Source organism: Lissotriton helveticus, chromosome 2_1 (genome assembly GCF_964261635.1).
Source record: "Lissotriton helveticus chromosome 2_1, aLisHel1.1, whole genome shotgun sequence".
Lineage (NCBI taxonomy): Eukaryota > Metazoa > Chordata > Amphibia > Caudata > Salamandridae > Lissotriton > Lissotriton helveticus.
Genome location: NC_136059.1, coordinates 289,100,679 through 289,244,857, shown reverse-complemented (window position 1 = coordinate 289,244,857; position 144,179 = coordinate 289,100,679).

Here is a 144,179-nt window from a genome sequence, read left to right as displayed (position 1 = left end):
AGGGAGATGCTTATCCAAATAAGAAGACCCCCTGAGGGACGCCCCTTTCCGTGCGTTGCTTTCTCTGCAGGTACAAAATGGGTTACAAATCCAACCCGATGGAGCGGTTCTATGCTCCAGGTCTCCTTGGAAAGGCAGATTTTGTGTGCCTCGACCAAGTCGTTCCATTCAGGCAGGCCCAACTTCCTATGGATACCTGCAAGGTTCCAACTAAGGATTTTTATTGGTTCCTTGTCATGTTTACTTTTATGGTTGTTAGTTTCACTAAGGATTTGGGCTTCCAGGCAATCACTTGCCGATATAGAGGGTGTTTGGTGGATTAAACTAGTGGCTAACGTGGTAGGGGGATTAGAGCATATAGGTTGTAATGCAATCGACGCTTGCTCCTCCTCGCACCAGTTCAAATCTAAGTTTTGGGTGGTAGTTTCATCAAATATGAGTCAATGTACCTCGTCAAGGGCACAGAATCTATTCCAATGTGCAAACTGAGATAGGAAAGGGTTGAATTCAGGGGGGCCTTGCCAGGGTGGCTGTCGATGTTGGATAGTATGATGGGGAGCATGTGTATGGGCCCTATTGATAGGAAAGCCAAATCTCGGAAATAGCTGTCTTGGTGCCACAGGGTAGAAATAAGAAAGCGGGAATGGAGGGACTTGGGTATTGGGTCCACTACAAGGTGCATTACATATGTAGTTTACTACATCCGTGTCCCTGAAATTAACAGTTATAACGTCCCCTGCTATAGTCTTAGTATTTCTTCCAACCCACTCTCCTCTTCTGACTGTGAGTATTTGGCCATACATGCTTTGGGGTAAAGGTCTATGTAACTTGAGCCACTGTGCACATTTATTTCTCAGCTCAACAGAGGATTCCCTTCTTCCCTCCTTGAGGGGTGGAACACCCGTTAACACAACCACGTATGGCGAAGCCTCCGGTGGCAAATTAATTGTCTTAAAGCGAGCTGGCCTTTTTGGAGGCTCTTGTTTTGTGGTTGTAGACAAGGCTGTTGAGACACTTTTGCCAGTACTTTGCGCACCCTTCGCTAGTTGGTTGGGCGATTTTCGAGTGCCCAGATCCTGTTGCGTCTCCGAAATAGGGCCACTGGTGTTACAATTTGAGGGAGTGGCAGCAGATTTATCCCCAGATTGAATCGAGCGTTGAGTATTTACTCCTATGGTTGCTGGAGGCAAATTAGGTTGAATGGGGGTGTCCTTTGATGACTTGCTTATCGAGTCTCCCAATGACACCCCTTTCAAGTTCTCTTTGATAACTATTGCCATATTTCCACTTGATTTGTTAGAGCCACACCCTTTGGTATTAATTAGTGATGTCAGTCTATCAATTTTAGACATTAGGGGCTTTATGTGGGCAATAATCGTGGCTTCAAGATCTGATTTTAGATCAGCTACCATATTTACTATCCAACACGGTATGCCGGGTGCGGAGTTGGGAGTGGGAGACACCAGGTTATGGTTCTGTATAACATTTTTGGACTTTTCCTTTGACATTGGTTTGTTGTTTATAGGACCCATGCTGGCTTTTTCTGCCAGTAAATTCTTTCTTGTTCCATGCTCCCTTGTAGGGCTTATGTTGGGTAGGGTGTCTTGTGAGCTCCCTGGTTGTTCAATGGGAGGTTGACCACACGGAAATTCGGCAAACGATGCACTGACTCCAGGGCTTAAATCCAGCTCATCGTTAGCATCATGAGATAGAGCCAGAGAATCAGCTGCTTCCTCCCGAGAGTCAGGCAAAAATAGGGTTGGTGGCAGAGATAACCTCCTTTCAGTATTAGCAATGGCAGAAGATATGGTCCCTATAGTCTGTTGTAACATAATGCCAATAGCAGTGAGGGTAGGAACAGGTTGCGCTGTGGGTTCTTTTAGTTTGGTTTTAGATCTTAAGACAGGCATTCTGCCAGGTTTCAAACCTTTCCTCATACTGAAAATAAACGAGGAAAATGAGTTGAAGTGCGCATGAAGTATAGAATATAGTGATGGTACAAAATCCTGACCTTTAATGCTTGGTGGTCAAAATGAAAGAGAGGGGGCCTGACCTGACCTCCTCTGACCGATGAGGGCCGTAGAGGGCCCGCCCTTTGCCCGGGCTTAGCCCCGGGCGTCCCGCTCGCGTCCCGCGACGCTGACGGCTCGCTGATTTTGTAGCCCCTCCTGGCGCGTCTGGCGCGTCAGGGAACGCGCCGCCGCAAGGGCTGCCAGGATGTGAAGTCCCGGAGCGGCAGCGGCGTGCCTGGTGGCGGCGGTCGCTGTTGGTGAAGTCGGATGGCGTGGCGTGGCTCTGCAAGGCTCCTCTTGTGCCTCGATTCTAGCGTGTGCTTGCCAGGTAAGAAATTGAGTCCCCCCGCTCCACCGAGGGCTCGCTGATTTTGTAGCCCCTCCTGGCGCGTCTGGCGCATCAGGGAACGCGCTGCCGCAAGGGCTGCCGGGATGTGAAGTCTCGGAGCGGCGGCGGCGTGCCTGGTGGCGGCGGTCCCTGTTGGTGAAGTCGGATGGCGTGGCGTGGCTCTGCAAGGCTCCTCTTGTGCCTCGATTCTAGCGTGTGCTTGCCAGGTAAGAAATTGAGTCCCCCCGCTCCACCGAGGGCTCGCTGATTTTGTAGCCCCTCCTGGCGCGTCTGGCGCGTCAGGGAACGCGCCGCCGCAAGGGCTGCCGGGATGTGAAGTCCCGGAGCGGCGGCGGCATGCCTGGTGGCGGCGGTCGCTGTTGGTGAAGTCGGATGGCATGGCGTGGCTCTGCAAGGCTCCTCTTGTGCCTCGATTCTAGCGTGTGCTTGCCAGGTAAGAAATTGAGTCCCCCCGCTCCACCGAGGGCTCGCTGATTTTGTAGCACCTCCTGGCGCGTCTGGCGCGTCAGGGAACGCGCCGCCGCAAGGGCTGCCGGGATGTGAAGTTCCGGAGCGGCGGCGTGCCTGGTGGCGGCGGTCGCTGTTGGTGAAGTCGGATGGCGTGGCGTGGCTCTGCAAGGCTCCTCTTGTGCCTCGATTCTAGCGTGTGCTTGCCAGGTAAGAAATTGAGTCCCCCCGCTCCACCGAGGGCTCGCTGATTTTCTAGCCCCTCCTGGCACGTCTGGCGCGTCAGGGAACGCGCCGCCGCAAGGGCTGCCGGGATGTGAAGTCCCGGAGCGGCGGCGGCGTGCCTGGTGGCGGCGGTCGCTGTTGGTGAAGTCGGATGGCGTGGCGTGGCTCTGCAAGGCTCCTCTTGTGCCTCGATTCTAGCGTGTGCTTGCCAGGTAAGAAATTGAGTCCCCCCGCTCCACCGAGGGCTCGCTGATTTTGTAGCCCCTCCTGGCGCGTCTGGCGCGTCAGGGAACCCGCCGCCGCAAGGGCTGCCGGGATGTGAAGTCCCGGAGCGGCGGCGGCGTGCCTGGTGGCGGCGGTCACTGTTGGTGAAGTCGGATGGCGTGGCGTGGCTCTGCAAGGCTCCTCTTGTGCCTCGATTCTAGCGTGTGCTTGCCAGGTAAGAAATTGAGTCCGCCCGCTCCACCGAGGGCTCGCTGATTTTGTAGCCCCTCCTGGCACGTCTGGCGCGTCAGGGAACGTGCCGCCGCAAGGGCTGCCGGGATGTGAAGTCCCGGAGCGGCGGCGGCATGCCTGGTGGCGGCGGTCGCTGTTGGTGAAGTCGGATGGCGTGGCTCTGCAAGGCTCCTCTTGTGCCTCGATTCTAGCGTGTGCTTGCCAGGTAAGCAATTGAGTCCCCCCGCTCCACCGAGGGCTCGCTGATTTTGTAGCCCCTCCTGGCGCGTCTGGCGCGTCAGGGAACGCGCCGCCGCAAGGGCTGCCGGGATGTGAAGTCCCGGAGCGGCGGCGGCGTGCCTGGTGGCGGCGGTCGCTGTTGGTGAAGTCGGATGGCGTGGCGTGGCTCTGCAAGGCTCCTCTTGTGCCTCGATTCTAGCGTGTGATTGCCAGGTAAGAAATTGAGTCCCCCCGCTCCACCGAGGGCTCGCTGATTTTGTAGCCCCTCCTGGCGCGTCTGGCGCGCCAGGGAACGCGCCGCTGCAAGGGCTGCTGGGATGTGAAGTCCCGGAGCGGCGGCGGCGTGCCTGGTGGCGGCGGTCGCTGTTGGTGAAGTCGGATGGCGTGGCTCTGCAAGGCTCCTTTTGTGCCTCGATTCTAGCGTGTGCTTGCCAGGTAAGAAATTGAGTTCCCCCGCTCCACCGAGGGCTCGCTGATTTTGTAGCACCTCCTGGCGCGTCTGGCGCGTCAGGGAACGCGCCGCCGCAAGGGCTGCCGGGATGTGAAGTCCCGGAGCGGCGGCGGCGTGCCTGGTGGCGGCGGTCGCTGTTGGTGAAGTCGGATGGCGTGGCGTGGCTCTGCAAGGCTCCTCTTGTGCCTCGATTCTAGCGTGTGCTTGCCAGGTAAGAAATTGAGTCCCCCTGCTCCACCGAGGGCTCCCTGATTTTGTAGCCCCTCCTGGCGCGTCTGGCGCGTCAGGGAACGCGCCGCCGCAAGGGCTGCCGGGATGTGAAGTCCCGGAGCGGCGGCGGCGTGCCTGGTGGCGGCGGTCGCTGTTGGTGAAGTCGGATGGCGTGGCGTGGCTCTGCAAGGCTCCTCTTGTGCCTCGATTCTAGCGTGTGCTTGCCAGGTAAGAAATTGAGTCCCCCCGCTCCACCGAGGGCTCGCTGATTTTGTAGCCCCTCCTGGCACATCTGGCGCGTCAGGGAACGCGCCGCCGCAAGGGCTGCCGGGATGTGAAGTCCCGGAGCGGCGGCGGCGTGCCTGGTGGCGGCGGTCGCTGTTGGTGAAGTCGGATGGCGTGGCGTGGCTCTGCAAGGCTCCTCTCGTGCCTCGATTCTAGCGTGTGCTTGCCAGGTAAGAAATTGAGTCCCCCATCCTTCCCAGAAGACTTCATCTCCCTCAACTCTACCTTGTTGAACACGCAAAACTTGCTCACTGATAACCATCTTGAACTCAACACTGCCAAAACGGAATTCCTCCTCATAGCCCCCCAAACACAGTCCTAAGATCGACTTCTGGATGAAGCATCTAACAGCCTTCAACTGTACACCTCACATTATTGAGTCCACTAAATCCCTTGGAGTCACTCTAGACAAACGCCTAAATATGCAGAATCATATCAGCAATGCAACCAAGGGTGCTAATCACCAAATGTATATTTTAAGGAAACTCAAACCCTTTCTACCACACAATGGCTTTAGACTGGTAGTCCAAGCCCTTATGTTGCCTGGACTTGACTACGGAAGCTCCACCCTTTGCAGTCTTCCTAAACACAACACGGCCTCCCCTAAGTGCCTTCCATAATGCAGCGGCTAGACTGATAACCGGTACTAAAAGAAAGGATCACATATCTCCAGCACTTAAATCTCTAAAATGGCTCCCGTCGAAAGCCAGAATTCATCTAAAGATTGCGTGCATGACTCATAAAGCCCTAAATTTCAAGACCCCCCTATATCTGGCACATAAGCTTGATTTATCAGGGCAATGAAGACATTCATGAAGTGCTAACTCTTTACTACTGGAACCTCAGATCTTCCAAAAAAAGAGAACGGGCTACAGAGCCTTCTCGGGCATTGCCCCGAAGATTTGGAACCCTCTGCCACCCGAAGTCCGTCGAATATCATCAACCTCTTCATTCAAATATGAATTGAAAACTATACTAATGAATATGTTTTTGCCCTAAGACACAGTATGTTTTATTATTTATCTATCTGCCTATTACTCCGATACTCTGACTATCCACTACTCCTATGTGCAACTATGGACTCCAGCCTCAGTATGTTACTATTACACATTGGATGATTGTTTGTTCCTACTATTGTATCCATCATACATTATGATGTGAAGCGTTCTGATACTCTCTTGTGTCTTGTTTGCACTACACAAAACTTTATCAATAAAATAAATAAATTGTGGCATCCTTCTACTACTTTGTTTATTTTGGCTTCCTGTGCGAAGGTGCTATCATAGACTTTCCAACATGGTATATGTAATTTGGGTTGGTGTCTGTGTCCTGAGTGATGCAGTCCGCCACCCCAAAATAGTCCATTAAGGGACTAAGGGGCCCATTATGATCGCGGACGGAATTGAGTCCTTCCGCGCCCATAGAGGAGGAGGGAACCTCCACATGGCCTGTGGAGTTCCCTCCTGTCCAATTAGGATGTGACCGCCACCCTGGCCAGTAAAGTTCCACATGCTTTTCCACGGCAGAAAACCTGCCGCGGAAAAGCATTTTTTGAAGCCCATCCTAATATGTCTGGCGGTGTCTGAGAGACACCGCCACCATATTAGAGCTTTTCCGCCATGGCGGAAAAGCTGCGGACGGAAACCAGGACCCACCAGCCATCCTAATGGGGCGGTGGGTCTTTGGTGGGTCCGCTGCGGTTTTTCCGCATCCTCCGGGCCGGCGGTGGCTTTCCGTCAGCCGGAGGATGCGGAAAAAATGCAATCGTAATAGGCCCCTAAGTTTGTATTCGTTTTGTTGGTAGAAAGAGTTTTCTATTAGTAAATGATAGTGACTGGCTACCTCTGTAACAGGGACATAGGCTAGTGCTATATTTTGCTTAATTTCAGAGGTGAATTGGCTGTTTGTAGAATATTCTACACTTAATGCAGATTTTTGGAGGTGTCTTCATATACTTTGATTAAAATGATAGTAACAGCCTCCAATAGAACACCTCTAAAATGCCAACCGAAGAGCCCCAGTTGAGAAACTCAGCCGCCACAAAGGTCAGGTCAATAAGCTGAAAATCACCTTGGCCGCGAAAGCAAGTCTCAATCTGTGGGGCGCTCCTTCAGTGTTTATGTCCTGTTGAAACAAACTCCTTCTAGCCCGGTCGTGTCCCCCAAAGGGGACCAACATTGGGCGCCAACTGTAGAAATTAGATTCTTATCAATCTCACCGGTGCAGGGACACCTTTCTTTTCTGCGGGTTCAATAAATAAGGATCGACACTGGAGTGGAAATAAACACAAATTTATTATATCTCATGAGATGGCTCTGTCATACAGACACTACAAGTGTCTGAGAGGGAACAAACTAGAACAGCTTGTGGTCTGCCTTTTATACAATCTAGACACCATAGGAGTTCATCAGAAAACCCCGTAGTCATGGTTACATCACACTTTAAATTTTTTTTAATAAACATTTTTATTTGGATTTTACATTTCATGCATTTCATACAAGTAGTGGATGCAGGGGTGTTACAGTACTATCGATGGAGTCCATATTTCTGCCTGTCGGGGGATATCGTCTGACAGGTGACTCAGTTAACAGGTGGGGGGGCTCCCCCTCACCACTTTCACCGTAAATGTCCCGCGGAGACACCTAGACTTTGCAGAGTTATGTGCACCGAAGTTCTCTGAGGTGTATGACTGTCTCTAGTCCAAAGTCCCTCGTATTGGGCATCTGGAAATGGCCATCCAAATTCTAACTTTAACTCGGGGACTTACAAACGGGTGGGGGTGGGAGCCGGGGAGGGAGGGAGGGGCGGGCATCGGGGTCCTAGAGAAGTGGAGCTAGTGTGACCATGATCCACGTCTATCCACAGACTTCTGACTCCTTGCTTCATGTCAGATGATATCGTGGAACCAAGAGGGCCATTTAGGAGGGAGTTGGCGGGACGGGTAGGGAGTGCCCATGGACCGGGGAGGGGGCGCACACGCCTGGTGTCACTCGTGGGTTCTGCGCTGGGTCAATACCTGCGGGCTGTGCTTGTTGAAAGCTATGCAGAAGTGTTGCCCAATCTAGGGATATGGGGCGTCGGCGTATGCCGCGGGCTTCTTCCTGGCAGATAAGGTCTTCCTCGGCTGCAGCCCATTTCTTTACTACTCACACCAGGCCGCAATTGGGGGCCCTCAGTAGCTTGCCAATGCATGGCTATGCTACCGCAGCGGACCCACCAAAGACCCACCGCCACATTAGGATGGCTGGTGGGTCCTGGTTTTCGCTAACAGTTTTTTTATTGTATCTAAATATACTGAGGGTGCAGGCTTCCCACGTGTGGAGCATTGTGAGGCCGGTGACTGTTTGCACTGTAGTGTGTACTGTCGTCCACAGGGTTTGCAGGCCAGGGCAGGACCAAAACATGTGCATGAGTGGGGCGTTCGGGGTTTTACATCCGGGGCATTCAAAATGGGATGTCGGGTAGAAGCGCTTAAGCCTTGCTGGTGTGAGGTAGGCACGGTGTAATACGTTGAACTGGACATTCTTGACTCGCTGGTTGCGGGACACTTTTTTATGATGCTCTAGGGCCGTCCCCCACTCCCTGTCATGGAGAATACGTCCGAAATCCTCCTCCCATCGGAGACGCAATCTCGATAATGATACTTGTGTAAGTTCGATGATGGATTTATATATCCACGTGATATGGTGTCTACCCGCTACCATACGAAGCAGCGCATGTACCACCGGATGAGTGGCCGGTTCCCCGTCCCTGAGGTCCCAGGTCCACCCACAATCCGCTACTAGTTGTCGATGTAGCTGAAATTGACCGGGCGGGAGCCCTCTCTCCTCGGTCAGGGCCGTAAACGAGGCTAGCTGACCGTCGGTAAACAGGGCCTCCGTTTCTGTAAGTTGGTGCTCGGTCCAGACCCAAGGTCCCTCGTAGTGTAAAACTCCGAACCCCTCAGGAGCCCTGCTAGAGGTAACAAAGGAGAATACACCGGCGACCCCCTGGACATGCGATGGATCCGCATCGCTCAGGTCCTAGACACTTTCACCAACAGTGGATGCGCTGGGTCGGGCTTAGTGCCCGGGAGTAGCATTCTGGTTAGTTCTGGGACTGCCAGTTGCCCGCCTTGGGACATCGTTTCTCCCAGGTTACGTTGTGCGGTCCAACGCGACAGCCACTGTACCTGTGCCACCAAAAAGTAGGCTTCAAATGAGGGGGCGCCCATACCTCCCCCGTCGCGAGGTAGCTGCAGAGTCGAGAGGGCCACGCAACAGCGGCTCCGCCCCCAGATCAGGGACTACATCACACTTTACATAACCCTCTTATGTCATTTTTGCATAACACTTACACAAACCCCTTACACAAAGCCTACATGCTGCACTGTACAATCCTGATGAACCCCTACCCACATCACTTTCATAGATAAGCAAGGGAGGTTACAGGCATTGGTGGGCTAACAGTTTATACATCTGTGCTCGTACACCCTTTGGCAGGGCAGGGCAGCTTGCTCTGACACGCAAACGTTATCAGTGTGACCAGCTTTCACTGAACACGCAATTTCTAACTTAGAAAGTCCCCGTAGAAACGCAAAATGGGGCTGGTACCAGAGGCTAAGTTAACAATACAATCTTTAACTCATCCTTAACAAAAAAAGAACTTGTCACCGAGCTTTCTCCGGTGCTGCCCCAAAGATATTGAACTCTTTTCCACCGGAAGTACGCAGAATCTCTTCAACAAAGGCTTTCAAATTGGAAGCTAAACAATTACTAACGAACAAATTCTTACCCTAAGAGGGGTAGGCTCACTTGCTCGTTGTCATTGTTCCCACTATCATGGTACCTCTATTTGTAATGGCTCTTCTTTAATGCACACTGTGACCCCCTCGTTGCCTGTGTACACCTGCTTATTGTATTACCCTCCTGGGCACAATTGCCCTGCATTCTGCAACCATTCCAGTCTTTTTTTTCTTTCTATTTCTACTGGATGTTGATATTGCATTTATGTTCTTCCTTCCATCATATTGTAAAGCGCTCTGATATCCTTCGGGATCTTGTTCGCGCTATATAAAACTTTATAAAGAAATAAAATATAACTGTATGGGGAGTAAAGTTTTAGAATGGTTTGAATCATGGCTTGCTCAAAGTCCATCATTAGTTTTGGGGGGTAATAGTTATTTATTTTATGTTATTTACTGTATGGTTTCAGAGTATGTAGTAAGTGCTGATTTGTTTATTTGGAAGTAGGGCATATATAAAAGGGATATTTGTGTTTTGATATTCACCATGTATTGGGTATATCTGAGTGAATGGTTTTGTACACTTTTGAAGGTCTAATCCATCATCACGTTTGACATTGGCAAAGTTATACTAAGTTATCTGCTGTAGAGAATAATAGGATTAGTTTCTCAGTATTTAGGTTGTCATGTAAGCATAGGTTCCTTACTATGGGCTTGATTACTATATCATTTGAAGTTGCCTCCGGCCGACATCGCCACGGATGCGGAACTGACCAATCATAGACCTGCGGTCCTGAGTCCACAATTTCGATGCGACTGCACCATGTGCGGTCACAAGCTCCCATTTCTCTATTGAACATGTGCTGCAATTGGAAACTGGCTGCAGTACAAGCACCCATAGAGAAATAAGAGTTTTTGTTTATCCCTGCACCACCTGGCAGGCACCTCAAGGTGAGGCAAGGAGGCCCCTCTATGGGCCCATAAGTTACTTTCCGACAGGCTTTTCATGTTGGAAAGCCCAACATGAAAAGACTATTGGAAACCAACATTGCACTCCCGACGGCGGAAACACAGTTTTTAAGGGATTACATGGCTGTTCCAACTGGCTGTAGGAATAAAGCCGGAATGACATATCAGATTTGACTTCTGACCACCTACATTGTAATTAGACGGTCGGAATTCAAACCAAGGATGTCGGTCGGTAAGCCTCCGAAGAGCGGTCAGAGGTTTACTGACCGACATTCTTATCGGCCCTTTGTGTAATTGTTAAATGTTCAGATATGTGTATAGTTTGGCAGGTGGGGTATCACTGGTGATTTTTTTAGTTCATGCAATTAAATGTTTTAAAGTCGGGACAGGTGGCAGTTACCCTGTTATGTGTTCAGGTACTCTAGGTAGTATATCTTTAAGGACTTTAAGAATAGTGATTGCAATTTCTTGGCTGTAGGTGTATCCCATGTGATTTGGTAACTGCTTTCCTTTCTGCGAAGTGATATATCTTGCAGCTTCCCTCATTGTATCTGAAACTCGTGTAATAGTATAAACATATATATAATTTAAAGTTTATACTTTTGTTATTTACATGTGAAAATATGCAGCTGCTTCTATTTTGTATACTTACATATATGTTCTGTTAAGAGGTTTCACAAAGTTTTGCAGATTTTTTGTTGGGAGTATTCTAATGTGGAGCAGGTGCTTTCTTTTATGTTTGTACAAAAAATGTAAGTTTCATTTTAAATGTTATTACGCTGCTAGAGTTTAAAGTCTTTAGGTATATTTTTGCTGCTATTTGGGTGAGTTTGCAGTTTTTTATAAATTTTTGTATACTTACTTTCTGATATCATTTTGCTGGTTTGTGATTGTTGTTATTTTCTGGCATTTCATTGGGTTTTTCACATTGTACGTTTTTCTTTCAGGAAGTCTATGTAAAGAGATAGAAGTTTATTTGCTGTTTTACATTTTTAAGATTAATAACAGTAACATTTTCATTTAAATACAAGTTTCACTTACTTGGTTAGGTAGGTATTTAGATGTATATATGTCTTCTTTAATGGTCTAGTGAGAGAATCCAGCAGAGTTTCCTCATCTTGCAGCAGTTGCGGTTTTTGAACTATTTATGTCCCCATTACAATGCAGCACTCCAGCCCGCATTGTAATTGGCCGGATGGATTCCAACCCGACCGACCTATTTCGAAGTGGTTGGTTGGAAGGGAATCTGAATCGGCTCTTTCCGGCCGAGGGATTACGATGGCAGATTCTCATAGCCTTTCTGTGCCAGCCTTGCCGACACAGAAAGGCATTGGGAAGTTATCTTTGAGGGCCCCCAGCAGAGCTCCGATGGGTGCCAGGCTGTCAAATGTTGGCCTAGGGGGCACCTATGGTTCCCCCTGTTGATCCATGCGCCCGGTGTCACGCGGAGCTGGGATGAACTGCACCTGTGCTCTTTGCAATGAGAGCATGCATTCTGTTCTGAATGCATGCTCCCATTGTAAAGTATAGGATTCTATTCCTGGGATCGAACCGACGACAGCAGGTCGTTCGGTTCCCAACCGATGTCGGACGGACTCCGGTCCATCCAACATCAGAATCGGGCCCTTAGTTGTTTAAAGTAGTGTGCCTTTTATTTTGTTCATTTGCTTGTTTAATTTTATTAGTTTAAGTTGTTTATAGCTTTATTTTATTGGCTGGTTCAGTTTCAGTTAGATTTATTTTATCAGATGAGTCCTTCTATGATAGATGCTAATTAAGATGTTATTTTTGTTGTATGATATATGTAGGGCCTGATTTAGATGTGGGCAGTCTTCCTGCCATCCTGACGTGGTGGCGTTCCCAAGTATTCCTCCAAGTCGACGGTGTTTCACCCACTGTATTTAGCTGCATGCAAGCTGATTCCTGCCATGGTGCAGCACACTGCTACTGACAAGGCGAAATCCAATGTTGGCGAATAGTACTTCGTCCCCATCAGGGCGGTGAGTTCCCACCAAGCCTATTTAGATTTTACAGTTGTACTGGAGGTCTTCTAGCGGTGGTTCCCTGATGGAGGTAGTCATTGGATGGATGCTATTAGAACACACTTGATGTCCATTTGCCAAATGGAACCACATTATAAAACACACTTCATTTTGTAGCAGGATCATTTGCCATGCTACTGCGCCACAACAATTTCTACCAGAGATTTTGAGAGTTAAATGAGGTTATTTTGATTCTGTTCCCTGTTTATTGTCCCTTAATCTTCTTCCATTTATTAACTTGTAGGTATTATTATTTAATCAATTTTATTTAAATAATGCCAGGCCCCAAAAACCCATGCTTTACTGAGGGATTAACCCAAACACTTCAACCTATCAGTATCAGATGATTAGGATTGTTTGTGTGAATGTATTGCATTGCATCTAACAACACAGGTGTCAGATTCCAATACATGCCACCTGATGGTATGGTGTCTGTAAGTTTTTAGAACACCAAATAACCCATTTCCCGAGTGTGTGTCATATTATAAGTGTCTGGTCCATTTCAACTGCATATTTTCCACAGGTGACTACAACTATCATGATGCCCTGTTTTGTCAAAACAATGGTGCTATGTAATATTGCTCATTCTCTCTTGTGTAACATATTTCAACATAACTGTCATGTATTGGTCAACCCTTATTCAATGCTTTCTTCTGAAAATGATTTGTGTTGTTTTCTGAATAGTACCCTGTTCTTCTAAACCAATTGAATTGATGTCATGACTTTCACAAATCAAACTGTGTTGACACAAAAAATGTAAGATGTGAAAATCACTATGCTGAATATAAGAGGTACTTGCAAAACTTGACCCTGCGCTGTTCACATGATGAGTGATGCCAAATAGCGATCCAAGTTGTGTAAATGTCTGTTTTGAAGTCAGTTAGGCCTTGGAACTGTCAATTTCATCTCTCCACCTACTTGGGTTGAATGATTGGGAGATGTGAGCTATACTTCCTAATCACTTCATAAACATTTCAGGACATCTTATTACCCGCTTATTTGAAGTTGTACTGTTTGAAATTGGAAAATGTTAGAGTAATATGTTCAATACCACTAAAACCTATGATCATTATAATCTCTAACTTTTCTTCTTTCTTCTAGGTATCTACATTGTTTGTCTCAATAGAGTTGGATGTAAAATACAGACTTTTACTGATAAAAAGGTTCTCAATTTCTCAATAGCTCCAACTGCCAGAGCATGTGGCCAGGAATCAGCCACTGAAGATACCTCCACTCCAGCTCAGGATCAAGCTGAGTGAGTACAACACTACTGGTAATCTGGATGATGATGAGGCACTGGGCCCATCTAGTTAGCCTGGGCAGATGGCTCCAGTGAGTCTCACTGAGCCCACACTGACCCCTCCCACCTCAGCTGTAACACCTCCACTAATCAAAGCCTACACTTCCTGTAACATCAATTGTGTGCCCCCCCCCCCCAGTCCTGGGTAATGTTGAGATCACGTCCCACCAGCTCCAGTTCACCCATGACCCAGTCAGATGGGGCAAACTGGGCCAAGGGCACGGGGTAGGGGTTGTGGGAGGGATTCTGTAGGCCAGCGTAGTGAGGCCACTGGTTTCACTCTCACCCAGGCAACCATTGACCAAGTCTTGGGAGCGTAAGACATGATAGGCCAAGTACTCACCGAGTTCCAGAGATAAAGTAGTTACAGAGGGAGCTCAATTATTAGATGGCTCTCAACTCCAAAATAGGCTCCCTGACTGGGGTGCTGCAGGAAATTTACACCCATATGTGCAGGACTTTACCAGCAACATCTACCTCTTCTTGTGGCCCTATAATACCTGGCCCATTTATAACTGCCACACCCAAAGGAAGGGAGGCCCCTGCTACAGGAAAAAAAAAACCTGCAGCCACCCCAGGCCCTGCCACTGTAGATTCTCCCTTCACTGCAGGATGGAACGTCCACGCAGATTACCAGGAGTAGAGGATGGCAAGACCTTTGCCACCGTCAGCAAGAAATACCAGCCCTAATTTCCTCCAGTGTATGCCTACCATTCACTCTGTGGACTATTTCTGGACACTTTTGCCGTTTTCAAAAAAAAAAGAAATCTTTCTATAGTATTAACAATAGCATTAGCACTTTGACGGTTCTGAATATATTGACATTAAACATGCTTCCCTAGTTATTTGATTTTTCTGTTATAAGTATATCATCATCACATTCTGTAGTACAATAATTGGATTAAAACAGTTCCATACTTTTAATATTCAACTTGGGGTGGATCACAGATGTTACCCCGTAAGTGTTCCACTTACTCCATATTCTTTCCCATATTTTTGGGCATCCCCAGTGTATATATGCCACCCTCTCACCCACCATTACTCCATCCATGTCCCGACGCCTTTCTCGATATGTCGGTGCGTTTTGATCTCCCCAATGTTTGGCTATGTTTCGTTTTGCCAACATCATACCTAATGTTACCTAATCTTGACCCGCATGATTGAGACATAACATTATAGACAGATTACATAGTCAACTGTTGGAGGACACAGTTTCACATAACAACCAAAGATAAACAATGTAACTGAAAACAGTTGTCAACGTATCAAAACTTAATTAACAAACACATTTGGTCTGAATTTGCCCTTCCTAACAAATTACCACCACATACTTCTCTCATCAGGACATCAATAATTGGTGTAACGGTGAATGTGATAGGCTGTAAAGATATACTTACACTCAGTAGAAGAAGTTGTCAATGACATCTTGTTGTAAGTCAACCTCTTCCTCTTCACCACTATAATCTTAATTTGGCCTTCCAGGATCCCCACCCAGTGGTTCTTTATGGTCTCCATCCTCTGCGATGTAAGGGATGTTTCATCACTGGCAGATGTTGTGGAGAATGGAGCATGCCATGGTATCTTTGCACACCTTATCGGGTGAGTAGAGGAGGGCTCACCCGTTTTCCTCAGCGGTGTCAGCAACCATGGTCAGTTGGAATAAGCTGAGTCTCCTAGATGGAAGGCAAATAAATGGTCTAAAAATATTACACAATTACAGATTATTCAAATAGACATTTCCTAACAATAATATGAAAGATTGTACTGACCAACAAGCCAGGTCCTCTCAGGTCTAGGTTATGACATTTTCAGGGGTATGGAGCTGTTCCGTAGTACAAAGGAATCATGGGCATACACAGATGCTTGTGATGTACAAATCCCATAAGCAGACAACTTGCACATTGATTGAATGGAGGTGTTTTCAATTCCAGAAGACCTGTTCTCTGGCATGTGGTGGCACTAAGGTAATATATGTGCCATAAATTGCTCCAATGACATGTGGTAGGTGGCCAAATTGTAAATGTCCCCCTTCACATTGGCTAAATCCTGCTGCAGTGGAAACTGGATGAAGCTGTTGATGTGTGTCATCATTGAAGATATAACTTCTTGTAGCACACCATTGAAAGTTGGTTGTGCCATTCCACCGGATAGTGCCACAGTGTATCGGAAGGATCCTATGCCACAAAATAAAGTCCTGCCGTGTCATGTCATGTAGTTCTACAAAATATATATGGTTAACTACATATTTTAATCCAAGTTTTGCTTTTTGTCCTTTATTCTTCACAAATTACATTTATAGCCTAATATAAAACTAAAATGTATTTTTTTGGGTATTATTTACACATTATCTTTTGTTTTTTACATCCTCCAAAAATAACATCAACGGAGAAGTAAACAACATTGCGCTAATATCGCTTTCCAGCACAGTAACGCACTACATATAAATGTTTATATTTAAAAGAATGAGTGTCCATTCAAGTTTAAATATGTAACAAACTAGCCCCCATTTGGAGTGGTAGGAACGCACTTAACAGTCACAAATGCACAATTTTTAACATCTAAAATGGTGGGTGCCTGACCTTGTCAATATTTCATGGCGTAGTGAGGAGTTCACTCCTCGACAGACACAGCCATAGGCTAACGTTGATGAAGGTAACATACAAAGGCCAATGGCTGCGTAAAAATAACCCAACAGCCCCTGTGGTGCAAGGGAGCCTGAGCTCCAGGGGGGCCCTTCCTGTGCACCAGCAGTAGGACCCTCACCAGAGAGCTCCTGACTGTCTCCAGAGCATGGGGGGCCCTCCATTTACTTTGCAGGGGGTCCCCTCATGTTTTGTTACACCACTGTTAGCTACATTTCAGAATAAAAACATATCCAAATTGTGTTTAGCATCAGAAATACTATTTCATACATGTTAAAAGTGACAGGATTGTATGATGTCTTACTCCTTCACAAATATGTGTGTGTAGGCCAGTTTGTTTTTGACAAATCATAGTGATAGGCATACAATTGTTGCTGAATCACAGACAGAAATGTGAACACATTGGTGACATAAAACAAGACCGAACCCTCACACAGCATCCTTCAAAAAAGAAGTGAAATCTATTCTCCTAGCCAAATTTACTTGAACTATTAGATGCAGTCTTGTAGATATTTGTTATGCTGTAATAGTTACCACAGTTGGACTAATATAACTAATAGTAGCTTGTATATATATGTCTATTTCCAATATTTGTTGTAAAGCGCTCTGATACCCGCAAGGGTCTTGTTCCCGCTATATAAAACCTTCAAAATAAATAAATAAATAAAGTGACATATACCCTAAAACATTTCTCAATGTTCATGTCATGTTCAGATGATAAAGCTATGATGGAGATAAGTGGCAAACTTAAAGGGATTTTGCAAGATGGAATGTCCTATCACAAAGATAGTAATATTGCATCAGGAAAGCTCAAAGTCTTGACTCATTAGGCAACTTTTGACATGCATCAAGGTTTCATATGTTGCATATTGTGATTTATATGTGAATCTTTGAAGAAAGTATCATGTATGAATTAGTTTATGTATTAATGTATGTGTATGTATTAATTATTGTGGTGTTCTACACATTTTTGACTACAGTGAAAGCCAGTATATTTAGTGAAACAATTTCACTAAGATACAACAAACTTCAAACATTTAGGAGTGAAATGTGAAAATGTGTTTTGTTCTGTGCTGAAGTGTTTTAGAAATGTTTCACAGGCTATGTATTTACTTATGCTGTGGAAGCCATTTGTCAATCTATTCAAATATTTGTTTCCGACCGTCTTCAACAGCATATACATAGTATGGGTTACATTGCTAAGCTACTTCGGTGCAGAATTCATTTTTAATATTTGACAAGAGACATATACTTTAGTGACTTGAAATCAGTGTTGTTGTGGTGAAATACCCAAACAAAGGTAATCTGCTTTCAGTTTATGCTAATATTGGTATAACATTGCAGTATTTGTTGACATGTATTCAAATTTTACTTATTGAGAATGGAAAGCATGCAGATTTTAGAGCCTAGTGAACACACTGTACAAGGATATTGTTGTTTGATATCCTTTTTGGTGACATCAGTTCACTATTCTAAACAACAAAGGCCAACCATTCAGAGGTGTGAAATAGTTCCCGGAGAGACATAATAATGGATAAGAGACAAGACCACACATGATTTAGGAGCGATCATTGGAAATGACATAACTGTGAGCAAATGGTTTCTGAAATGTTGCCTACATGCATGAGCTTATGCTAATGTAGAACCAAAGTTTGAGAACTGTTAGATGATCAAAGTTTATGATCAGTTCTGTTCACACAGATTCAATGACACTATTGTATATGTCATTTCAGCATCATCAGGAGAAGCGGAGGAGACATTGTCCATGGTGATGGGGAAGCAGCTATGCCCTGTGGTTTTGGTGCTAAGGCCACCGACACCGAGGGACCCTGTGGCACGGGTGGTGAGGGGAGTGCAGTGGAGTGCAGTGGAGGCAACCAGTGACTCAACATCTATTTCAGAGGCATCCTCCAGCAAGCACTCCCTAGTGGTGGTGGACCCCACTGCATCGGTTACACCTGTATCCTTGTCTACCACACAGAGTTCCATTTCCACCATCCGTCTTGCTCCCCCCCCAAGTTGGCCAAACCCATCCCCCTAAAAGACAGTGGCGTCTCAATCGTTCCAGCAACCTCACCCTATGCCCCTGTCCCCCTGGCTGCCCTGAGTGATGAGACGATTGACCTCATCAGGAACATTTCTGTAGGCCAGACTGCACTACTGAATGACATCCAGGGGCTTGGATGTCAATAGCAAGAAATGGTAGCCTACCTGGAAGACATTCACAGTGCTATGTCTGGCCTACAGAGGTCTTTTCAAGATCTAGCCTCCTCACTGACCGCAGCCTCCCAATAATTCCAACCTTGTACCCCTCAGCATCTGCCCCACCCCTATCCAAGTTCCCTCTTCCCAGACTTGTCCCAAGCACACTGACACCTATGCATGGACCCACTCACACAGAAACAAGCAGCACACCCACTCTGAAACCCAAACCCCACAGAAAGGACAGGCGCACATCCAAACAGATAGACAACACCCTCACCATAGCACACTCTCTTGTGCAAAGAAAAGATTAGAACCATTCCAAGTGATCTTCCCTTTTTGCTTGGCAGCCTGAAGAACCTTGAGCAGATCTGTATCCAAGATAACACCTCTAGGTTTTGTTGCCGATGAAGAAGAAATAGATGAACGAGAGGGTGGACCCAAATGTGATCGCTGAATGTTCAAAGTTGGAGAGTTTGGAAGACCAAGGAGTGTAGGTAAGAAAGACTGAAAAAAGGATATGGCATTTGATCCTTCAAGACCTTCTGCAAGCCCGGAAATGAGTAGGTTGTTACGCCTGTTTCGATTTTCTAAATTTTCAACTTGTTGTTTGAGATCTTGAATTTCTCTTTGCATACTGGGAACCTGGTTTGTGAAAACCTGAACTGAAGCAATTGTCATTTCAAGATGTTCAACCTTTTGTTCAGTGTGCGACCATTTATCTTCGAGACTTTGAAGGCAAGAATTTGTTTCTGTCATGTAGGGTTTGAGTGAACGAATTTCCTCTAGCAAATGTTCCATAGAAATAGAAGATGCCGTGTTGGTCGGTGATGGTGGATTTGTTTTAACTCTCTTCCCTGATGTAGAAGTAGAAGATTAAGGTAATTTAAAAGAAATGTTGGCATTTGGGCAAGAAGGATGAGGAGAGGAGCACTTTGAGGTGGGGGTCTCATTCATTGTATCCTTCAAATGCTCTTGTAAAAGGGTTAATGTCCTCCAAAGGAATGTTGGCTGCATTACTTTGCTGAGGAGAATTTCGGTTATAACGAGGCATTGCCATTGAGAAATTGAGGATTAGATATGGAAATGAAACAAAAGACAAAAGCTAAAGCTGAAACAATCCTCAAGCGAAGAAGCAGAGTGCAGTAGTAAACAATGCTTGTGAATGGCAGAGTCAAAACAACATCAGCATCAAAAAGAAAGCCTTATTACCACTGGAGGAGAAAAATTAACCAAATGTGATGAACACTGACTAAAGCTGTAGCCAGCAGAGTTATGGTGTTTAAAATAAACAGTGGAATAGAGGAGCAATAATAGGGCAGAGAAGTGTTCACTCTTTAATTGTATAAAGAAATTGTTCCTCAACTTAGTTGCAAAAAGTTACAATCCACAAGTTCATATTTATGAGGAACATAACTTATTTCGCTTGTAGCAACAAAGAAGCATAATATATAAGCCAGTGAGGGAAAATCCACCTCAAAATGGCAGTTAGAATGCAACTGCAGCTTAATACCAGCAAAAGAGTCAGTCAGTGCAGGAAATTATCATTCTCCCATTTATCAAACAATATGGGCATTTGTTCCAAGCGTAAATTGAAGTATTAGTAGCACACGTGCGATGGCTAAAGGTGGCGTGAAGCAAAGATGTCTTCTAATTCTTCTTGACCAATCCTCTGCCTTCAATACTGCTAAACACGACAGCTTAATATCCATGCTAGATTGAAGGATGGGGCTATCAGGACCTGTACTGCAATGGTTTACATCATTTCTACACAATCCAACCCAAAGAGTCAAGGTAAACCAATCACTCTCTCAGCCCGCTGCTGTCAATATGGGGGTACCTCAGGGGTCCGCTCTTTCACCAATTCTCTTCAATTTATCCTTGGAACCACTTGCAAATGCTCTGGACTCTGCGAACATTCTTTAACACATGTATGCAGATGACACTTAACTGTATTTGAAAATATCCTTCCGAGAAGACTTCATCTCCCTCAACTCTACCTTGTTGAACACGCAAAACTTGCTCACTGATAACCATCTTGAACTCAACACTGCCAAAACGGAATTCCTCCTCATAGCCCCCCAAACACAGTCCTAAGATCGACTTCTGGATGAAGCATCTAACAGCCTTCAACTGTACACCTCACATTATTGAGTCCACTACATCCCTTGGAGTCACTCTAGACAAACGCCTAAATATGCAGAATCATATCAGCAATGCAACCAAGGGTGCTAATCACCAAATGTATATTTTAAGGAAACTCAAACCCTTTCTACCACACAATGGCATTAGACTGGTAGTCCAAGCCCTTATGTTGCCTGGACTTGACTACGGAAGCTCCACCCTTTGCAGTCTTCCTAAACACAACACGGCCTCCCCTAAGGGCCTTCCATAATGCAGCGGCTAGACTGATAACCGGTACTAAAAGAAAGGATCACATATCTCCAGCACTTAAATCTCTAAAATGGCTCCCGTCGAAAGCCAGAATTCATCTAAAGATTGCGTGCATGACTCATAAAGCCCTAAATTTCAAGACCCCCATATATCTGGCACATAAGCTTGATTTATCAGGGCAATGAAGACATTCATGAAGTGCTAACTCTTTACTACTGAAACCTCAGATCTTCCAAAAAAAGAGAACGGGCTACAGAGCCTTCTCGGGCATTGCCCCGAAGATTTGGAACCCTCTGCCACCCGAAGTTCGTCAAATATCATCAACCTCTTCATTCAAATATGAATTGAAAACTATACTAATGAATATGTTTTTGCCCTAAGACACAGTATGTTTTATTGTTTATCTATCTGCCGATTACTCCGATACTCTGACTATCCACTACTCCTATGTGCAACTATGGACTCCAGCCTCAGTATGTTACTATTACACATTGGATGATTGTTTGTTCCTACTATTGTATCCATCATACATTATGATGTGAAGCGTTCTGATACTCTCTTGTGTCTTGTTTGCACTACACAAAACTTTATCCATAAAATAAATAAATTGTGGCATCCTTCTACTACTTTGTTTATTTTGGCTTCCTGTGCGAAGGTGCTATCATAGACTTTCCACCATGGTATATGTAGTTTGGGTTGGTGTCTGTGTCCTGAGTGATGCAGTCTGCCACCCCAAAATAGTCCAATAAGGGACTAAGGGGCCCATTATGATCGTGGACGGACTTGAGTCCATCCGCGCCCATAGAGGAGGAGGGAAAGCCCAACATGAAAAGACTATTGGAAACCAACATTGCACTCCCGACGGCGGAAACGCAGTTTTTAAGGGATTACATGGCTGTTCCAACTGGCTGTAGGAATAAAGCCGGAATGACTGGCAGATTTGACTTCTGACCACCTACATTGTAATTAGACGGTCGGAATTCAAGCCAAGGATGTCGGTCGGTAAGCCTCCGAAGAGCGGTCAGACTTTTACTGACCGACATTCTTATCGGCCCTTTGTGTAATTGTTAAATGTTCAGATATGTGTATAGTTTGGCAGGTGGGGTATCACTGGTGATTTTTTTAGTTCATGCAATTAAATGTTTTAAAGTAGGGACAGGTGGCAGTTACCCTGTTACGTGTTCAGGTACTCTAGGTAGTATATCTTTAAGGACTTTAAGAATAGTGATTGCAATTTCTTGGCTGTAGGTGTATCCCATGTGATTTGGTAACTGCTTTCCTTTCTGTGAAGTGATATATCTTGCAGCTTCCCTCATTGTATCTGAAACTAGTGTAATAGTATAAATATATATATAATTTAAAGTTTATACTTTTGTTATTTACATGTACAAATATGCAGCTGCTTCTATTTTGTATTCTTACATTTATGTTCTGTTAAGAGGTTTCACAAAGTTTTGCAGATTTTTTGTTTGGAGTATTCTAATGTGGAGCAGGTGCTTTCTTTTATGTTTGTACAAAAAATGTAAGTTTCATTTTAAATGTTATTACGCTGCTAGAGTTTAAAGTCTTTAGGTATATTTTTGCTGCTATTTGGGTGAGTTTGTAGTTTTTTAATAATTTTTGTATACTTACTTTCTGATATCATTTTGCTGGTTTGTGATTGTTGTTATTTTCTGGCATTTCATTTCACATTGTACGTTTTTCTTTCAGGAAGTCTATGTAAAGAGATAGAAGTTTATTTGCTGTTTTACATTTTTAAGTTTAATAACAGTAACATTTTCATTTAAATACAAGTTTCACTTACTTGGTTAGGTAGGTATTTAGATGTATATATGTCTTCTTTAATGGTCTAGTGAGAGATTCCAGCAGAGTTTCCTCATCTTGCAGCAGTTGCGGTTTTTGAACTATTTATGTCCCGATTACAATGCAGCACTCCAGCCCGCATTGTAATTGGCTGGATGGATTCCAACCCGACCGACCTATATCGATGTGGTTGGTTGGAAGGGAATCCGAATCGGCTCTTTCCGGCCGAGGGATTACGATGGCAGATTCTCATAGCCTTTCTGTGCCAGCCTTTCCGACACAGAAAGGCATTGGGAAGTTATCTTTGAGGGCCCCCAGCAGAGCTTCGATGGGTGCCAGGCTGTCAAATGTTGGCCTAGGGGGCACCTATGGTTCCCCCTGTTGATCCATGCGCCCGGTGTCACACGGAGCTGGGATGAACTGCACCTGTGCTCTTTGCAATGAGAGCATGCATTCTGTTCTGAATGCATGCTCCCATTGTAAAGTATAGGATTCTATTCCTGGGATCGAACCGACGACAGCAGGTTCCCAACCGATGTCGGACGGACTCCGGTCCATCCGACATCAGAATCGGGCCCTTAGTTGTTTAAAGTAGTGTGCCTTTTATTTTGTTCATTTGCTTGTTTAATTTTATTAGTTTAAGTTGTTTATAGCTTTATTTTATTGGCTGGTTCAGTTTTAGTTAGATTTATTTTATCAGATGAGTCCTTCTATGATAGATGCTAATTAAGATGTTATTTTTGTTGTATGATATATGTAGGGCCTGATTTAGATGTGGGCAGTCTTCCTGCCATCCTGACGTGGTGGCGTTCCCAAGTATTCCTCCAAGTCGACGGTGTTTCACCCACTGTATTTAGCTGCATGCAAGCTGATTCCTGCCATGGTTACAGCACACTGCTACTGACAAAGCAAAATCCAATGTTGGCGAATAGTACTTCGTCCCCATCAGGGCGGTGAGTTCCCACCAAGCCTATTTAGATTTTACAGTTGTACTGGAGGTCTTCTAGCAGTGGTTCCCTGATGGAGGGAGTCCAATGCAGTATGTGCTCAACAATGCACCATCACTATGGTTATTGGATGGATGCTACTAGAACACACTTGATGTCCATTTGCCAAATGGAGCCACATTATAAAACACACTTCATTTTGTAGCAGGATCATTTGCCATGCTACTGTGCCACAACAATTTCTACCAGAGATTTTGAGAGTTAAGTGAGGTTATTTTGATTCTGTTCCCTGTTTATTGTCCCTTAATCTTCTTCCATTTATTAACTTGTAGGTATTATTATTTAATCAATTTTATTTAAATAATGCCAGGCCCCAAAAACCCATGCTTTACTGAGGGATTAACCCAAACACTTCAAACTATCAGTATCAGATGATTAGGATTGTTTGTGTGAATGTATTGCATTGCATCTAACAACACAGGTGTCAGATTCCAATACATGCCACCTGATGGTATGGCGTCTTTAAGTTTTTAGAACACCAAATAACCCATTTCCCGAGTGTGTGTCATATTATAAGTGTCTGGTCCATTTCAACTGCATATTTTCCACAGGTGACTACAACTATCATGATGCCCTGTTTTGTCAAAACAATGGTGCTATGTAATATTGCTCATTTTCTCTTGTGTAACATATTTCAACATAACTGTCATGTATTGGTCAACCCTTATTCAATGCTCTCTTCTGAAAATGATTTGTGTTGTTTTCTGAATAGTGCCCTGTTCTTCTAAACCAATTGAATTGATGTCATGACTTTCACAAATCAAACTGTGTTGACACAAAAAATGTAAGATGTGAAAATCACTATGCTGAATATAAGAGGTACTTGCAAAACTTGACCCTGCGCTGTTCACATGATGAGTAATGCCAAATAGCGATCCAAGTTGTGTAAATGTCTGTTTTGAAGTCAATTAGGCTTGGAACTGTCAATTACACATTTCACCTCTCCACCAACTTGGGTTGAATGATTGGGAGATGGGAGCTATACTTCCTAATCACTTCATAAACATTTCAGGACATCTTATTACCTGCTTATTTGAAGTTGTACTGTTTGAAATTGGAAATGTTAGAGTAATATATTCAATACCACTAAAACCTATGATCATTATAATCTCTTACTTTTCTTCTTTCTTCTAGGTATCTACATTGTTTGTCTCAAAAGAGTTGGATGTAAAATACAGACTTTTACTGATAAAAAGGTTCTCAATGTCTCAATAGCTCCAACTGCCAGAGCATGTGGCCAGGAATCAGCCACTGAAGATACCTCCACTCCAGCTCAGGATCAAGCTGAGTGAGTACAACACTACTGGTAATCTGGATGATGATGAGGCACTGGGTCCATCTAGTTAGCCTGGGCAGATGGCTCCAGTGAGTCTCACTGGGCCCACACTGACCCCTCCCACCTCAGCTGTAACACCTCCACTAATCAAAGCCTACACTTCCTGTAACATCAATTGTGTGCCCCCCCCCCAGTCCTGGGTAATGTTGAGATCAAGGCCCACCAGCTCCAGTTCACCCATGACCCAGTCGGATGGGGCAAACTGGGCCAAGGGCACGGGGTAGGGGTTGTGGGAGGGATTCTGTAGGCCAGCGTAGTGAGGCCACTGGTTTCACTCTCACCCAGGCAACCATTGACCAAGTCTTGGGAGCGTATCATCAGTCCTAAGACATGATAGGCCAAGTACTCACCGAGTTCCAGAGATAAAGTAGTTACAGAGGGAGCTCAATTATTAGATGGCTCTCAACTCCAAAATAGGCTCCCTGACTGGGGTGCTGCAGGAAATTTACACCCATATGTGCAGGACTTTACCAGCAACATCTACCCTTTCTTGTGGCCCTATAATACCTGGACCATTTATATCTGCCACAGCCAAAGGAAGGGAGGCCCCTGCTACAGGAAAAAAAACCTGCAGCCACCCCAGGCCCTGCCACTACAGATTCTCCCTTCACTGCAGGATGGAACGTCCACGCATATTACCAGGAGTAGAGGATGGCAAGACCTTTGCCACCGTCAGCAAGAAATACCAGCCCTAATTCCCTCCAGTGTACGCCTACCATTCACTCCCGGGACTATTTCTGGACACTTTTGCCTTTTTAAAAAAAAAGACATCTTTCTATTGTATTAACAATAGCATTAGCACTTTGACGGTTCTGAATATATTGACATTAAACATGCTTCCCTAGTTATTTGATTTTTCTGTTATAAGTATATCATCATCACATTCTGTAGTACAATAATTGGATTAAAACAGTTCCATACTTTTAATATTCAATTTGGGGTGGATCACAGATGTTACCCCGTAAGTGTTCCACTTACTCCATATTCTTTCCCATATTTTTGGGCATCCCCAGTGTGTATATATGCCACCCTCTCACCCACCATTACTCCATCCATGTCCCGACGCCTTTCTCGATATGTCGGTGCGTTTTGATCTCCCCAATGTTTGGCTATGTTTCGTTTTCCCAACATCATACCTAATGTTACCTAATCTTGACCCGCATGATTGAGACATAACATTATAGACAGATTTAATAGTCAACTGTTGGAGGACACAGTTTCACATAACAATCAAAGATAAACAATGTAACTGAAAACAGTTGTCAACGTGTCAAAACTTAATTAACAAACACATTTGGTCTGAACTTGCCCTTCCTAACAAATTACCACCACATACTTCTCTCATCAGGACATCAATAATTGGTGTAACGGTGAATGTGATAGCCTGTAAAGATATACTTACACTCAGTAGAAGAAGTTGTCAATGACATCTTGTTGTAAGTCAACCTCTTCCTCTTCACCACTATAATCTTAATTTGGCCTTCCAGGATTCCCACCCAGGGGTTCTTTATGGTCTCCATCCTCTGCGATGTAAGGGATGTTTCATCACTGGCAGATGTTGTGGAGAATGGAGCATGCCATGGTATTCTTGCACACCTTATCGGGTGAGTAGAGGAGGGCTCACCAGTTTTCCTCAGCTTTGTCAGCAACCATGGTCAGTTGGGATAAGCTGAGTCTCCTAGATGGAAGGCAAATAAATGGTCTAAAAATATTACACAATTACAGATTATTCAAATAGACATTTCCTAACAATATTATGAAAGATTGTACTGACCAACAAGCCAGGTCCTCTCAGGTCTAGGTTATGACATTTTCAGGGGTATGGAGCTGTTCGGTAGTACAAAGGAATCATGGGCATACACAAATGCTTGTGATGTACAAATCCCATAAGCAGACAACTTGCACATTGATTGAACGGAGGTGTTTTCAATTCCGGAAGACCTGTTCTCTGGCATGTGGTGGCACTAAGGTAATATATGTGCCATAAATTGCTCCAATGACATGTGGTAGGTGGCCAAATTGTAAATGTCCCCCTTCACATTGGCTAAATCCTGCTGCAGTGGAAACTGGATGAAGCTGTTGATGTGTGTCATCATTGAAGATATAACTTCTTGTAGCACACCATTGAAAGTTGGTTGTGCCATTCCAACAGATAGTGCCACAGTGTATCGGAAGGATCCTATGCCACAAAATAAAGTCCTGCCATGTCATGTCATGTAGTTCTACAAAATATATATGGTTAACTACATATTTTAATCCAAGTTTTGCTTTTTGTCCTTTATTCTTCACAAATTACATTTATAGCCTAATATAAAACTAAAATGTATTTTTTTTGGTATTATTTACACATTATCTTTTGTTTTTTACATCCTCCAAAAATAACATCAACGGAGATGTAAACAACATTGCGCTAATATCGCTTTCCAGCACAGTAACGCACTACATATAAATGTTTATATTTAAAAGAATGAGTGTCCATCCAAGTTTAAATATGTAACAAACTAGCCCCCATTTGGAGTGGTAGGAACGCACTTAACAGTCACAAATGCACAATTGTTAACATCTAAAATGGTGGGTGCCTGTCCTTGTCAATATTTCATGGCGTAGTGAGGAGTTCACTCCTCGACAGACACAGCCATAGGCTAACGTTGATGAAGGTAACATACAAAGGCCAATGGCTGCGTAAAAATAACCCAACAGCCCCTGTGGTGCAAAGGAGCCTGAGCTCCAGGGGGGGCCTTCCTGTGCACCAGCAGTAGGACCCTCACCAGAGAGCTCCTGACTGTCTCCAGAGCCTGGGGGGGCCCTCCATTTACTTTGCAGGGGGTCCCCTCATGTTTTGTTACACCACTGTTAGCTACATTTCAGAATAAAAACATATCCAAATTGTGTTTAGCATCAGAAATACTATTTCATACATGTTAAAAGTGACAGGATTGTATGATGTCTTACTCCTTCACAAATATGTGTGTGTAGGCCAATTTGTTTTTGACAAATCATAGTGATAGGCATACAATTGTTGCTGAATCACAGACAGAAATGTGAACACATTGGTGACATAAAACAAGACCGAACCCTCACACAGCATCCTTCAAAAAAGAAGTGAAATCTATTCTCCTAGCCAATTTCACTTGAACTATTAGATGCAGTCTTGTAGATATTTGTTATGCTGTAATAGTTACCACAGTTGGACTAATATAACTAATAGTAGCTTGTATATATATGTCTATTTCCAATATTTGTTGTATAGCGCTCTGATACCCGCAAGGGTCTTGTTCCCGCTATATAAAACCTTCAAAATAAATAAATAAATAAAGTGACACATACCCTAAAACATTTCTCAATGTTCATGTCATGTTCAGATGATAAAGCTATGATGGAGATACGTGGCAAACTTAAAGGGATTTTGCAAGATGGAATGTCCCATCACAAAGATAGTAATATTGCATCAGGAAAGCTCAAAGTCATGACTCATTAGGCAACTTTTGACATGCATCAAGGTTTCATATGTTGCATATTGTGATTTATATGTGAATCTTTGAAGAATGTATCATGTATGAATTAGTTGATGTATTAATGTATGTGTATGTATTAATTATTGTGGTGTTCTACACATTTTTGACTACAGTGAAAGCCAGTATATTTAGTGAAACAATTTCACTAAGATACAACAAACTTCAAACATTTAGGAGTGAAATGTGAAAATGTGTTTTGCTCTGTGCTGAAGTGTTTTAGAAATGTTTCACAGGCTATGTATTTACTTATGCTGTGGAAGCCATTTGTCAATCTACTCAAATATTTGTTTCCGACCGTCTTCAACAGCATATACATAGTATGGGCTACATTGCTAAGCTACTTCGGTGCAGAATTCATTTTTAATATTTGACAAGAGACATATACTTTAGTGACTTGAAATCAGTGTTGTTGTGGTGAAATGCCCAAACAAAGGTAATCTGCTTTCAGTTTATGCTAATATTGGTATAACATTGCAGTATTTGTTGACATGTATTCAAATTTTACTTATTGAGAATGGAAAGCATGCAGATTTTAGAGCCTAGTGAACACACTGTACAAGGATATTGTTGTTTGATATCCTTTTTGGTGACATCAGTTCACTATTCTAAACAACAAAGGCCAACCATTCAGAGGTGTGAAATAGTTCCCGGAGAGACATAATAATGGATAAGAGACAAGACCATACATGATTTAGGAGCGATCATGGGAAATGACATAACTGTGAGCAAATGGTTTCTAAAATGTTGCCTACATGCATGAGCTTATGCTAATGTAGAACCAAAGTTTGAGAACTGTTAGATGATCAAAGTTTATGATCAGTTCTGTTCACACAGATTCAATGACACTATTGTATATGTCATTTCAGCATCATCAGGAGAAGCGGAGGAGACATTGTCCATGGTGATGGGGAAGCAGCTATGCCCTGTGGTTATAGTGCTAAGGCCACCGACACCGAGGGACCCTGTGGCACGGGTGGTGAGGGGAGTGCAGTGGAGGCAACCAGTGACTTAACATCTATTTCAGAGGCATCCTCCAGCAAGCACTCCCTAGTGGTGGTGGACCCCACTGCATCTGTTACACCTGTATCTTTGTCTACCACACAGAGTTCCATTTCCACCATCCGTCTTGCTCCCCGCCCAAGTTGGCCAAACCCATCCCCCTAAAAGACGGTGGCGTCTCAATCGCTCCAGCAACCTCACCCTATGCCCCTGTCCCCCTGGCTGCCCTGAGTGATGAGACAATTGACCTCATCAGGAACATTTCTGTAGGCCAGACTGCACTACTGAATGACATCCAGGGGCTTGGATGTCAATAGCAAGAAATGGTAGCCTACCTGGAAGACATTCACAGTGCTATGTCTGGCCTACAGAGGTCTTTTCAAGATCTAGCCTCCTCACTGACCGCAGCCTCCCAATAATTCCAACCTTGTACCCCCCAGCATCTGCCCCACCCCTATCCAAGTTCCCTCTTCCCAGACTTGTCCCAAGCACACTGACACCTATGCATGCACCCACTCACACAGAAACAAGCAGCACACCCACTCTGAAACCCAAACCCCACAGAAAGGACAGGGGCATATCCAAACAGATAGACAACACCCTCACCATAGCACTCTCTCAGACACCACAGCCAGCACTGCATTCAAATGCACTACCAGCACCACAGCACACCTCCAGACACTGTACCCGCCACCACAACCATATCCACCAGCACAAGCACACCCTCAGCTACCACAGTCACTGCCACACTCACATGCACTAACACCACCATCACAACCCAGACACTGCACCCACCACCCCAGCCACATCCACCACCACAAGCACACCCCCAGACAGTGCATCTAACACCACACTCACATGCACTACCTTAAGCATACCCCCAGACACCACACCCACCACCATACTCACATGCACCACCACAAGCAATCTCCCAGACACTATACCCACCACCTCAGACACATGCGCAATGACCACACCCAGCACCTCCACAGCACACCCACCCAGAAAACAGAAACACCTACATTCACCCAAACAACACACACCAACAAAGGAACACACACCCAAATATGCACGGCCTACACTAGTCCCACAGACTCTCGCCCCCTCAGCAGACAAATGCACAGCAGACATTTCCACTTCCACTACCTCCCAACTCCAACTCCCTCCCGAACATCCAATCCATTTTCCCTGTGAGAGTCTTATGTTTGCCCTTGCCCTGACCCCTGCCACACTCAAACCCACCCTTCCCAAGTGCATACCTACCCCTTCCAATCCCCATCCCATCCCTTCCACATCCCAACCCACCCTTCAAAAGACAGGAACCCCCCCTACTACCCTCCAAGGTGCCCCCAAAAAACGCAAAGTTCCCCCTCCCAAACCCAAGAACATCCCACCCAACCTCCCCCTCCCAAGTAACATCTTTAAGAAGCCTGCTCTGCCCACAAGATGCTCCTTCCTAGAGAGGTTCCCTTGGCAGTGCAATTGGATGCAAGCTGAGTGTCATGGCCCACATCTGCACAGGACTTTCTGGTCACCATTTGGACTGGCATTTGCCTTGTTTAAAAAACCTCGAGAAATGTATCTCATTGTGAGTAAATCATAATTTTTCTTTTCACCATCTTGTCCTGGCATTAATTGTCATTTGCAGTTGTTGATTCCTAGCAATGTTTCAGGGTAACATTTGTAGGACACATTTTCTTAAGCATGATAGCAGGAACTTCTACATACGTTTTAAATGTCTACTATATTAAGTGCATACACAGGTTCATGTGGTATGTGCTGGTCATTTGAATTTAGGAGTAGCCATTCAACATAGTAGTGGTTGCTTGCACCAACAAATAGATGTTGGCACGTTATTTAAGGATATTTGACTACAGGTGTATTTGTTTCACCTTGATTGTTGATAGTAGTATATACACATATGCATTGCACCTTATCATATAATATGCACATTGAAATTGCACACACTACAGGACTTGCACTAGACAAGAGTAAATGTTACATGGATGATTATGTAGAGTGCTTAAAATTTAGGACTGCTATTGATTTTCCAGAAAATCTTTGAGGTGAGGGTTACACCTTGTCAATTGCAATTTCAACATGATGTTATAAGTATCCCAATAATGTGTGATGCATATGTGTTTATTGTGACCATTTTTATAATTTACTTAAACACACCTGTCTGTTGAGTTTTTGATTTGATATCCTTTTTTGTGCAAGTCTCCTTTTGTTGGAAGGCAGCTGGCACCAAATTTCTGATACAATGTGGTTATACATGTGTGTCACTTTAAATTTCTTAAATGTCAACATTAGAGGCATGTGCTTTGCACATGATTTAAAAATGTATGAGTCCTGAGCAAATGCGAACAGCCAAGTGAAAAAGTAACAGGTAAGGGGAAGGTTATCTTTGGTTCCGGCAACAACAGTGTTGATTTGCATTGTGATCAGCAAGTAGCAGCAAAGGCAGGACGTGTAGGATTGGGTCCATGGAGGTACAGGCAGTGGGAAGGTGAGTATGGGCGAGTTTGTGTCTTATATGCATTCCATTACACCAACTCAGGTGTGGAGGTTTCTCTGCCACAGTTGCATCAGCGTGATTGGCCCGGCGGACAAAGTGGCTGTACGGCCTCCAACAGCTGCTTTTGCCTATCCTGCCATCAACATGGTTATGATTTACAGGTGGTGATGGCAGAACTGCTACGGTCTTTCGTTTATGCAATCACCAACATCTAAATAGGACGTCTGGACCGGCAAGTCGGTGGGCGGGAAGACTGGTGAAAAAGCCTCTGCGGGACCTGATTCGCCAAAATCTAGATCAGGCCCATAGTTTGATAGCTTTTTAATATAAATGTATTTATATTACTTAATATTCAGGTTAGGGTTTAACTGTTTGTAGTCAATGCTGATTTTTTTGGGGAGGCCGTATTGTTAATATTTTTATTATATAATTTATTGGGGTGTATGGTAAACATTTTGTGGATGTAATATATCTTAATTTATTTTAATATTTGTATGAAATGTTCTGGGCTTATTTGAAGTAATTGTTTTATGTAAAAAGTGTTTTTTTTAAATATTCATTAATAAATATTTATTTATTTATTTATTTTGGTGACAATATTGTAAGCAATAATGTGTGAGTCAATATTTTTTACATATATGTTTATTTAAAGATAGCTCTTTTTTAATTTCTGATATTTTTGTTTTCAAGAGAGGTAAAAATCGATATTTTTATCAATGATATTTGTGTTCTCAATATTCGTGGTTTTACTAGAAAGTATAGGAAGGTCGATATTTTTGTTATCGATAATTCCCGGTATTTTGTGTTTCGATATTGTTTGCATCGATATTATGTCATTGATCCAATGTTGTAAAGGAATCATATGTTCATTTCCTTTCTTTGCCTCCTATTAAGCCTCAGATCCCAGCAAAAGAGTTTTAGATTGTTGCTTCTAGTATTGTTTCTTTGGGTGGCACTGTGGAATTCTGAGCGTGAGTTAGAATTTGGCAGATGAGTAATGTTGGATATGGCCCTCTCTGCAGGGCCACCCCCAAACTATTTGCGTTTACCCCTCCTGTTTTCTGAGCTCGTGTTTGTTGACTTTAGGGCTCTGCACTTTACCAGTGCTAACAGTGCTAAAATGCTTGTACTCTCTCCTTTAACCATGGTTAAATTGGCTTACATCCAATTGGCACATTTAATATATCTTCAAGTCCCTAGTAAAGTTTTACTACAAGTACTCAGGGCCTGTAAATTAAATGCTACTAGTGGACCTGTAGCACTGATTGTGCCACCCACTTAATTTGTTTTTTAAAAACCTATCTCAGGCCTGCAATTGCAGCCTGTGTGTACAGTTTTAAAGTGCCATTTAGACATGACAAAATAAATCTTTTACTAGGCCTAAACCTGCCTTTTTACTATAGATAAGTCACCCATAGGGTAGGCCCTAAACAGCCAATAGAGCAGGGTGCATTATATTTAAAAAGCTGGGCATATAATTGTAAGTTTTATATGAGCTGGTAGTAAAAGCTCCTAGATTTCATTTTCACTACTGGAAGTCCTACCTCTCCCATAGGATAACATTGTTACCTTATCACTTTTAATACGCCATATCTTTTGATTAGGAGCAGGTAGGAGGATCATTTTTGGAGTCTGATAAATTGTGAAGAAAACCCTCTATTGGTAAAATCAGATTTTTAGTCACAATTCGGAAAATGCCACCTTTAGAAAGTTGCCATTTTTTTGTCCTAACTATTTGGTGCCTGCAGCTCGTTCCTGGATCACATGTATAGTTGGGAGTTGGCCTTTGTGTATTCCTCTCAAAGACCATCACAATAGAGGGTCTGGGTGTTTGCAGAGTCAGTCATCCTGGCTTTATGGGAGGGGCAGAGCTGTGCCTAACACACTTGCACTTTAAAGGCACAGGCCCAGCTCATACACAAAGGACTTCACACTACCCTATTGCACCCCCAGACTGAGACCAGGGCAGGGTGGCCGAAAATTCCAGACACATCTGTCGGGGGAAACTCCAGAAGCTTCTCCCACTTCAAAGTGGGCAACAGGTATAAAAAGGGGACCTTCAGAGACACTCTTCAATACACTCCTGAACCTGTGGATACTACAAAAGGAAACCTTGATGCTCTACTGCTTGAGGACTGCCCAGATTCCTGAGAAGGAAGAGTGGGCTTGTACCCTTCATCCCAGGCTGACTGACCTCCTGTTAGAGGTACAGGGACATAATAAGCTCCAGAGGCCTCCTTGCATCTGCCCAGCTGACTTGCTGCCTGGATGTGCACCTGGAACTGGCTGAGCCCTGCTGGCCTCTCCTAAATTGAGTTCCTGATCCCTAAGAAGTGTCCCCCAGGTCTTGGACCCTTGGTGTGGCATCAGTTGAGCTCCTCCATGCGACAGTGAACTGGCCATTCGCGCTAAGATCTACAGGAACTGCCAGCAATTACTGGCAACTCGAGATCTGCACTTCCTGATACAGCTTCTACAGCCCGTGGTGACTGCCAACACAAAGCTTCAGCAACAACCGACCGCAACGCCGGACTGGACCTTCATGCTACAGCGATGACCGTCTGGCCTGCTCTTAGTGCTACAGCAATGACCAAGCGTGATGCTCTCCCGGCCTACTCCACTGCGAAAGGAACTTTTTGTGCCAGGTTTTAGAAGGTAACTTCTACAGTGAGCCTAACCTGGTCACTATATTCAGCCAATGCTTCATCGCGGTCTGTCTGAACAACCAGATAGCCGCAAGTGGCGGGTTTTGCTTTTAGGTGCTATACTTACCTGAAATCTTGAAAAACGGATATCTCCAGTTCTACTGATTGGCTTTTTGTCATTTTGGTGTTCAATAATTTTTTTTAATGTACTATATTTTTCTAAATTGGTATAATGTATTTCTTCCGTTGTGTTTTTACTTTATTACCGTTTAAGGGCTGCATAAATGCTTTACTTATTGCCTCTAAGTAAAGCCTGACTGCTTTTTGTGCCAAGCTATCAGAGTATTAAGCACAGGTTAATGATATAAATAAATCACAGGATACTTCTAGTTAAGTTACAGGATAGGTTTATTAAGACACAGCAGAGCACTACACCTTGCTAGCTGACCAAACCATCAACTGACAAGTGTGGAACATTCAAGTACAAAGTAGAATGAACACATGTATTCTGGGAGGCTTAAGAGGTGAAAACATAAAGGTCTAATGACCAAAGATGGCCATGTTGCAAGGAGTATAAGTTTACTACAGTTAATTTAGTGACTTTAGTGGTTCACCCTGACGGAACTGTTGTTCAAGAAAGGATCATCCCCTCCTCAACCAGCAGTTCAATTTCTCACAAATTATATCTAAAAGAAGTGGCGGATGTCACAGCTACTCTTTTTGAATTGCAAAGGCACTTTAAATACTGAGCTGATGCTTAGCATCTTCAGATTTTCTTTCCACTTCTTCCCACAGAGGAACATGAGAACCCTACTTAACTGCAAGACCCATCATCAGCAGTCAAGGGCTACTTAACTGACATCCCCTTCATCTTATTCATATGCTTCTGTCTAGCTCTTCTTCCAACATCTCAAGACTTCCTTGCCAGGACCTCCAAGGATAAGGGCAAATCCGTAGAAGGGTGTCTCCTATTTAGGCATGTTAGAGCCTTTTAAGGACCCATTGGCAAGGTGGCCTAACACCTCACACAGCACAGAACATCCCAATGCACATATTCACCACCCTACTATACTACAATCCAAACACCAGTGTACTACGGTCCAGTAACCCGAGCAACCTCATCATTCCACTCATCACCACCCAGAGCAAACGCCCTGCACATAACTGTTGGCTCAGGCTTATCCATACTGGCTCAGCAGTCTTACATGCAGACAACATAGTTGACCTTATTACCTTCAGTCATCTGAAAACTATCTTCAGTGCAGAAACCTTGCTCAAACTCACCTCCACCCATATGATCGATGTCCTGATCCTGAAGAACCACCACATCAACAGGCTGAATCAGCATGGAGGAGGATTTACAGTATCTATCAAACATCATGGCCCTGTTCACCCCAACATCAACTGATGCTTAGCATCTTCAAAGTTGTCCACAGATCTGCGGGCAGTAAAATAAAATTACATTTTTACCAACCACCAGGCCCAGGGGGGTGTCGGTATCCCTACCCTGCCCCCAATGTGTTTTATTAACTCTTTTTCCAAAACAGGGACCTGAGTCCTGAAGTCCTAAAATGCCTGATGCCACATCTTTGTTGATGTGGTGGCAGCTAATAAGACCTTATCTTTAGATTTTCTGGCTTCACGAATCCTCTGCAGCATGATATGTACAGAAATGTTTGAACATTCATTTTTCAAAAGCTACTGAACAGATTTACACTAAAGCATGCTTTCTGGACCAAGATCTAGCTTTCTGCCAAATCTTATATAATTCTGTTCAGTCATTTTTACGTAATCGCTGTTCAATTTTCCTATGGAAAATTGCATGGGGAGAATGCATTTTGGAACACCCCTATTTTTCTCCCATGCCCCCTCTCTCACTGCTTGACCGATCACCCCAAAATGTTCCAAGAAGGAACTGAGGTGAATAAGACTTATTTTTGGAAAGTTTTGTTAAGATTTGTCAAGTGGTGCCAAAGTTATTAACTAACTCAAAAATGTATTTTCCCCTGGTAACATGGTTCTAACAATACCTTCCCAGTGGCCACCAGTTTAATCAAGTAAGACCCTAGAAACCTTACTAGAATCAAATATATTAATGATAAATCTCACCAAAATATTTGGATATTTTCAAAGATAGCAGAACTTCCCCAATAGTAATCGGTTCTAGGAATCAGTGGTTTTATACAGAAGGCTCACATAAAGAAACAGTCTGCCTCCCCTTTATCAACAACAAAAGCTTGCTTAACATTCTTGATGGTCTGGAAAAACACAATTCTAACTCTCTAAAATTAATTTACACATGTAAAAATACTCTGGCTCTGATAAGGGCTGGAGTGGGTTTAAGGACCTGATTTGACTTCTCTTAGTTCAGCAAAGGAAAGCTATGGAGAGTCTATCTATCTGGTCGACCAGGAGCTGCAGGTGATGAGTCCCAGTAAAGGCAACGTTTAACTTATTCTCACTCTATGAATACTCTCCAGGGTGCAGTCCTCAGAAAAATGAGAGGTCCAAGAAATAGCATTTTATTGTATTCATTCAGCTGGATTTGTCCTAAATTAAATACAATGTATCTAACCTGGTATCCTCTACCACATTAGTCCAGGCAATGTTTAAAAGACCAAATGCTTTCCTTAAGTTATTAGTCTGTTCATTATGAAAAGGCTGTGCCCAGTGTACTACCTCCCAGCATAGGGGCATGCTGTGGGATCGAGTTATTTGGGAAGGTATCAAGCAATCCTTGAGAAGGTGTGATTTATGCTCAAATAGGGTATTGGTTATATGCAGACGATAGTGTGATTGGGGCAGGTAAATAAACCGCTTTTTGTATGTAATGTACAAGGAGTTCTTTACTTTTTGCATAATTCATGTCAATGACATTTAAAGCGTTTTTTTGTCTTGGACTATTTTAATATATACTTTTGGTATCATGCGGTGATGGAACATGTTGCAAACAAACAATAATGAATTCTATAGTTCACACTTTTCCTGTTTCCCTGTGGTTATCCATCCTGGTAGAAGTGCACACAGCATTGTACTTCCCCCACTCTTGAGAAGAGCTCACAACTCCTCTATTCATGCTAGACATTGTCAACAAGTAACTTCTCGGCTAGCAGATTCAGAAGAAGATCCCCCAAATATTACTTGCCTCTTTCCACATTGTAGGCCAAGCTCTATTCTTTGATGCTAACTCATACACCCCTTTCACCTCTGTCACTTCCTACATCTCACAGTCCTACCTTACTTTCCAGATCAGCTATGTTCCCTGATACCCCCATCTTGCTCTGCTTTCCTACTTTTGCTTACATTGCAGCCTAATAACCCTTCTATGGCATTCCATACCCCTAGGCCTACAATCCCTTTCCCTTCCTACCTGTCCTCATTCATGTCCTTCCACCCCCTCACTTCGCACAACCTCAGCCTACTAATCTCCCCCTCTGCAGCCTGCCTATGGCACGCTCACTATGCTTTTGGGAGCATTGAGTAGTCATCTTTCCTTGCCCTCTCTCTAGCTTTCTTGACTAACTCCATCCGGTCTTTCAGAATCTAACCTCCCTCTTAGTGTCCATTCTTTCTGTGTAAATTTGCTTGCTTTATATGTAGCTAGGTTTGTGGTTTGCAAGTATACATATATATGCACAACAAAGTGTTACAGGAAAGTGATAGTGACAAGTCAGAGAACAGATCAGATAAAATTATTGGTAATACCTTAACCTGGACACTAATCTGGAACATAAAGGACAGACTTAACATGGTTAAAAGGATATAGGGATACACATATCAGTACATACCCGGAGATCAGTTTATATGCCAGTGACCTGTTATTTGACCGATTACCCTGATATTACTTATAGGATTAAGAATCAAGTCAATTTGTAGTGTAGTTGAATACTCTAGGTCCTGAAGAATCACCACGAGATCCAGTTGGACTGACATAGATGAGAAACATGTTGACCATATTCAAGATTACACACTGATTAGTCTTATGAGATTCTTACCCCCCTCCAGGCGGGGTTTAGGGCTAAGGTCTCCACGACGGATCAACTTTCTAGACTCCAGCTAATCCACTGGAAAGTGGTGATCAAGGGGGGGGTAGTCTGTACCTGATTTTCGTAGATCTGCGATCGCCGTTTGATCTGGTGCAAAGAGATAAGCTCTGGGCCATACTGCAAGAAATGGGCATTCCTCACTATTTATGCCATATGATACAACGTCTGCACCAAGGCAACTATGCCAGGGTCCGCTACGGAAAAACGGGAGAGCTTTAGGCTCCTTTTAGAGTCGAAAAGGGGGTCAGGCAGGGGTGCGTCCTGGCCCCCACACTCTTCTCCCTTTTCCTCAACGGCCTGATAGACCATCTTTTGGGATCATAGGATCTAGACTCTCCTCGCCTGGCAGACAGTCTCGTACCAGCTCTAATGTACGCTGATGATACGCTACTCATATCCAAATCATCTATCGGTATACAGCGTACATTGGAAACTTTTTGTAACTTCTGCTCACTTAGGAACCTGGAGATTAATCTAGACAAAACTAAATACATGGTTTACAATGCTAGAACGACAAATTGTCCCCATCCCCAATTGAATGGTTTGGCCCTGGGAAGAACATCTACATTTGACTACCTGGGATCACCCTGAATGACCGTATGGACTGGCGGTCTTATGTGGCCAAAGCTAACCTTAAACTTGCTCAGGTATCTTGGGGTATCCTAAAGGTTTATAATGATTGCCCACAACATTTTTTAGGTCCCCCATTAGAAATATACAAGGCCCAAGCAAGGGGAGGAGTGCTGTACAGAGTACAACTCTGGGGCCACACCAACGTAACCACCCTGGAAGCGACCGGAAAGGTTTCTTGAGACGCCTACTCCGTCTCCCTCAGAGTACCCTGTTAATCCCACTATGCCTAGACGTTGGCCTGACCCCAATCAGGGACACAATAATTGATTATCCCTTACTCTATTGGAGAAGTCTCTGGAGTACTCCCGAGCTTAACCATTTCAGGGAGGAATTAAAGGACTTCCTACTTTCCCAGGGTGTAGGGAAGATTCCTTGGCTTATGCACATTAAACATCTATGCCACTCCCTGGGAAGGGCTGACTTATGGCTTACCCCAGAACAGACATGTCCCCACATCTCCAAAAAATCCCTCGCATTAGCACTCAAGGAACACCATCTGGCCAATTTACTACGTAACAGTGACGTAGGGGTGCTAAGCTCCAGATTTCTGGAGGTCAAGTGCACATATCGTTTCGAACAATTTTTGGATACTATCCATCGCCCCTTGCAAAAAAAAAATATATGTGCAATTTAGACACGGAACACTACCGGTAAGGGGCTTTACAAACAAGTGGGCAGGTGTTAATTCCACACTCAAGGGCTGCCCAGGCTGTTCTGCCATTGTAGAATCCGACTTACACGTATTGCTTTTTTGCCCTTACTATGCCAACGCAAGAGCCAAATGGATTATCCAACAAATTTAGGCATCAGAAATTACCATGAAGTGTACCGTATTCTAAGATACGATTCCTCCCCTTTGATGGTATTTGTGACTTCCAGATTCCTATTTTACATGTGGTGTCAAAGAAGGGCCTAGCTCAAGTTGCTTGATCCTGTTCACAATGCCTAGGTGATTTTTATTCTTACAATAAATGGAGGGGGCCGGCAAGTGATTGGACTCATAAATCCAGATTTCTATGCTTGTATCTAATGTTATCCTTCAAGAATTAGAACTGCTTGTGATCAACTTTTATTAACATTTACCAATTATTTTAGAGGATTTTATTGTAATAACTCAGTCACACTTCAACACCTTATTTTATACTATTTATTTCCTAGTTTTCTATGTCAGACATTTCTACTGATGTTTTATCTGTGTACCGCTTTTATGGCCTATGGCCGAAATGAAGTTCATTGACTGACTGACTGACTTATAGGATGAAGAATCAAGTCAATTTGTAGTGTAGTTGAATACTCTAGATCCTGAAGAATCACCCCGAGATCCAGTTGGACTGACATAGGCGAGAAACATGTTGACCATATTCAAGATTACACACTGATTAGTCTTATTAGTACCATTGTATCCTGTATAGGCACCACATTTTTAATTAGGGTAGTTCTATCAATAAAATTATTTGACAACGAACGACACTACACCTATTTTAATTCATTATCCTAAGAAACTCCTCCACACACTACAAACATTTAATACCCTCCCACTCCCACTTCATCATACGGCATACATAAAAGATCTCTGGCAACGAGCCCCCTTGTGGGTGCCCGTCGAACATTGCAGCGCTGGCCCAATGATGAGCTTGCCCAATGATGAAGCATGACACCTTTTGGGGTGTGTGAGGGCAATTGCTCATATTTGGAGTGCTTCCCCCACTGGAACATTCGTTTTGTCTCATTCCTTCTCTCCCATGTCTTAATAGAAACAGCACACACCCACATTTTTGACACATTTTTTAATATGCCATACATATTAGAAACTTAAAAGGTAAAGATGACCACAAGGGACATTGTTCTTAGAGAATCTATATGTGATTTTATCCAATTGTGTGATGCCTGCTACTTGCATCTGACTCTAATTTAATATCAATGGAACAAACAATATGTATTTAAAAAGGCAAAATATTAACACCGCTGTATCCATTAAAAAAGGCTTATTTATCACAAAATATTCATCCAAAAACATTTTTAGTCAGATATTTATATAACTATTATCCAAGGGTAATGCACAAAATGTTTCAAGTACATCAGTACTGTATAGTTTGCTAAACACATTGAGTCAATGTTTTTCAACAGACCTCGAAGTACTGGATGCCCACTTTCAGAATATAACTTGAGTTTGTATGACTGATGCACATTACACAACAACTCTAGTATATTATCCAGAGATAGAGGGGGAATGAGCCGAAATTTTGGTCTAACATAATTTTATTATCCAAATTCACAAGGGTAGATTGGGCTGCCTTACCTCGTATATATACGTAGTAGACACAGCAAATTTTATGGACATATTTATCTTGACTCACAAAAGGTTTTAAAATATTCCAATCACCCCAGGTATGATGGGACCAGCTACATTGGAATTAAGGGGGACCAGGCATGAGAGGGCTATTACTATGCTACCTAACCACAACCATGAGGCTCTGGGATTATGATATTCCAGATACCTCTGAGGTGAAATAAAAGGTAAGCCACAAGGGCAACTAAGTTGAGAACACTACTAACTGTGGCATGGAGGTGAAAGGTAAAGATCAAGAGCACAAAGGGTATGGGGAGCTGGTATAAATAAACATTAGATAACTGATGTGTCTGAATCCACTATTAGGCGGCTTTGCTATTTAGCACCTCATTTGAATGGGGGAGGATTGCTTGCTTTATAGTTTTGGAGATTAACACAGTAGGGCAAAGTAAGACTTTTTGTCAAAAGGGAATTTGGCACATTGATGATGCTACAGCAAGATAAAGGACTAATTGGCTTCTGTACTGTTACACACACCCAGGAGAATTGCAGTTTGATCACCAGATCACTTCAATCATAAATTAGATGTGAAGGGGAAAAATACAGATGGGAATATGGTTTTGGAATTGACATGCTCTAATGTGCTGCAGATCATCAATATCTCTGATTGGCAATTAAGTGGAATTGAGATGAGAGTGACACAGAAGAGCCTGAATCTTTGACCGAATAAACAATCTTATTCTAGGAAGTTAAAAATTGATTTGCTTAAATGTGTAAGAAGATTGAAGTTGAAAAGCTTATGTGCCACCATGGATTAAAAGGAGGTGAAACAAGTGACTGGGGAGGAAGAGAACAGAATTGTTCAATGACTTCACAGTCCATGCCGTGCAGGAACTGCTTTTGTGTTCCTATTGTGGTGCCCATTTTCAGAGCACCACCGTGGGAACAACAAAAGAAAAGCCCGCCAGACACAAGTTGACCTCGTAATCTGGCAGGCAGACCATGCCCGGCTTTGGCAGTGGTGTGCCGGCTCAAAGCCAGCACAGCACCGCCAAAGTTGTAGTTAGGCCCTTAGGCTTCCTTCTAAGATTATCCCCCAGGCTAGACAATTTTCGGGGAACAATGTGTTTACCAAGAAAATTGAGGAGGAACTACACAGATTAGAGTATAAATGTGTAAGCGGTAGGGGAGTGTACCAACCCCTGAGGAAAGCAGGCCATTGTATGATTTAAGCTCTGATGCTTTTATTGTTATACTTGAAACAGGTAAGGGGGGAAATGTTGTTATGCAAAGAACAGATTATTAAAATAAGATCATGAGACACCTAAATGAAACCAAAAGATATATGAAAGTGACGGACAACCCTACAAGATGGGTCAAGTTGGCCATTTTTGAGAATCTAAGTACATGGGAGGTATCATTAGTGACTCTAAGTACAGGTATCTAAGGGGAGATAATCCCTTGTATCCCTTTAATATATACAAGGTGTACAAGTCTGGCAGATTTCCTCTTTGTAGAACTTTTATTTCTCACCAAGAGGGGATTAAGAAACCACTCTCTGAAAATTATATTCAATACTTGAAGCCTTTACATTTGCCTTCATTTGTGAGGGATATTATGGCTGTATTGTATAAACTGGAGGACATTACATGGCAAATATGTCTATTGTGTCCCTGGATGTTCTAAACATACATTCAAAAGATTTTTGATTGAAAGTCATGCACTATTTCATATCAACTAGGAGTGTAAGCCTTTACAGTTATAGAAATATACTAAATGAATGGCTGACTTGATTTTGTGAAAAAATTATTTCTTGTTTGATGGTAAATTCTATCATCAGGTCCAAAGAACAGTGATGTACATTAGGTTTGTACTCTCTTATGCAAACCAATTTTTCGGGTGGTTTGAGAGGCGGCATGCCTGGGCACCGGCTATTAAGGAATGGATTCACTATATTTAATTTTGGAGACACTTTATTGATGACCTCCACATTATCTAGACGGGCACTGAATCACAGATGCTGGAATCCTTTCATTACCTCAATCAGAATATACATAATGTGCAATTTAACATGTGCTTTGACCATCATAAGACTACCTTCCTAGATATTGAATTATACTTGCGGGAGGGCAAAATCCATAGTAAGATGCAAAGAAAAGCTACTGCCACGAATAACATCTTGTGGGCTAATCGTTCAAATCGCAGATCAGTTATCAGAGGAATCCCCTGTGGTGAGATGGTTAGAATATGACATAAATATATGGAGAAGCAGTATTTTATGGATGAATCCAAGATCTGAAGAATAGAACAAGAATATGAGGCAATAGTGATGCCTTTTTAAGCTAAGCATAGAAAAAAATCTGGGAGATGGATAGAACGACCACCCTAATACAGTGATCCAGAATGACGGCCAAGAAAAGATTGGCATTTATGACTATGTATAAGACTGATCACAATTATATTTATAGGATATTAGTGAAACACTGGTCATTGCTATCAGGAGTATCAGGAGATGGTTCTGAGAAACCTCTGGTCGCATGCAAGAAAGGACATACTATTAGAGACAGAGTCATGAAGAACTATCTGTTACTCCCAAAAAAAAAAATGAAATTGGCTCCCTAAGGGTTTTTATGTATGCTCCAAATGAAACATGTGTACATTTGGTACTAATAAGCTGAATGAATTCAAAATAACTCTGATAGGTTCTATAACATCAATCAACAGTGCCTTTGTGGTTTATGCTATTGTATGTAAGAGCTCAATGGTTTATGTGGGTAGCACAATAAGAGCCTTAAAGGTACAGATTCTGGAATATCATAAAGCAATTAGGAACAATAATTTACATTAAACATTGATCCAGCATATTAGTGAGTCTCACACTGGCAGCTGGGGTTTTACATTTTATGAGCTACAAAACATGAATGCAGCTGAGGGGTGGAGACCAGGAGCTACTTTTGCATGAGACTGAAGCTAGATGGATTAGCAGACTGAGAACATTAGAAAAGGGACTAAATACGGAAAATAAGCTACACTATTTCCTTTAGGATGAATAGTGTTAGAGTTTCCTTAAACATGTGGTTTACCCAAATTGTGGGAACCGATGGTTGTGATGGTTATGATTTTAGTGTTGCAGTGGAGTAATAGAGCTTTTGAATATCAGTAACATTGTTGTAAGACTAATTTCATGATGGCACTAACTCAGAGATGTCTGTGCTTTTATCCAGATTTTTGGAAGATGTACACATGCAACTAATTGTTTCTACTTGATGGAGTTTATGTGGAAGAATGTGTCTAGATGTTGTGTCACATGTTTTTTTAAAGATGTTAATATTGTGCTGGATACCTTCTGATCATATTTATGAACTACATATTCCTAAATGACGGTATGCACCTTAAGATGGTGTCTGCTCTTGGAGAAGTGGGTCTGGATTTGATTGTTGGGTTTTAGAATTATTCTAGTATTTCAGTCTTCTATGGTGTACGTCTAGGTAAGGGGAATGTCGTGTTGTGTTAATTATTGCTTGATATTTTGATAGTTTGACAGGGTAACCCGATTATTGTAATCAACATGTAGGTATTAACACATTTCAATATGGAGAATCCTCGGTATGCAGAGTTAACCTAAACTGAGCTGCGATGTAGTTTTGCATTTAATTTCATGACGTGATGTCATTTTGCACTGTAAGGATGTTTGGTTAATTATTGCTTAAACTTGAAACATTGTTGTGAGGCAAACCATTTTTATTGTATCTACCATGGCGCTGCTTCATTATGCAAGGTCAACATGGATTATCTTTGGTGTCATTTTCACATTGGAAAGGAGAACACACTACAACATGGCGGTGCTTTGCTATAGTAGGTTAGCACAGATTATTTTAGGGTGTCATTTTTACATTGGAAATGGGAATATATAACTCAGTCAAGTACTATTTGAATTTGAGATATTTTGTGAGGAAAACCAGTTTATAGGATCTAATAAATAGAGTTTTATACATTTCAATATGGTGGAGCCTTGTTTCGCAGGGATAACATAAATGAGTCCGCGATCAACCCACCAAGAGTAGTAAGGTCTTGTCAAGTATATACTAGCCTGGATCTGAAAAGGGACACCATACTGCTGGTCAAAATAGCAAGTTTTACAATGACACTACTATGCTGCAGGTAAGACATTGCACTTGGGTATACAGTTGACTTATGAATGTTCAATTGCTTTATGTGGGAGGATGTGGAGACAGTTAGGAAATTGATAGGTTAAATGGCAGATTGGTCCTCAAGGGAAGAATGAACAGTGTTTTTGAATTGTTAAGCTCACACTCTTCTGAAACACACGTCATCTGTTTGTAATATTATTACAAAACGAGTATAATCTGTGGTGCAATAAGCAATGGTTGTTAATGTGAAGATATCATTGGGGTGACAACATTGAGTATGACATTAGATGTTTGAAAGTAAGTACCAAATAGTTCAGGATAATATAAAGCATCATTAATTCATGCACACATACAATCACTTAGGTAAAGCAAGCTTGTGTTATCTACAACATTGACCCTATACCATACACTTCCTGGGTAGCCAAGGTAAAATTAACAATCAACCACATATAGATGGGCAGCCCCCTACTGCACAGTGTTCAACCTGTATACCATTATTTACAATAAACCAAGTTCCTCCAAATACCAACTTCTGTTACATAACTAATGCCCTACTGCAGACAGTCTGTACCTGTATCAAGCCCTTCACAGTCACCAAACCTACAGAGAGAAATTAAGTGGATAAGAGTAGAAAAGGGGGTACTGTAAGCACTGTACAATCAGTCAATCAGGGTTGGTAAAGCACAGCTACTCACCCGTGAAGGTCTCAAGGTGCTGGGGCGGGACGGGGGCGGCTCCGGCGAGTGCTGGGGTCATCCGAGGAACCAGGTCTTGAGGTCCTTCCTTTACTGGGGCAAAGTGGAAGATTGCCGGAGGTGGAAGGGAAGGTCGCTCCGGGCTTTGGCTGCAAGGTACAAGAAGGACTTTCCTCCTGTTCTGGTCTTGTAGACTGTGGCCAGAGAGGGCTCGGCTGATCGGACGGGTCTTTTGGGTGCGTGGAAGGAGAGGTGGTTGTTCAGGTATGTGGGTTTGGTGTTGTGAAGGGCCTTGTATGCATGGGTGAAGAGTTTGAAGGTTATTCTTTTATCGACTGGGAGCCAGTGGAGATCGCGGAGGTGTTGGGTGATGTGACTATGACGGGGATGTCGAGGATCAGCCTCGTGCAATGTTTCTGGACAGTCTGGAATTTGAGAAGGAGTTTCTTGATGATTCCAGCGTAGAGAGAGTTGCCGTAGTCCAGTCTGCTGCTCATGAGTGCGTGTGTGAGGGTTCTTCTGGAGTCGTATGAGATCCATCTGAACTTCTTTAAAAGCACGCGGAGGGTGTTGAAGCGGGTCGAGGATACGATGTTGGCAGTTCATTAAGAGTGATGAGTCTAGTTTGAGGCTGAGGTTTCGTGTGTGGTCCATCAGGGTGGGGAATTTCCAAGGGCAGGGGGCCACCAGGAATCATCCCATGTGGAGGGGGTGGAGCCCAGGTTGAGGACTTCTGTTTTCTCGGAGTTGAGCTTCAGGCAGCTGTTCTTCATCCAGGTGGTGATGGCTTTCATCCATTGTTGGAGTTGTGTTTGGTGATCTTCCATCTTCAGAAGCTAATCAAGAACATGTACGTAGGTTAGTACATAGTGCACACTGTCTTCTGTCTTATGTAGTGTTAGATTTGGGGGTCTCTAGTTTGCATAGGTAGGTACCTGTGACAAATAGGGACCCTTGCGTCTAGTCAGAGTAAGGGGCTACACTCCTAAAATAACCCCTGCTCCACCCCTTGGTAGCTTGGCACAAGCAGGCAGGCTTATCTCAGAGGCAGTGTGTAAAGCATTTGTAAACACATACAGTAATACAGTGACAACACTAAAAATGGACACCTCACAGGTTGTATTATAAAAATAGGTATTTTTATATAGACTTAAGACAAGACCAAATGACAAAAATCATATCTCAGTTCTCTCAAGGTGTAAATGCGACACTTTACTCTCAATGTACCTTAAATACGCAACGCAAAGAAAACAAAAGGGTGGCAGGGAAGTGGATGCGTCGGTTCCTTACACGCAGGAGAATGGATGTGTCGGTTCTTTACTGCTGCGCAGGGGAGTTGATGTTCGCTTCCTTACTGTGTGGGGAGTTGATGCGTCGGTTTCTTACTGCTCTCCGGTGCGATGCGACAAGGTGGCACCTCGTTGCAATACTCTCTTCTGGATCAATGCGACAAAATGGTGTATTGGTTGCGATGCGACAACATTGGTGTGAAGCGTTCACGCCCGACGGCCGAGGGGCGACTCGTATATTTTTGGGGCCGCGGCAGGCCCTGTAAAGCGCTTCTCCGGTGATGCAACAATTTCCTCTGTGGCAGCATCCCGCTTCTCCGGCCATGCACCACGGTTCGGCGATGCGATGATGACAGCGGCGGCTCACTTCCTCAGCGATGCAATGACAGTGGTTGCGGCGGCAACACGCGTCTGGCTTCCAGCACCCAGCGACATGCAAACTCTCAGAAGGCCCAGCACAACAGCAGGCACTTCAATTCCCAGCAAGAAAATTCAGGGGGGAGCTGGTTGGTGAAGTTTTGTATCCCTGAGACTTCAGGCAGGAGGCAAGCTCTAGTCCAAGCCCTTGGAGATTCTTCTTCCAGTTGATAGAAAGCACACTCAGTCCTTTTCTCCTCTCTTTGGCAATGAAGCAACCACTGCAGGCCAACCCCCAAACACACAGCACAGGGGTAGTCTCTTCCTTCAGCTTCCGGGTTCTTCTCCTAGGCAAAGCTTTGTCTTGATTCCCAGAAGTGATCTAAAGTTCTTGGATCTGGGTCCCAATATTTATACTACTTTTCTCTTTGTTCTCTGAAGGGGGAGAGGCCTTTGCCTAGTCCAAACCAGTTCTGGTCAGTCCTGGAGCACTTTGTTTACAGGACTCCTTCTCTTCCTTTGACAGTGTAGGCCAGGGACAGCAGACACACCACAGGAGGTGGAGCAAGCATTGTGGAGGGAAGGCACAGCTCAATTCAGGTACCAGGTGCAACTCCTCCCTCCCATCTGCATGCAGATCTCTCTATTCAGCCCTGTGCTGTCTCCAGGAATCCCCCAGCCCCTGTCACTCAAACTCCAGACAATGAATAAACAACCTAGCAGAGGCAGGCTTGGATAGTTAGGCAAGAAAATACCTACTTTCTAAAAGTGGTATTTTCAAACACAGAATGTTAAAACCAACTTCACTAAAATATGTATTTTATCATTCTGAGTTCAGGCATACTAAACTCGAATTTCTACCTAGTTCCCTGAGTCAGTAAAATGTAATAATCTAACTGCTCATTCTGGCCTATGGGGAATAGGCAGCCGTGTATAAAAGGGAAGGTTTAGGGACTGGCAAGTAGGTGCACTTGCCCAGTCAACATGGCAATACCAGACTGCACACATGCTCTGCAATGGAAGACCTCAGACACACTTTACAAGCTGCTCTGGTGGGTGGCACAACCAGTGCTGCAAGCCCACCAGCAGCATTGGATTTACAAGCCCTGGCCACACGCAGTGCACTGTACTAGGGTCTGACAAGTAAACCAATCAAGTCAATCATGGAGTCACTAATCCATACATCAATTTACAGTTCAGTGCACTGTGGCACTGAACAGCAGTGGCACAGTGCCCAAAAGCATCTAAAACCAGCAAAAACAAAAGAGGCAACAGAAAAAATGGAAGGAAGACCAACGCCAATGGTGCTAGGTCTAACATGTAGAAATTGTCATGCTGAGGCATGCGGCCACCATCCCCAAGCCTTTTTTTGCCCCAGGGACCCCATCATCCCAGGGCCTGTATTACTAATGAGGGAGTGCCCTGGTGCCCACTAAGGGTACCCCCAAGCACATTTAGGGGGCTGCGTGGTGAGCCCCAGGGCCTCTGTGGGATCAGCATGGTGCTTATTGCTTGCTTCCTACAGGTGTGATCAATATGTGTTCTGTTTCCCTGCCTACATCACCAGATAATGGGTATCTATATAGAAGGTGGATCCTTTTACTGTTTTTTGCCCCTGCCGCTGCAATCCCCAGTGGTCTGCCCCCCTCCTGTTCCACTCTCTCGCTCTCTGCGTTTCCCACCTCCCAGCTGTCTAGCCCCCCGCACACTACTTAATGGCTGCTGTGTGAAGCAGGTGCACAGCTGCGCCAAAGGCAAACCAAAGGCAAGCCTGTCTGCGCCTGGACCATGCCAGGCTCCACGGACCCTGGTCCTTAGACTTTCCACTGATAAAACACCAGCACCCTCCTCGCCTTTAACACCAGGTGCCATGCCGCCTGCCACCTCAGGTCACCAAAGGACATCCAAGGACCTTTCTCCTGCTGAAACTGTAGCTGCACCCTCGCCGACCTCCACACTTCAGCTCCTCCGGCCGCCTAGCCAACCAACAGTGCACCCGACCAGCTCAGCTGAATCTTCCTCAACACGCGCTCCCTCCACAAACATGCCACACAAATCTGTAACCTCCTTGACTCCAACCCTCCTGACATCGCCTTTGTCATGAAAATCTGAAAAAACCTCAGCTATGGCCCGGACATCGCCACGGCCATCCCTGGCGGCTCTAAGATTACCTGCAAGCACCACACTAACCGACCAGGAGAAGGCATTGCCATCATCCACAAAAACACCCTCTGCTTGACCACCCACTCAGACTACCCAACGACAGCCATGGAACACCTCCACTTCCAGATCCAGACCAACCCCCAAAACCATCCTCTGCAGCACCCACGTCTACAAATGTCCTGGCCCCTTCTCGCTCTTCACCAATGCCATCGTTGGCTTCATCACACCCCAGGCTCTTGCATCCACCGATTACATCCTACTCGGCAACCTCAATTTTCACCTGGACAACCCCAATGACCAGAACATTAGATCCCTTCTGGAGAATCTCACCAATGTAGGGCTCAAGCAGCAAGTCACCTCTCAAACTCGTCTGGACCAATCACCATGAAGTAAATTTTGCCTTCACCAAACCCACCATATACCACCACTCTCACTGCCCACCACTGTAGCTGGAACAAGTCCACCGAAGAACATCTCACCGTCTCCCTCAGCACTACTAAATCACGGATGCTAATACCTCAGCATGCAGCCTCCTTCGATGGTTCTCCAACTGGTCCGACACTCTGGCACCCCTAAGAAGGTACCAGCGGGTTCACTCCTGCCCTCTACGAATCTAGACGCACCTGTATATGGCTCAAGAAGAGATGGAGGAACAACAAAACCCTGGAAGCCCATGCAACCTTTAAAGTTGCAGTCACTGCACACCACCTCCTCATCAAAACCACAAAGAAAACGGCACTCCAAGATAGAATCAACGGCAATGCACACAACAGCAAAGAACCCTTTGCCATCATCAAGGAGTTTGCCAGGCCCAACAGCGAGTCCACAGACATTCCACCCTCCAAAGAAGATCAGGCAGATCTACATCAGCTTCGGCACCAAAGACCCTCTCACCACCACCGCACCCAACCACGCCGCACCCCAAAAGATCCTGCTCAACTAGACCCGCTCACCACTAATGATACACTCAAGACCATGAAGAGCATCCACTCTGGAAACCCCTCGGACCCATGCCCACACTCATCTTCCATAGCGCAGCCACATCCATCGCCCCTGAGCTACACCACACCATCAACTACTCCATTGAAGCCGCCACATTCCTCGATGACTGGAAACACACTAAGATCAACCCCCTGCTGAAGAAACCAATTGTCGACCGACAAACCTCAAGAACTTCAGACTCATCTCCCTGCTCCTCTTCCCAGCCAAGGTCATTCAGAAGGCCATCGACGCCCAACTCTCCAAGTTCATCAAAACAAACCACATCCTGGACATCTCCCAATCCGACTTCCAAAGCAACCACTGCACGAAGGACGCACTCCTCGCCACCACCGACAACATCTGCTCCTTCCTCAACTGGGATGAAACAGCAGCCCTCATCCTTCTGGATCTCTCGGCTGCCTTTGATACCTTCTCCCGCTGCACCCTACTCATGAGACTCCATTATGCCAGCATCCAAATCAAGGCCCTGGAATGGATCCATTCTTCCTCACCGGTCGAACACATCGAGTCAGACTATCTGAGTTCCTCTCAGAACCTACAGAGATAAGCTGCGGAGTGGCCCCACTCACAGCCATCGTCAGGTACAACAGACTCAACATCATCTCCTACACCAATGACATTCAGCTGATCTTCTCCCTCACCAATGAATCCACAGCTGCCAGAAATAACTTCCACAGCGGAATGGAGGCCGTCGCCACCTGGATGAAAGACTGTTGCTTCAAACTCAACTCAGACAAGACTGAAACCCTCATCCTGAGTTCCACCCCTTCAGAATGGGACGACTCCTGGTGGCCCACCGCACTGTGACACCCCCACCCACACAGACCATGTGCAAAACCTCGGCATCATACTGGACTCCTCGCTCACAATGAACTGCCAGATCAACGCCACTATCCTCATCATGCTTCAACAGGCTTCACCTGCTTTGAAGGGCCTTCGGATGGATCCCCAGAAACCAAGAAAGGCGGTCACTCAAGCACTTATCAGCATCATATTTGACTATGGCAACGCATTCTATACCAGTGTCACCCAGAAAATCCTCAGGAAACTTTAGAACATTCAAAATGCCTCAGGCACACCGGTCCTCAACATCCTTCACCGCAGCCACATCACTGAACACCTGTGAGAACTCCACTGGCTCCCAGTCAACAAAAGAATCAATTTCAAGCTCCTGACGCATGCCTACAAAGCCCTCCACCACGCAGGACCAGCATATATGAACCACCACCTCTAATTCCACGTACCCACCAGACACATTAGTCCACCCAACTGGCCCAGACACTGTCCCACAAATCCACAAGACCAGAATCGGGGGAAGATCCTTTTCCTACCTCACCACCAAGTCCTGGAACACCCTGTCTCGCTACTTCGGGCAATTCCTGTTGCTCACCCAATTCAGGAAGGATCTTAAGATCTGGCTCTTCGACTGAACCCCAGTGCTCAGATGGATCAGCAACCCCCTTCCCCACTCAGCGTCTGGAGACCCCCAAACCCCTGATTGATTGATTGATTGGAGTTCCATTCCATCAACTGCTCAATGATGATGAGCAGTGCAGCAATCTGGTCTGTGCAGGAACTATCTTTGCAGAAGTCAGCTTGCTGGGGGACTCCTGCGGGATTGTAAAAAACAAAAAACAAAATGGCATCTGGGCTGCTTTGTTTTAATAATGAGAGGGGGAATCATGCCCCCCTCCCCTACCCTTCACAGGGCCCTGGGGAGCCCACCAAGCTATAAAATCATTTTCAACCTTCATTTCTCTAAAACTACTGAACAGATTTACACCAAATAACATAAACCACAATCTGTGGACCAAGATCTAGCTTCCTGATAAACTTTCAGCCAAACTCTGTTTAACAGTTTTTGCTGTAGCCTTGTCTAAAGAAGTCTATGGAAAATGCATGGGGATTTTGTGTTTTGGAACCACCTATTTTTTCTCAGCCCCACTGGACTGATCACTCAAAAAGTACCATGCACAAACTAGTCAAAATGTAGCCCCTTTTTTAATGTTTCATGGAGATTTGTCAAACAGTGGCAAAGTTATTAGCAACACAAAATACACTTTTCCTATGGAACAGCTGACCTAACTATAACTACCTAGTTACCTAATATATATTTTAAAAAATGTAATTTCTAATTTAATTTCGACTTTGGGGCAAAGAACAATAACAGCATTCCCATTAACATTAATGGGGAATGTTGGGACATGTAGTTGTTCCATATTGACCACATGGTTTCCTCCAATGAGTGTGAGGCAGCATGCATAAGAATCTATATGCGACCACCAGGGTCACTGGCATTTGAGGAAGGCATACCAGCCGTAAAAAATACATGAAATTCTGCAGACCCACTGTGTTCCCTAATCTGTTTCTTGAAACAAATTATTTGTTTTTTATGTATGAGTGCGGCCACAGGCACGCCTGGAAACCCATTCTCAAGTTTGTTCGGAGGCAGCAGTGGCACCATCTTTGGATTATTTTCAAGGAATTGAAAGCCCCCGAACCACAGCAGCCAGGGAGAAATGGAAACCGGCTGACAGTGTCGGGCCATGACTTCATGGATAGACGCAAGTCACTAAAGCTGCACCTTCAGGTGTGTTCATTATGGTTCATTATGGTGATATGCTGACCAGCCTTAACTTAGATGTGTTACTGAGAACATTGCACTACTGAAAGACTGATCAGGCACAAGCAAAAGACTATAACCTCCTCTAAGCTTTGCACTGAAAGAAGTGCTTTCAGTCAAAAGTCGGGCCTGGAAAATTTATTCCAACCTTTCGAGCCAGGCGTTGAGAAGTGGTGGGCGGAAACAGAGGAAGAAAGCACTTTGCTCTTGGTGCAGTGGTATGCGGTGGAGTGGCAGAGTTTGTGACTTAGCAATGGCATCTACTTATCCTGAAAAGGTATTAGCAGTCCTGAGAGAATCTCTGCTCTGTCTGAAACTCTTATTTCCTAGAGAGCTTTTGGACTCATTACTGGGCAGTAGGGGCAGAGAACATGAGAGCTCTGCAGTAACTGATGCTCCCTGGCTCCAAATATGCAGCAACTCGTCTGTGAGCGTGACTCATGTGACCGGGAACGTGCCTGGAATCTAAGAAGCAAGGAGCCGTGGCTCGCAACACCCGTGTGCGGGGAGACGAGTGTGGGCTGACACAGCCCTGGGAGCAATGGTAAAAGAGTCTGGCTCCAGGAACAATCAATCAATCAACAGCACTTTGTATAGTGCGCTACTCACCCAGTAGGGTCTCAAGGCGCTGGGGGGGGGGGATCCGTTACTGCTCGAAAAGCCAGGTCTTGAGTTGTTTCCTGAAGGAGAGGTGGTCCTGGGTCAGCCGTAAGTGGATGGGGAGGGAGTTCCATGTCTTGGCCGCCAGGTAGGAGAAGGATCTTTCTCCAGCGGTGGCTCTGCAGATGCGTGGTACGGTGGCGAGGGCGAGGCTGGCCGATCGTAGCTGGCGGGTGGGTGTGTAGAAAGTGAGACGGCTGTTGAGGTACTTCGGGCCCATGTCGTGGAGAGCCTTTTGAGCGTGGGTGAGGAGTCTGAACGTGATCCTCTTGTTGACGGGGAGCCAGTGCAGGTCTCTCAGGTGGGTCGAGATGTGGCTGTGGCGAGGGATGTCCAGAATGAGTCGTAGAGGGTGTTCCTGTAGTCCAGTCGGCTGGTGACGAGTGCCTGGGTGACTGTCTTCCTGGTTTCGGTGGGGATCCATTGGAAGATCTTACGGAGCATGCGCAGGGTGTTGAAGCACGATAATGACACGGCGTTGACTTGTCTGGTCATCGTGAGGGAGGAGTCAAGGATGAAGCCCAGGCTTCGTGCATGGTCCGTTGGCTTGGGGGTGGTGCCCAGGGCAGGGGGCCACCAGGAGTCGTCCCAGGCGGAGGGCGATGATCCCAGGATGAGGACTTCCATCTTGTCTGAGTTCAGTTTAAGGCGGCTGTTCTTCATCCACTCTGCGACGTCTTTCATCCCTTCGTGTAGGCTGGCTCTGGCGGTGGCGGGGTCGTTGGTGAGGGAGAGGATCAGCTGGGTGTCGTTGGCGTAGGAGATGATGTTGAGGTTGTGTTGGCGTGCGATGGCTGCGAGGGGGCTCATGTAGACGTTGAAGAGGGTGGGGTTGAGTGAGGATCCTTGTGGTACGCCGCAGATGACTTTGGTGGCCTCGGATCTGAACGGGGGGAGGCGGACTCTCTGGGTTCTTCCGGCGAGGAACAGCAAGCAGAGTGGGGGTGCCTGCCTGGCAGGCAGCAGAAAGCAGTGGCTGCTGAGGGCTTCCTGCAGGATGAGGCTACCACACCACCATCCTCCCATCATGTTGGGGTCACGTTGGCTGCCCATGTTGAGCCTTCTGCTCCAGCTGCAGTGTACAGATAGGACCAGAGAATGTGTGTGATGTGTTCTTGGGGCAGGCAAGTGCACAGAGCACATGACCTCTGGGAGGTAGCATGTGGGCTGCGGATGGGGTTTCCTGTCTGCCATTGGAGGGTTTACAGTTGTACTATGCTTGACAACGCTGCACGTTTCCCTGCCATGCACACTTTCGTTATCACTCACTGATACCAGATTATGTTTACCAGGGCTCTGGCAGGCCCTACTCCCCTCAGGATGATAGAGGGGGAGAGAGGGTGCACTAGATTTGACTGTGCGTTTAGGAGTTTGAGATGTAGGCCCAATATGATTACAATAGTATCCCTAAAGGGCTAGGTTGCTGGGTCAGTGACAACAGGGGTAACAGGCTCAGTATAGCCCTACTGAGATTCGTATTTGTGACCATCGCATCAGATCATATGTCAGTGACAAGTATTTAACTCACCGAGACATTCTTTCAGCTTCTCTTAAATAACTAACATTATTGTGACAGCAGTGTCAGGCACCACAATAACAACTTCAAGAACATAGGGCCAGATGTAGGTAGCCAAATACCGGTCGGTAACGGCCGAATTCGGCCGTTAACGACCGGTATTTGGCTACCGAGATGTAGGGGGACTGTAACGCTGCAAATCGGTAATTTTACCGGTCGGTAAATATACCGGTCGGTAAATTTACCGACCGGTATATTTACCGACCGGTAAAATTGATATGTAGGTGGGACTCTTCTGAGTCCCACAAGGCCTACAAAATCGGTATTTTACCATCAAATTGTATTTGATGTTAAAATACCGATTCAGGTGTGCATGCACATGTGTGCATGCACACCTGTGCCATATGACAGGCAGACCTGCCCTTAGGGCAGGTATGCCTGCCATATGGCCCCCGAACCTTTTTTGGGGGTGCCAGAGGGTGTCAAAGTGACACCCCCTGCACCCTTGTCAAAATCGGTATTTACCGATCGGTAAATACCGACCGGTAATGCCCCATTCATTCCTATGGGCTTCAAAGCCCATAGGAATGAATGGAGCATTACCGGTCGGTATTTACCGATTCGGTAAATACCGATTTTTACCGATTCGGTAAAATACACATCTGGATGGACCTACATGTCCACCCTTCATATTTACCGATTCTTAATTACCGAATCGGTAAAATTCGGTAATTAAGAATCGGTAAATATTTTTTACCTACATCTGGGCCAAAATGTCAATCAAGTTTATTTAAATCGCTATTATGTACAAGTTACAAGTTCTCTCCCTGCAGATCCAGTGCTAGTGCTACTATCACCGGCTTCCACCACAACACAGGCTGGGTCTTACTTGTGACACCCCTTTCCCCAGTTCCCCTGCCGAAAAAATGCTCTACGTTGGGAAACAGCATATTCAAAGCCCTGTAGCACCTACAAAGCAGAATCATAACTTCAAGGTGCCCCCCCCTCGTGTTTGTTCAATCAAGTGCAGTCTTGTTCATCTCAACCAGCAAGTAACATTAGGAGCAGGAGCAGGAGCAGAGGATTTTAAAACCTGACACACACTTCTTCCTTAAAACTTTATTGTTAATTTCCAAAACCGTCCTTACCTCGCGGCCGGAAGTCCACGGGTGTGCAAGTGGGTTCCTGCAAGTCCAGAGGTGTGCACGCGGGATCCTACTGTGCACACAGTGCCCCCTAGTAGTGCAGAGGTGTGCATGTGGGCTCTTGCAGTTCAGCTCGTGTTTTTGTTGTGAAATTTGTCTTTCCCCAGAGAAAGAAAAGCCTCTCTCTCTCTCTCTCCCTCTCTCTCTCTCTCTCTCTCTCTGTCAATCCATCTCTATCTCCCTTTCTCTCACTCATATTTGGGATGTGTGGAACTCTGCAGAATCTCACAGTTTTTAGGTAACTCAGCGGAATTCCACAGAGTAAAACTGCGAGTTTCGCCCACTCTTAATTCTGAGCCTCCAGGAAGACTTGTGGGATGCAGGAAGGGTGCAGATGAAAGTTTTAAACATTTATTTTAACACTGGAAATCTCTCTGAAGATCATTGTAGGCTCACCCTTTACTCTTATGTCATTTCTGCTTTTGTTTTTCCCTACACAGAGCTCAGGACACGCTGTTGGGTAATGGCGACTCCAACAGAAAGTTTTCAGTGACAGATAGCTGCTGGATTCACAAGTCCATAATGGACATCATATTTTAAAGCTCCCTAGTCCAATGAATAGAAAGTTCTTGGAGGATCTGCAAATTAACAGTAAAGATAAAGTTAAACTTAACAGCGAAGTTTGGTGTAATTTTGCAGAGCTATTTATTTGTATTGATGAGGTCAAAATGGCAAATGTCTCTTTTAGCAGTCCCCTTTTTTTAAGGTTGCAGGCAGATCTGACATGAGGGGAACACTTGAAGGAGGGGGCAACAGCATGTATGTTTTGCTAGTAACTTTGGTTCAGTTTTATGACTAAACCCTTAGCATGTTCCATTTTAGTCAAAAAGCGTACATTTACTAGTAACGTTGGCACTGCTTAATGAATCAGCATGACATTTTACAGGCTTTTAGCAAGTAAAGCCTAGTGCAGAGATTTCATGTTTCAATGAGAGCTGACAAGTGGGGGGAGAGAATGGTTAAAGTTGGGGAAGAGAGGTCAAGAGATCTTTGATTTGCTAATAGTGACTTTTCGTACTTCTGCATCAAATTTGGCAATGTTAGAACTGTCAGCCTTAGGATGGTCATCCCCCAAACCTTTTGCTTTGCTCCTTCATTTTCGCTGATCTAGATTTTGTTGGCCTTAGGACTCTGTGCACTTTACGTCTGCTAACTAGTGCTAAAGTGGTGTGCTCTCCCCTTTAAGCATAGTGAATTTAGCGTACACCCAATGGGCACATTTTGTTTTTTAAGTCCCTAGTAAATTGGTACCACTTGTACCCAGGGCCTGTCAATTAACTGCTGCTTGTGGGCCACAGCACTCATTGAGCCACACACTTAAGAGCCCTTTAAATATGTCTCTGGCCTGCCATTGCAGCCTGTATGTGCAGTTTAAACTGCCATTTTGACCTGGCAAAATAAACCTTTTGCCAGGTCTAAACCTTCCTATTAAAGGTCAAGCCTGCGTGATCCATGCGCTAGCGCAGGTGCTCTCGCTTGAGAGGCACTATTGCTGTCAAAAAGAGCTTGGAACCCACCCATTGCTTATGATTTGTTGACTTCAGCGTCACTTTGTCCTTGCTGCCTCCTAATGGGCAAGTGTCACTTACGTTCATTTATGTGGAGCAGGAACCAAGCACAGATTGAGTTAACTGAATCAGTGTCCATACGCTGCTCTCGACATGATTGAGGTATTATTTCTTCTCCCCCACCCCTTCGACTCCCCCAGCCTGCTACTCCCTCCACCCTCATTATGTTTTCCCTATAGCTCCTCCTCCTGCTGTCCATTACTGCTGCTCCCTACCCCCTTGTGCTGCCGCAACTCTCTACTTTTTTTTTAAACATGTGGCACAGTAGCGCTGGCTGCTGTGCAACATTGCTTAAAATAAAAGCGCTATGATGCGGTCAACACTAGAGGCGTCATAGTGCTTTTTATTAACTTTTTATTGCAAATTCTTTTCCTTGAGGTGTCTTTTGGTCGACGTTGCAGTAAAAGGTTTTTCCAAAACATTTAAATTACTTTTCATTTTGCAGCTGCTCACATTGCTTCATCTATGAATTAAATTGTTTTGAGATACTGCGGATGACACATACTAGTTACTCCATCTTTAAGTTGTAACATGACCTCTTCTGCATATAGGAATTTCGAATTCCATACGTGTCAACTGTATAAGAAACATTAAAGATGCTAACTTTTTAATCTATGTTACAAGATGGCCGACATTGCATTTTGGATTTCTCCTCCTACTGGCAGTTTGAATATGCAGTGGTGTACAGCTCTTCTGAAGTGATATACTACCACTGAGTGCAGGATGACTGTATATTTCTGCTGTAATATTTTGCCTCAGTGACAGGGACCTTCCGGGTTGGACTGGGACAGAAGTGGGACCCGTGAGTGACCTAATAAGTTGAAAAAATGGCCCATAACTGCAAATTGGGGCAGTTCTTAGCTTGACACGCTGTACAAGAGGAAACATCCTTTACCACACAGTCTTTACCATACAGTGCAATTACCACGCAGTCTTTACCACGCATATGCTTTAAAAACTCATGGCTTTACCACAAATTCCTTTACCACACATGCCTTTATCGAGCATGCCTTTACCATGCTGTTTTGGTAAGTAAATTGTAAAGTATATGTAAGTATGGTTACATTTTTATGTTTATTTAATTGTGTATATTGTTGCGAATATATATATCTATAAAAAATATTTACATATATTTCTATGCATATATTCTACAAATTAACGTAAATATCTTATAATAGTCTATCCTATTCTTATGAATTGCTACCCAGAAGAACCCCCAAGCACTAGGACACAATATCAGCCGCAAAGACCGGTACGCACAAAGCTAAGTAAAAAAGAAGGTTCTTTAAGTATTTTCTAAAACTCGGTTCCAACTCATTCTTTCTCAGTATAGTTTTAGGAGTGGATGTAAGGGATATACAGGTACTGGGTAGTGAAGTGTATTAACTCAGGTATCAACAATGATACCAGTGTATTAATTATGTCATCTATTTAATAAATATTGTATTTTTTACAAATATTTATTGAAAAATAATTAAAAATATCAAAATAACGTTTTAGGAGTGGGATGCAACGGATATGGGGTAATGGGTAGGGGAGTGTATTAATACTGAGGTATCACCTATGATACCTTGGTGTTAATTATGTAATTCATATAATACATATTGTATCATTTTCCAAATATTTTTTCAAATTAATTCTAAAATAAAATAAAGTTTAAGTAGTGGGGTGTAAGCTAAATGGGGTAGTCATTGGGGAAGCATATTAATACGCAGGTATTAATTTGAATACTTTAGTAGTATTAATATTTTCATAAATTTGTTGGGGGGGAAATAAATATGTAATTTTGAAAAATACCTTAAAATAATTAGAGTATTTTTAAAGATATTATACAATTATAAAAGTAAAAATAATTGTTATATTTAAAGGCTGTTAATATGAAGTTAAAAAGTGGTTAAAACGAAATAAATACCAATTTAGGGCTTCATTGTGAGTTTAGCGGTCCTGAGATTGCCGAACCCATGGTTGTGGTCCCACCGTCGCAACCTCGATTGTTCGACCGCTGTATTATGAGTGCGGTGGTCAGACCACAACCAACTCGCAACAATACTGCTGGCACCACCAGGATCCTGGATCCCGCAGTGCCAGCAGTGTGTAAAGAGAAGAGGAATGGAGGCGTGTCGATCCCGGCACTGTTTTCATATTATGAGATGCCCTTCCATAAACCTTTTCATGGCATGATCCTGCCATGAAAAAGCTGGCGGAAAGGCAAGGAGGGAGCCCCAAACAGGGTCCCTCTGTATCATAGCCCATTTTGAAACGTGGCTGGGGGCACATGTGGTGTGGCCCTATGCTTCCACTGTCTTGCATGCACTGTGCGCCATGCAAGACATGATACATGCCAACAGTCCGCGCATGACAGTGTAGGCGGTGCTGTGCAGCAGTATTGGCTTCAACCTCACTCAGTAAGCCGAAGCATGCAGACGCAGCAAGACCACGGCCAGCACACCACTGGCCCTGCGGTCATCTCATTATATTGCTGTCGAAAGATCGCCGGCACTGCGATCTTTAGGTAACCACAGCATCAGCAGTTGGACCGCCTATGTCGTAATGAGGCCCTAAATTGGTTTTGTCAATTGTATTCAATTCATAAAAAAATCAAATAAATATTATAAAATACAGTATTAAACTGTAGAAGGTTTTCAACAACAGAAGACCTTATTTAAAACATATGAAACATTTTAAAGAATTTATTAAAAAGCATTTTCCCACACTTTTCTAATAATTTCAATGGAAGAAATTGTCAGTTTTTTATTTCTCTGTTATCAGGTTGACATCCTTGGTTTTATGTCTGATTCTACGGTAGGTGGAGCATTGCGGTCAAGATCATATGGACGGAGGAGCTGCGCTCAGGTAAGAAGATTCTAATGTACTTTTTTAAACACGTAGACTAGTACCTTTATTGTAATAAGAGATGGAGGGAGGTAACATGGTTTTAATGTTAAAAACAAAATTGTATTATGATTTTTAACCAGTTTTAGATCCCAATAAAGGTTGGTTTTGTATATGCACAGTGACATAGTGGTATTATGTTTTAATATAGGTTTGAAATAGAAAATTAAAGGTGACTTATATTTCGTAAACCTGTTTTATAAAAATATAACTTTAAAAAAAAGTTTTGCGTCATTTTTTTTTACAAATTTTCCAGGAACTAAGGAGTAATTCTGGGCAAAGATGAAAAGAAGAAAAGGATTGTATTGAGATTTAGGTTTTACATTTTTTTTTACAAAGGTTGCACATTTATTTAAAGCAGATTTATTCATGTTTTTATTTCCGAATTTTAGTTTTCAGCTCAGATTGTGATTATGGGGAAGAAGGGGATTTTTTTTAAATAACTTTTTTAACCCTGGAAAGAAACTTTTTGGGATTTAGATTTGAATGGTTCTCTTTGACTTCATCAGACTAATTGTAATTTTTGGAATTCTGAAAAATGCCAATCTATTTAATTTAGAGTGTTAAAACAGGAAAGTAGTCACCATAAATTGTTAATTTTAATACTGTAAAACGTACACAGGATTGGATCTGAAGCACCCATCAACGAAAATTGTTACATTTTGCTCAATCGTCTCTCTGACATTTCTTTACTTTTTTAAAGAAACCCTGGGATTCAGAGTACCTGTCAATGATTGTCCTATTCTTCTTTCTCTGCAACTTTGTTCTTTTTTTAAAATTTCCAAGAAATGGTACGGGTTAGGGTGGGTTTTTACCATACTGCTGTTAAATAAATTATGCAATCCTTCTATTGAAATGATTTTTTTTTATTATCTCCCTCTATGCAGGTTGGGTAACAGTTTTACCCCTCAATTGGAAAACGTGATTTCCTTCATGATCCAGCCTGTTTAGATGGCCAATCCATGTATCTTTAAAGTAATTTAGAAATGGGGCCAATTTGTCCCGATTTCGAGTAAAAAGTTCTGATTATATAATTGAGATGTAGAATTTGTACACACATTCAGGAGGCACAAAACACAACGTTGTTTTTTCATAGCGTTCATATTAAAGTTTTCTGCTTGTCATGTATTCCTCAACTAAGGATATCTTTTTTATTTTTCTCAAATACACATGGGAAAAGTGAAAAAACATCCTTGAATTTGGGTTTCTGGATACATTTTACTGATAGTATTTTTCATTTGTAATTTGAATTCAATCATTATTCTCCTAGGAGTTTTGTTAATTGTTTTGGTGTTTATAACTGAAATATTCCATTATATGATGAGAAATGTGTGTTAGGCAGTAAGCTATAAATTAAATGGATGGTAGCATTATTTATATTTGTATGAAGAGTATGCATTTAGCTGAATGGATGGGCCGTTGGTTTAAAAGTTCCATCCATTATCGAAATTTCACTATTCTCAAGTGTAACTGTATCATGAACAGTACTGAAAATTAGTATACATTTTATGGTTTAAATCTTTTATTGAGTTTTCAAGATAAGAAAAACATACAGACCGCAGTTCCCGGTCAAACGGGATAGCATTCGCTTTTGCCTTAATACCCCCATGGCATGCGGTGATAAATACATTAGCAATGTCAGAAATGTAGGGGGCTAGCAGCGGGGAACCTCGGTCCATAACCCCTTATCACCCCCCCTCCTTGTCCACAACATAAAAGAATGAGTAAAGGAACATCCACACACCCCTAACAGTGGGCCATAGGTCTAACATCAGTCCTTAATTTTGCGCCTGCGCTGCTGAACCTTGGGTTCCTCCAGCGGAGTGTCCGCAATGCGAAGCAAGCATAAATAACGCGGGCAACTCAATTCCCTAAACTCCCCCTTGAGCAGAGACAAAAATGGACGCCAAAGTGCTGCAAATTCCTCTCCTCTCCCCCCTTTCGCCAGAGTCAACTTCTCCATTCCCAGAATCATCCATAACCTGTGGAGCCAGCCAGTGTGTGGGGGGGGTTGAGTGGCCCTCCAGTGCGCTACTATGTTCTGGACGGCGGCCCCCAGCGCTATCGCTATGAGGCTCCCTCTTCTGGACTTCAGAGGGTACATCAAGGCATTGGGGAGTCCGAGCAATATATAAGCGGGAAATCTGGGAAGTTTGGTGTCCATGTGGGAGTCTACCTCATCGAGGATTGTGTTCCAGTTGGGTTGTATGTGGTCACAGCTCCATAATAAGTGCTCTAGTGTGCCGAATTCCCCGCATCCCCTCCAGCAGCGGTCACTAATGCGGGGGTCCCATCGGTGTAGGCGGTCCGGTGTGTGGTACCAGTAGGTGGCCACCTTGGTCAGGGTTTCTGTGAGACCAGTGTGATAGGCCGAGTGCCTAGCTCTATGATATATGCCCTCCCATTCCTTGTGCGTAAGTTGTCTCCCCAGGTCTCTCTCCCATCTGACCCTCCCTGCATTGTAGGTGTATATGTTGGTGATGAGGAGGTGTTGATACAGATCGGAGATCAGTTTTTTATCTGAGGTGCGCGTCAACAGCCACTTTTCATACGGGGTGAGAAAGCGCTGCGCGTTGGGTCTGATCGTCGGCTGTAAGGCCCAGTGCCGGACCTGCAGGTAGGGTAGGCGATACGCCTCCGGTATGCCATAGTCCTCCTTCACCTTCTGAAAGGGAAGGATGCCGTTGAGATCGAATAGGTGTCCCAGTTCTCTACAGGGCGAGCGTCTCCAGGCACCAAACGCCTTGAGGTCCAGTCCCGGGGAGAAGCCAGGGTTATCGAAAAGCGGGGTCATTGGGGAGGGAAACGAGGTGAGGCCATGCTTGACCGCTACTCTGTCCCACACGTCTAGTACGGTGCTCATGATCAGTGATGCATAGAGATTGGGGGGCCTGTGACATCTCGGTAGAAATGGAACTCCTTGAAGGGGTCTGCCCGCCACCGCCTGGTCCTGGAAGAGCCAGTGCTTACCGGATTCCAGCCAGTACCACTCCACGAGGGTGCGGAGCTGCGCCGCTTGGTAATATAGGGCGAGGTCAGGCACTCCCACTCCGCCATGTGCGGGGGGAAGAATTGCGATCGCATGCCTGAAGCGCAGGCGGCGACCGTTCCGAATAAAATGCGCCATATCCGCTTGTGTCCGTTGGAGCCAGCCTATGGGGGGGCGCAAAGGGAGGGTCTGAAACACATAGAGGATCTGTGGTAGCAGAGTCATCTTGACGGCCGCTATCCGTCCAAGCCAGGAGAGCGAGTGTCGTTTCCACCGTCTGAGTTCATCGCTAAGGCGCGAGCGGAGTTTGGTATAATTGGCTTCGGTAGTGGCCTGAATGGTAGGGTCCAGCAGAACTCCCAGGTAAGGAATAGTAGTGTCAGACCATTGTCGGTCGAACTCACTCTTAGCTGCCGCCAGCGTGTCTGGTGACAGGGATATGTTCAGTGCCTCCAATTTCTCCATATTGATTTTTAAAACCTGAAGCTAGTGCGAAGGTATGCAGCTCGATAAAGAGCGCACGGAGGGATTGCATCGGGTCCATCAGGGACAGCAGGATGTCGTCTGCATATAGGCTGATCTTGTGCACATCCCCACCGAAGGGAATGCCCTTGATGAGGTTATGGTGCCAGATCCGCTGCGCTAACGGCTCCATGTAGAGGGCAAACAGGATTGGGGAGAGCGGGCACCCTTGCCTGGTACCTCTGCTAATTGGGAAGCGCGGGGAGGTATGCCCATTGACCCGGACCGTGGCGTTAGGCTGGCGGTAGCAGTTCATTATGCGGTTACAGAGCGTCTCCCCCATCCCAACCTGCTGCAGTACCAACTCAAGATATGGCCAGTGCACTCTGTCGAATGCCTTTTCGGCATCGATAGTCAGCAGCATGCAGTCCGGTCGCGTCCGCGACCCGGCCTCAAGGAGGTGGAGGACTCGTTTCGTATTGTCGCTGGTCTGTCTCTGGGGGATGAAGCCTGCTTGGTCAGGTTCCACTAGCTGCTGCATATAGGGCGCCAGTCGATTCGCGAGGATGCCTGTATAGAGTTTGAGGTCAACGTTTAACAGGGAGATCGGCTTGTAGGAGCTACACCGGGTGGGGTCACGGGCGGATTTGGGTATAACCGATATCGCTGCTTCCAGACGATCCGCGGGGATGGCACCGGGAATGGTTGAATGTGTTGAAGAGGTTCCACAGTAACTGGGTCACCTGGTGGCATAGGGTTTTATAAATGGCCGCCGAGTAGCCATCAGGGCCCGGCGGTTTCCCCAGTTTGAGGCGGGAAATCGCAGAGATCACCTCCTCTAGCCCAATGGGTCGGTCAAGGAACTCCGCTTGTGCCTCGTTCAAGGTCGGCAGCTGCGCTCCACCTATGTAGGCTCGGCCCGTTTGCGTGCCAAGCGAGTCTGCGGCATATAAGACGCTGTAGAAGTCCCCGAAGGTCGCGGCAATGTCGGTGTCGTCGGTGACTAGGTCCCCCCGACTAGACCTGACGGTGCAAACATCCTGTCTTTGGCGTTGCTCTCGCAGTTTGCTCACCAGGAGCCTCGCGCAGCGATCCCCCCAAGTGTAATATGCGTGCCGTATGTGTAAGGCTGCGTATTCGGCCACATCTTGGTCCAGGGCCGCCAGCATCTTTCTTTCCGTACAAAGTTGGCGCCATGCTCGGGCCGCCCCTGTGCGCTGATGCATCTGCTCCAGCTCTGCCACACGTTGGGCGAGGTCCGCCCGTTTCTGGGCACGCTCTCTATTGTTGGCTGTGGCGATGGAGATGAATTCCCCGCGTAGGACCGCCTTGAGGGCGGCCCACTGGGTGGCCTTGGTGGTGACTGTGTTGGCATTGTGAGTAAGGAACTGGGCGATGGCGGTCTTGATCCGCTCCATTACAGTGGGGCTCTGGAGCAGGGTGTCTCTCAGGCGCCAGTGTCACTGCGGGCCAGGTGTGGGTGGGAGAAGGAAGGAGGCCAGTACCGGAGAGTGATCTGACAGAGAAGCTGGGAGGATGTCGACATCCTTTACGCGGGGCAGCAGTTGTGAGGAGCAGAGAAAGTAGTCCAGTCTCGCGTAAGACTTGTGGGTGGCTGAATAGTAGGTATATGCTGTGGTGCGAGGGTGGAGGTGCCTCCATAAGTCAACAAGGCCCAGGTCGGAGAGGTGAGTGTGGCCCATCCCAGAAAGTGCTCCGACTTGATCACTACGTTGGACTGACCGATCTGCTGTGTTATGGAAGACTAGGTTGAGATCGCCTCCTAGAAGCAAGTGTGGTTGTGTATTAGCAGTGGCCGCTTCTAGTGCACTGTGTAGGAATTTCTCCTGCCCTTCATTGGGTGCATATATAGTGCCCACTAATAGTGCGTGTCCAGCAATTATAAAGCGGTGGATCAGTAACCTGCCTTTTATCTCCACTACCTTCTGCATAACCCGCCCCTCGAAGGATTTGGACACTAGGATAGCTACCCCTGCCACCTTCTTAGTCGCCGATGAGAAAAACTGCAAAGGAAAGGACCGCGACCGAAGTCGGTGTTGATCTTTGGGTAGTAAATGCGTCTCCTGTAGGAGGCAAATATCTGCAGCAGAGTGCTCCAGGAGGGAAAGTATCGCCCGATGTTTGATAGGGTTGTTAAGGCCCCTCACTTTAAGAGAGAGGATAGTCAGTGGGCGTGACATCTTAAGTTATTAGCCGGGGCGGTGCCGCGCCTCGCTCGATGTGTGGTGTACAAAGAAAATCTGACAAACTGCCCCGTGGACAAGGAGGGCCCCCCTTCCCCCCCTGAAACACAACACCCCCCCCCACCCCCACCCCTGGGTCCCTCCCTAACCCCAACTACCATTCCCCCCCCAGAACTCCCAAAACCCCCCAATAGTCAAAATAGTACTGTGCCGGTCATGTCCTTGGACAGGCCCTCGGAATGAAGTGGTGACGGGTAACGTGGCACTGGAGATCCCAGCGGCCTCCCGTCCAGCCCCATTCAAGCCCTTACAACATCAATGCTAATAGAAGAAGAAGACCCCCCTCCCCTTCCACTGCGCATGAGAAGATACTCAATCTTGTGATGCAGTGTCCTTGAACTCCTCCTCGATGGCTGCTGCCTTCTCCTGTGCCACTGTCTCCGGATCCGGCCTACGGGCCAGTCTGGACGCACGCCGACTTCGCACTTTCTGCCAGCTTTCCCCCGAGGAGCGGGGGTTCTCTCCTGCGAGGGGTTGTCTGCATCCTCTCTGGCCCTCGAGGACTCCTCCAGCTCTATCCCCAGCAGGGTACACGCGTCCGTCAGAGATCGGAATTGATGAAGTGCACCGTTCCATTTGAAAACCAGGCGGAAGGGGTGACCCCAAGAGTAAGGGCCCCCCTTCTCGTGAAGGAATGAAGTGACCACCGTGAATGTCCTCCTTTAATGCAAAGTAATAGCGGAAAGGTCTTGATACAGCGCAATCGGAAGGTCCCAATAGCGCAGAGGTTGCTTCCGGCGCGCTTCCTGCATTATTCTCTCCTTCAGTGGGAAGTCCGGCAGGAACGCCAAAATGTCCGGCGGGGGGGGCGGGCGCCTTCCTTGCTAACCCCACTCTGTGTGCCCTGTCGATGCGTATCGCAAAGTCTTCCCCTTCACCCAAAACGTCCCGGAGCAGGCCCTGCAAGAACTGGGTGATGTCGTTCCCCTCCGCCTTGGATGGTACACCTCGGACGCGTATGTTGTTCCTCCGGGAGCGATTTTCTAAGTCCTCCGCATGGGCCTGGAGGTCCAACTGCTGTTCCTGCAGGCACAGCACCTCCTGCTGTAAGTGTTCCACTTCCTCACTCCGCGCCTGGTCGGTCTCCTCGACAGTGGCCACCCTTTCTCCCAGTCCATCGACGTCGCGGCGAAGCTCCCGGTACTCTCCCGCCATTTTCTGCTTTAGGGTCTGGAAGTCTTCCCGTAGGGAGTTGAACAGGGATTCCAGGAACACCCTGGTGATCGGGGCTCCCTCATCCTCTTGCTTCACAGAGTCCGCGGTTGCTGCCGAACCCAAGGGGCTCTTGGCTCCTTTAGGGGCTCCCTTCGTCAACATATCGGTGATGGTGCGTCCTCCCTTGGTGATCCTCCTGACATGGCGGGCCCGCCGGACGAACGCCTCCCGGGGCTCTCCTCCGTGTCTCAGGGTTGCCTCCCTCCGGTTCTACCGCCAACTCTCCGCAGCGGTACCTGCAGGTGGGGGGGTCAGTTGGACCACACGATGGTGGTCGCCCAGTTCCCGGGCCCAAGGGGGCCCTCCCAGTCCAATTTCAGACCGCTCCCCACTGGGTGCTCGAGGGGTGCGTCTGCGCCACACTCCAGGCGTCTCGTGTCTGGGGGGCCCCTTCCCGATGCCGCCTCCCACTCCCCAACCAGGGTTGTGAAGGGGGATCCCCCCCACGCAAGGCTCGAGGGCTGAGGCACGACCTATGAGCAGGCCACAGGTCTCACGCTGCCACCTCAGGGGTGTCGCAAGTCTCTCCCAGGTCGCCAGGTAAAATGTAGGCCACCGAAGGGACCCAACTCTGTTTGAGCGTCCCGCACTACGTGTTGTTCTCGGGCCCCTGCGCTCCGGCTCTGTCTGCCATCAGGTCTCTGCACTCACCCGGCTCGTTAGGCGCCTCGGCCACAGTCCCCGGCCTCGATTTTCACGGCGCCCGCCGGTCTGCAGATCGGCCACACCCACTTTCGCTGCTCCTACGGCGTGCCTCGCCCATTCCCTCTGTGTCGCACACCAAGGGGGTGTCTTCCAACGTCTCTCTTTGGCGGCCCGGGCCAGAGGCCTCCCCGCTTGCCCCGGGTCCACTGCGAGTAGGCCTCCGCGCCGGGGCCTCAATTTTGGCGCTCCCCGGGCGTGTGCGGTCGCTGCCCCAGGGAACCTCACTCCTCGGCGACTGCAGTGCGCTTCTCCGCTGGGGGGCCCGCGGTGATTGGGCCGCCGTCCACCGCTCACCTCACGCGGCCCAGCCTGCACTCCCCAGCCCTGGTAGGCCGCAGCTCGGGGACATACAGCTCGCGGTCCGCGGCCGCGCCGCCGCGGTCGGTTCTCCGCTGTCAAGTGTCGCCGCGGCTCCGGACGTGTAGTCAAGGGGCGCACTGTGGTGTCTGCGCCGGGGGCCCCCACCGTAGGAGTCGGAGGGGGGTCTAGTGCTGCTAATCGGGTGTTTTACCAGGGCCGGGTCGGGAGCCTCCTCAGTCCGCTGCTGTCGCCATCTTGGCCAACCCCTGTCTAGTATACATTTTAGAGGGTTTTCATTTTCATTCATTAGAAAAGGTTCTTGGTTGAAGGTTTTAGGATTAGTGAATTCAAGAGGAAAGTTATTATCTGACTAGGTTCCGGGGGGTTACTCTCATGGGATTACTATCTGGTTTTTTTGTTGCATCATTCTTCTCAAATGTGGGACTGTGGGCATACTACTCGTGACATGCATGGTGATGTTCTGGGATACCTCCCTCAAAACTGGGCGACATGGTTCATTGGAGGTGGCAGCTACAGTTTTAATATGCTGTACATATTCTCTAACCTAAATTGCCATTGCAGAGGTTATTTTCAGAGGTTATTTCAATCAAATTACCAATGGTAACTGCTCTGCCTTTATAATGGAATGAGAAGTAATAAACACATCTCCAATGACTCATAGGCTCAGTTAATCTCTCCATACAATAAAGGTAACCCTTGTATTTCAGAAGTCAATTTCCTCGGTGTGACAGCACATATACAGCTGTCAATTTTCTGAAAAAAAAAATGTTTTAGTAAAATGTTTTCAAAAGGTTTTTCATTAGTTGTCTGGAACATTTGGTGCACCTATGGTTTAAAAACATATTTATTTATTAATTTCAAAACCCTGTCATGTCATAGTTTATTTGCTGGAAAAAAAGTTTATTTCCTGAACTTTAAAGAGAATTTTTAATGAAGGTTTGGTCTGTTCTGTTGGAGGCCTTTTTTCAGTTTAATTTGTGATTTTGGTTCTTTGAGATGGTTCTTTGAAATTCACTTAAAGATGGTTTTAATTTTTAACAATGTATTAGATTAAAAAATGTTTTCTTGTTGTGCTGCGAGAGCATTTTTTTGTTAATCAATTCCTGTGGGATTGAATATTTATGTTAAAGTAATGCTATTACATTTTGAAATTGTGTTTACTTGTGACAGTTTTTACTTACATTTTTTGCAAAAGCTGGTGTTTCACTGGTTTCTCTTTATTGTGGAGTTATTCTTCAACTAAATGAGGAACAATTGCATTGATGGTATGCTAATATGGAATAAAAAAAGTATTTCACTTTTGTTTCCTAAAGCTTTTATTTATGTTTTATTCTTGTTGTAAAACATGTAAATCTGCCCCCAGCCACTGTCCAGCATCACAAAATTTAGGTAGTAGTGTTCCCGAAGGAAGCGTCCGCACAATTCTTTATAATACAATTAATATATGCACATAATACACGATATATATGGAGCAACAAAAAACTAATTAAATAAACAGAGGGTGCTTAAGAAACTCAAGACACCTACTACCTCAAGGTGCTATATGCATACACAAGAAGTGAATGCCACAAAGACTATTGAGAATTTGAGATTCTAATTACAGCACTCCGAACGGTCACAAGTTGTTCAGTCTGGGCTTAAGTATGGAGCCCTCAGCACAGAAGCTCTATCTGTCATAGAGATTGAAATCAAGAGAACAGACAATGTTCCAATAGATAACCAGGATCCAAACAATCCAAGATGAATTCGAGTCCACTTTAAGTATCTTCAATATTTTTCTTTATTGATATTCAAATTTCATAAAATAGATTTTCCCAGCATGTACAACGCCAACACGTGTTTCGTCCCACACAAGGACTTCATCAAGGCTGGAAATATTAAATAATACAAAATATAATTACAATGACACATATTGATATTTCATAATTAATACAAATTAAATGATACATATAATCCCAAGTGACAACATAAACATTAAGATCCAAACTCAACAAATCTCATGTGATACTAAGTACCCAATTTATATTTAAAATGGTATACACCCAATTGAAATTAATCTGAAGAGATTCACAGAGACCAAAGGGCTGACTAAAAAGCCACAATACAACGGACATTATTTACACTAAAAATTCTTATAATAATACATACTAGTTATATACAAAATTTACAGAGAAAGGGATTTACCCACCACGAGTATCGTGGAGAGATATCTTGTATGTTCACCGGGTTAGTAGAAAATAAGCTGCAGTCTATACAAGGCAGATCTAGGAGGATGAGATACAGTTTTTTGTTTTTTAGGGATCTGATATCTGTAATAGATATTGAGGCAGTGTGTTAAAGAAATGACTTGAGCAGAAGGGACAGTTTATCAGAGAAATATCAATTTCACAAACATTAGGCAAGTAAGATCGCAATTAATGTCCTGTACACCAAATATATGAACAATGAACAGAGTAGATACCCCATACTGAGTATAGTAAATGGCCAGTTGGTAACATGCATAGTTACTAGAGCAGCAGTCTTATCGATATGTGGTTGATGAATAACATGGTCATTAGAATATATAGAACTCACAAATGAGTTTTAGAGATGAGTAAAGATCTGCATACAAATCATCAGAATATATTTCAGTACATTAATGGCGTCAACATCAGTTCAAATATGGCGGCGTGACCAAACTAATGAAATATAACAAGAGAAGATTAATAAATAGGGCGAATAGTGTCTCATGCCTCTAAGTGTAACATAACATTGTAATAAGAAAATTCCAGTGCCATTAGGTTGCTAAGATGCCATGGTGACTTACATAATATGAAACATGGCATCCTCGATAACATGTACCATCATTTCGAAGTACAATTGGTAAGTGGTATAATCATACCAATATATGAAACTCACCAATAAGATTAATGATGAGTATAGATCTGCATGCGAATTAAGGTGGTTCTCAATGTAGAAATACCAGCCACATCAGTTCAGGTACGGTAACGTAACCAACTAATAAAGTTTGGGCAGAGAAGAGTATGAATCAACATATCCTGTCATTTCGAAATGTAGAAAAAACAATGCATAAACAGGATAAGAAGTGCAGTCATTGACTTCGATACATAGGGCTCATGAGATGACATTCCAGCATATTCAAAACAATAAGGCCCAAAAATAAGGTGTATCCAATGTATATTTAATGGTGATGTAGCAGATGCCTAAACTGACTGTTAATCTCAGAATATAAATATATAAAAAAAATGTAATCTAAACGGATATTGGGCAATATAAAGAATGCAGATATAAAGATAATGTCACAATGTACCAGTCTACGAAACTGGTGGGGACATCTGTATAATAAACAACAAGCGAAACCCACAGATCGTATGGCCAACCACTCACCAAGTCAGTGCAAAACGGGCTCAAAGATGTCAGTCCCAGGTTGTAATCAAGTCAGGTATATATATCAACAATCAACCGCTATTCAATGAATAATAATTTTCGCAACCCTGATAAGTTGCTATCTATAAGGGGCATATATTTAAGAAAATGAATTAACCGAGAACATCAACATGAATATCAAAGAAAAAACGCCAAGCATGACCCATGGATCCTGTGGCCACCCACTCACCAAGTAAATGCAAGACGGGCTCAGAATGTTGATCCCAAGTTGCAATCTGGTAAGGTAAATGTACCAACGACCAGCCGCTATTCAGTAAATATTCATTTTCGCAACCCTGATAAGTTGCTATCTACAAGGGCCATATATTTAAAGAAACGAGTTAACCGAGGACATAGACATTACTGTCGATAACATTACTCGACCAAACGTCAATTATGCAAAGTTTCATTATCACGCTTACCAGCACAATAGCAATCCCGCTTCTCGCACAACCAGTAGCCCGAAATGACAAACAGTATATGACAGAAGGCGGCATTATATATACTCTCCAATGTGCGTTTTCGGCCGCCATGTGTTAGGGAAGCCACCGTCTCTAAACATCGAGGTAGAAAACGGACTGTAAGGCAATGCGACCCATAGGCAGAGAAATGTTAGCGGCCATCTTGGAGTGTACATATCCTAGTTGTGTGGATATTGAATAGATCATACTGTTTTACGATGTAAATGTAAGTGCTTAACAAGATTTAAACGGAAGTTGTTGGACACTACATATTAGGCAGTAAGAGACATGAGTTATAGGGGCATCTAGTCGAAAAAATATAATAATGCATTTCATATCTCCTTTGAAAAACCTATCAGCCATCCTAGAGTAGCTATATTGCATAAGAATAGGATAAGCACAACGATCATTTTCTCTTTATACACAAACAGTGAGGCAATAAAAATTGACCATGTATCACAAATACCTACATTGGCTGATTGTGTAATGTATATGAAGCACAACAGTACCTGATCTCTTGGTGAAAGAATATATGATATGAGGGGGGCGTTCCCTATAGTGGTGCAATGCCTGAATTCTAGAATCACAGTCAGAGTAAAGGATGGGGTTGGATCTAAATGAAAATGTCAGTCCTTCAGGAATTCATGTAGCTCTCGATCAGTGTTTAATTCCCTGTCTACTGCTCTCAATTTAATTAACCACTGTGATTCCAGTTTTCGCAATGCCGCCACCCTATCACCTCCTCTAGGGTTGGCTTTGACTTCTGCAATACCGTTAAATTTAATCGCAAGTATTTCCGATTCCTTATGTGCCATGTTATAATGCATTGCCAAAGGATAGCTCTTGTTACAATTGCGGATTGCTCGTACATGTTCTTGTATTCTTTCCTTGAGGGGTCTAGTAGAACTTCCAACATAAATCTGACCACATTGACATACAATGCAATACACTGTAAATTTGGTGTTAAAATTTATGAATTGATTAATGTGGTGGGTTTGTTCGGTATTGTACTTGAAGGTCTTCTTTTTGTCATCCGCAAATTGACACACACAGCATTGAGTGCATTTATAAAAACCCTTGGGTTTCTTTGGGAGCCACAGGTTGGCAGAAGTGCTTTTAATATTGTTCTTCACTATGGAGGGACTTATCATGTTTCTAAGGGTTCTTCCTCTCCTGTAGGTGATTTTAGGTTTATTAGTTAGATATGTTTCCAGATCTGGATCCATTTTCCGGATCTTCCAATGTTTGTTTAACGTCCTATACACCTGATTGCTGTGTGAGTTAAATTGATTGATGAAGGATATTTTTCCTTTTGCTTTCTTGGTCTGTTTTTTCTTTCGTTTTAGAGTTTCTGATCTAGATATTTTATTGATGCGATTATGTGCTTTATCTAGTATTGTTTTGTCATATCCTCTTACAGAAAAACATTCCTTTAGGTTAATTATCTCAGACTGGAAATGACTTTCCGAACTACAGTTTCGGCGTATTCTTGTCATTTCTCCAAATGGAATGGCTGTTATCTGGGATGCCGGGTGGGCACCGCTGGCATGTAAAACAGAGTTGCAGGCTGTGCTCTTCCTGAATAATTTACTCTCCAGTCTTCCATTGTTAACATATAGGGTGGTGTCTAGAAAGTCTACGCTGTTCCCGCTGTAGTTAGAGGTAAAGCCAAGATTGTATGTATTGTTGTTTAGATACATTACGAATTCTTTAAGCGAGGTCTCTTCTCCTCCCCATATTAGAAAGATGTCATCTATAAACCGACACCAAAATATGATGTGGTTAGACAATTCGGGAGGACCATGTCTCCATATATGGAATTCTTCAAAGAATCCCATATATATGTTAGCGAAGGACGGTGAAAATTTCGCCCCATCGCAACGCCAGAGTGTTGATGATACCATACATTGTTGTGAATAAAGAAGTTATTGTTTAGGGCAAAACGGGTGAATTCAAGTACCATTTCAGTATGATGGTATAGGGTGGCATCACTTTTGGACAGGAAATAGGTCAAGCCCTCCATGCCTTTGTTAACTGGAATGCTCGTGTATAAGGCATTAACATCTAATGTTACCAGAAAAGCGTCATCCATCCAGGTCAAGTTCTCCAGTTTGTTAAGAAGATCTTTTGTGTCTTCTATAAAAGACGGGAGATTTCGTACAATCGGTTGAAGTGTAATATCAATGTATTCTGAGATATGTTCCGTTACACTCCCAATACCTGATATTATAGGTCTTCCCGGGGGCCTAGTGGTACTCTTATGTACCTTGGGTAGGATGTATATGTACGCTGCCATAGGATTAGGGTTGTACAAGTATTCGATTTCTACATCAGATAGGACCCCGGAACTACACCAATATCTCAACATTTTGTCAAGACGTTGGTTGACTTCCTGAATAGGATTGTGGTCAATTTTGATGTAAGAATTGACATCCATAAGCTGTCTATCTATTTCTGCAAAATAGTCAACCTTATCCAGTAGGACAATGTTCCCTCCTTTGTCAGGTTCTTTCAAAACCATGTCATTATAGCCAATAAGTTGTTTGAGGGCTGTTCTTTCTTGGCTATTTAGATTGTCATATTTCGTGAGAGATGCCCATTTCAATTTGTCCTCAAGTTTATAGAATTCCTCAGTTACTGCTTTAAAAAAGGAATCAATGAGGTTATCAGGTGGAAATTGAGGAACAAAGACAGATTTGTTTTTAAGACCACTGTTGGTTTGAAAATTACTTTCAATACCCAAATCATTCATTACTTCCTGTATTTCTGGAGGGTTTTCAAGGCTGTCATCAAGTTCCAATAACATTTGTACATTTTGTATGTCTCTTATAGATTGACCACTTTCAGCCACTGTATAAATAGGTATGGTTGACACTCTTTTGTTTACATAAAAAAATGTAATTTGAGTCTGCGTATGAATTTAAACAGATCAATATGTAATGTAACAAAATCAGGTTTAGTTAGTGGACAGAAATGTAATCCTTTTCTCAGAACATTCTCCTCTACAGTGCTTAATACAGTTGAAGACAGATTAATAATGGAAACATCACTCACCACAGAGGAACATACTTTGTTTTGGATGTTATCAGGATTATCACAATTTCCCACTATTTGCTCTGTACACGTGCTGCTGATCTCGTGACTCGTTTGCTTTCGTCTGTTCCTGTTTTTTCTCCCACCCCTCCTGGTTCTTTTCCTCCTATGTTCTTTCGACTGTATGTTGACTTGGCTCCCTTGCGGAATCTCTCTAGCTCTAATAAAAAAGCAGAACCTGTGCCAGTATTATCAGAAGCTATTGTTGTAAGTGAGTATTCACTCCTATTCTCACTATTCTCACTAGTACAACTAGAAAGATCCGAATCACTTACTGATATGGTGGCATCTGGTCTTTTATTAAGAAGAGTGGCTATACCCAATCTCGGCTTAACTTCATCGAATTTTTTGGCAAAAGTGAAAATCCTTCCGTTACGATAGTCATTGTCATCCCTTTTGAGCTTTCTAATTTTTTTGTCTCTGATGTAATTTTGATGTGCGCTCAAGACTCCCTTAAGAATTTTATTATTTTTCTCTGTGATTTCTGGTAGATTAAGCAATTTGATCTCTTCCTCAATTGCATCAATTTCTGTCAACAATTTGACCCTGTTACGTTCAGCGTGTCGGATAAGAATATCAATCATCCCGAACGAAGAACCAGATATCAGATGTTCCCATTCACTTAAGAGATCTGGATCAAGGTCCTCAAAGGTAGGAGAAATTATCACACGCAGTCCCCGAGGGATTTGCTTGAGTTCTAGATATTTCTTTAGGGTGGTCAAGTCCCACCATCTCGAAAGTTCCGCCTTACGGAGCCTTTCTAGTTTGACAAACAATTGTTTTAGACCCACTGGTTTAACCTCTACACTTGTTGAAGGTTTTGATCGGATTCCATTAACAGTAAAGATATCATTGAATAATTTATCCCTATCGTCTGAAAAGCTAGCCATTCTACAATATTTGTAAATCAATGGGTTGATATCAATTGGTAAGAATCATGTAATACCTAGTGAGAAGTCTCAACCAGGTCACATGTACAGAGGAAAGAATGTGCAGGACTCACTTAAGAAATGCAGACAAAATTTAGGTAGTAGTGTTCCCGAAGGAAGCGTCCTCACAATTCTTTATAATACAATTAATATATGCACATAATACACGATATATATGGAGCAACAAAAAATAATTAAATAAACAGAGGGTGCTAAAGAAACTCAAGACACCTACTACCTCAAGGTGCTATATGCATACACAAGAAGTGAATGCCACAAAGACTATTGAGAATTTGAGATTCTAATTAAAGCACTCCGAACGGTCACAAGTTGTTCAGTCTGGGCTTAAGTATGGAGCCCTCAGCACAGAAGCTCTATCTGTCATAGAGATTGAAATCAAGAGAACAGACAGTGTTCCAATAGATAACCAGGATTCAAACAATCCAAGATGAATTCAAGTAGAGTCCACTTTAAGTATCTTCAATATTTTTCTTTATTGATATTCAAATTTCATAAAATAGATTTTCCCAGCATGTACAGCGCCAACACGTGTTTCGTCCCACACAAGGACTTCATCAAGGCTGGAAATATTAAATAATACAAAATATAATTACAATGACACATATTGATATTTCATAATTAATACAAATTAAATGATACATATAATCCCAAGTGACAACATAAACATTAAGATCCAAACTCAACAAATCTCATGTGATACTAAATTCCCAATTTATATGTAAAATGTTATACACCCAATAGAAATTAATCTGAAGAGATTCACAGAGACTAAAGGGCTGACTAAAAAGCCACAATACAACGGACATTATTTACACAAAAAATTCTTATAATAATACATACTAGTTATATACAAAATTTACAGAGAAAGGGATTTACCCACCACGAGTATCGTGGAGAGATCTCTTGTATGTTCACCGGGTTAGTAGAAAATAAGCTTCAGTCTATACAAGGCAGATCTAGGAGGATGAGATACAGTTTTTTGTTTATTAGGGATCTGATATCTGTAATAGATATTGAGGCAGTGTGTTAAAGAAATGACTTGAGCAGAAGGGACAGTTTGTCAGAGAAATATCACTTTCACAAACATTAGGCAAGTAAGATCGCAATTAATGTCCTGTACAACAAATATATGAACAATGAACAGAGTAGATACCCCATACTGAGTATAGTGAATGGCCAGTTGGTAACATGCATAGTTACTAGAGCAGCAGTCTTATCGATATGTGGTTGATGAATAACATGGTCATTAGAATATATAGAACTCACCAATGAGTTTTAGAGATGAGTAAAGATCTGCATACAAATCATCAGAATATATTTCAGTACATTAATGGCGTCAACATCAGTTCAAATATGGCGGCGTGACCAAACTAATGAAATATAACAAGAGAAGATTAATAAATAGGGCGAATAGTGTCTCATGCCTCTAAGTGTAACATAACATTGTAATAAGAAAATTCCAGAGCCATTAGGTTGCTAAGATGCCATGTAAAGGTGTGCTTGGTAATGGTTACTTTAATGTAATCCTATCTTTGTTCGTGGTAAAGATATGGGTGGTAAATATATGCGTGATTACGAAATATGCATTGTAAAGATCTTGTGGTAAAGGCTTGCATGGTTAAGATTGTCAACAATTATAAACAGTCCATCAGGCCTTAAAATAGGCCCACACAGGTCTGGTGAGCAACATGGCAACATGGCTAAAAGTTCATAAAAAAGCACTAAGAAGTGGTCAACACTGACAACACAATGGCACTTCTATTTCCTTTGCATAGCTCTTTTATTTTCATGGGAAAAAACCGTTGACAAAGCCAATAGATCTTGCATTGGCAGTACCTATTGGCTTTGCCAGCTTGATTTTATGACAATTGTTTTTTCCTACGAAGTTGATATGCCAAACAATTATGGAATTGATTGTACAAAGTAACAGATGCTTGACAGTGATATACCATTGCAAGTGTTTGGAAAATGTATTAGAGCTGCATCTCTCCAGTTCCAGCCAACATTTTACATTATAAACCCCAAAGGTTGTCTCCCGCTCCCCTGTGGCCCAGTTCAGGTCTTATCTGAATTTCATTGTCCAGGGAATGGAGATGATTTCAACTCTCTGAAGGTTGATGCCACAGTATTGTCATCATGAAGCATATATTTTGTAGTGTTTGAGTGGGCAGCCCCTGACTTTGCATATTGGAATTTCAAGGCTCATACATCGATTAAGCTCAATTTTCCACTATTTCAAGGATAGATAGTTGAGTTTTTCTTGGTCCTTGTCATGTCCCTCTTCACTATGACCAGTCTTAACAGTGTGGTGCAGTATCTGTTGGCGTTCAGCTCATTTGTAGTGTGGAGGATGACAAGTTTGGGATCTTTGAACAACGCCCAACCCATGACCCCTTCCAAGCACAACAAAATTCCCTCCCAAAAAATTTCCAGATCATAAGAAGAAAGGGGCCCTGTTTGGATTAGTAAATAAAACGTTTGTTTTAATACACAGTCACCACCAGGGTAGTCTCTAAATAGCCCATGGGCAGGGTACAGTGTATCTAAAAAGTTGGAAAGTACTTTTTACTCTTACGTGCTCTGGTAGTGAACAATTCTTAAATTCATTTTTCCATACTGCAAATCCTACCTCTCCCATAGGATAACATTGGGTTACCTTTTTACATGTAATAAGTGATACCTTTAAATTGAGAGCAGATGGGAATGTCAAGTGTGGTGTCTAAAGCATTGTAATTCGAAACCATCTTTAATGGTTAAGTCAAATTTTAAGTTGCAATTCTGAAAATGCAACTTTTAGAAATTTGTCATGTTCTGGTCTCAAGCATTTGGTGCCTGTATCCTGGGTCACATGACTAGGGGCAGCTGGCAGTTAGTCTTTGTGCATTGCTTCCAGACAGTGAGGCAAAGAGGGATAGGGCATGGCAGGATGGGCCATCTCTGACTTGATTAGAGAGAGGAGCTGTCACCTACCACACTTGCACACCACAAAAGCTCTGCCTGAGCACACACACAAAGAGTTTGACACTAGTCTTTTGTGACCACAGACAAGCTGGGGTTTGGGCAAGGGGGCAAGAAATTCCAAACACCTCGGGGGTGGAAATCTCTGAAACCTTCTCCTTCAAAGAGTACACCAGGTATACATATTGGATCCTCAGACCCAACTCTTCAGTACACCTCTGGACCTGTGGAAAACTCAAAAATACTGCTGTACTCCTCTGCAAGAAGGCCTGCTGCCTGAATGAAAAGAACTGGTCTTGCATCTTGAACCCAGGACCACCGGATTCACTCCAAGGGCTGGTTGGCTGGCCTCTTGATCAGAGTCTCCAGGCAAGAAAAGGGTCCTACCCCCAACGGGTACCTCAGCCCTGGACCCTTGGACGTGGTCCAGTGAGAAACCCCAATGCAGCATGATGCATCTCCTTGCAGCTCCACTTTGGATCCGCTGCAGCGCAATGCATCCCCAGTGCCGGACCTCGCATCTGAGCCTGCCATGTCCTTGGAACTGCCTCTGCTGGACACATTCTCTGAAGAGGCCTTTACATCGCAAGTACCTTGATGATTACATCCTCGGCAATGACGTAGGACTGCGCATTGCAGACCTGGAGCTGCGTCAGAACCGCCATTGTGCAACACATCTTCAACGCAGGATTATCATTTCAAGCCCTTCATCAGCAGCATCCTCAATGACCAGGCAAGACTCGGATCACAGCCAGCTGATCCTCTGAACCACCTCTGTGCGATGCATCCAGGACGCAGGATCACTCAACCCTCAACAACCAGGATTTAAGGTACTTTGTTCAGCAGGACTAACGTGTTCCCTGTAACGACATCACAGTCGACTTGAACTGGTGACTTTCTCCCAGTCCGGAATGACTAAATAACCACAGTTGACACTTTGTGTTTGTAGGCACTATTTTCACGTGAATCTTTACTACTGCATATCCTCGGTTCTACTGATTTAACTTTTGTTGTTTTAATTTTTTTTAAATTATCACATTTTACTTAATTTTTCTAAATTGGTATGGGACTCTCCTTATGTTGTGTTTTCATTTTATTACTGTTAGAAGTGATGCATAAATACTTTACACATTGTCTCAAAGCTAAACCTGAGTGCTTTGTGAAAAGCTTCCAGAGGGTTGAGAACTGCTTAATTTAAGGTTTGCTTGTATTTCACCCTGGCAAGAATAATGGTTGCTGCTTGAGTATGGTTTCATGCCCCTTAGCCAGTAACCCAATTTCTAGCAGGCACTCTTACCTTACTTCTGATATGTTGAATTTCATGCAGGTTCATCTAGGGAGCACAGTTAAACATGGAAACAAAACATGTTCATTTACTAATGACAAGGGCACCCTTTGACGAACGTGCCCAAAATTGCGCAATACTTTACATGCTTAGTTTTCCATTTATGTCACGCTAATCCTAGTGCAGGGATACCAGGTGTCAGGCTCTTCTGATAAGGGAAGTTAAAGTTCAACAGAGTGGTGGTTAACCAGTACTCAATTTGAGCTGATGATTGCCAGTGGGGGCCAATGGTACTTATTTTTGGAGACCTGAACTTATTTTTCCATATCAGATAATTACCAATCACAAAACAGGGGAAAAACACAGATCGGAAAGACAGAGGAGGAGAAAGACGACAACACTTGCACAAAAGGAAAAAGCAGGAACCTGCAAGAGCGAGCTAAAGGAGTAGGGAGTGTCTAGTAGTAGATTAAAGAGGCATGAGGTAGATTTAGGATTACCAGCCTTGGTGTTCAGCGCACTGACGCTATATAGCACCATCCGCTGCCTTTTGAGCAGAGCCTAGAGCAACGTTACTCTTTTTTTGCTAATAACTTTTGCATGTGGCATTCCCTGAAAACACGAGCATGTGGTAAACGTTGCTAACTTTCACAGTTACCTTTAGTACTCTAATTGAGGGGCTAAGAAACAATCAAAATCATTGGACAGTCACGATTTTTATTGTAATCGCCTTCACTTGACTGTCATGTAATGTTGCTTAAGTTTAAGAAAGGTGATTATACACTACTGCAAGCAGTTAAAATGTGTTATTTACTCAGCAGTGTAATTAGAGAGATGAATATACAATGCCAGTTTTACCTCCTGGAGAATATAACACTACTGTTTGTATAACTTTCAACAATTATATCTTGCCTTGATTTCTAAAGTGCATCTCTTGCTTTAACTTCTACTGTGGGCAAAATTGATGTCCTTTGTGCCAATAAAACGATGTGCTGTATCCTTGCGTTTTCCAATTAGACAGACATTTTGGGATAGTTTTTGCAGCTGTATTCTGATTCTCTTTTAATAGGTGTCTTGTCAGGTTAAATTATCCATACAAGTTTTCAAAATGGGAATATGTGCCGCAGACATAGAGAATTTTCTAGTACCTGTAGATGTTTTGTTACAACCAAGATAATGGAAATGAAAAGCAGTGAAAACAAGCTTGCAAATCAGTATCAAATGTCTAAGTACAATCAAGGTTACATTGATGGCTCGGTGTAATCAGGGGCTCAATATGCAGGGCATGGCCAAACCTGTTAGCTGATTTGGAAGCATTCCTTACAAAAAATGTGGTACTAAATGATTACCATCTATGTGTACAAATTCAGAAATTGTGGGTCCAATTATTATTTTTTTAGCAGTTTTATATAGTGCAAACTCGACTCCAAGTTACTGGAATGCTTTACATGAGCAACAGTTACATCGCTCATTGTAACATTAATTTTTTAGTCATGGTGAGATTAAGTAATTTGCCCAAAATCACAGGATGTTGAGTGACACAGAGACTGTAATGTGGTTCACCAGTTTTAAAGTCGGCAGCTTTGGCTGTTACGCCACAACCACGCCCTGAAGCATCATCTACCAGTGACAGCTGAAAATTGCTCCACTTACACCTATCTACAAAGCATACCTGGCAGGTATACCAACCTAATTATATGCCACAACTGCATATAGATATTCAGGTAGGTGGATCAACACGTGGATGACCTTGCAAGTTTGTGATGGTTCAGCAACTTGTAAGTTTGTTGGTTCCACCAACTCCTCTCTGACCCTTCCCAACTTAGACCTGGTCAGAGACTTAATCCAACAGAACACCTGAGGGAAACCATTATAGGATGTGAAAGGGAACACAACACCCTAAAACGTTGTGGGAAGGATGGGAAAGATGTTTCTACATGAAAAAATGTTTCCCCCGTGAATAACAAAAAAAGAAAAAGAAACAAATGTGTCTTTAAATTGCGGGCTTCCTTTCTCCCATGCAAAATGATACTCTGTATAAAACCTTGCTTAGGTGAAGGAAGAAATATCACATGTTTTACCTGTAGTACACCTGACTGACAAAGCTTTTCCAGGCGCACTACTGAGAATGTACGTAAATTCCACAACTCATAAATCTACGTTTTGCTTAGAAGTACACGTGCAGGTATAGATTACTTTTATTTTATGTAAATTGGGTTCAATATGATTTGTAAGGCCAACAATTTACAATAACCTTGAACAAGGGACTATGCCTGTAATGAGACTTAAGCACAGAGACAAATGGTCTTAATGGTTGGAATCTTATAAACATAAAACACTGAATATTTGAATTTGTATGATTTGCTAGAAAAGATGCACATTTTGGCTGCAAGGTGTAGGAGAACACCTTTGTCATGATTAAAATTGCATCATTCAAGTTGTTATAGCACTAAATTAATTGTAACTAATTTATACATCACTTTTAATAGTTATGAATGCATAGTAAATAATATTTGTTCCTTTAGGTGGGAATTTACTTTATAATCTAAACTTCAAAAAAATAATTTTAATTCAGTATCTTTCCATTAATTGAAGATGTATTGCTGGAGCAGCCTTTTTGTTTTGTTCTAAATTTAAAATAACCATATAAAATGAATTAACATTAATATTTAATATAAAACAATTTTTGACAGTTTTTTTTTAGTTAAATAAATTTTTGTAGTAATCTCTATACTTTACCATGGAGAGACTTTGCCGGAGATTTCCTCATGGTAAAGTATACGGAAAATAAAGAGGAATTAACTAAATAATAAATGTAAAAAATATGTTCATGTTAAATAATAATGTAAATTAATTACATATATTTATTTTAAATGGAGAACAAAATAAACAAAATGCTAGAGCATCATTAACTCGCCGTCCGCGTCAACAGAGTGTTTCCCGCTGCAGACGTGGTTCACCTCTGCTGTTGCGGCTGGCTCCAATGTTGGTGAATAGTACTCTGTCGCCGTGAGGGTGGCCGGTTCCCACCAAGCACATATACATTTCACAGTTGTGCTGACGGTCTCCAAGCCGTGGTGCCCTGATAGAGGGAGTCTGTTGCGGTACGCATTCAACAATGCACCATCACTGTGGCAATGGATGGATGCTTGTATAGCAAACCTGATGTCCATTGGCCTACTGGAAACAACTGAATACCACACTATAAAACACACCATTTCAGCCCATGATACTTTGCCAATTTACTGCACAATGGCATTATCTCGCAGAACGTTTGCCAGTTAAGTTTTGTTATTGTCTTACTTTTCCCTGTTTCTTGTCTCTTTACCTTCCTTCATTTATTTCCTTGTGGTTAATTAATTTGATATCATATCATCATATTTCTTTGCACAATGCCAGGCCCATAAAATCCCTGTTTTACTGACAGAGAATTGTCAGTTATGGTGGATGAAATAAGAAGTCACAATTGTTTGGAGGCCAAGTCCAAAATATACCCCTATTTCAGAAAGGGCAAATACTTGACAGAGTCAATGCTGTAGCAAACAACCTGAGCATACAGGAGGACATTAGGAGGAGGTGGAATGACCTGCAGGGGAGCTTGTGTTCCCTGACCATCAAGCATCACCTGGAGGCCCAGAGGACCCAGGCCTCCCCTGCTACTTAAGCCCTGGGAGGAGAAGATCTTGCAGATCCTACATCCTGAAGGAATGACAGGAATATCCGATGGAGGAGTGTCTGGTAAAGTTACAATTGACATAGCCTCACTAAACCTCAATGTCCTGTTTGTTCTCAGCTATTGCCAATGTATCTAATTTCCTAACATGAAACCTCAAAGTATCTGTATAGTTTGGATTGTTTCTGTGAATGTATTGTGTTGCATCTAAGATTACAGGTGTTAGTCTCCATATATGTCACGTGATGGTATGGTACCTGTAAGTGTTAGCACATTAAATAAACCATTACCCATATGTGTGTAATATATAGTAGGTGTCTATCCCATTTCAACCAAAACAAAACAACAGGACATTAGCTGTATACCTAGTTGAGGCATGGGTGATTGGTGTTTATAGTAAATGACAACATCTCAACAGGTAATATTTAGAAGACTGTTATATAAAACACACACAATAGTTGCAAAAAAAGAAAGACAGGGAGGCATGAATGGTTCTTAGAACAATGCAAGGTGCGGTCTGTATTTAGAACAAATTAGTAAAAAGGGAACAGTAGCAGCACTGTTTGCATTAAATGTGAGTGGAACACGTAAAAATGTGTGCACATATGTGCTCGTGAGAAACAAGGTGAACACCGCAAGTGACAAGTGGAACAGCAGAGAACGATGCAGAACAAACAATAGTGTCAATATTTACAAGAAAACAATTACTTGCCAGACCATGTCAGTTTCGCTGTGGTGTTTTTCTAGGTTATGTGTGACAAGAGGTGCGTTCTCACATTGCAGCAGATGCGGCTCTTGTGTTGGATAATGAGTTGTTTTATCATCTGTGCATTGTTCCAACAACCATTCAAGCCTCCCTGTCTTTCTTTTTTTGCAACTATTGTGCATGTTTTATATAACGGTTTATATAAGTATCTTCTAAATGTTACCTGTTGAGACGTTGTGATTTGTGATATCCCATTTCAACTGCATATTTTCCACAGGTATATCCCAATAATAAGTTGTCTTTTAAATTACTCCAACTACCATGATGTCCTGTGTTATGTCATATTGTTCATTCTTTCTTGTCTAACATATTTCCACATAAGGTAAAGTGTCATGTAGTGATCAATCTGTATTCAGTGCTCTCTTCTGAAAATGGTTTGTGTTGTGTTCTGAATGTTTTCCTGTTCTTCTCAACCAATTGAATTAATGTCATGACTTTCACAAATCAAACTGTGTTGACCCAAAAATTGTAAGGTCTCAGAACTACTATGCTGAATATAAGTTGTAATTGCAATAACTGACTGTGCAGTGTTCACATGATGGGTAATGTCGAGCATCCATCCAAGTTGTGAAAATGTTTGTTTTGAAGTTAACTAGGCCATGGAATTGCCTAATACACATTTCACCTCTCCACTGTGTTGGGTTGAATGGTTTGGAGATGTTAGGCATACTTCCTAATCACGTCATAAACATTTCTGGACATCTTATTACCTGCTTATTTGAAGTTGTACTCTTTGTGATTGCAAACATTTAGGGGAATATGTGCAATACCACTGAAATCTGTAATCGTAATAATCTCTGTCTTTTTTTTTCTAGGTATCTACATTGTTTGTCTCAAAAGAATTGGATGTATAATCCACACTTTTACTAATACAAATGCTCTCAGTTTCTCAATATGTCCAACTGCCAGACCATGTGGCCAGAAATCTGACACTGAAGAGACCTCCATTCCAGCGCAGGATCAAGCTTTCACTGAGGACAACACTCCAGGTAATCTGGATGACAATGAGAGGCCTGGTTCAACTGGTCAGCCTGGGCAGATAGCTCCAGTGAGTCTCACTGGTCCCACACTGACACCTCCCATCCCAGCTGGAACACCTTAGCTAACCGAAGCCTCCACCTCCTGTGTCCCTACCACTGTAGCACCAATTGTGTGCCCCCCAGTCCTGGTTAATTTTGAGACCATAGTACCACGAGCTCCACCAGGAACCAGTGGGATGGGCCACACTGGACCAATGGCACAGGGTCATGGAGGTAGGGGTCCTGGGAGTAATTCTTTGGGCCAGCATAGTGAGGCTACATAGTGTGTAAAGGACACATTTACCTTTTTAAAGCCAGTTGTATTTTAGACATTGGACTTCAAAGAATTATGGCTTTTTAACAATGGTTTCATTTGCCATGACCGATGTCTTCATGTTTTGGTTTGCTTTTTCATTTTCGCCCTGTTTAATTTCTTCACGTTTAGTTTAATAAATGTTCAACTCAAAGATTCATAGACTAGTGTTGTATATCTCAACTCAATGAATGCATTTGTTTTCTTCCACCTTAACATTACAATGACAAAAATCAAATGATTGTGTAAACATAGATAATTTGCAAGTAGGTAATTTTTTGCTCAAGTTCCCAACCATGACTCCCCACAAAATATACCATTCAATCATCTACTACTATGTTTGTTCTATTTGACCAATAATTGTCTGTCAACATTTTCACTAACATAACATTCTATAAATGATACTAATACACAGTGCCAATTTTTGCATGTCGAGTTCTAGACCTTGCCAACATGGAAGAATCCATTTAAATAGGCAAATTATCATTGACTCATGTCATCAGCTGGATCCAGATCTTCTGGCTCACACAATGAATCCCACATCAAGAACACCAATAGACAAGAACATGGTAGTGCTACATTTTGTAGACACAGGATCATTCCAATGCACCGTTCCAGTATCTGGTGGAATGTCACAACCAAGTTTCAGTGGTGTGCCACAAGAAGTATGGCCTACAATGATTAGACACATCATCAGGTACATACACATTACACACAATGTGGTTGTTGCCAATGTGAACCAGATTAGTATTATTTGGCTTCACTACCACACATGGTTTGAGCTAATGATGGCACACATTGACTTAGTGCCAACACACGACAGAGAACAACTCAAGTGTAATCTTCTAATCTTCCATTCAATCACAGTGCAAGTTGCCTTGGTGCAAGATTTGTACACCGAAAGTCTGTTTCTGCCTTTCCCATGATTAGCCCATGTTCCCTTTGTACTTTGAAACAGCACCATATACCTGCAAATGCCACAAATATGAAATGTCCAAATGAAGATGACATGGTGATGGAACCTAAAACAGATTAAAAAATTATTACCAATCAAACATAACATAAAAAGACAAATTACAAAGCCAACTTTTGGAGAACACAGTTTCACAAAACAATGTAACTGAACAAAGTAGCCCATGTGTCAAAACTTTGATCAACAAATACCTTTGGCCTTAATTTCCCTGAACTTGCCACCACATACTTCTCTCATGATTACATCAATAGCTGGCATAACAGCGAAAGTGGTAACATGTAAAGATATACTTGCACTGATGAGAAGAAGTTTTCAATGACATCTTAACATAGGTCAACTCTTTCCTCTTCACCACTATCATATTCATTTAGCATTTCAGAAACCTCACCCGGTGGCTCTTCATGATCTCCATCCTCTGCAATGCAAGGGATGTCACATGTGATTTTGCACACCATATCAGGTGACTATAGGAGGGCTCCACCAGTTTTATCCAGAAAACAAAATCTTGCCTTTAAGGAGCCCGAAATCCTGCTGTTCTTCCATGGGCCTCATTGAAGGGGACTTCGCCTGACATTGTTGGATTCCTCAGTGGAGCCAATAATCGGGGTCGGTTTCGATAAGTTAGGTCTCCTGGATGGAAGACAAAAAAAGTGCCAAAACCAGTAACACAATTTCAGATTATTCAACTAAATATTGCTCAAAAATTATTATGAGGGGGAGGAGCTACGTCAGCAAACGAGATGGCTGCTTAGGCTCCCGGCTCCGCCGACCTCCGTATCCCGCCGCAATATCCTGTACATTATCCTGATTTTACGCCTAGCCTCTGTGTACATGAACTGTTCCGCACTCCGATGGTGAAATCCGGGAACTTTTATCGGCTGGTTTGACGAAGTTACATCGAGTTGAAGATTGTGGCCTACTCCAGCGGTGAAGCCGGGGCCTCGAGTACTTTCACAGCCGGGCTCAAGTGCAACAACATCGGCCGGGAGACCCAGGTTGGGTCCGGTCAATCGGAGTGGAGGCTTTGTTTAAGCCCAAATTTGGCGGCGATCGTTTCTATTGCTCAGCATCGATGGAGGAGTGACTCTGCTTGCTGTTGGCTGCGGGTGGGGGTCCCCGTCCCGCGGACCCGGTATTGGGCCCGCCGGGGTTCGGTGGGTCTGGGTCTCTGGCCTGCGGGCTTAACTGGGTTGACCGTGGCTGCGAATAAAAACTGGTCACCCTCCGCATCTACACGTTCGTGATCCTGTTTGTCCCCCCTGAGGATGCCAGATTCACCCTGTGAGGTGATTGTGATTGGTGTCGGGGGTGAGATTATGGATCGAACGGTGCTTGAGCCATCGCTGAGGTCAATATTGGTATAAATTAGGGCGTTTCATTCACATGTGGCTGTCTTATTGTGCAAATTGGACACGCGCCTATCTGAGATGCTCCTGGTGGAACCGGACCCAGCCTTACTGTTGGAACAGCAATCTGCAGCCATTCAAACTACGGACATTTTGACTCCGTGCGAGAACCCCGTGAGGAAGCAAATATTGATACCATCGGATGGTGCCCTGGAGGAAGGTGTTCCCGAGGTCGTCAGTGTATGGCCGAACCTTCCACCACTATCGACTTTGGAGGTATCGAAATGCATTCCCCTCCCGGAGACTTTTGTTCTTGACTTTCCATTCCTTTTTGTGGTCGTCTTCTCCTTTCTTGGCGACTTTACGACTCCTGGGCAAGATACGTTGGGACTGTCCATCTAGGGGGGAGAGTTCTTCTGCGTCTGAAGTTCTTGTGGACTCACTGCCTACGAGTCGCCATAGATTGACTCTTGATGACTCCCTTCTCCTCTATTACTACTTTGTGTGCCTTTGGGTTTCGCTGGGGGGGGTTTGTGTGCTGATTCAGAAGGGCCAAGGTTAAGATCAACTAGGTCGGGACGGGTTGGAGTAGCTTTTATGGGTATTCGACCTGCAACTGTTTGATCTAAAAGGCTGGGCGGTGTATTAAGGTGCCCCCTAAATTTTTTTCGATAAGTGTTGTCATACGTTGGTCTTTTAGTGATAGGGGGTGTCTGTTTTTGGCGGGGGGACTAAAGGGGCTGGGAACCCAAACGGATAAGTCCTCCTCCACTCTTTTTCCTACTTTTAGGGTTTTAGTTATTAGGGGCGGCAGGCACGCTGCTATTGGGGTTAGGCTGTAGCCATTTGCAGGGGTGCAGGGTGGGGGGTTGGGAAGGTTTTTTTTATTTTGCCTTTTTTTATTTCTATAGCCTTTTTCTTTCCTTCCCTTTCTCTTCCTTAAAGGATCAGTATAGATTGTGAATCATTCGGATTCTTATTGTGTACTTCTATTTAGTGCTTATGCTTTTCATGATATCCTGATTCCCGGGTGGGCAGGCCCTGTGAACTGGCGCTCAACATTGAATGTATATTGTATTGTCGTTTGCATCGATCCATATGCTTTGGCGCCAATGTTCCATTATAGCGGTTCTTACGTACATATCCTGTCTCTTGCCCTGTCCCCCGTATTCTTCTGTTTGATTGTATGGCACCTGATCCTTTCTTAAATAATATAAAATGGGACCTCTGTCTCTTCCTGGGACTCAGTTGTGCATTCTAATACAAGTTCTATCCTGAATCGCTGCCGGACCTCAGGGTTGTCGGCTGATGAGCTGTGTCGTACTGTGATATAGGGGGTCTTAATTTTGTTTAGCGGCCGGCCCCTGCAGTTGTAGGCCCATGCTTGTATTTTTATTGAATGCTACAATAAACGTTTTTCAAAAAAAAAAAATGATTATGAAAGATTGTACTGACTAATAAGGCAGTCCTTCTCAGGTCCAGGTTGTGACATTTGCAGGGTAATGGGCCATTCCGTAGTACAAAAGAATGTCCAGTATTTGTAAATGTCCAGTATTTGTAAAGCGTGAACAATTACCCGAAGGTGTCAAGGCACTGGGGGCCTTCGGGAAGATTTTGCGAGCCATTTCCCAGAGTCACATGGTGCTGGGCTGATCTGCTGCCAGCACCGAGGATCAAACCCTGAGTCTGTGGGTTCTGGCATCAGTTGTCCTGTCCGCTGCACCACACCTCTTCCAGAATCATGGACAGAGCCGGTGAAATGCGCACAGATGCTTGTGATGTACAAATACAGTGAGCAGACAACTTGCACGTTGATTAAACGGTAGTGTTTACAATTCCAGTAGACCTGTTCACTGGTGTGTAATGGCACTAAAGCAATATGTGTGCCATCAATTGTTCCAACCACGTGTAGTAGGTGACCCAAACTGTAAAAGTCCCTCCTTGCATTGGTTAAATCCTGCTGCTAGGAAAACTGGATGAAGCTGTTGATGTGTCTCATCATTGAAGATATAATGTCTTATAAAAGCCACTGAAAGTTGGATGTGAAATTCCACCAGATGCTGCCACAGTGTATTGGAAGGATCATGTGGCCATGAAATGAAGTACTGTCATGAGTTTGACAATTGGTGTAATGGATGTGGTATTTCTGTTGGGAGGCTAAAGATCTGGTTCCAGCTTATGACATAAATCCAGTATAGTTTGCCTGTTCAATCTGAACTTCTTGATTATATCCCTTTCTTCCATGTTGGCAAGGTCTGAAAATGAGCTGTACACGTGAGGCGGTCATCTCCTCACTCTCCCAGGATTGATATGTCTAGATTGGAAAAACATGTTTCACATTTTCACATTTTCCACATATTTGATAATTAACACAGTCACGTAGTTCTACAAAATATATATGGTTTTTATACGTTTTATCAAACATTTGTTTTTTGTATTTCATTCTTAACAAATGACATTTATAGCCTAAAATACGTTTAAAATAAACAATAATGTATATTTTTTTTTATTATTTTCTCCAAAAATACTGTCATTGGAGGTGTAAACAATACCGCTCAAATATTGCATTTCAGCACAGTAACTCACTACATATCAATGTTTCTTTTTTTTTTTTTTAAATGAGTGCTCATTGAAGTTTGAATATGTAAACAAACTAGCCCTCGTTTTGAGTGGTGGTGACGCACCTAACAGTCACAAACAACCTATTTTGAACTTCTAAAATGGCAGGTGCCTGACCTCATGGATGTTGATAGTGTAGTGGGTGGTAAACTCCATGACGGATACTGCCATATTCTAGTAACACATGAAGGCCAATGGCTGTGTCCGTGTCTGCTGAAGTTCACATACTCACCACATACATGTACGAATCCTTGGGAAAAAGAGCTTACTTGCCTTTCTAGCACTGCTGCCATCCAGACCCACTCCACTTCTGCTGCTGTTTGCCTCCTCTGGGAGCAACCATGCCAGGTCAAGCAGGTAAGAGGGCCCCTGCCTTCATGCCAGAGAAGCTGGAGATCCTGGCAAAGGAGGTCCTTTCCTTATATAGCCAGCTCTATGGCTCACTAGAGGAACAGTTAGATGTTTGAAATGCTTATGTGAATCTGTCTGTTTCTTTCCAAATAACAGAGGCTACAATGTCGATTTGAGTTCCTGAGTGAAGTGTAGTGATTGATGTTATGTGTCATATATTTTTCTCCTTACATAGGGCAATGACATTGCAGATTTGTAAGCATATTACAATGATAAAAAACAACAATATTAACATGTGCTGTGTGCTTAAAGCCCTAGATTCTATTTGATGTGTATGTAGAGATATATGTATGAATATGTTTGATTGTCTTGCGATACGTTGAAAACTCACATCATGGAAATTAGTGAACATATTATATACTCTTTACAACTGTACATAAATATGTATTTTGTACAAACCAAGTTAAAATGATGTTAGTTACATGTATGTTCCCATGAATCACTCAGCAGAGAACAGTGCTCTCAGAACTGTTGTTACTAGTAGCCGCCTGGGGCCCGATGTAGGTCGGTCGGTAACGGCCGAAAATCGGTATTTTCGGCCGTTATTGACCGGTATTGTAGAAATGGTATGTAGGGCCACATATTTTACAGAATCGGTAAATTTACCGATCGGTAAATTTACCGATTCTGTAAAATACCGAATCGGTATTTCTACCGATTAGGTAAATTTGATATGTAGGTGGGACTCTTCTGAGTCCCACAAGCCTTACCGAATCGGTATTTTAGCATCAAATTCAATTTGATGTTAAAATACCGATTCCGGTGTGCATGCACATGTGTGCATGCACACCTATGCCATATGACAGGCAGACCTGCCCTTAGGGCAGGTATGCCTGCCACATGGCACCCGAGCCTCTTTTGGGGGTGCCAGAGGGTGTCAAAGTGACACCCCTGCACCCTTGTGTAATTCTGTATTTACCGATTCGGTAAATACCGAATCGGTAATGCCCATTCATTCCTATGGGCTTCAAAGCCCATAGGAATGAATGGGCAATACCGGTCGGTATTTACCGAATCGGTAAGTACAGAAATTTTACCGATTCGGTAATAGGAACATCTGGATGCTCCTACATGTCCCCCCTTCTTATTTACCGATTCTTAATTACCGAATCGGTAAAATTCGGTAATTAAGATTCGGTAAACAAGTCCTACCTACATCGGGCCCCAGATCCCTTCAGAGTAGCACACAGCCTTGAGGTCACTTATTAGAGGGACACAAGATAATTTTTTTTAATATAAAAGCTAAGTGAAGGCTGTGTTCATGTGACATCATGATCATCAGGCTGCAGATAGCATGGCCTGACAATGAGCAGTGCTCAGTCAGAATCATGGGCCAGGCTGGTGCTGAGTCACAGGGACAAACAACTGAAGCACGGAGGTATACCTGGCATAAACATGTATCATTGCCAGATCAAAATTTGAGGTGTGCTTATATATATGCTCCTGGAGTTTTTTAAGTGGACAACAGTTGAAAGGGAGAGTAACCTAACTTCTTGAATTAACACTACATTTAATTTTACTTCCATTTCAAAGTGTGTCATGTCCAAACTCCAAGCTCCTTACTCCCAGGCACCAGTATTTACTGTGCCATAAGTATTTATGTTTTGCCTTAAGAAGGTCACAATGTTTTCAGTGATCAGAAGTAGGTCATATCCCAGATTATGTAGAAGCCCCTGGGCTTCATGATGTTATACGCCTGGATTGATGAGTTTAGGCCATGACATGGGATGTGTATCCAACAGCTTACTACTAAAGTGTGTATTAAGATATTTATTTTGGTCAGTATGTGAAGATACCAATGTTGTATAGTAACCTATGAGACAGGCTTGTGATAGATGTAGAAAAAGTGTATTATATCAAAACAGACAAACAAAAAGTCATAAAACCATTGTTTTTCTTTCATTTCTTATATACATACAGGCAAACGCCCATCAGGGACATTGGGAAGGCCATCGCCTAGAAGATGTGGACCCTGGGGGTCTACAAGTTGCACAGCATCCATTTCCGCAAGAGGTGGGAGGACCTACAATGCTGGACCACAAAGTCAACAGAAATCCAGCTTGGTCAGTCCTCCCAGCATGGGAAGCAGCACACACTGACCCCCTTCTAAGGGCTCACATTCTTGTGGTGGCCTATCCAGAGCTTGATGTGCAGTTAAGGGCCCCACAGCAGCAACAAAGGAGTACGTTTGTATCCAAGTTTCACCTGTTACATGACTAATTTTTGTTATAGCGGTACAAAAGGGGGTGGTGATGGACGGAGTATCTGAACCAATCAAACACTCACACCCAGTCAAAAGATCTGGGTTTAATCCATCACCGTTCTTTAGCCCTTTCTGCCACCCCAGTTCAGACATGGCTATATGCAAATCAGTCTGACCCTGTGCCTCATGGGAACAGTCCAGCCCGAACTGCCAAGCCATGCCTTCCCTGGACCGGAAACAAGCTTCTGAGGACCGGTTTCTGGCATTACAGCCTTCTTCAGCCCGGCTTGCTTGAATCCAGTGGCAAAGTGAGCAAGGGACTCACATCTGAGCATACCCTGCCACACTTATGGCGGCCAAAGCGGTACAAAAGGGGGTGGTGATGGACGGAGCATCTGAACCAATCAAACACTCACACCCAGTCAAAAGATTTGGGTTTAATCCATCACTGTTCTTTAGCCCACTCTGCCACCCCAGTTCAGACATGGCTATATGCAAATCAGTCTGACCCTGTGCCTCATGGGAACAGTCCAGCCCGAACTGCCAAGCCATGCCTTCCCGGGACCAGAAACAAGCTTCCGAGGACCGGTTTCTGGCATTACAGCCTTCTTCAGCCCGGCTTGCTTGAATCCAGTGGCAAAGTGAGCAAGGGACTCACGTCTGAGCATACCCTGCCACACTTATGGCGGCCAAAGCGGTACAAAAGGGGGTGGTGATGGACGGAGCATCTGAACCAATCAAACACTCACACCCAGTCAAAAGATCTGGGTTTAATCCATCACCGTTCTTTAGCCCACTCTGCCACCCCAGTTCAGACATGGCTATATACAAATCAGTCAGACCCTGTGCCTCATGGGAACAGTCCAGCCCGAACTGCCAAGCCATGCCTTCCCTGGACCGGAAACAAGCTTCCGAGGACCGGTTTCTGGCATTACAGCCTTCTTCAGCCCGGCTTGCTTGAATCCAATGGCAAAGTGAGCAAGGGACTCACGTCTGAGCATACCCTGCCACACTTATGGCGGCCAAAGCGGTACAAAAGGGGGTGGTGATGGACGGAGCATCTGAACCAATCAAACACTCACACCCAGTCAAAAGATTTGGGTTTAATCCATCACCGTTCTTTAGCCCACTCTGCCACCCCAGTTCAGACAAGGCTATATGCAAATCAGTATGACCCTGTGTGTAATTTTTGTTATAGCCAGAATTTTTCCATCAACATTAAGAGTGACCCATATCCAATGCACAAGAAGAGTTCTTGAAGGTGTAAGTTTTGTACAATGTGTATGATTATGTGCTTTGTCTATTAATTAGTTGGAAAGGATCACATCTGATTCATGTGCGCAACCACAGGACTGTTCTGAGCAGGCACATGGCTGCCTAAACTCCACCTATACATCAGGTTCTTTGATGTCATGAGGGACAGTTGTATCAACAAGGCTACTAGTCTTTGTTGTTTCAGGTGTGATCCTCCTTCATTATTGTGGATGATGTAATGGTAGACCAATTACACGTGACATTGCATACTGTGCAATTATGTTCTGTGGATGTTTCCAACGTCACATTGTACTAATTTTAGATATTTTGGAAACAAATGTGAATCAGTAGTTGCTCTGCACTAAAGTGGATTAGAAATGCATTGAGCCCTATTAATTTTCCTATGCTATTGGAGTAATTTGTCAATCCACAATGACAATATGTCTACATGTCTTCAATAGCATAGGTAAATACATATTGCGTGTTAAATTGATAAGCTACTTCGGTGCTGAAAGCACATGATATGTTGTACATTTCTACAATACTTGTGTTTATTGAGGTAAGTGTTACCCTTGTGAAATGGCCAAGCAAAGGAGACAGGCTTTAGGTTTCTACACATATTCTTACAACATTGCAGTATTCGTTCACACACATTGATTCATATTTTACTTTTAGTGTATGTCATTATTGCAGCTTTTTAGACATTGTACACACAGTGTACAAAGGAATATTTGGTGTAAATCCTAATTGGTGACATAAATTCACGATTCTGCTGGACAAAGGCCAACCACTCAGAGGTGTTCAACAGTTCCTTTAGAGAAATTATTATGGTTAAGAGATAAGATCATATTTGATGTAGGAGATTTTATGGGTAATTACAGGACTATGAGCAAATGGTATCTTAAGATGTTTCCTACATGCATGAGATGATGATGTAAAGAACCAAAGTTTGTGAGCCTTGCAGCAAGTGCAATATCGAAACTCGGAAAATGTTTTTTTGCTCAAGGTTGTTGATTAGTTCAAATAACACTGCTAGAATAAAACTATTATATGTCTTTTCAGCATCATCCGGAGCAGGTTGGCCATGAAGGTGGGGTAGCAGCTGGACACAGTGTTTCACCTGGTGAGACCATCGATACAGAGGGACACAGTGCAACAAAGGGTGAGGGGACTGGCATGAAGGGATCAAACCCAGAATCTTCTTTGGAGGCCTCCCCAAGCAACCAGTCCCTAGTGGTGGCGGACCCTACTGCTCCTGGTACACCTGCATCCTTGACCACCACCCAGAATACCATCTCCACCCTCACTCTTCAATGGATTCCAACCATTGCAGAATGGTTGGAATCCAACTCGCTGCAATTTAACTCTGGGAAGACAGAGGTGCTTTATTGCCCTTGGCCCAGGATAAGCTCCTCCTTACCTGGTAACTTCTGGCCGAAGGACTTCTCCTCATTGGTTCAGCCGGTGAAGGTAGTTCGGAACCTGGGTGTCATGTTCAACAGTGATCTTTCCTTGGAGGCGCTGGTTTCTAAGGTGGTAGCTACCTGTATGGCTATCATTCGTCTCCTGAGAAAAATCCTGCCCCTGTTACAGCCCACTACACGGATAGAGGTGGTACGTTGCACTGTGCTAAGCAGGTTAGATTACTGCAACGCTTTATTGCTGGAGTCCCCGAGCTACCTCATGGATAGGCTTCAGAGACTCCAGTCTGCAGCTGCCAAACTGGCCTTAGGTTGGTATTGTAGATGAACAGCACACCGGAGATCAGGTAGGTGAGAAAGGCAGGGTTTATTTAAGATAAGAGATAAGTACAGAGCCTCCTGCCTCAGCAACCGCCAGGTCGGAATGAAGGGAATCTGGAATCGACTGCATGCAATGCATGATTCCAGATTCCACATTCCATAGTCAGAGGCAGGAGCAACATAGAGAATACAACATATCCTCTCTTCTTAATGAACAAAGTATAAACCATATAATTACAAACCAATGACATGAAAGAAGCATGTAAACTTTACACTTGGAACAGAATATTATGCAAAGTGTAAACACACTGAGGAAGCGTGAATATAAACTAAGCAAGAAAACTACTAATGACAAGAAAGAATGGCAATGAATGCATTATACAAACAAGATAAAACTTGTAATACATGAATATACATAACCCAATCCTAATCTATAGTGTAGCATGCATTAATCAATCAAGAAGAGCAAATAGGAGCAGGAAAGAGAGATGAGAGTAAGGACTAATACAACACAAAGTTATCATACTTCCTGGGAGTACTACGTTGTCTTGAGGAACGAGGATCTACTTGTGCAGGCACACTGACTCGCTCGTTAATTCGCTCAGATCCACTAGGGATGAATTTGGGATTGACCGTGACTCCGGGACCATTGGAACAGGAAGCACTCTCAGAATCAGACGAGGCATTCTTGGCAACACCACCACTCCCTTTCGCAAATAGAGCAATCCTTCTAAAGTTCCAATTCTGGCCATTCTCAAGAACAACATGCCACTTGTGCACCTCTTTGACTTTAAAAGGATCTGAAAACTTGTTCGCTCCAGACTCCTTTCTACCTAACTTAATTTTGACATAATCGCCAACATCGACTTTACCAACCTTCCCTTTGAAGCAACATCTGTCATGCATGGGATTAACATTAGGGGAGCACTCAAACCCTTGAGACTTAAGTTCCAACAACCACTGAGGAATCATCTTAGTCTTGGGAATTCTACCTCTCATGGTCTCAAAGGGAACCTTATTAGTCACACTATGAACTGTGGTATTGTAAGACCAAACAGCTTCTTCCACAGCACTACGAACATTTCGTTGACCTTGCAAAGCCAGTTGAATAACACCCTTAATAAGTCTGTTCATGCGCTCCACAATGCTGTTCCCCTGTGGATTATATAAGGACGTATGCATGTGTCTAATGCCATGGTTGGAAAGAAAAATTTGCATGGAGGAGGATGTCAATTGTGTACCGTTGTCTGTCAACAATACATACGGAAAACTTTCTTTCATAAAAACCGACCTAAGATACCCAATCACACTCTCCGTGGTTATGTTCTTCATGAATTCAACACATAACCATCGAGAACACACATCCACTAGGACTGTCGCAAACCGACAATCAGCAGGCAAGTAGTCCATGGGACCAATAAAGTCTAAACAGACCTTGCTCCAAGGTAAATCTTCGCAGCTGGAGATAGACCCCAAGGGACGTGAATGTACCTTTAATCTTTTTTCACTCTCCTTGCACATCATGCAGTTCTCCACCCAACGCCTTACATCATCATCTAGACCTGGCCACCAAAAGTTGGTCTTGAGGCGTTTACTAGTCATGCTCTGACCGAGGTGACCTTCATGGGCCAGAGTAAACAACCTCTTCTTCAGTGGATTAGGAGGTACAAATCTTTCACCTCGCAAAACAAAATCATCAGAGCTACCTACACTAAGCTCCTCCTGTACCTGTATGAAACTGCGTAAAGAAGATTTAATGTCACCCTCACGCTTCCACCCCAACCGGATGGCACTAATCAATTCTGCAAATTCAGAATCAGCTAAAACAGCTCGATGCCACTCTTCCCTAGATATAGATTTAAAACCATTTGAGCAAACGTCACTGAAATCATCAACCAAACACACAGTCTCATCATCAAAATCATAGCACTCCCCACAATCAACAGGGAGACGGGACAAGCAATCCGCTTGAACGTTCTTCCAACCAGAGATGTGCTGCAACGAAAAATCATACTCCTGTAACTTTGCAGCAAACCTCATGAGACGAGGAGAACCTTTACTCGCACCCCCAGGTGAAAGTATTTTGAGGAGGGGCTTGTGATCTGTTCTCAGTGAAATGTGTGAGCTCCATACATAAGTACGAAAGTGCGACACACCCCAAACAGCAGCTAACGCTTCACGTTCTATGACCGCATAATTGCGTTCTGAAACAGTTAAGGTGCGTGAAGCGAAAGCTACTGCTTTCTCTGTGTCACCCTTCCTCTGAGAAAGAACAGCACCAATGCCATAAGCACTTGCATCGACAGTCACAAATGTATCTCTACCCGGTTCATATGTGGAGAGAATACCTGCATTGACGATCTCTAACTTGATCGTTTCAAAGGAATCAGATTGCAGAGGACCCCAGTCAAATTGAACACCTTTCTTGAGAAGTAATCTCAAAGCTTCAGTCTTGTGAGAAAAATTGTGGACAAACTTAGAATAATATTCCACTAGCCCCAGAAACGATTTCAATTGCTCTTTGTTCGAGGGAAGGGGAGCACACCTGATGGCTTTCAACAAATCTTCCTTGGGTTTGACACCTGCATGTGATATAGTGTAACCTAGGTAATCTATTTCTGTTAACATGAACTGGCATTTATCTTTTCTAAGGGTGAGGCCCGCATTACAAAAGATATGCAACACCTTGGCTAGGTTATCGTTGTGTTCAGATTCATTAATCCCTGTCACTAAAACATCATCTTGAAAAAAATGGACTTGCTTCAAGCTCCCAAACAAAGAATGCATCATGCGTTGAAATACACTGGCTGCGGAAGCCAACCCAAAGGGCAATCTTTTAAATTGGAATACTCCCTCAACAGTGACAAAAGCAGTAAGTTCCCTGGACTTAGGATGAAGAACTACTTGGTGATATGCTGAGCGAAGGTCTAGTTTACTAAAAAATTTCGCCTTGTCCATTAACAGTACCATTTCGGAAATATTAGGGAGCGGGAATTTATCCACTACTATGTTCTGATTAAGGGACCTAAGGTCCACACAAAAACGCAGTTTTCCATCCTTTTTCTTGGTAACAACAACAGGCGAAAGCCATTCTGAGACTTCTACAGGCTCTATAATATCCTGTTTTTGCATGTCAACTAACATGTCCTTCACTTCCTTGCGAATGGCAATGGGTATTCTCCTGAGAGTGTGTCTTACAGGAGAGGCATCCTTTTTCAGTTTAATAACATGCATGTAACCACCCAACTTGCCCAAATCTGTGCGAAAAACATCCGTAAATTTATCCAAAATAAAGTCAATACTATGACATTCATCAATTACTAAAACACTTTCAGTTGAACGCGGGTCTAAAATAATGTGTCAATCGTACTGTTGTATCCAGCCCAAAATTGCCGGGCTGTCATCTGAAATGTACACCTTACCATAAGAACATCTGCCTTTAAATTCAAATGAAGCATCCATAACGCCCTTAATGTTGATAATTTGTCCACTATACCCTTTAGGAATTATGTCACTCACATGAAGTGTCATATCGGGCCAGTGTTTTTTGAATAATGACATGGGAAATATGGAATGCATGGATCCCGGATCAACAAGTAGCGTTATGGTAGCACCATTTACAATAAAATTGGCTTTCGGCCTCTGGAGACCAACGCAAAGACACGTTCCCATATCATCACAACCTTCAATGCATAAAGACATTTCATTGGGAACATATTCATCATCTACAAAAGCAACCTTATTCACAGAAGGCGACCTGCAGGCCTTGCTAATATGGCCCTTCCTTCCACATTTCATGCAGGTTTTGTCTCTGGCAAAACACCCTGCAAAGTCGGCTGCGTGAGCCATGCTACCACAGCGAAAACAACCCATAAATTTGCTTTTCTCAACTAAACTAGTATTTCTGTTTCTCTGTCTAAAATTGGATAATTTGGGTTTAGCATCAGTTGAAACAAAGTTCCTAGGCTTGACATCTGCGGAAGTGAGATTCTTATCCGTTTTGTTCACGACACATATAGAATCATCCTTGTTCACATCCAAGCTGTGCATTTCTTCCATGCATTTGTCGGCTTCTTCCACTACTTTTGCAATGGTTATGGCCTCCGTTAAGCTTGGGTTCTTTGCAGCCCAAAGTTTTTGCTGCATCCTTTTGTTCTTGCATTGGACGATTAATTGGTCTCTGATCATCTGATCAGTCATGGGTCCAAAATCACACTTCAGTGAAAGTTCCCTAAGCCGTGTAACCATTTGATCAACTGATTCTTTATCTTTTTGAGGCATAGTGTAAAACTTGTGTCTCTGCATGACAATGTTCACCTTCTTTCCGAAGTATTTCTCAAGTCTCATTTTCGCTTCCATATAAGGATTATCGACTAGCTCACCATCTGCACCACGTAATTCAGGTAAAAACTTGAATGCATGTTGACCACCCTTGCCTAGTGAATTTAATAAGATTGCTTTTTTTCGCGACAAGGGAAATCTAAGGCCATCAATGGCTTCAAGATAATTTTCAAAGACACCAATCCATTCCTCCCATTCTAAGGTTGGTGTATCTCCTTCGGCTAAAAATGGGGGAGGAGGTGCAATGGTGGAATTGGCTGTCGTGGCCATAGCAATGAGAAACTGTGGGGTGATCAATGCGGAATTAGGCTGAGGCAGGAAAGGTTGTAAATTCAATAAGTACGTAGCCAGGTCACAGTAACGTAGAACAGTTGCATAGGATGAATTCGTTCCTTGAAAAGGTTTGTAGAGTCTTAGTTATTATTTGGAGAGTAATAAAACAAAAAGGGAAAAAAAAAATACTTTTTTTTTTCTTTTTTTTTTTATTCCATTTTCCACATATATGTAATAATATTTAGTATTTTGTCACTAGAAGAATAAAACACGAAGAAAAATAGTCCTGCACCGTGTCTTTTATCTTCCAGTAGTGGTTAAAACAGTTACAGTAAGTCTTTGCGACGTGATTGGCAATACAATGCACGTCGTGGTTGGCAAAATGAATTTTTTTTTTTTTTTTTTAAATGGCTGCCGTGCGTGCCGTGAGGACGTGATGACGAAATGCGTGCAGCGTTGAAGGGCTTCAGCGCGAGTGAAGGTGCACGTGATGCTTGTTCTCAGCGCGAGATGTGCGCGATGCTTTGCGTTGCTTGGTAACGGGTGTTCGGGGAAGGCCGTTAAATGGCAAAAAAACAATTTCTTTCGCTAAGGAGCGGAAAGGACAGGGATACACTCACGGCAACCTCAGTCAACAGCAGAGCAGTTCCAGGATGCGCACCACGTCGAGCAGTTCCAGAAGGAGCACCGGCAGTACTTCGGGTCCAGCACAAGACGCGATGACTGAGGGCAGGCCGGCAACAGGCAGTAGGAAGCCGCGGGTTTCGCAGGATCGTCGCCAAAATATTGTAGATGAACAGCACACCGGAGATCAGGTAGGTGAGAAAGGCAGGGTTTATTTAAGATAAGAGATAAGTACAGAGCCTCCTGCCTCAGCAACCGCCAGGTCGGAATGAAGGGAATCTGGAATCGACTGCATGCAATGCATGATTCCAGATTCCACATTCCATAGTCAGAGGCAGGAGCAACATAGAGAATACAACAGTTGGCGTACGAGATCCTCCTCTGCTACGGCCCTGGCTCAGCTACACTGGCTCCCTGTGAGGGAGAGGGTGACCTTTAAGTCCCTGTGCTTGACCTTCAAAGCCCTTCATGGGCTGGGCCCGGTCTGTCTCCAAAGGATGTTTTCATGGTATGTACCGGCCCGTAACTTGCGTTCTTCTCTGGCCAGGGTGGTAGCTGTACCTAGGTTTAAAAGATCTAGAGCTGGAGGCAGATCATTTAGTGTGGCTAGTGTGGCTGCAGCCAAGCTTTGGAATTCTCTGCCTATGGAACTTAGGCAAATTAACTGCCTGCCTGCCTTTAGAAAGCAGCTAAAAACTTGGCTTTTTCCACGCTTGCCTTAAACCTCCCTCCAAACGCCCTCCCTCTTTGCCTCTGTTGCTGCCAGCGCCAGGATGCCTCTCGAGGTGATAGCGCGCTTTACAAGTGCAATAAATAAATAAATAAAATAGACTCTTGCTCCCCCCAAGTTGGCCACCCCTAAAAGGGGTGGCAATTCCTTTGCTGCAGGTACATCACCCTCTTCTCTGTCCCCCCAGCTTGCTGAGTGAAGAAGCTACTGACTTCCTCTGTAGCATCACTGTAGGCCAGACTGCACTCCTGAAAGCCATCCAAGGGTTTAGCTGCCATATGCAACAAATCCTAGCTTACCTGGAAGGCATCCACAGTGGTATGTCTGGTTTACAGCGGTCTTTTAAAGGTCTGGCCTCCTCACTGACTGCAGCCTTACAACCGTCCCAACCTTGTGCCCCACCACCCGCCCCTTCCCCATCCCAATTCCTTATTCCCAGCCCTGCCCCAAGCATGCTCACACCTTTGCACACACCCACACCAACACACACAAGCAGCATGTGAAAGTGGCCTCTCCCAAGAATCCATGCAAGATGAAGGCTGCTTTTAGAAAGATGTATTCCACAGAAGAAACTCCAGTCACAGCCAGAGAAAGGTCTTCCAGTCAACTGCCTTTCACAGCTCCAGTTCAACTATATGCATTTAATCTCTACAGCATTAGAATTTGTCATGGAATCAACAGAGGCCTTGAAAACACAAAATACAGTAAGGCCATATGAACACATACAACAGTAATAATATGGCTTAATTAAATATGCACATCATCACATACCTCCTTCATTTTGTAAAGCTTAACCATGAAAATGAGTTGCTTTTCACCACAACAATATGATCACCAGCATCCTCAACACCTCCAACTCCACAGCAATCTTCCCAGATATATGGAAGCCTGCAGACTTCAGACCGCTCCTAAAGACAGCCTCCCCAACCCCAGCGGTCTAAGAAATTATCATGCAATCTCCCTGCTCCCTTACCCGGCCAAAAGTACTTGAGAATGCCATCAACTAGCAGCTCACTGAATTCCTTAAACAAACCACATACTTGATGCGCCACAATCAGGATTCCATGCCAACCACAGCTCTGAGACTAAGTTGATTGCAGCCGCAGACGACATCAAAACACTCCTCAACCATGGAGAAACTGTGGCTCTGATCCTCCTCGTCCTCTCAGCGGCATTCATCACCATCTCCCACACCACTCTCATCAAAGGATTCTACAACAGACGAATACAGCAAGACACACTCAAGTGATTCGCCTCCTTCCTTACAGGATGTACATAGAGCATCCGACTGCCTCCCTTCACCTCTGCACCCAAAGATATTATATGCGGTGTTCCACAACAATCACCCTCAGCCCCACCCTGTTCAACAGCTACATGACCCCCCTCGCAGACGTCGTCAGATCCCATGGACTCAACATAATCTCCTACGCAGATGACACTGAACTGATCCTCTCGCTCACCACAGACCCCTCCAACGTCAAAACCAACTTCTGCAATGCCATGACCAATGTAGCCAAATGGATTAGAGACAACTGCTCTAACTACAACAAGACTGAAGTACTGATCTTCAGGAAGAACTTCTCCACATGGGACGACAGCTGGTGGCCTGCAGAACTCTGACCTACAACCGCACCAACTGACATTGCACACAACCTCTGCATCATCCCCATTAGCCAACTGACCATGAAATGACAAGTCAACACAGTCACCTCCTCCTGCTTTCACACACTTCACATGCTCTGCAGAATTCTCAGATGGATCCCAGCGAACACCAGACAGACTGTCACTTTGGGCCTTGCCACCAGCCAACTCAACTGTGGCAAGGCCTTCTACACTGGCATCTCCACCCAGCTCCTCAGAAGTTACAGACCATATAGAACCCTGCAGTTAGACTCATCCTGGACCTCCCCAAGTGAACAAACATCGCCCCCCACCTGACAGACCTCCCCTGGCTCCCCATCCAGGAGAGATGTCAGTTTAAGATCCTCACGCATGCCTACAAAGACCTCCACAACCTCAGACCTGCCTACATCAACCATTGACTGAACTTCCACAACCCTCCAGACAACTGCGCTTCCCTTCACTCACCCTCGCGCATACACCCTGCATCTGTCGCAGCTGGGGCCGTGCCTTCTCCTACATCATTGTTAAAACCTGGAACAACCTGCTCCTATAGCTCCGCACAGCATCCTTGCTGGTAGACTTCAGAAAAAGACTCAAGACCTGACTCTTCAATAGAGACACAGAGCCCAGACACACCTAGGGGCTACAGTGTTGCACTTTACAAATACAGTTTGATTTATTGATTCCAGATGTGACCAGCATCCAATTTGGCCGCCTCCTGGAAAACCTTGGCCACAACTGTGAGATACCTTGAACTCTTTCGAGCAACTTTACTTTGACAACATCAGCCACATTTATGAGCAAACACATACATATCTCTCTTTCTCCCAGCAGGTGTATTTCTATCACTTCAGTTTTCTTCATCAAGTCATCAGCACTCACTGTGCTCCTGCTGCAGCTTCTCACCCAAGGAGGATCCCCAACAGTATATGGCCTACGTCTCTTGAGTAAGAGAAACAAACTCGCATCTGGGTATAATGTGGGGTGAATCTGTATTCTTCCACCCGTCTCTTGACTGCTTGAACCCAATCCTCCCCATTACTCCTTGCAATTTGAATGGCTTACTTCAGAGTCCTATTAAACCTCTCAACCATTCCATTTATTTCCGGGTGATACAGTGCACATTTTTAATGAATGATACCCATCTCACACAGAAACTTTTCCATCTCTTTAGAGGTCAGTTGCAAACAGTTGTCCGTTAGAATCATCCTGGGATCACCTTCCTTTGCAAATGCTTCAGCCAAGAGTTTGATGGCCACCGCTGTACTGATTTCATTAGATACCCCCACCTCTGACCAACGTGATTGCATGTCCATACCACAAGCACATTATTGGAAGTGGTTTCCACATTTATGGGCCCAGTTACATCTAGCCTAATCTTAAAAACCTTTGCAGGAATTTCCCGACAAACTATAGGAGGCATCCTCACTTTCTGATTCTTGTCACTCAACTGGCACTCACACCTGAACAATTCTCTCAACCTCAAAATCCCTACTGGGCCAACAATACACACACCTGAGATGTTTCTTGGTTTTACTGATGCCCTGATAACATTATGAGCCAACTGGATCAAATGTTCCCTGATACCCTGTGGAGGAACTAACCTACCACATCTCATCAGGATGCCATTGCTTACGACAACTCAATAAATATTTTAGCAAACCAGGCAAACTTCTACATTTTTTCCTAACATCTCCTACAGATTAAACAATCTCCCTCTCCATTTCCGGTCCCATTCATCATCTGTAACACAACGTTGTGTTACACTAAACACCTTAACCTCATCAGCCTTCCACCAATTATCCTCATCATCCATAGCACCAGAATTCACCGCCAACCTTGACAGGTAATCTGCAACCTTATTTTCAACCACAGCAGATACAAGACCACAAATTGAAAGTCCTGCAGCACTACAAGCCACTTGCAGATCCTAGACAAAATACAGTCAAGGTCCTTCTTCCTAAAGAACTCCAGTAGCGGTTTTTGATCTGTCCGCACCAGAAACCTTACACCCCACAGAAATTGTCTGAACTTCCTAATTGCCTAGTATACCACTGGGGCTTCTCTCTCAATGGTCATATAATGCACCCCTCTGCCCCTCAATGACCTGGAAGTAAAATCTATGGTGGCCTCATCTTGTGCAGATGACAGTGCAACCTTAGGGTCAACAAATTCCTTGCTGCACTCCTCTGACCAGACAAGTTGAACATCCTTCCTGATAAGAACGCTGATCACCACAATGTGACTAGCAAAGTTGGGGACAAATCTTGCGTAAAGGTTTGCCATACCAAGGTACGTTTGCACCTCTTCTTTCTTAGAAGGCTGGGGCATCTCAGATATCGTGTTTGATGAGTTCAGTTTTAGGTTTAACTCCCTAGCCCAAGAGGGCATGTCCCAAATAGGTAATTAGTGTTTGCACAAACTTGCACTTGCTAATCTTGAGAGTGACACCCCTCTGCATAAATATGTGCAGTACTTCCTTGACCTTGCTAACATGATCATGCAAATTGTCACCGAAAATCAACACATCATCCTGAAAGAATTTAACCCCAGCCATTCACTTCAACAAATTGGTCATTAATCTCTGGAAAACCAATAACACTGAACAGACCCTAAAGGCATGCAGTTAAAGCAGAACACTCCGAAAGGCATAATGAAGGCCATGAGGTCTTTGGAATCATCACTTAACCTAACCTGGTGATAGACAGATGTCAAGTCAAGCATGGTAAAATGCTTGCTACTGCCCATGAATGTCACCATCTCCAAAAAGTTTAGGGAAGGGAAAACTATCCTCAATAACCTCTCCATTGAGATGCTAAAGATCAACACAAAGGTGAATCTCACCAGAGGCAATAGCAGCCACAACCACTGGAGCCAGCCACTCTGAAGCCTCCACAGCATCAATTATTTCCTTCTTTCATCAGTCTTTCAAGCTCAAATTCCACCGCTCCATATAAGCTCAAAGGTATGTTTCTAACCTTCCACACAATAGGAGTGGCACATCCTTGACCTTAATGCAATGAACATAACCTTGTACACACTCCACATTCTCTGAAAACACTTCTGAGAACTTATGTTGTACTTGCTCAGCCATTGTATCCACTTTTCTGACCTAAACTGGGGGACTCAAATTAGAATTCAGCCAACTCAAGATAGAATCTCCCTTAACAGGAACATACATCTTGCCTACCGCACAATACTCTTAGAATTCAAAATCAGCTTCGACGTATCGAACCAATTCTATGGGCTTACCCCCAAGTGACATCCGGTGTCCTAAGGGTCACCTTCCCTTTGAAATTAGATTCATAGTCTCCATCTGATATAAAGGACAATCTGGCATCGGGCCATCATCATGACAAACCCATTCCCCATAACAACATCAGTGGCATGTGAGCACTTAGGGCTTTACTAACAGTTTCATGTTTCAACCGCCCAAAGACCGCAACCTCTAGAAGACCGCAGTGCTGGGGTCCTTCTGACTGCCATATTTCGAGTTGATCGCGGTGTCCGTGGTGTGGCTGCACTGGTCTTGCGAGGTGGTGAGTACTTTTTTCCATGTATTGATGCAGGTGTGAGTATTTCGCCTGCATATGTGTCAAATGCACATATACGCATGATACATGTAGAGAAATATTGCCTACCCATTGCCGAAATCCGGCCCAAATGTGGCCAGTCCTGGCAGTGGGTATATGGTAGGAAAAGGGTTTACCTGTGTATCGCCGCAGACAGGGTTGTGTCCCTCGTGGTGAAGATTCTGCTGGGAAGGGGGATCTGGAGAAATTGATCCACGTCGACTACTGCTGGAAAGCACAGGAAAGGTGTAAGTATGCACCACAAATCCTTCATATCCGTTGACCTTTAGATGTTATTAGCTCATGGAAAAGCCAACTTGTAATATGGACAGTGGTGTAACTCCTCCATACCACCCTATTCAGCTGCTTTCTCCCGACCACGAGCCTGACAGTTGGCAGTGTGCTCACTGTGTCAGCTGTGCAGCCATGTACTTTGCAAAGGTAATCAGGCATAATACGGCAGTCGAGCCACCGAGCTTACAACGATTGGACAGTGACCGCGGGCATGGTTGGTAGACTTTGATACATCATTAACATTGACCTCCGAAATTTGCAACACAATAACCTACGCTTCCACCTCAACTTCATTCACTTTTTCTTTGCCAGAAGAAGACAACTTGCAACACTTGGCAAAATGTCCCCTCCTGCCACACTGTTGACACACCACATGAGCAGCGGGACAATACTTGGAATTCACCAAGGGATTTGGATTGCCACACCTGTAGCAATACACTTTTTGTTTGGTAGTATTAGGTTGCTCTCCCTTTGGAGTGGCAATCACATGTATCATTGATGTTGCAACCTTTGTCAAATTTTTACTTTCATTTTTAGATTTTAGCAAATCTTGCATACATTGCTTGAAATTATTCAACTGCTTAGCTATTTAAGGACCTCCATAAGATTGGGGTGGCTCTTTACCCACAATACCTCTCTAACTTTATCACTTTTGCACTCCAACATAAATTGGTCATGGATTCTCTCCTCTGTGTTTTCTCAAAGGTTACACAGGGCAGCAGGTTTTCTAAGTGCTATCACAAAGTCTTCTACAGACTCTTCATCAATCTGTTTCTTCTTGCCAAAATATTATCTCTGCAATATTATGGAAACCTAGGGCAAGTAATGCTTTTCTCATTTTTTAAGTGCTGTCTCAAATTCACTCAACGTCTCACCACCTTCTTCCTCGGCAATATCAGCTAAATTTGGATTAAATCTCCAGGGCCTCCGCCCCAGACAATGCACCAACATGGAAGTTTTCTTCTCAGAAGATAAATTTGGTCCACTGAAATAGGTAATACATACTATTTTCCATTTAGACCATAGTAAGTGAGGTTCTCCAGGAGAGGGAGAAAGAAAGTAGGTGGTACAATATATTGCATCTTTTACATAGGAAAAGAGATCATAAGAAGTAAATGACACTATTGTACACAATGTTACCAGAAGTAAAACAATATATTTTCTTAGAAAAGAAAAACATCACCTCTACTCGTGGAAGTATCTGAAGACACCTGCAGGAAAAAAATGTTTGATAAATATACTAGATCCGGGCCTGTTCCGCTTTAGTGCACTCTGTTTTGTTGCATGGTCTTTCTCAGTGTGAGGACACTCTGTGAAGTAGCTGCGTGCTTTACAAATACCTAGTTAACATAACATAACATAAAAAAATGAGGAAAAACATGTACATGAACACTTTCGCATGAACTAAGATGAGTAGAAACGATAAGTGCAATATGTTGTTACTAATATACAAGATGTAATTTCTGTAGTCTCATTTCTCTATTCATGGAATCCTGTTCAATGTAGACAGAGAAGTCCGTCTTTAATGTAGTTACACCATAGATAGTGAATTCCTTCTTCTATTATTACTATGTAGCCAGTGAAGTCCTTCTTGTGTTGTCACAGGAAAGAAACGAGCCGAAAGGAGAGGTGTTAGTGAGGAATGAGAGAAAGGTGAGGCATGTGTTGAGGTGGAGAAATCCTTAAGGTGAGAACCTCCAAGAAGATAGTATTGATGCTCTTTGTTGAGGCCACACAGCCCATACACACATAACCACAGACACTACAAAAAAGACAGGCACACAACCAAACAAACAGACACCGCAGCCACCACCACATCCACATGCCCCACCCCAACCAGCCAGGACATCTACAGACACCGCAGACGGCGTCATCCCACATGCACCACCACCAGCATATCCCCAGACACCACAGCCACGACCACACCAACATGCACAACCCCCACCACCGGCACATCCACAGACACCACAGCCACCACCAAACCCACATGAACCACCTCACCACCACACCCATATCCACCACCCCCACCATCAGCACAACCACAAATACCACAGCCACCACTACCCCTACCACCAGCACACCCACAGATACCACAGATTCACCACAACCCATACATCACAATTACACCCAGCACCTCCTTAGCAGAGCCATCTACATACACATTAGAATTCACACCCACAAAACTCAATTGCCCACCCTCATCCAAAAAGAACTATGACACAAGACACACCCAAACGTGCATGACATACACCAGACCAACAGGCACCTGCACCCTTAACAGACCCATGCACATTAGACACTGCCACGCCCTCCACACTGCAAACCTGCCCGGAAAAACCACCCAATCTGTCTTCCCATAGAAGATGTCCTTTGTACCCCTGCCCTGTCCAAACCTCAGCCCACCCCTAACAAATGCAGATCTACCCCTTCTGTGCCCTAACCAACCCCTTCCACACCCCAACCCTACCGAATGCAAGAGCACTCCTCCCAAAACCACACTCCCCTCCCAAACCCAAGAGCACCCCTCCAAAAACCACATCTCCTCTCAAACCCAAGGGCACCCCTTCCAAACTCAACCCCCCATATAAGTTCTTTGAGGTGCCTGCTCTACCCACTTGATGACCCTTCCAGAGGAGGTTCCCCTTGGCAGTGAATTTGGAGGCAAGCTTTGCGCCACTGTACAACAGTACAGCATTTAGCATGCCATTTGGCTTGATTATTATTTTAAGAGCCTTATCTCATTTTGTTGAATACACCCATACTTTTAATTTCCCCAAATTAGTCCTGGCATTGTTTTTACTTAGCAATTGTTTGACTCCTAACAATGTTTATATGTTATATGGATGTATATGTTGAATACTTCTAATTTGTGACTGAAATTGATTTTACAGTTAATGTCCAAGGTAGATGTTACATCTATCCTAATGGAATTTCTACATCATGTTACATTGCACTCATCCCTATGATATGCGTTGCATATTTTTTTAATGTAGGAATTTCAGAAATGTCTTTAAACACACGGGTATGGTGACTTTCTGATTTTTATTTGGAAATCCTTTTTTGAGCAAGTGTACATTTTTTTCACCAAATTTATATATACAATGTAATCATACAGATGTTTTTCTTTAAATTTCTTGAACGTCAACATTACAACCGTATGCATTGCACAATGGTATGCTATTGCTGGTAAGAGAGATTAATAAGTGCACGAGTCCTGTACAAATGTTAACAGACAAGTCAATAGGTAACAGGTAAAATTGGAGCTTGACATCGATTGCGTCCATGATGGTGTTGGTTTTGTTTGTCATCAAGAAGCTACGGCAGGACTTGGAAGATCAGTTTCATGGCAGTACAGGAAATGTGAAAGTGAGAAAAGGTGAGCTTCTGCCTTATATCTCTTCCATTTCGCCAACTCAGGTGTGGAGGTTTTACCGCCACAGACACGCCAGCAGGGAGGCACACCGTGATTGGGCCAGGGGTAATCTGGCAATCCTCCCTCTGACAGCTGCTTCTGCCTATCCCGCAGTCGACGCGGCTGAGATTTCCTGGCAGTGACAGCAGGACCCCAGCTGTCTTTCGTCTATGGACCCTCTAACACCTAAATGGGGCGGGCGGACGGAAAAGCCAGCAGGCAGGAAGACTGTTGAAAAAACCATAGAGGGACTCGATTGGCCAAGATCTAAATCAGGCCCTTGAACTTTAAAGGAATAGAACATGATATGAACAGAAGTGGGTATCTGTCTCATGGCCGGTGAGGTGATGATGATATAAAATATAATTAATTGCGTCAAATATCATTTCAATACCAAGCCTTTCCAATACACAATTTCAAAGATGATTTGATAAAGCTGATAAAGATGTAGACCTGCTTTAAAAAGAGCATAAGGAATGGGGCAAGCCTAGTCTAAAGTACAGGCTTAGTACAGCGCTGAAGAGTTTCTCAAGGCAGTAGTTACATAGTGCATTACAAAAATAGTTTCTGTGCGAAAGCTTGCTACTGGCAGCATTTTGAGTAATAGCAGTGCAAAAAAACCACGAGTCAAGGAATGAATCAGGAAAGTTCCCAAACCAACTTAGTATAATGAAAAATAATAATTTAATCTGAAAAACGAGACAAAAAAATGGATAATCCATGTTTAGGTTTCTGAATGAAATTCCACAAAGTTCACACAAGCATATTTTCTTTGGGAACGTCAATATCAAATATTATTCTAATGCATGCTACGGCAGTAACACTACAAAAAATGTTGCTTTAATTCATTGAAAGGAACACAAACACCTCCCAAATGGTACAGAAAAGTAAGGGAGGTATTGCAGGATAAAAGAGAGGCAAGCACTGGCTCGCAGGAGCCGACAACCAAATTCCTAAAAGATAAACACCCTAAAGTTCCCGAACACATCAAAGGCCAATGACCACCTATTCCCAGTAGAAAACATTTAATTTCATGAATGAAAAAGCCACCAGCAATACTCCTCCTGCCCCTAGAAGTTACCAAGATATAGAAATAAGTGAACGCTTGAACATAACATATAATGAGAAACCCTTGCTGTTTTGTGACAACCTAAACAATGATAGACAAATCCTAATATTCTCTACAGCTGATAACTTACTAAACCTAAGCCATTGTCAAATCTAGGTTATGGTCGGGACCTTCAGAATATGTCCCAAACCATTCATTCAGATAGACACCATACATGGTAAATATCAAAACACAAATACCACTTTTATGTATGCCTAGGCTTTCCTGTATTCTGTTTCTATTTTTGGTAAATTCTAGTGGGGTTTTTCCAATACCTAAAAAAAACAATGGTTATCAGTGGTTACACATTTTCATGACATTAAAAACAACAGAAACAGTGTTTTTCCTGTGTTTATGGAATTTGTATTTAATTTTAATTACTGCTTGCTTTCAACACTGACAGTGCATATGTATAGGTAGCGTGTGTGATAGAGCGCGCAGGTCACCCAACTATAAATTTACCATACTCACCTGGGCCCATAATCTATTACACATTTCTTAAATCAGGTAACCTACGCTCTGACTATGAGATATTTCACCTACTAGGTCCTATACCATTGACTTACCAATCCTTGTCACTGGTACCTGTAACCTATTAGATCAGGGAGTTAGATTACATTTTGGTAGCAAATAACATATGCACTCATATAATAACCACAGACTCGGGAAAGTTTTAAACTCTTTATCTAATCTTCATCAATGGTCATGATCCATAGATTGAACACAATAGGACTCTCGATAACGAAAATCAGAAATAATGTATAGCTATGCAAAAGATATATTATGCCAATCATTTAGAAATATAAAGGGAAGGTAAGAATAGGGAACATGCTATTAAATTTTAAACAGACTTGCACAATTTGTCTTAAGGGTGGGAAAGAGAAGGAACATGCTAGCTGCTTGATATTGGAGGCAACGCTGTTAAGTTCTATCCAGCACCTTGAAATTAATGCTTGCTTGCACACTTTGTAAAATTATGAGACAGATACTGTTTTAAAACTTGAGTTGTTTGCTTTTATTTTGCGACGTACCTTGTCATTTTAACTCTATACTGATTTGCACCTTAGCCTCCGCCTCAGACCCCGGTACGTCACGGGATGTGCCATTTGCACGGAGGGTCGGTCTGGGCGATATTCCACTTCCGGATGCTATACCGGAAGTGGCAAGTAGCGTTCCAGCCTATCTCCGTCCCTTCCCTACTTAATCGGGAGCAGGGCGCGGACGCGCGCAGCGGCTGCTTGATATTGGAGGGCTACGCTGTTAAGTTCTACCCAGCACCTTGAAAGTAATGCTTGCTTGCACAGTTTGTAAAATTGTGAGACAGATACTGTTTTAAAACTTGAGTTGTTTGCTTTTATTTTGCTACGTACCTTTTCCTTTTAACTCTATACTGATTCGCACCTTAGCCTCCACCTGAGACCCCGGTCCGTCACGGCCTGTGCCGTTTGCACGGAGGGTCGGTCCGGGCGATATTCCACTTCCGGCTGCTATACCGGAAGTGGCAAGTAGCGTTCCAGCCTATCTCCGTCCCTTCCCTACTTAATCGGGAGCAGGGCGCGGACGAGCGCAGCGGCGCGCCAAAGGCGCACGCCTGAATCGCCGCCAGCCGCCTGAACCCCTGCTCCTTCTCTGGTAATCTGTCTTCCTTCTTAATGTTTTTGATATGTCTAACATGCCCAGCCTCAGGTTCTCCAGTGATGAACTAAAAATACTAAATACAAGTCAAATTAAACTTTCTGAGGCCTTAGCAGCTGAAATAGGCTTGTGTCCTGACATTGTGTGCCAGCCACTTCATTCAGAGCAAATTGTGATCCCTGCGCCTATTGGTTCAAATTCATCCAGGAGTAAAGCCTCTAAGGAACTCAAGGTCATTTATTTTAACGCACACTCCATTTCCAAACATGCATTGGAAATATGGAGCCTCCTTGATTTAGAAACTCCAGACATCTGCTTTGTGTCTGAGACCTGGCTACACGAGAATGCTACCCCTGATGTTCATATTGCTTTTCATCCTAAATATAAAATAATACGATTTGATAGGAGTGATTCTAGAGGGTCCGGACTACTAATTGCAGTCATCCACAACATAAACATTGTCAGTGTGGAAACTCTGGTTTTTAATCGCACGAAAATTATTGTGTTCAAGATTAGTGGACCCGTTAGTAGTGTCTGGAAGGGAGCTCTACTCTATCGACCTCCCGGCTCTAAGGGAGAATTTGCAAACAATCTGATGGAAATGATTGCCCCCCATGTTCTGACGTCTGATAGATTCCTTGTGATAGGCGATTTTAATTATCATGCGGAAGCACAGCTGAGCATGGATACTGGGAAGCTAATCTCAAATATGAATACCCTTGGTTTGGGTCAGAAGATCATTGGCCCTACTCACCAGGCCGGCCACACTCTTGATCTTCTTTTCTCAAACTATCCGGATAGTACGGTTGACCCCCCTATCCCTTTGCTTTGGACGGATCACTACCTACTGAAATTTACTATTCTCACCTCTGTATTTGAAGCGGCATCCGAAAAGGAATCCATGCAATGCAGGTCCCTGAAAAAAATTTACGCTACCGTCGTTTTCCAAACATTTCCATTTTAATTCGACAGCCCCACACATGAGCGTTAGTATAGCAGCACACCACTTTGATAAAGCTATTGAGATAGCATTAGATAAAATTGCCCCTATGCGTAAGGTCAAATGTAAGATCAGAAACACTCCTTGGTTCACTGAACAACTAAGAATGACCAAGTCTATAACCAGAGCGGTGGAGAAAAAGTGGCGTAAGAGTAAAGATCCGTCCGACCACAAAGCCTATAAAGCACTCCACACTAGCTACATGCGTGATATAAGGACGTCAAAACTAGCTTTTCTCACGGAGCGTATAAACAAGGCGGAAAATTCCTCTAAAGTATTGTTTCAGATTTTAATAGAGTTTACCACTTTGAGTAACCCTACATCAACTCAGAATACTCAAGAATGGGCCGATGCTCTCTCAGTATTCTTTGAGGAAAAGATAAATGCTATTCATGCTTTATTGCCCCCTCATGAAACTATAACGTAGTCGGAGGGCACTGATACATCAGCCATGTGATCCCTCTCATTTTTTGAATGAATTTGAAAAATTCGATAGCGATATAACTAAGTCAGTTGGGCTGAAAATAAAGTCTGGGTCCCCTACCGACCAGGTCTCCCCCAAACTGTTTTCTATACTCGCCCCAGCCCTGGTGGAAGATTTGACTGGTCTCCTTAAAAAATCTCTTTTGGAGGCTAACTTTCCCTTACTATGAAAATCGGCACAAATCAGGCCAATACTGAAGAAACCCTCGGCCGATCTCACTGCTCCCGTATTTCGGGAAAATACTGGAATCTCATGTTAACCAGCAATTGGTAAGCCATTTGGAAAACCAAGAGCTTTTAGACCCCGCTCAATCGGGTTTTCGTGCATTGCATAGCACCGAGACAGCGTTGGTTGAGGTTGTGGACAATATTAGGCTGGCCTCAGACAAACACCAATCAAGTATTCTTGTTCTGCTTGACTTGTCGGCGGCATTTAACACCATCTCCTATTCCATTTTAATTCAACGGTCGTGGGAGATTGGTGTCAGAGGAACCGCCGTAAACTGGTTCACAAGCTATTTATCTGATCGCACAACAGCAGTCCAAATTGGCAAAAAAAATATAGCGAGTGAAAGGCCTGTTAAGACGGGTGTCCCGCAGGGCTCCATTTTGAGCCCTACGCTTTTTAATGTCTATATGACACCCCTTGCCAGAGAGATTAGAACCTTTGGCTTTGAAGTTCTTTCCTACGCCGAGGATAATCAGATTCTGGTTACCTTGGGTACTGATCCAAATGAGACAGGACTGCATTTTAGAAACTGCATGATTGAGGTTGAGAAATGGATGAGCACTAACCATCTGCAGCTCAACGGCAGTAAATCTGAAATTATGCTCTTTGGTAAAGCTGCAGAATATTGGGCCCAGGATTGGTGGCCTACGAACCTGGGCAGCTGTCCAATTCCTAAGGAATCAGTACGGAATCTGGGTTTTCACATTGACAATACATTGTCTATGGTGAACCAAATAAATCACATCGTGGGCACTGGTTTTGGACTTATGCGTAGCCTCAGGAAAGTTTTTAGTGGATTCCTGCTGAAGCTCGGAAGCCCTTAGTCCAGGGTCTAATCATTAATAGAATGGACTATGGGAATGCGCTCCTACTAGCCATAAATGAACATCACCTAAATAGATTACAGGTTCTTCAGAACACAGCAGCCCGGCTGGTTTTGAACCTACCACGAAGATCCCCATCGGCCCCATGCTTAAGGAGCCTTCATTGGCTTCCAGTAAAAAAACGCATATGCTTCCAAACGCTCTGCCTAGTGCACAAACACATGTACGGAAAGGGTCCAAAATATAGGTCTCAAAAGCTAACATGGTACATGCCTCGAAGAGAACTCAGATCTAGTGCTGAATCTCTGCTTACTCCTCTCAGAGTATACACCACCAGAAATGGTGGTCGCTCTTTCTCTTTCCTTGCTCCTGCCTTGTGGAATAAAATGCCCATTAATCTCCGTGCCATTTCCGAACACAGCTGTTTCCGCAAGAAGTTGAAGACCTGGCTTTTTGCTAACTAGTCTTTCTTTCTCTCGTCAGAGCCGTCTGCAAGAGCCATGAGACTCTTTGGACATGATATGTGCGCGATACAAATGCTTTGACTTGACTTGACTTGCTATATAGCACAACTTTAAGCAATTATCAAAGGATGGGTAAGAAGAGGGAACATAATATGCAATCACGAAAAATAATTTGAGCATATAACTATAGGTAAGGTAAGAAAATGGAACACACTATTAAATCAAATGACGATTTGATCATAGAAAGGGATGGGTCAGAAAAGGGAACATATGCAATCAAAGCCTTTATCGATTTAGGGAAGGTAAAGAAAAGGACACACAGAAATATAATGACAATACCCACACAGATTTATATTTACCTAGAATGGTGTGAAGACCAACCCTGGCCAAGGGTCAGTTGAGGACAGAAACCCCGAAAGTTGCAGTTACCAGTAGGCCAGCAGGTGCAGATCAGAATTAGGACAGGAAAAACTAGATTTGGATCAGGACCGGACCACCAAAGGTTAAGACCAGCACCCGCAGTTCAGTTACAACGCCTGCGCTACTCCCTTTCTGCAGCTAACAGTCAGAACCCCGATTGGGTTATCGATTTCACCGACAAAGGGCTTCGCCAGTACCTCAGCTTCCCGGACCCCAATTGGGCTAGTGAATCTTCTGACAGAGTGCTCCGCAGCCCTCTGCTCTTGAACACCTATTGAGTGCGTTGGGTCAGTGACAGGTCAGCTATTCGGACAAGTCGGACAATTTCTCTAGCTAAACCTACACTAGTTATACTATTTTCCAGGTCAGTGTACCACCCCCCAATGTTGCAAGTGTAAGGATCCCCAATTTCTATTGGACAACAGAGGAGGAGAGGTTGTCACACCACACCAAATTTTGATACTTCAGTGTTGAATATTAATTTTATGTTCCTGCCCATTAATTTTATTTTCTCACGACATCTTTATTCCACCCAACAATGGAGAATTTAACATTGAATACATTGTAATACAACGGGTACAGTTTAGCTTTCTCTAGCAAGGTGAGGGGTCAGCTTCCCAGGCGCATCCTGGCTTGTGACTGTCTTTGGCTTGGTTTCAATGACAAATGACTGCAACTTCTCTCTGGAGTCTGTCATGCGCAGAAGGACTTTCAAGATGGAGTAACAACGTTCTCCAGGCCCAAAGATTACGATATATGAAAAGTAGAAAGAAACATTATTAGAACACAGAATAAATGAATACACTGTATACCATGTATTTATACTCTATACCCATTATCTTAATTTTAACTATACCATTAGGATTAGGCAGAACAAACAGCTTGGCGAAAGCAGCAGGGCAAGCTTCGCGCAGGTGAGAACATAGAGCAGCCATATTAGCCCTAGTGCGCAGAAGCGGCAGCTTCCCTCCAAAATAACGAATACGTCATGTCACGTGAGTATGACAGACGCATGCGCAATAGAAACCCTCGCGTAGCAGCAGCCAACTTAGATGCAAGCGTATTAGGATTAGTACACACATAAGCAAGCTTCACTCGGACACCCCGTGTAGATGTAAAATATGCAACATTAGTAAAACAAACATGTTGGTTACTTTATTATCGTTGTTCGAGGTTCATGAGTATGAGCAAGTCGCTTCATGTGCGAATCCTTGCTCCATCAATGTGCACAGGGTATATGAGGACCAAATACATTTTTATTGCACCAGAGTGGACTACAAAGTCAATAGTATTCTTTATTAACTGTGAAGGTTGTAAAGATGCTTTCAGCATACCATCTAGCAAGTGACAGGGAAGCACTTTAGCTCAGGTATCGATTTTGACAGGCCATCATATAATTTTTTTATTTACTTAGCTGAATTACTGCAAATACAAGCAATTTCACTTCAATCTTTCTTGACCTTGGTAGGAACTTTTTCAGCTGCATTCCAAGGGACCCTGTGTTCAATCTTTACCAAACGCCTGATGTTATGTTTTCACCACTATCTCAGATGCTTGGTGACAACATTCTTCTCACATATACCTGTCACTACATTTGCATTGAATGTTTAAACACTGGGGTGTTTGGCAATTCACTTACAATCAATACTGACTCACTAGAAAAGGGGGCTGATGTATCAAAGGATTTCACCCATTCTCTGTCTGTGGGTAAATGTGATGCTAATTATTAGAAAAGATTCTTATGAAACCAGCCATTTTACCTATCAATGAAATCAAAAGTAGCCAAACTTTCAAATATGATTTTGATATTTCCCAATTCTCTACAGTTTATAAAATAACTAAATAAGACCTAAAACATGCTTCTAAACACTGCATCTTTAGACCAAAGACCACAAAACTGAAAAAAGTAGAAGGAAGAAAAAAAAATGTTTAAGTGACATCCCTAAACAACAAAACTCAAGCTGAATAATGTTAGCTCAGTCTTTCTTGATACTACCTTGTATAACAAAGTTACATTGTATTGGCCCCTTCAGAAAGAAATAAAAATGACTCACTCATCTTTGAATGGCTCTTCATTTGTGGTTGTCAAGCCCATTAACTCATTGTCAATGAAATTGCTCTCCCTCCTTTGCAGGTCCACCATTAAGTGAGGTCTTCCCCTGAGCCCCTGCAATCTCGAGTGTTGGTGTTCGAGGCCCTCCTCCACCCGCAGGTTTCACTTGCGCCTCATCCCTGGTGGTCCAGTGAACCTCTGCCTCCATTCTCTCATTCTGCTTTTTCTCTCACTTCTATCTCCCCCTTTCACTCTCCTTCTGTGTCTTTCCTCCATTTTTCACTCGTTTTTTACCCTCATCTCAAGCTCCCCCTTCACTCTCCGTCTGTGTTCTCTGTGTCTTTCCCCCACTCTTTCTTGCACTTTTGCTGCCTTATTTGCACTTTTCTCTCCCTTTTTGCCTTTTTCCTTTTGCCTTTTTCAGCCCGTTATTCCACGCCGCAACTGCCCCCGCAGCCCCTCCACCCCAGCACAACCAGTGCGACCGGCCCAATCCAGCTCCTCTCCCCACCTCCCAGCTGTCCAGCCCTCCCCGATCCCTACTTAATGCCGGCGTGCCAAAGGCATCCCTGTCTGCGCCCGTCCGCGACCCAACTGCGACCAGCGCCAGGAACCCTGGATCTCTGCACTGCCAATGCTACGACCCAGTGGCACTCCACGCTGTCAACCCCGACCGCAACAACAACTGCAAGTTAGCACAATGAGCCGACACCTATGGACCCCTCAGCTGTCACACCTGCCGGCACACCTGCAGCAACGCCAAGACCATGGACCCAGCGCAACCCGCCCGCAAGAACACAACCGAACCGAAGACCCTGCAATACATCCTCCTCAACGTCTGATACCTCCACAAACACGCCACTGAAATATGGGATCTCCTTGACAGCACCATCCTGGATGCAGCATTCTTTACCGAAACCTGGACCAACACCACCTCGGGACCGGACATCGCCATTCCCCAAGGATACAAGATCTCCAGGAAAGACTGCCCACCCGCCCTGGAAGAGGAATTACCATCGTCCACCAATCCACCCTCTGCTTGAGCACACTCCCCAACGAGTCCACAGACCTGATGGAACACCTTCACTTTAAGATACTGGCCAGCCCTACCTCCACCCTCCATGGAACCCTCATCTACCGACCCCCTGGACCCCACCGACTTTTTGCAAACTACATCACGAATTTCATCTCCCAGCATGCCATCGCATCCACCAACTACACCTTACTGGGAGACCTCAACTTCCACCTCGACAACCAACTGGACCCCAGCACCACATGCCTCTTGGACAACCTCCACAACATTGGACTCTGCCAGATCGTGAACAAACCCACGCACTCAGCAGGACACACCCTGAACCCCCTCTACACAACAGGAAACTCCATCACCTTCAGCCACACCACTGAACTCCCATGGACTGCCCATCGATGCATCCACTTCACCTTCGAGCACCCACTATCCACAGACACCAGGCCCTGCTCCCATGAAGAAACTGGACCAGAATCACTGAAGACCAGTTAACCTCATCACTCAGCAATTCCACCCCAACAATTGCGGGAAATGACAACCCCAACACCGCAGCCCGAACCCTGCACAGATGGATCTCCGACAGCGCCAACACCATAGCCCCCTCAAGAAAAATAACAACACCCACGCCAAGAAATCTAGATGGTTCACCACCAAACTTTGAGAGTCCAGACGCACTTGCCACCGCCTTGAAAAGGCCTGGAGGAACACCAAATACACAGAAGCCCACAACAACTTCATAGCCGCCACCAAGGCCCCCACCAACTCATCAGAAAAACAAGGAAAAAAGCAATTGAAGACAGAATCTCCACTAATGTACACAACAGCAAAGAACTCTTCAACATCATCAAGGAGTTCGCCCAACCGACCAGCAAGTCAACCGACATCTGTCCCTCGCAAGACCTTTGCGACAAAATCAGCACCTTTTCCCACCACAAAATCCAGAGCATCTACGACAACTTCGACGAAGACAACCGACACACTGACCCCTCACAAAGACAACCAATACACTGAACCCTCACCAACTACCGCCCCCCCCGACACCCTGAAACCAGCGATCGACAACTGGACAGCCCTCACCATCAAAGACACACTGTTCTGGGGGCCGCACGGACTCCTGCCCCACCACTTTTTCAACCGAGCCACCGACACCATTGCACCCATGCTCTGCCACACTATCAACCGCTCCCTGGCAACCGCCTCGTTTCCTGATGACTGGGAATACACTGAGATCAACCCCCTTCCTGGAAAAACCCTTGGCGGACCCCACCGACCTCAAAAACTACAGCCTCATCTCCCTGCTCCCATTCCCAGCGAAAGTCATCAATAAAGCCATCAAGGGGGTCATGGCCGAGCCGGCGGCGAAGATGGCCACCTGCTAGTGAAGCTCCAACAATTGGCCGTTCCCATCGGCGATTTCCCCTGGAGAATGTGCTCACTTCTGTGCTGCAATCTGCGTCGCGGACAGAGGAAGCGACGCGGCACATGGTGATCTGAGTGCCAGGTGCCAGCTCTCCCGTGAAGTTCAGAATCGTCGTGCCAGAGGAGACCGGGGGTAGGCCGGCGCAGCCACATCTGGTGTCCCGGGGGCTTCACACAAGCGCGACGGCCAGAAGACGGCGCCTCCTGCAGCCTCCAGCAGACAGACCGAGAGAGTCGGGCCCGTGTGGGTAGCGCTCTCTTGCCTGCCGCATGGTTCTGCTGTGGGCGCTTTCATTCCTCGCTCCACTGGGCTCACGTGGGGATAGGGCCCACCTGAAACGGCCTTCGAGGGTAGGGCACTGGCCTGACGCTGCGGTGGGGGTGGGTGTGCGCTCACCTACCGCTCGACACAGCGTGCTGTGCTGATCACCCGCTGGACTTCCCCGAGAGGGACAGATATCCTCTTTGGTGACTCACGCCCACTTAGTGCCATCTTGTCCTGTGTGCAATGCCTTGGAGCCCCTTGCCTGAGTTTACCATACAATCTGCTACTGCAGCACAGCGCCGCTTGGCCTTTCAGTGCCAGTGTTGAGAACATGCATAACCCTCCTGCGATGGGGCCTACAAGTGTTTTGCAATAATACTCTCTTTGCTCGGTGGGGAAGCCGCCATTGTGTTTGCCCTTGCTACTGGGACACAGACCTGGCTCTAAGCACACGCTGGTGCCGACCTGCTGTTCTGAGTGCCTGAAGTGTCTGGGGCCTGTTCAATTCTGTCATCTGATCCTCTGTAAGTACGAAATACATCATCGCCCGGCACCCCCCTCATGTCTGCTTTGCGAGGTTTGCGGAATGGGACGCAAGGATCCCAAGTAAAGAACCCTTCCTTTTGAAAAAGTGGCTGAGGGAGCAACATCGCACGACACAGTTATGGCTGACAAGGCCCCTGCAACGGAGCCACCTGGTCCCTCGGATGCCTCTGTTACCTCCCTGTTGCTTGAAATGAAGGCGGGATTTAAGGCGCTGCACTCCCCCTTCAAAACTTTGGACCAGATAATTGCATCCTTGGGCACCAAAGTACAGGGCCACGACAGTCGCCTTGATGTGGCGGAAGCTCATGTATCAGGCTTGGAGGACGGGACAGCTCAGTCTCAGAAGCGGCTGGAACAGGCAGAGCACCTGCTCAATGAAATGCCCATCAAAAATGAGGACTTGGAAGCGCGCGGACGGCACAACAACGTTTGCATTATGGGGGTTCCGGAGACGACATCCACAGGCCGAATGGACCTCTTCGTGGAAAAGTTACTCATGGATCTGTTTGGAAGTGAATCTTAACACCTGGCTTTGTGGTGGAAAGAGCCCATAGATCACTAGGCCCTAGACCCAACCCAGGCCTTCCCCCTCGGCCCATCATAACTTGACTCCTGAATTTTAGAGACCTGGTCACCACTCTCCGTCGGGGAAGAAAATGCAGCACGGTCGAGTGGCAGGGATCGAAATTGTCATTCTATCCGGGCTTCACTCCGATGGTCCAGGAGGCGCGCCGTAAATTCCTGGGGTCAAATCCACGTTACGCAATCTTGGGCTCAAATATGGCATGCTATACCCGGCGAGACTTAAATGGATGTCGGCGGCAGGTCTAGAATATTTGACACTCCAGCAGAGGCCTAGGAATTCTGCCGCACACACAAGACACGGAATTCGCAAAACTCGGCGGAGGGTGCACCCGCTTCCCCACCTCACAGCGGCTCTGACGCTAGTGCAGACCTATTCTCGAACACTGGCACTGGATGATATTTCTAGAATGATCTCATGTTATCTATAGTTTGCATATGGGAAATCACAATGGTTGTTTAGATTTTTCTCTACAAATACGGAACTGGACCGGTTCGATTTCAGGCTGCCACCCCCTTTGGTGCATCCGCTGAGTTGGTGTATTTATTTTGGGGCCCACTTTCTGGACCTCAACTGCGAGCCCGGTGATCTCCAAGTTTCCCGGGTGGGTTAACTTTCTGGGTATTGGCCACCTATGGGTTGGAAGGCGGCTGGGTGGGGGAGGGGGAAGGGGAAAAGTTTGCACATTGCGATTGTAGTTATTCACACTTTAGTTTAGCATTGCTTGCCAAGTTTTCATCGCCTTACAGTCCTGACAGGAGGATACATGTACAATGTTTGAATGTTGTGGTTAAGTAACGTACAGTGGCCTTCGGCCATCACTCTAATGTCCTGGAATGTCAGAGGCCTCAATAACACCCGTAAAAGGAGGCAGGTGATTCACTACCTTCTTCGACACAAGCTTATTTACAGGAAACACACCTCCCCCCTACACATTGCGCTAGTTTTGGCGCCAGCTGGGGCACACACAGATAATTTGCTAATTAAAGCAACTACGCTAGAGGTACAGCGATATTGATACACAAGAGAGTCCCCTGTACCCTCATGGATGTGACCCATGATCCAGTGGCAGGTATGTGATAGTCACGGGCACTCTTTATGGCCACAAAATCACTGTGGTTAATGTGTATGCTCTCAATGTGGACGCCCCCGAGTTCTTCCATGACTTGAATGCCTGGATTGAAAAACATGACACACATGCGCTGCTCCTAGGGGGGGACCTTAACTTATTGATAAACACCAAATTGGACAGCTCGTCAACCGCACCCGACACTAACTCACGGGCGAGACGGGCCTTGATGAACCTCTGTAATAAATACACACTGATAGACATTTGGCGACAGCCTAATCCCACCCTCACCAAATTCACTCATTATTCTGGCCGTCACAGCACCTGGTCCAGGATAGATTATTCGCTGATCTCTCCCAATGTTGCGGGTTGGTTTGGCGCCCACACTACACTCCCCTGCACATATTCTGATCATTCCTCAATAACTTTACATTTGCTGCTCCAACGCCCGTAAGGGTATGAACGACAATGGTGTTTTCCAAGTAAGGCCCTTCAAGATGAGATGTTCAAGGCGAGGTGCGCGAGGCAATAGAGGACTACTTCGAACTCAATACGGGCTCCGTAGACTCAGTGGCTATGCTATTGGAAGGTTTTAAGGCGGTTATACGAGGAGTATGCATCTCCAAACGGTCTGGAGTACTCAGGGATCTTCGTCAAACTGTGACCTGTATTGAACAAGATGTTGCAAAGCTAGATTCCCAGCTCATGGCCCTCCCTAACCCAGGGGCTATGACAGAGAGGCTCGCCCTTCTGGCGGAATACAAGGACACGGCAGACAGGGAGTTATTGTATTTGGGTAAACATCAAGCAGCACAACGATATGGAGAGGGTGAGAGGCCTGGCAGGGTCCTGGCGCAAATGCTAAGACCACCTTATTGCAAATCCTACATTACTGAATTGCACGCAGCTTCTGGTGACACGCTCACCACCACCTCGGCCATCAGAGAAGCGTTTCTGGACTATTGCACCTCCCTATACTCCTCCAGGTCAGAACCTGATGGCGCAGCCCAGACTGCACATTTAGATGAGGTCGCACTGGTGTTCCTGGAAAAGCATATGCTGGACTTAATGGCGGAACCCATAACTGTTACCGATGTCCTAATGGCCATAGACACCCTGTGAGGTTCCTCCGCCCGAGGGTTGATGGCGTCACAGGGGATTTTTATAAAGAATTCAAGGACATTCAGGCTCCCAGCTGATTGAGGTCTATGCAGAAGCATTAGAAAAATAGATTCTCCCCCCCACACTACGTTAAGCCGTAATCATACTCCTTCCAAAACCTGGCAAAGACCACAAGTTATGCGGCTCATATCGACCGCTATCCTTATTGAATCTAGACTATAAAATCTTGGCAAAAGTGCTCCTAAATAGGCTGTCACAGCTGATGGAGTACATCATTTCCCCGGTACAATCCGGCTTTGTACCCTGACGTTCGACATCCCTGAATCTCGGTACGCTGTTTGCTGCGGTGATATTACTAGACGCGGAGAAAGCGTTCCATCCTTTAGAGTGGCCCTTCCTCGTGGAGGTGATGCAGCGCATGGAACTGCCCTATGGCTTCATGTCCACAGTCTCCCTGCTTTACAGTAAGCCATTGGCGAGACTCCAGCTGAATGGCACCCTGTCCAGACCATTCCCGCTATATCAAGGGACCAGACAAGGCTGCCCTTTGTCCCCGCTTTTATTCATCCTAGCCATGGAATCGTTGGTCAGGCATTTCCAGGAGCACCACTTGCATAGAGGACTGCAATTCAACACTGGCCTGCTCCTAGCTTCTCTATACGCCGACGATACCATACTTTAGATCCGGGAACCACACCTTAATCTGTCGCCTCTTATCTGGGAAATCGTCCGTTTTGGCAGATTCTCAGGGCTAGTTATAAACTGGCACAAATCAATCATATTCCCACTAACGGCGTGCACAGTCCAATGGAATGCGAATTTCCTCTCGAATGGTGCCAAGACTCGGTAAAGTATCTTGGTATACACATCTATCTGGATACCACACAAATTATTCGCTTAAATTATGGACAGACTTTCCAAAAGTTAGAGGAACAGGTCGACAGATGGCTGAGGTTACCTTTATCCCTGGCTATAGTGAAAATGGTGGTCCTTCCTAAATTTTTATATCGATTTAACAATATCCCGATTCCCCTCTCAGATGGCTTCTACAGCACTCTACAAACTCTCATGACACGACTGGTATGGGGCGAGAGGAGACCGAGTGTCCGCTGGTCGACGATGACTTTACCGTACGACAGAGGCAGGTTTAATGTTCCAGACTTCCAATTATATTATTTGGTAGCGCCAATGTCATTATGCATTCGCTTGGTTTCATCCAAATGCACGCATTCCATTTCTACGGCCGGAGGCAGACCTGGTTCTCCCTGATAAAGTGTGCGAGGTGCTACCGGGGGGTTTTCCACGTGCCAGATGCGACATAAAAACAGTATCCACGACAGCCTGGGTGTGGGGTAAATTGATAAAATGTACAGGCCCTACACTACTATATTCCTCCGCCCTGCCTTTACCATACCAGATGGTTCCCAATCACTGGGGAGAAGCTAGTGCAGAACATGCTGTCCACACTAGATATTGTAAAAGTGGGCGATCTCTTCCCGGGGGGTCATATTTTCTCGGTAGACGAGGATGCCAGGTTCACCGATTGCAACTTCATGACACGATTCCTCATGAACCGCATGAAATCCACACTGAGTTGCTGTGCTCCCCACATATCCTGCTGAGCCTGACTCTTTCCCTCCACTTACTCTGGTGTTAGAAACCCCTAGCGGCACACGCCTCATTTCTAAAATGTGCAAGGCATGCGCTGGGATGATTCCTGCAGACGATTCCAACCTTAGACAGGCCTGGAAGGTAGACACGGGGAGCACAATCACAGATGAGCAATGGGCAAAATGTTGCAAGGCCACCAAGGACATTTCAATCAACGCCCGCCACAAGTTGCTGCACTTTAAATTTCTCCGTCGTGCTTACTTTACACGAGCCTTGGCGCATAGGATAGACGCTGATAAGCCACACACCTGTTTGAAATGCACTGGCCCTCATGCTGATTTTATACATCTAGCATGGACTTGTCCCCGCTTGCAGACCTACTGCTCAGCAGTGCATACGACACTGGGGAAGATAATTGGCCTTCCACGGATTCCCCTCCCTGAGATAGCTCTTTTAGGGTACACGGTCCAGATTCCTAAGAAAGTTAGGAAATTAGCAGCATTGGTACTAGTGCTAGCTAAAAGAGAGGTTGCGTTCACTGGGGCAGGAAAACCTCTCCTAAGCTACAAGATTGGCTGGGGAGCCTGGTGTACTGCAACACCAATGCTAAGACATACGCCAGCCTTATGCCACCGACATCACGACCCAGAGATATTTGGGGCCCACTGAGGGCCTACTTTGAGGCCACTAAGCGTGCCTCTGCCACACAGGCAGACATTGGAATAGTTCCTGAGGATGTGGGCTGAGGGGATAATACCTGACCCACGGATATCCATTTTTGAGTGCAGTGTGGTCTGTGTGTGCCGTGGTCAATTAGCTTTCTGTGGGAGGCACTGTTGATCGTAATGTCTAGTTACTGGGATTGGGATTGGGGGAGGAGGTAGGGGGGTCTTGCTGGAGACTGGTGGAAGTACTAGGTTATACCACTGTGCAGATTGATATCGTGACTACCATTGTGAATGAAATTGTCAGGCACGAGTCGATTTGATTGTAAAGTGATTATATGCAATGCAATGTGACTCTCATTCTTTACTTGAAAAATAAAGTGTTTAAAAAAAGAAAGCCCTCAACAGCCAACTCGCCACATTCATCGAAGAGCACAACATCCTCGACTCCTCCCAATCCGGCGTCAGAAAAAACCACAGTACGGAAAACGCCCTCCTCGCTGCAACAGACGACAACCGTATTTTACTGGACAAAGGAGAAACAGCAGCCATCATCCTCCTTGACCGCTTAGCGGCGTTCGACACAGTCTCTCACCGCAACCTAATATGCAGACTCCACGACGCAAGGATCAAAGACAAGGCCCTCGACTGGATCCGCTCCCTCTTCTCCAGCAGAACGCAGCAGGTCAGCCTCCCTCCTTTTCTCTCGGACCCTACACCTACCACCTGCAGAGTCCCCCAGGAGTCCTCCCTCAGCCCTATGCTCTTCAACATCTACATGGCTCCGCTCACCCCCATTGTCAGAACCTACAGGCTCAACATTGTGTCACACGCAGACAACACCCAACTCATCCTCTCCCTATCAAACAAACCCAACACCGCAGACACAACGTTCGAGAAGGCATGGAAGCCGTCGCCAAATGGATGAAAAACAGCTGCCTACAACTAAACACCAACAAAACAAAAGTACTCATCAAGGGCTTAAACCCCGAAGCCTGGAATGACTCCTGATGCCCCCCCCACCCTCGGAAGCCCGCCCACCCCCACGGACCACGCACACAACATGGGAATCATCCTGGACTCAGAGCTCAAAATGGACCGCCAGATCAACTCTGTCTTGTCCTCCTGCCTCCACACCCTCTGCCTCCTACGTAGGACCTTCAAATGTATCCCCCACAAACACAGAAAGATCGTCACTCACACTCTGTTCACCAGAAGGCTTGACTACGGCAATGCACTCTATGCCGGAATAAACAAAAAAAGACCTCACCCGTAAGCTACAGAACATCCAAAATACAGACTGGTCCTCAACCTGCCAAGACACTGCCACATCTCCCAGCAACTACGCACACTCCACTGGCTCCCTATCAAAGCTAGAATCATCTTCAAGATGCTAACCTTGAGAGGGGTTGAGGGGTTGGCCTAACGGCTAAGGCGCTCGACCTCGGACCTGGGGATCTGGGTTCGAGTCTCGGTAACGACGCCAAAAACCTCCTGTGATTCTGGGCAAATCACTTAATCTCCCCGTGCCTAAAAACGAAAGTGTGTCCTCATGTAACGTAACTGGTGCTATGTAAAGCGCTCTGATACCTGATTCGGTTCGGGTCTAGTTCGCGCTATATAAAACTCTACAAAAACACAAAAAAAAACCACGCTCACAAAGCCCTCCAAGACACCGGACCAGCATACCTAAACAGCCAACTCAAATTCCACGCACCCCAAAGGACCCTACAATCAGCCAAGCTCACCTACGTCGTGGTCCTCTACACCAGAAAGACCAGATCGGGAGGCCGTACCTTCTTCTTCCGCGCGGCCAGACCCTGCAACGACCTTCCACTTCACCTCACACCGATAACATCGCTTCCCATCTTTGCAAGAAACCTCAAAACCTGGCTCTTTGACAGACCCCCTCCTTGATAGACTGGAACCTGCGACCCCCCCCGCGCCTTGAGACCCTTACAGGTGAGTAGTTACCGCATAACAAACATCTGATTGATTGATTGTTGTCAAGGTGTTTTTTCAGTGTTTATATGTTTATAACGGTGATGGCTATTTTCTTTTTGGAGGGGTGTTATCAGTTATTATAGGTTTAAACCTAAAACCATTGTCGTGTTGAAGGGCAATTATGGGGGAGGATGAGGAACGCACCAGAGCAGCTAAAACAATGTTTTTGAGAAGGGTGACACCTAGTGGCAAACCTAAAGAGACAAACGGCCAAACACAGCCTTTTGATGAAAAATGTAAACATTATGAAAAGAACTGAAATCACCAAGTGGTGGGAGGCAACATCCTTGCAGCATTATGTAGACCAAACCATGGTGCCTAGGGGCCTTAGAATTTTCACCACACCGACATATGAAAAACCAAATCCCCTGATGTTGCAGGAATGGTCAAACAACTCAGCATCTAGTTCAAGGTGGATGCTAGAAATCCTCATTAAATATGCTTGGATAGATTGTGAGAACGTCATTAAGGAGATCAATGAGCTGACGGAAGAACTCAAGAAGTGTACAGACACCGATAACCTGGATATAGCTCTCAAGACCATCCGAGAGAGATTGGTCAAACATGAAGAGGACATCAAAGCATGCAAAGAGAGAAAACTCAATTGTGACTATGGTGACTATGACAGCTGCGGCATTTTAACTTTCAGTCACAAATATGACCATCTCTATAAAAGTGACGGCTCTGCAAATGTGAACTTGAACGACTCAAGAGCCAATGCTGGGAGTGAAGTGGCAACTACAAGCGAAAGTAAATCAGATGTTTCCGTGGCCAATGAGACACTGACAAAATCCAGTAAAAAACAAGTCACTTTTGTAGACGAGTACCGGACTCTGAGGAGGGGTCGCCAAACAACAAGGGAAACACCGATGCCCAAGACAAGGGGACAGAGAGGACGTGGAAGAGGCAACGGAGAAACTGAAGAACGAGACTTAGACAGCGATGGCAAAAGAGGCAGGGGTCGTGGCGCAATGGGAACCAGCAGAGCACGCGCCAGAAGAGCAAACTGATGGATGATATAATGGTGAACAGAACTATCATTAACTTATCCAAGAGAAGTATGAACATCACTGAAAAAAGTACCCTATGCCGGGTTCACAACACTCGGCTCTCATGTAGTTGCTCCTGCCCCTCCTCTGAGTTTTACATCTGCTCATGGATATAGTATATTTTCAGCGCCGGGAAACCCTTTTTGGGTAGCTGTCGCGCTTTAGAAGCCTAATAAATAAATAAATAAATAAATACATATTTGTTTGTCTACTGCGTTTTTTTCTATTTTAGAATCAGATGCAACACATTATGACAATTGTGTACAAGTGGACATTTGTTTTTCATTTGGGTACAATTTTTGTATTAACTATCTTTTTCATTGTTCTACAAGACGTAGTAACTTTCAGTGTATGTGACAATCCATGAGCTGTGACAGGAATTGTAGTCACGATGTACTTACGTTATAACTTTTTGTTTAACACAATGAGACAAGTCTCATTTCTATGTTCACTAACCCGTGCCGTATTTATGTGGTGTTTGGTGTTTGCCACTTTCACATGATCAAGCCATTTCCTTTGGCGGAACGCGTTGTGAATTAAACAACAGAGACACCATTCAAGTTGCTGTTCCTACTTTCCTGAGAGCGCGCTGATTTGTGTGATTTTGGGACATATATATTTATTGCATTGAGCTTGCGGTATGATATATTGTATTGGTATTATACCCTTGATGACATCAGACTATGTTTTAGAACTCTATTCTCAGAAATGAATATGGACTAATCTGTCAATATATTATACTTGATTGTGGAAATGTTCATAATGAATTATAAATAATGTGTTCCAACCTTATATGATGCGCATGAGCACTATGCTCGGATTGCCTTGAAATGTGTTCTCTTTACCTTGTTTTCACTAAGTACATTATCTTTACAATGTTGATCTTTTCACATCACGGACTATAGCACTATGCTTTAATTTGTTTCGGTTGTGCAACTGTTTCTATGACACACTAACAGAAAGAAACATTGAATTCATGAATTAATGTTATGCCTTTTGATTTCGTTATGCTTTCAATCCTGTTTTCACGGGTGATAGAGCTCTTTATGCACTATTTATTGCTACACCTACTTTGGGCGCGTCATGTGACCAAGCTCCTCCCATAGAGCGAAACGCATCGAGGAGAGCACTTGCTCTGCCCCTTTGCAATTAAATTTTCCACTGCCTTTATCTGATGGTGTGATGGCGTTTTACTTTTGAGCCAAATCAATTCAATCGAGAAGAGGTCTGCGCCTGTTGAGTTGCCGCTTCGAAAGCGGTCAGGAGTGCTGTTTGATTCCTATCACCGGACTTTGGCTGTTTCCGGTTTCGTAAGACCTGCCCACTTTTCAAAAGAGGCCCGGCGTCTTTTCCGGCCAGCTACCCTTTGGAGTATTGCAATTTGAACTCGGATGCGTTTTGTGCTGGGCCCCCCGCTTTCCAGAGACTATCTGCATTAAAAACGGCAGCGGGTTGTCATTCGGCGTGGTGTTCGAGGAGTCAGCGAGGTTGGCCGGCCTCTGTGAGCCTGGAACGCCGATTCCGGTAAGACACCGTCTGCAGTATTACGATTGGAAGCGGGTTTCTTGTGGGATAATTCTCATAAACATTCGATAAGAACAATATATCTCACCATCTCATAGCAGTGAAGTGGCGATATTAGTCAAAAGGCAATATTTTCTGAGCAGCCATGATTTCCAGCGACGCGCTGAAAAGTACAGAAACGGCGGCTGAAGCGCTGTATGAAAATCTTCCGGCGGTTAACGATGCTCCGCCTGCAGCCAATCAAGGTGCTTTTTCCAACAGTAATGTGAAAGACTTGTTGAGGACTTTGGAGAAGTTACTTCGAAATGAATTGTCAAAATGGTGGGAAAAAAGTCCATGGAGAAATATTGCGACGCCAATCACGTACCACGGGGTCTAAGAGTACTAATCGTTCCCACCTATGACAATCCGGACCCCAAGATGCTACAAGAATGGGCGGACAACAATTTACAAGCCTCAGGGAATATGCTGCATATTTTAATCAAATATGCTCAATCTGACAGAGAGACCCTGTTGGTGGAAATAGAACGGATTAATGGTTTATTAGAAGTCACGGGAGAAACTGACCTGATCGCTAAAACCAGGAAGGAAATCAAGGCTCGTTTGAAGAAATACGAGGAATCGATCCAGGAACGGAAAATCCAAAAATTTGCGAGAGACCAACACGACTATGCGACAGGTCGCATATTCACTTTCGCCCGCAAATATGACTCCTATAAACGAAAAGCCATGTCTGGTCAACAGAAAACTGGGCAGGTGGCGGGACAACTCGCTAATGTTAACAACGAGGCCACAAATTCTGATAATGCATCTCTCACTTCTAATAGTGGGTCTGAGGATAATAGATCAATGGTTTCTACGGATGCCTGCGACCTGACAGACTTTTCCGTGGTGGATGAGCTGAATTTTGTCAGCGAGGACCGAAGGTATTCCCTGCGCCTCCGCAATCCTCAACAACAACAACAAAGCAGAGCAGCAGCCAAAAACGCCGCAACAGGAGGCGCAATTCCAAAGCGAGGCGCAGCACGGGGCAATTCCCGGAGAAACTGGAACAAACCCCAATGAGGCAACAGAACACGGTAATCAACTTGACAGACCTCGTATTGTCTAAAGCAGAGGAGCAACTTTTGTCGTTAGGCCTCTCTTTTTGTCCGAAGACTAATTTCTCTTACACTCAGGCACGCATAGACGTTTTTAAATTCATCAGGAAGATCAAATTGATGAAATACTTCCAATTGCAACCCAAACCTGATGATTCAGCAAGTATCAGCAGCAATATACAAACAGAACTAACTACTGCTCCTTTGCAAGTAAGAAATCTTGTAGGCCTTTAAACACTTCTCTCCTTAGCCTATGATGACAACGAGGAAGAAACACCTACTGTGAGTCAAGTTGTCCCAGTTAACAAATCAGTTTCCAGTTCTTTTCGAAGTAAATCTACTTTCCTACCTCTCATGCCGAAAGACGCGGTCGACGTCTTCAGCGACCGAGTTATAGCTGAACTGAAACAACTTAACAGGACTACTTTGGGAAAGAAAAAACAATATAACCACAATAACGAACAATATTGGTTATTGATGAAGAAAATTCAAAGCGACCAATCAGTGATTGTTAAAAACGCCGACAAGGGCGGTAACACGGTACTATGGGCCAAAGTGGATTATATCCGGGAAGCGAAAAGACATTTAGATGATCCCCTGTGTTACACCCAGACCACCAAATTTGCCATGCTGAAAAGCAATGACGTGACTAGAAAAAAGATCCATCAATGGCAAAGACAAAGTCTCATCACCAAAGAAGAGGCCAAATTTCTCAGCGTTACACACCCTATCACTCCTGTTTTCTATCTTCTCCCCAAAGTACATAAATGCCTCACTCCTGTCCCTGGTCATCCTATTATTTCGGCACGCAGTAGTATGAATGAAAATCTATCAGAATATATCGATTATTTCCTCCAACCCCACATGTCTTCACTCCCTTCTTATCTCAAAGACACTACGGACTTTTTGGTTATAATCAAACATGTTAATTGGTGTTCTGATTTCTGTTTTTTGGTGATGGAGGCAGCCAAATACTATTTAGATTCTCGCAATGCCATTCTGCGTAATCATAACATCATGTTGGTAGAAATGATGAACATCTGTTTAACCAATAATTACTTCCAATTTGAAAACAAGTTTTTCCATCAGGAGGGGTGTTGCCATGGGTTCGTGCTTCTCCCCCAGTTATTCATGTTTACATGTTGGCTGGTGGGAGGAGCACGTGCTAGGCAAAACTCACAGCCAGTGGCTTTCACATCTTGCCCACTACTGGCACTTCATAGACGATATTTGTATCATATGGAAGGGTTCACAAGCTCAGGCTCAGCAATTTGTTAACGAGATTAACATCAATACTCGCAATTTGAAATTTACTGCCACCATTTCACTAGACCCGGCTGAGTTTTTAGATGTTCAGATGTATATTGATCAGGGTAGGCTCCACACCAAGCTTCACAGAAAAACAACGGCGGGCAATGCAATTTTGCATGCCCGGAGTGCTCATCCCTCCCACACAATTAACAGTATACCATTTGGTGAATTTGTTCAAATCAAAAGAATCTGTAGTGATCCTACTACAGCAGACCATTGCCTGAAGGAATCCACTAAGAGATTTCAAGAGCGCGGTTATAGTCCTGATCTTTTGCAACGCGCCCTCTAGAAAGCATCTCTACTTTCGAGGGATGAATTGCTGGCTCCCAAAATTGTGACTATTTCTGAGGAGAGTGATACTAAGTCAGTTTGTCTCATTACCACCTATTGCTCACAACAACGCAAACTGAGACGGATTATTAACTCAGAATGGCCAATTATTCTGACGGATGTCATTTTAGGCCCCATTTTACCTCAGAAACCGGCGATCACCTTCAGGAGGGCCCCCTCCATGAAAGACGCTTTGGACCAGTCCCAACCTGAACTAACATCGAAACGGACTTGGTTGGCCAAAACAGGTTTCTTGAAATGCACGTCTTGTCGTGCGTGTACATTTGCGGTAAATGGGACGCACTACAAGCCAGCATTTAGTGATAAATCAATTCCAGTTACAGAATATTTGACATGCTGTAGTGACCATGTAATTTACCAACTTAAGTGTACTTGCAACCTCGCCTATATTGGCAGGACCAAATTACCAGCCAACCAACGTATCTTACAGCATATACGTGCAATTGATAATTCAGATAGCAATTACCCGGTGGCTCGCCACTTTAAGGCTGTTCATGATAACAAATTAAAAGATTTGCATTACACACTCTTAGGGTCAGTTCCCAACCCCGGACGGGGGGGAGACAGAGAGAAACTCCTCAGACAAAAAGAGACTTATTTCATCTTATTGTTCGATTCCAAGGCACCAAATGGTTTAAACGCCATTGATGAACTGCATAACTATTTATAAAACGGATCCAGTGTTTTTGAGTGTTTTGAGAAAGGTTTACCCTAAATTAGTCTAACTAAGCATTCGATGACTAGACAATCTATGGGTTCAGTGCTATTTGAAATGAATTTTGATGATTTTCTAATCATGTGCTTCAGACTTAACCGTTGAATATCATACACTCTTTATAATTTTAGTTTTTTTCACCCATATCACATTAGCACTTTTTGTCTTTGTTGGCATATCAAGATCATGTTTCATGTTCTGCTCAGTACAGTGATCTCAAGGAGTCACACTGTCTTTAAAATCATGGTTGGGTCCACAGTTGATTTATTGATAATTCTTCAATTATTGCATTGAGCTTGCGGTATGATATATTGTATTGGTATTATACCCTTGATGACATCAGGCTATGTTTTAGAACTCTATTCTCAGAAATGAATATGGACTAATCTGTCAATATATTATACTTGATTGTGGAAATGTTCATAATGAATTACAAATAATGTGTTCCAACCTTATATGATGCGCATGAGCACTATGCACGGATTGCCTTGAAATGTGTTCTCTTTACCTTGTTTTCACTAAGTACATTATCTTTACAATGTTGATCTTTTCACATCACGGACGATAGCACTATGCTTTATTTTTGTTTCGGTTGTGCAACTGTTTCTATGACACACTAACAGAAAGAAACATTGAATTCATGAATTAATGTTATGCCTATTGATTTTGTTATGCTTTCAATCCTGTTTTCACGGGTGATAGAGCTCTTTATGCACTATTTATTGCTACACCTACTTTGGGCGCGTCATGTGACCAAGCTCCTCCCATGGAGCGAAACGCGTCGAGGAGAGCACTTGCTCTGCACCTTTGCAATTACATTTTCCACTGCCTTTATCTGATGGTGTGATGGCGTTTTACTTTTGAGCCAAATCAATTCAATCGAGAAGAGGTCTGCGCCTGTTGAGTGCCGCTTCGAAAGCGGTCAGGAGTGCTGTTTGATATATATATATATATATTCACTGAAAAAACCATAGGTTATAGACCATATATAGTTAGGAATTAGCATTTACAAAACCTTGAAAATTCACTGAAAAAACCATAGGTTATAGACCATATATAGTTAGGAATTAGCATTTAAAAAACCTTATTTTACTCACACAAAACCATTGAAATTCCATATATAGTTAGTTGCACTAACTATATATCGCGCACCCGCAATCCACTGCTGATGATGTCACATATTACATCATTCATGACATGGTCAGTGACATCACTGATGACATCACTGATGACATCTCAAATGACATCACTGATGACAACATCCAGTGACTGTATGTTTCTGTAAAGTTAAAATATGTCTTACATATTGAAGAATGAGTGGATGTATAAGTGTCTGGATGAAGGATTTAGTAGGTGCATGACTGACTGTATGAGTGAGTGATTAAATGTGTGTCACTGAGTGCATGGGTTAGTGACTAAACTGTTTTAATTTGTGCATCATTGTGTCTGTTGTTCTGTAATCTGCTGCATGTGTTGATCATTAGCTATATGACTAACTATATGGGTTATTGATTGGTTGCCCAAGTATTTGTATGGGAGACTGAGTGTGTGTGTGGGTGGCTGGGAGGTGTATGACTCTGTGCATAGATGTGTGAGCAGTTGATTCACTAGATGTATGGGTTCAAAAGTGCACGTGGAAACAGCTGTATGGGCGGTTGACTGTGTGCATGAGTGTATTGGTGAGTGAATGGATATCTCAGTGCTACATGTCAAAGTAAGTACATATGTAAAACACAGTACATGTGAGAGTTGACATATATAAATAACTGTGCATAAGAGCCAGTGAATGTGTGAGTGGCTGTATGGATCATTGTGAACTTGTATCAGGGATTGTATAAGAGAGTAAATATGTGTTAGTATATGTTTCAATAAGTAAGGTGAGTATAACTATATAGTTGAGGAAATGGAGGTGTGATTGATTCTTTGCAAGACTGACTAGGTGTGTGAGTAACTCCATGGATGAGTGACAGTCTGTGAGTGTCTGTTTACACTGAGTGTATCTAAGGTTATATTAGAGTCTGAAGAGGTTCATCGTATCATCACATGAATGATGTCATCAGTGATGTGATCAGTAATGTCAAATGAGATGTCATCAGTGATATCATCAGTGATGTCATTTGAGATGTCATCAGTGATGTCATCCGTGATGTCATTTGAGATGTCATCAGTGATGTCATCAGTGATGTCATTTGAGATGTCATCAGTGATGTCATCAGTGATGTCACTGACCATGTCATGAATGATGTAATATGTGACATCATCAGCAGTGGATTGCGGGTGCGCGATATATAGTTAGTGCAACTAACTATATATGGAATTTCAATGGTTTTGTGTGAGTAAAATAAGGTTTTTTAAATGCTAATTCCTAACTATATATGGTCTATAACCTATGGTTTTTTCAGTGAATTTTCAAGGTTTTGTAAATGCTAATTCCTAACTATATATGGTCTATAACCTATGGTTTTTTCAGTGAATTTCAATGGTTTTTTAATAGCAAATATCATAAGCTGTCGAATGTCAAGTACGTGGTAAGTGAAAACATTTTCGTGTTTATGCACACTGATCTGCTTTGAATGGTGCCCCCCCCCCCTCATTTCTATTAGGAGTACTCTCTCTTTGCAGATAGTGAAAGGTAGTTAACGCAGGCCTTTGCCCCCGTTGTAATACGTCGTGCCTGCTTCTCTCTCCATTTGATTGATTGTTATCCAAGCATTTACTGTTTTAGAATTGGTTCTCTTTGGTTCATTCTCTATTTACAAACAAACACAGAGTCGCAATACTCTGTTTAGTCTTAGCAGATAACGAAAAATCGTGTAAAAAAAAGAAAAGGAATCGAGCAGAATCAGTAGGCCACTAATGGGATCTCTTTTTGACCTTGCTAAAATAGAAACATTAGGAACAACCCCTCATGACAAATACAAAACTAGTGAGATGAACTGAACTCCACACAATGATGGCTGCAAAACAGCTCGACTCTGCCACCCACCCCGCCCAAAATAACGATAAAGAGCGGCTGCCACGATTGGTTGCGGAATGGCCACGACGGAGCTACGAAATGGTGGTGCTCTCATGCTAACCCCAGCTTCAGTCTGAAACATCCAGAAACACTGTAGACTACCAATTCGATCAGTTCCGGTAGCGCCCCAATGTAACCCGGTAGAGAAGAACTAGCCCTCCCCTCTTTGACTGATGGTTCTTGTTGCCTGTCCCTTCTGTTGTCATTTAACAGAACTATTTAGCCTGCGGAAAGGGGATGTGTTCCGACCGCTGGTTGGTGGAGACATTTTGACTATATTCTGGACCTGCGTTGTCGCGTAATGCGTCATATGACGCGCCGCGTTAGCGCATCCGGAAGTCATGCGGGGTGCGACGCGCAGCGCGTAACGTAAGCATAACAAGTCATGTGACTTGTTAATAAAACTTTTCATTGGTTCATTTTACTTTTCTTATTCTAATGATGAAAGGCTTGGTCATATGACCTAAAAATTACGCTTTTTATTACTTCCGAACATTATTTTTTCTTAAATATATGTTATACTGTTCCAGGCTAATGTACTTTCCCGGAAAATTTACAACTGTCCTGCAAGTAAAATATATTCTTTTTTCGAGAAAAAGAGCGTTTCTTCGTCCCATGACGGAGCCGTTGAGCAAAAGAGGGTCCACCTGCTGTCTTAGTCGCCGATACGCCTGAATATGAGATTCTTATCGATCACTTTATGTTGCAGGAGTAGAAAACACAACAGCCCTTGACCATTTATCTTTACTGCGTTCCTGCGTATTATACCTTTTACCCTTCATGTAATTGGTCTGCTTTATTTCACTTGCCTTTTAATGATTCTAAAACAGTGACTATTATTAAAAACTTTACCAATGTATATACTACTACCATGTTTTCTTTTAAAAACCTTTATTGTGAAAATTTCATTATACAAATACGAGCCTATAACCACGTGGGCCGGCCACGGAGCAAACTGTAATCGTATATGATGAGTAGACATTTACACTGTAGAGGAACGTAACGGGCGGGCCATTAGGTTGCAAGAACTAAGGTGTCTAACAGTTGCGGAATCGGTGGACGTACATTTTATAATTAAAATACGACAGGGCCAGTTACAATAAAATTATCTAGATATACATTTGCGGGCAAGTACCATGGGTGACGTTAATTCGAACTTTCAATAGTACAGTAATCAATAACACATCAGAACTTAATATCAATAGGGATGTCGAAATATTCAATCAATTCTCGTCCCCGCCCGCCATATGCTTCAAAACTGCATACGTATCTCGTGATTTCAAGGTTCTGCAACCAGTACACAACAAGGAGTTACGAGTCCCATTTATAGCGGCGCCATTTTGGGCGAGGACGGGCAGGTCCAGGATATAGTCAAAATGTCTCTACCAACCATCGACTATGATGATGTTCATATGCTGTATTTATTAGAGTAACACTCATCTGTCCACATGAAATTAATTTGCCACAATCTAAACATGTCATTTTAATCTTTCCAAAGTTCTAAATATTTGGGACCATTTCCCTTGCCTCTGATGCTGTCAGTGCCACTTCTTTGATGAATGTACTGGCAGGTCGGGGGTTCTCCTCCAAATCTCTCTTTCATGCAGCACTATAATTAATTGGTGCCACCTCTCCATATGACGATGCATGGTATAGTTACCATAACTATATTTTTTTTCGGTTCCTCTGGAGAGTACATCGTGGCAGATGAAGCGTGTAACGTACCGGGAATTTACCTTTTTTTGCATGTACAGGAAAGGAAAAAAAAAAATTGAGCGTCCGAGTTCTAAAGTGTCCCAGGGCCATTTTAGTACACCAGGCCCAAATCCAAAGAACAGGCCGCCATTTTGAGAGTCCTGTTGCAGCCGCCTGTCGCTGTAGCATCAAGAGCGGCCGAAACTCAGCTGAATGGCAACTGAAACGGTAAAGGGGCGCCCCACTACAGCAGACGAGCCTCCACCTAGGAAGGCCCGTTCACGCCGCCTCCCCCCCCCCCCTTCGGGCACCCCACGCCGTTATTCGGAGCAGTATTGTAGGATGGCCACACCAGTGCGGCAACTTGCTAGACATCACCTCGGTGGTAACCGAATCTCAGCGCCTTCTAGTGTCTTCTCTTCAGAAAATATTCTTGCGCTACCTTTGCCCCATTCGCACATCGGTCCGCTACTGACGCCATCTCACAGGCTAATGGGGTGCCCCACGCCGAGTTTCAGCATTGTAGGATGACCACACCAGTACAGCAACTTGCTAGACATCACCTCGGTGCCATCCGGATCTCGGCGCCCCACTGCAGATGAAGTGCCTCTCAACTATGAAACCACCACGGTGCCATCCGGATCTTGGCGCCTTGTGCTGGTTCCGGCCTATTCACACATCGGTCCGCTACTGACGCCATCTCACAGGCCAACGGGGCGCCCCACGCCGACTTTCAGCATTGTAGGATGGCCACACCAGTGCGGCAACTTGCTAGACATCACCTCGGTGCCATCCGGATCTTGGCATCTCAACGCCTAGTGGTATCTTCCATACAGAAAATATTGTTGCGCTGCCTTTGGCCCCATTCGCACATCGGTCCGCTACTGACGCCATCTCACAGGCCAACAGGGCGCCCCACGCCGACTTTTACCATTGTAGGATGGCCACACCAGTGCCACAACTTGCTAGACACCACCTCGGTGCCATCCGGATCTTGGCATCTCAGCGCCTTGTGGTGTCTTCTATTCAGAAAACATTGTTGCGCTGCCTTTGGCCCCATTCGCACATCGGTCCGCTACTGACGCCATCTCACAGGCCAACGGGGCGCCCCACGCCGACTTTCAACATTGTAGGATGGCCACACCAGTGCACCTTATTAGACACCACCTCGGTGCCATCCGGATCTTGGCGCGTTGTGCTGCCTTCGGCCTATTCGCACATCGGTCCGCTACTGACGCGAACTCACAGGCCAACAGGGCGCCCCACGCCGACTTTCAGCATTGTAGGATGGCCACACCAGTGCTGCAACTTGCTGGACACCACCTCGGTGCCATCCGGATCTTGGCGCGTTGTGTTGCCTTCGGCCTATTCGCACATCGGTCCGCTACTGACGCCGCCTCACGTGCCAACGTATTTTCTCCGCATTTTATACCCTATGCCGCATAACAGGTCATGTGACTTGTTTATAAAACTTTTCATTGGTTCATTTTACTTTTGGTTTCCTAATGATGGAAGGCTTGATCATATGACCTAAAAACAACACTTTTCATTGGATGAAAACTTTTTTTTTTCCCCAAACGATGAAAGCCCCACCTTGTTTCTGGATGTTTCAGACTGAAGCTGGCGTCACCATGAAAGCACCACCATCTCGTGGCTCCGTCGTAGTCATTCCGCGAGCAATCATGGCAGCCGCTCCCCACCAGAAGCCTGCAGGAGTCGGGGGCCCCCAAAACTT